Consider the following 105,534-nt stretch of genomic DNA (forward strand, 5'->3'; position numbering starts at 1 on the left):
TTTATTCTCACACTATTCAGGGCTTTATCTTCATTTTTGCTTTGTTACCTCTGGTACTGAGTACCTTCTGCTTTTGACTTTGCAAGTAAAACATAATCAAAGCAAAAAACACCATAAAAGCTGTTAGCAATTAAAAACCCAGCATTAAAAACCTAGCCAGGGAATAAAACCAGCTTTAAAAAGAGTCTCATAAAAGAGGTGTAAAGCTAGAAACAGACTATAAAAAGATGTTAAAAGACCAACACCTTAATTAAAAGCCTGGGTTAAAAGGAAAAATTTGGCCTGGGCAAAAATTGGGCAGGCACGCAGCCCCAGTTCAGATTAGGACCACAAATCAAGGGGATTGACCCTTAAACCCCAGTTGTTTTGCTATTCAAAACTGGGCTACCCACTTGGGCTACCAGGTCTTCCACTCTGGCAGGACACCTCCTACCTGGCAGCCTCCATTGCCTGATGCTGCTTGGAGGTGTGGAAAAATAAGTGTGAGGAGGAAATCAGCATTGCCCTGATGCCATGACATCACTTCTGGTGCAAACCTGGAAGTGATGACATCAGATTGGGGCAATGTTCTATGATTCCACCCAGAGTTTTGTGGGATCATAGATATACTTGTCCCTGACCCCCAAAAGCTTCCACTGGTTGACACTCTCTGCATTGTTGTTAGCATTTTAAAAGGAAAAAAAGATGTGCCCTTTAGAAACCTGCCCCCCCCCCAGATTAAAATGCTAAGAGGTGTGCTGGGAGCTTGGTTTCAGACAGAGAAACTGAGTAGCCGTTGAAGGGTTAAACCCCTTCTCTATGTGGCCTTGATCTAAATTTCCAGCTTGGGAAATTCCTAGGGTTGTTGGCATTGCTTCAGCAAATGCTGGGAGATTTTAAGGGCTGCACTTGTGTGGTTTTGGAAGGATGACACTCCAGGAATTTTCCTAAGTTTCTATGGTAACACCATAGAGATATGGGGAAACTGCTACAGCATCACTATGGAGGCCGTTTTCTGGGCATTTTTTCTCCTGCTTCTCAATTTTTCAGTGATGGAGGATTGAGGCCAAGACCTGGGATTTACTTACTGCAGGCAAATGGCAGGTCTAGAAAGTCATACAGGTTCGAGGGCAGTGCCTGGGGATGGCAAAGCTTTGGGAGGGAGAGCAGCAGGCATGTGATGCAATAGAGTCTACCCTCAGCTACCATTTCCTCAAAGGGAACTGCAATCTAGAGACCAACTGTAAGGACTCTGGGCTTATTGTAACCCTCTCTGCGTTGGGGCTACACACATACGCAGATTCATTACACAGAAAGGCAGTGAGCTGTGCTGTTTGTCCTGTCCATTTTATGCAAGGCTTCCTGGGAAGGTGATATGGCCTGGTACTTTAGCTCCATATTTTCATTCTCTGTTTCCCTAATCATCACAAACTCTGTTACAGAGATCAGGTTTGCCTCCTGCAAAAGAGCTGTTGTGGTAAGATCCTTTTCCCCCAGAACGTTATTCATGCTGCATATGAGACTGAGTCTCCAAGCATGTCCTCAGCATTCGGATAATCACAGCTTGTCACAATGGCTTCAAATGCTCGTAGAAATTAGCCCTAATCATTAACAAGATTAATTCAGCTAAACCCATAATAGGGTAATTTTAGCTGTTGCTTGAATGAAAACCACTTATGCCTGAAAACTTTCTGAGGGTTTTGTTTGTAGATGTTTATTCGCCATCCCACCTGGAGCTGGCAGCACAAAGGTCGTTTCCACACGGCTTACCTTGTTCTGGAAAACAGCAAAATCTCGCGAGAAGACACTGTTATTGCGCAAAATCATGCGAGAAGACGCTGTTATCGCGTGAGAAGACGCAATAACAGCGTCTTCTCCTGAGATTTCACGTGAGATTTTGCTGTTTTCTGGAACAAGGTAAGCCATGTGGAAACAGCCAAAGTGTAGCTGTGCAAGGAGATGAAAACTGTTTACGTTACATTACATCATCCAAAAGCCGAGTTCTCAGCAGAAATGTTGTAAAGGGTCACAAATTCACCCCCAGTACTTGGGCCATATCCCTAGCTTGAAAGTTCTTTCCAACAAACCTAAATAAAGCAATGTGTGTTTTTTAAATTTAAAAAAATCTGCTAATTGTCCATCAAACCATGGACTTCAGTACATTTCAGCACATTCAGTTAACACCGCTGCATTCTGAATGGAATAATGAAGATGGCTGTGCAATTCAAAAAAATTAGGTCTCCTTTTAATTTTTAAAAACTTGATTCAGATTGGGTGAATCTACACTTACCTGGCACAGCGCTAAGCAGGCGGAATGAGAGCGTCTTTCTGGCGCGTTTTATGACGTCATCGCGCCACGAGAACGGCATCATGGTGCGATGACATCATAAATCGCGCCAGAAAGACGCTCTCACTCTGCCTGCTGAGCGCTGTACCGGTAAGTGTGGATTCGCCCATTCTTTATCATTAGTACGCAATGGAAAACTAGCTATTATATTCTTTTCATTACAGTGATTTCAGTAAACAAAAATGTTGGTGACTGTAAACCATCCCCCCCCCCAACCAACCAATTGGGATTATGTCCTATAGGAGTTTCCTTGTCACTCAAATGAGCCTTCCTGCTAGACATCTGGCAGATTGAAGAAAGCATTCCTGTTTAAATACAACTTCTGCTTACAGAAAATTATGGAAGACAGAGGAATCCAGGTAAAATGGAGATAATGCTGGCAGATGTTCTGGAAGGGACTGATTCTATTTCTCTATCTAGTACTGCTCATACGACTATTGCCTTAAGCAGAAATGAGAAGAGTCTTACTTGATATCATGTCTCTGATGTTTAATTATTGCCCCTATATATTTTGCCACAGAAGAGTAATGGAATAATTTATATCCAATAATAACCACGTCACCTGCACTATCATATTAGGTAGTTCCATATTTTTAAGTAGCGGGATAATTAAGCTAACCCACAACTAGGGGAGTGCACCACAAAAATATTCGGGTTTCCTGCTTCGGGTTTACCCGAAGCAGGGAAAACATTCGGAAACAACCAAAACCCAAAGTGGCAAGCCACTTCGGATTTGGGTGTTTGAATCGCTTTGGAATGCTCCGTAAAGATTTGGAGCATTCCAAAGTGATTCAAGGGGCTGGGTTTTCTCCCAGCACCCCCACCCCCCAGCCCTCACCCCCACTGCCAGTTTAAGGGGCAGGTCCTTTTAAAGTATCAGCTGGCAGGTGGAGAGGGGGATCCCCCACCGCCCGCCAGCTGATAGTTTAAAGGGACCTGCCTCTTGCAAGTGACAGGGCCCTTTAAACGGCCCAAACCCCACCCCCATAGCCCCAGCCCCCCCACCCTGGGGCTGGGGGGGTGGGGGGCTGGGGCTCAGAGGTTGGGGTTTGGGCTGTTTAAAGGGCCCTTCCGCTTGCAAGCAGCAGGTCCCTTTAAACTATCGGGGTATTTCCCCCCTGCCGCCTGACAGCTGATACTTTAAAGGGACCTGCTGTGTGCAAGTGGCAGGGCCCTTTAAACTATCAGCTGTCATGAGGTGGGGGGATTTCCTCCCTGCTGCCTGCCAGCTGATAGTTTAAAGGGACCTGCCGCTTGCAATTTGCCCCGAAGCTTCCCGAAGCAACCCAAATGCTTCATGGAAGCTTTGATTTGGGAATCCCAAATCTTTACAAATAGGGTCCGATTCGGGTATTTTATCCAAATTGGACACCCAAAGCACACACCCCTACCCACAACTCATTAAATATGGGACACTCTATAATCATATGTTCAATGGTTTCAATTTTAACATATGGGCACCTGCATGTTCTGTTAGCATATGGTACTTTAGCATATGGGAAGGGATTGATTCATCAACTTTGGTTGGTGTGAAGATTATCAGCAGGTCAGGTAGAGTCTGGCAGTGCTCTTGGATACAGCCTTATTAATGGAAAGCCAGGTTGCTAGCAGCTATTCCTTGAAGTGTTTTTGTTCATCTCTACCTGATTTAAAAACTGTCTTTCCTTCTACATTCACCTAGATCTCCAGTCCACCAGCTAAGATCCTCCTCACAAGACCTTCTCTTTGTACCCCTCATCTGCAGAGGTGAGGTGTATGGTGACATTGGTGGCATCTCACCTGTGAAAATAACCTATTGCCCCATGAGGCTCAGCTGTCATCTACCCTGCTCTATTTTAGGCACCCACCCAAAGCATTTCTTTTTACCCAGGTTTTTAACTAGAAGGGTTGGGCTTTTAACCATATGCTTCTACCGTGGGGGACTGTTATAATGATTTTAATATAATAACAACATAATAACATTTGATTTATATACTACCCTTCAGGACAACTTAATGCCCACTCAGAGCGATTTACAAAGTATGTTATTATTATCCTCAGGACAATCACCCTGTGAGGTGGGTGGTGTTGAGAGAGCGCTGAGAAGCTGTGACTGACCCAAAATCACCCAGCTGGCTTAAAGTGGAGGACTGGGGAATCAAACCCAGTTCTCCAGATTAGAGTCTTGCCACTCTTAACCACTACACCAAACTGGTCATAGATCCAGAGGAGTTAGCTGTGTTAGGGAGCAGGTCGACTCAGAAGTAAGTTCCATCTTATTCAATGGGGCTTACTCCCAGGAAAGTGACCTTAGGATTGCACCCTTAGTCTGCAGTAGCAAAATAGCAAAGAGTCCAGTAGCACCTTTAAGACTAACCAACTTTATTGTAGCATAAGCTTTCGAAGGCCACAGCCCTCTTCGTCAGATACACCAAACTGGCTCTCTCTTTTGATTCGCTAGATGTTTTAATTGCTGATGTTTTTACATGATGTGATATACTTCATTTTTATGTATTCCTGTGCTCTGTGGGTTTTATGTGCTGTTATGGTCTGTGTTTTTGTTGGCGGGGTTGTTTAGTAGTTTAATTTTATGTATTTATTCATCTTCGTTCTTCTGTGCCTCCACACATGGGACTGCGCAGGCGCAGGCCAGCCGCCGGAGAATTTTCTAGAGCTTCCATGGCTCCGAAGGGGCCGTTTGTCGCGCGCCTCAGCGACCGTTTTCCCGCCCAAACGGTCACGTGATCCTCCAGCGACCAACGGCCCCTTCCCTCAGTTCTCTTCTTGCCGCCGCTTGGAGAGAACGTGAGCTTCGTTGCTCTGTGCTTTTTTGTGCTTCGTGCTTTATTCTGACTGATTGCTTGGCTTTTGACTTCGGACTTCGTGACCTCGACTATTCTTCGGATCTCGTTTTGGACATTGTTGTGGACTCGGTAATTTGACTCGGACTGTTTTTGACCTTCCTTTCGCGTGCCCCTGAAGATGGCCTCAAAGGCTCTCTTCAAGCATTGCCTCCAATGCCACACGAAAATGGCCAAAACCGATGGCCATGAACTGTGCCTGTTCTGTTTGGGAGAGACCCATAATGTGACGGCCTGTAAAATTTGCCAGGGCTTCACCAGCAAGGCCCGGCAGGAGCGCAAGGCCCGATTGAATTCCTCCCTGTGGCAGAAGGTCATGTCCGGAGGCGCTCCGTTGCCCTCCTCCAAGGCCGGCCCAAGCCCCTCTGCCGAACGGCATTCCAGAGCTGGCTCAGTGGCCTCCGCGAGGTCGGGGTCGAAACCGCGTCCCCCGAGTACCTCGGCGTCGAGAGCGGCCTCTCCAGCGCAGGGACCGGTGCGGCCGCCCCGTAGCGCGTCATCTACCAGGTCGGATCCGAGACCAGCTTCGGAACCGAGGATCCTGGTACCGAGTCCCCGGTCGGAACCGACGGTCGGATCGGTTCCGATGAAGCCTAAGAGGTCGAAGCCGAGGTCCCCTTCGAAGGCGAGGAGCGCGTCGGTTCCGAGGTCTTCTTCGGAACCACCGAAGAAGAAGAAAAAGACCAAGCACCATCGGTCGCCGCGTCCCGCTCCTCAGGAGGAGGTCATCGTGCTTCCTCACACGCCTTCCCCTCACCTGGGCTCCCCGGAGCCAGAGGACATCTCCGTGCAGGTGCCGGATCCGATGGCCTTCGAGACGGTGCCCGCGGAATTCTCGTCGGGGCCGGAGCCGAGCCCGCACCGTCGGAGCCGACCATCGCTTGCCCTTCGGTCGCCGAGGCTGGAACCGAGCCCATCTCCTCGTCGGAGCCGTCCGTCGCCTGTCCGTCCGTCTCCACCTCTGGTCGGTCGTGAGCGGCATGGTTCCGGGGACAGTGTCCGATCAGTCCGGTCCACTGCGTCCCGGCATCGGCAGGCTTCCTACCTCCCCTCGCCATACCGTTGCCAATGGGAGGGGGCACCTGCGGGCTTCTCCGTGTCGGAACCGAGGCCTTCGACGTCGAGGTCGGCGTGGGCTCCCCCTCCGCTCCAGGTTCCGGAATCCCAGCTCGGTTCCGATGAGGAGGATGTCGAGAGCTTTGGCGGCTACCAGTCGGAGTCCTGGTCCGAACCATCGCCAGCTGAGGAGCTAGTGCCATCTGCGGACTCGCCATTCGAGGACCTCCGCATCTACGCCGATCAGATGGCAAGGATGGCCAAGGCTCTCGAGATGGACATCTCTTCGGCACTTCCCCAGACCAAGGACAAGCTCCTCAAACGTATCTATGGAGATAATCCGGCGTACGTAGGCTTCCCCATGCTCGAGGGTATTGAGGAGATTGTGGAGAAGGTGTGGCAGGTGCCCTGTGATCAACCTCCAACGTCCAAGCGCATCGAGCAGCTTTACAAGATCAAGCAGGGCACCTGGCCGGCGTTGGTGAAACACCCTCCACCTTCCTCCTTGGTCACAGAGGAGTTCAACCCCCGACGATCGGGTCACTCCTCGGTGCCTGCCGATAAAGAGGGCAAGAAGCTTGATGCCATGGGCAGGCGCCAGTACATCGTCGCTTCGCTGGGTCTGAGGATTGCCAACTACCAGACCATCATGGCAGGGTACCAGCTGTACCTCTGGGAGAAGTTGGCATCCTATACCCGGGACCTCCCTCCTGAGCAGAAGGCTGTGGTGTCCCTGCTACAGACGGAGGCTGTGAGGCTGTCTAAGCAGCAGATGAACGCTGGGAGCCACGCTGCTGACACTGCTGCTAGAGGGATGGCGTCGGCGGTGGTCCTCAGGCGCCACTCCTGGTTGCGGTCTACGGCCCTGTCCCAAGAGGTGCGTTCCAGGGTGGAGAGCATGCCCTTTGAAGGGGACTCGCTGTTCTCCAAATCGACCGACGAGACCCTGAAAAAGAAAAAAGAGGACAGGCAGACGGCGCGGTCCTTGGGTCTGGCTCCAGCGGACAAGCCCTCCTCCAGGTCACGGTACGCTCCCCGGTCCGGCCCTTACCACTACCAGGGCAGATACCAACAGCAGCGGCCGGGCTATCATCAGTATCCTGCCTACCAGCAGCGGCCCTACCCTCCCTCACAACAGCAGAGGAGGCGTCGGCCCTTCAAGCCTCGTCAGGCACAGCAACCGGCCCTGCAGAAAGACCAGCAGGGCGCCGGGAGGCAGTACTGACAGGTCGCGCCAGCCGTACCCCCGAACTTTACGGACAGACTTAGTCCACTCCTCTCTGAGTGGGAGTCAATAACATCTGACTCATGGGTCTTAACTATTGTTGAACTGGGGTACGGGCTGGAGTTTGTTGAGCTGCCTAGATGCAGTTCACCCCTGACAGCTGTCAATAACACTATGGCCGAGCTGGATGCGGAGATCGTGTCGCTCTTGGCCAAGGGTGCTGTGGAAGAATTGCCCTATGACGACTCTGTAAAGGGTTTCTTCTCTAGGTTCTTCCTGGTCCCTAAGAAGGATGGGGGCTTACGTCCCATCTTAGATCTGAGGGGGCTTAATGCCTTCCTCAAGGTGACCAAATTCAAAATGGTAACGTTGGCGGCTGTGATCGCCTTGCTGAAACAGGGGGATTGGTTTGCGGTTCTTGACTTAAAAGACGCATACTTTCACGTGGGCATACGGAAGGAGCACAGGAAATACCTGAGCTTTGTTTATCGGCAAAGGGTTTTCCGGTATAAGGTGCTCCCCTTTGGCCTGTCCACTGCCCCACGAGTGTTCACTAAATGTGTGGCCCCTGTGGTTTCCTTCCTACGGGAAGAAGGTTGTACTATCTTTCCGTACCTCGATGACTGGCTCATCGTGGCTGACTCAGAGTCTAGGCTGGTGCAGGACATTGGCTTGGTACTTAGCACGTGCCAACGCCTGGGGCTCCTGGTGAACTTGGAGAAATCCAAACTGGTGCCCAACTGCAAGGTGTCCTACATTGGTGCACTTTTGGACTCTGTGGAGGGTAAGGCCCTGCTCCCCTTGGAGAGGGCTCGGTCCCTAAGGGGTCTAGTGTCCATGTTTAAAAGGAACCGGTTCCAGTCTGTGCGCGCTATCCAGTGCTTACTAGGGCATATGGCAGCAGCCACCTCTGTGGTGCCTTTCGCTAGGCTGCGTATGCGCCCTCTCCAGAACTGGTTTGTGCGGAGGTACGATGCTCTACTGCACCCTCCGTCCCTCAAATTCTCTATCCCGAGGGTCATCCTCTCCTCCTTGGACTGGTGGCTGTCTGATGACAACTTGTTTAGAGGGACCCCTTTTGGGTATCAACACCATGACATCACGGTTACCACTGATGCCTCTCTGATGGGATGGGGTGCTTACTGTGGTGATGTGGCTGTGCAAGATGTCTGGTCTGACAGGGAAAAGACCCTCCATATCAATGTGCTTGAACTAAGGGCCATTCGTTTCGCACTTGTGTCTCTTACAGCACTGCTGAGAAATCGTCATGTCTTGGTGCAGACGGACAACACGACTGCCATGTACTACGTGAATCAGCAGGGGGGCACAGTGTCCATGGCCCTGTGCCGGGAAGCCACACTCACTTGGCAGTGGGCTATCAAGAACGGCGTGTCGCTCCGTGCTATACACGTGGCTGGGTCAGACAATGCCCGGGCAGATGCCCTCAGCAGGGTCCCTTTACTGGAACACGAGTGGGAACTGAACGTAGAGTACGTTGGGCGATCTTCCAGATGTGGGGTCATCCAGTGATAGATGTGTTCGCCACTGCGGCGACCACCAAGGCCCACACGTTCTGTTCCAGGGCAGGGAGCAACCCCCTCTCTATTGGGGATGCCTTCCAGTTTACGTGGACGCAGGGCTTGCACTACATGTTTCCTCCGTTCCCCTTGATTCCCAGGGTCCTGTGCAAGATAGAGGAGGACGGGACGGACTGCATCCTAGTGGCCCCCTTCTGGCCACGGCAGGTTTGGTTCCCGAAGCTCCTGCGGATGTCCAAACGGACGTATGTGAGTCTGCCTCCTCGGCAAGACCTTCTCCTAAACGGGAGCCTAGTCCACCACGATCCCAAGCAGCTGCACCTAACGGCTTGGCGGATCGTTCCTCCCCGATAGGCTTTACTGACGAGGTACAGAGGGTCCTCCTGAATGCTCGTCGGCCATCCACTAGGCGCGCTTATGCGGCCAAGTGGCGCAGGTTTGAGCTCTGGGCACTTGCCAGAGGGGTGGTGCCTGACAGCAGTCCCTTGGGGGTTGTATTCGAGTATTTGTGCCACTTGCGTGGTATGGGCTTGAAGGTTTCCTCCCTCAAGGTCCACCTGGCAGCGATATCAGCTGCTCACACCCGAGTTGAGGGTGCTACGGTGTTTTCTCACCCACAATCCCGCCAGTTCCTTAAGGGCATGTACAATCTTTACCCACCTGTGTCTGCGCCAGTGCCTCGGTGGTCACTGTCCTTGGTGCTCTCACATCTCATGTTGCCTCCATTTGAACCTATGGCTACATGCCCCTTGGATATGCTATCCTACAAGGTAGCATTCTTGGTGGCCGTCACGTCGGCCAGAAGGGTCAGTGAACTGTCTGCACTGCGGTCTGACCCTCCCTTTCTTGTGTTTCATCCCAACAAGGTGGTCCTGCGTCCCTGCCTTGAGTTCCTGCCCAAGGTGGTGTCCGCCTTCCACCTCTCGCAGGATATCTCACTGCCTGCATTCTTTCCTCAACCCTCCTCTAAGGGGGAAAAGGCCCTCCATACCCTAGACTTGAAGAGGGCCCTAGCCTATTACCTGGATAGGACGAAGGGATTCCGCTCCAGTCCTCACCTGTTTGTATGTTTTGGGGCCAAGGACAAGGGTAGCAGGGCTTCCTCACAGACCCTGTCTAGGTGGATTGTGACGGCCATTAGCAAGGCCTATTCCCTGGCAGGGGTGGCTTGCCCGCTTCATGTCAGAGCCCACTCCACGCGGTCCCAAGCATCCTCTTCGGCACTCCTCAGGGGGGTGCCCCTGGTTAACATTTGTAAAGCAGCCACATGGTCCTCTGCAGACACCTTTGTCAGGCATTACGCCGTTGATGTCAATGCGGAGCAGGATGTATCTGTGGCCAAGGCTGTCTTACACTCCCTCTTTTCCTGAGGGAGTTTTTGGTATGACTTTCTTGACGTACCTGTTGGGTACCCTTGAGTGAAAGTGTGTATATATGTACCTGGGGGTGTGTATATGTGTAAATATTGAGTATTTATGTGTCCTTACACAGTATTTTTACATAGATGTATATATGCATATCTATTTATTGTTGTTCTTGTTTGCTTAATAAAATTGTGTTGGACTTCACCCCCGCCTTCCTTATTGTGTGAAGCTTGGTACACTCCCATGTGTGGAGGCACAGAAGAACGAAGATGAAAACAGGGTTAACATACCTGTAACTTATGTTCATCGAGTTCTTCTGTGCTGACACACAACCCTCCCTCCTACCCCGCTGTGAACTCCAATGCACAATACTGTGTTGGCTGTAACGGAAATTGGTGTTTTTAAGGTGTTATGGCTGAAGTGTGTTGGTCAAGCGGCGGCAAGGGAGAACTGAGGGAAGGGGCCGTTGGTCGCTGGAGGATCACGTGACCGTTTGGGCGGGAAAACGGTCGCTGAGGCGCGCGACAAACGGCCCCTTCGGAGCCATGGAAGCTCTAGAAAATTCTCCGGCGGCTGGCCTGCGCCTGCGCAGTCCCATGTGTGTCAGCACAGAAGAACTCGATGAACATAAGTTACAGGTATGTTAACCCTGTTTTATTACATTTTGCGAGCTGCTTTGAACAGGTCTTGGAAGAGTCTGCAGATAAATATTTTAAATAAACACATCGTTTTGCTGCCCTTGCCACCTGGATCCAAGTTTCTGTAAGCTCTAGATTGGACTTTGCAATGTGCAAGAAATCTAGCTACCATGCACATATAGTTTATAAACAGTTATGTGGGCTTTCAGTTTGCTGCCAACGTAAGGTTGCCAGCTCCTGGTTGGGAAATTCCTGGAGATTTGGGGGGTGGAGCTTGGAGAGGATGGGGTTTGGGGAAGGGAGGGACTTCAGCTGGTTATAATGCCATAAGTCCACCTTTTAAGGCAGCCATTTTCTCCAGGGGAACTGATCTCTGTCACCTGGACATCAGTTGTAATTCTGAGAGATCTCGAGCCCCCACCTGGAGGCTAGCAACCCTATGTCAACATCATTTGAAGATGCTAGTGTTGACCTTCAAAGCCCTTCATGCTCTGAGACCTATATATCAGGACTGACTGTCCCAGTATCAGTCTCTGTGCCAGCTACATGCCTTGTATCAATTTCTCCTTCCTAACCCCTCATCAAAGGTGTATCCCACGCAGGGACAGGATTTTGTGGTTTCCCCATTGTAGGCGCAGCTGCAGATAAAGCGCAACAGCAACGATTTTGTGGTTTCCCCACAATTTCCCTGCACCAATCCCTCAGAATTGGCCACCCCACCTTCCCCTAGACCACCAGGGCTTTTGCAATTTTTTAAAAATGGCACTGAATATCGTTGTATCAATATATTGTACCAATATGTGTACCCGTTTCTCTGAATTCCCAGCTTTCATTTAGGTAAAAAAAAGTCTCTTTACCCCTTCTCTTGCAATGGTGTTTTTCCTTATATATCCCCAAGTGAAAGGGCTAGAGATGTACTGTTTTAAAAAATGAAAGCTGGGAATTCAGAGAACCTGCTGCACCTATTGGTACAACAGTAGATTGATAAAATGATCTTCTAGTGCTGATTTTTTAAGAAAACAAAAGCCCCCTGCCTGTGGTGGGGAAAAAATGGCTGCCATTAGGGCCAGAAAATCCAAATTTTTCCACCAACAAAACTGCCATCTGGACTTTACTGCAATCTTTCCCAAAACTTCAGACCAAAGCAGGTTTGAGAAAGATCAGAGAAAAGCCTGGGGAAATGCTGGTGGTGCAGAAATGCCTCACGATGCAGGAAAAAGCACTGAACTTGGGGCAGATAGCCCATGTGGAAGCCAAATGAGTGTGGTATGTTCTGCCCCTTCCCGGCCCTTTTCTCTCGCTGTTGTCTATTCAGAAAGTGACAGTATTGTTGGCCTTTTGTAAGTCCTGCAAGACCGTTCTTGTACTGTAAGAAATATATTGTTTTTTGTAGGTAGGAAATTAATGTGGTTTATACTTTCCTTCAACAACTTTGTGATTTCTGAGGTATATTCGTGCTTTTTTTAACTGTCTGTGAACCACCTTGGGATATGTAGGAAAGACACACTATAAATATTCAAAGTTTTAAAAGTAAACTCTCTCCAAGTCACTGAGTGATATAACGATCGGTGGTGGAGAATAGAAATGCCGTACCCCAAACAACCCAAACAGATATGTCTTCTAGTCTGTTATTTAGATTATCTCCCTTCACCGTTTTGTGCAATAAAAACGAGACGGCAAATTGCTAGAATAACAGTCATTTCCAATGTCTTCCCGAGATTAACAAGGGCAATTAATTTTAGCAATTGGATTCATTATGTTAAACATATTAAAGAGAAAAGGAGAAGAGTTCAGTCCTGATTTTCATTTGTTAGTATCCAGGGGTAATTCTCCAGAGTGTTTTTATGATGATACTCACCGGTACTAGGAACCAGCACCTTTCTTCATGTCTTTCCCAAATCCTAAAGGGGAGCAGAATTGGTGAAAATCAGCCCACATGAGTATTGGCACTGTCTTTTTAAAACAGAAAGCACTGCTCTTAATGTATATATTACAAAGTCTTTGTGTTCTGTCCCCCGCATCCCTTGATCTTTGTAGCCAGTGTTCACTTACAATGCTGATAAACTTAACTCAGATTGGGGAGGTTCTGTCTGAATGAAAGCATAACCTTAAAATAAGGCCAGTCTTCACATTTTATACTCAGACAATAGCACGAGCCACCCTGACCTGTATAGTCCAGGCCAGCCCAATCTCATCAGACCTCAGAAGCTAAGCATGGCTCTCCCAAGTCCTGGTTGGATGGGAGACCACCAAGGAAGTCCAAGTTCACTACGCAGAGGGAGGCAATGGCAAACTACCTCTGTTCATCTCTTACCTTGAAAACCATACGGGGATGCCTGTGACATGACAGCACTTCACCTACACACACACACAGCCCAAGCCATCAGAGGATTCCAAATACATGAACCCTTGCTTCCATTTGTGCCCCACATCTACAAGAGATGACACTCACGTGAAGGGAGTCGCAATGTTAGCCAGGAAGCCAAGTTTTAAAAGACAGATCGGAAGGCTTTGTCAATTTCCCCTCTCTACAGAGACAACAAAGATGGCTCCTCAGAGGGTTTGTTTATTCCCTCTTCACCTCTGGAAGGCTCTGCCAGTTTCACCTCTCCTGCTAGGAGGCAAAGAGGAAATAAACAAACCCTCTGAGGAGCCATCTTTGCTGGCTCTGTAGAAAGGGGAAATTGACAAAGCCTTCTGATCTGTCTTTTAAAACTCGGCTTCCCAGCTAACACTGTGACTTCCTTCATGTGAACGTCCTCATGTAATTTGTCTCTTGTAGTTTAGCTCTTTGTTTGTGTTACTAGAGGCTGTCCTCCACCATACAGCATTTTGCTCGTCAGGTACTTTTTGGCTGATTGAATGAAGCTGGTGGTGCATAAGCAGAAGCTACCCACCTTAGAAGCGTGCCCCACAACAGAAAAGTGGGCAGCACATGTGAAAGCAAGATTTCAGATTCAAGCTGGGTTGCAAGAGCAAGGCTGGCAACTAGCTGGGGACATATCCAGGTGAGATGGGGACTTACCAGTGATGTAATGATAACACCAGCAATATACTGATATTCTTTTTGTGACCAGAAGTGACATCAGTGCATCACCATGGATGCTCTAGCATTTGGGCAAAACTCAATAGGTTAACCCAAAACATAGTTTTGCCCAAATGCTAGAGCTTCCCTGGTGACACATTGACAACTCTTCTGGGTGCACGAGGAGTAATAGCTCATCGGGATGTTGCCCTTCACACACACCCTATTTCCCTACCATTTTTCTCCCACTGCCCAGTTGACTGGTGGTGGGAAGTGCCGGCAGGTGGCAGGGGATTCCCTGCCACAGTGGGAACCTGGCAGCTCTGTGTGGGTCAGCTTGAGATGTTTTGGTCGCCCCCACTCCCCTCCTTGAGCTGCAAATTGCTGTGACCCCTTTGGGGAAAAACTTCCACTTGGCTTCAGAAATCACCATCTTGCTTTAAGGACAACTTGTCTCCTTTTAAAGAAGTGTCTAGCTGGAGCTGTAGGGCCTGAGTTACTCTTGTTTACATTGTTGTCCCTGGTTCTTGTGGAAAATTAGTTGACAGGAGTGTTGCGAAGTTTGGGAGGGCTGATTGCTCAAATGGAAACATGGGCGGATACAGTTGTTGCTTCTATCCAAATGTGGCAAAGGATGGCCCAGCTGTTTAAGGGAGAGTTGTTTAGGCTAAAGGAGACAAAGGACTAAGGAGAAATAATTGCAGATGGGTCATCCAGTTTCCCACAGAAAACAGAGTAAGATTTCAAAGTATTAGAGGTGTACAATTCTGGAGTGAAGAGCCCAACTGGTAGCCCTATTCCCTGCCCTAACCATAGAAGCACCACTACCAGCCACAAGGGGCTTCCTCCAGTTCTTACTGGGATGAGAAATCTGTGTCTGAGCTGTATCATTTCAGACCGTAGGCTGAGCTCGTTTGATTGGATGCTAAAAAACCAACAACCTCACCATAGAAACTAGATGTCAGGGGAAAAGGTTCCAACCAAACCTTGTCCCTGAGATATGCTATATGCTAGGAGGTTTTTTGGGGTATGTGTGTGCTTGGAAAAGTATTTCCCCCAACCTGCAGTTTGAAGTGGTACAGCCCAGATAGAAACTGGCAAGGGTGTAGCCCCCATATTGTCTACCTACCACCAACCCAACTGCACTGTGTACATTGCTATTCTGACTTCTTGTCTACTGAAGGCTCCTGTATAAACTAGGGATGGGTTAGAGGTGTGCTAATTTATTCCATAACCAGCATCTCCTGATCGGGGGGAGGGCTCTTCTGTATACATGGACTCTGCAGACATTCTGTTCTGTTCACAAAAACCAGGAGGCCGCCAGTTGCATGTATCAGAAGCACTTGGGTCCCTGCAACAACATACCCACTATGCACTGTGACTGCCTCATGTGAACTGGACAACACGTGGACTTTCCATGACGTACAGCATCCATTCATGAAAACCAGTACCCATCACAGGGATCCTCACACTCTTGATATACATGGCTGGCAGGCACATAAACGGAATGTCTGCAGAGGCTGCCACACTTCAGACCAATGTGTAGTAAAGACCTTCCTCTCTCTTGACAATGGAGTGCAAGTGGAGCACAAGTGAACAGGGAGGAATACATATGAGAGCCAAGCTACAAGTGACTCCTTACACAGGTTGGACACTTGTCAGCTTCCCTCAAGTTCTGATGGGAAATGTAGGCATCCTGGTTTTACAGCTTGGCTCTCCATTACAGCTGCAAGACCAGGATGCCTACATTTCCCATCAAAACTTGAGGGAAGCTGACAAGTGTCCAACCTGTGTCAGGCGTCACTTGTAGCTTGGCTCTGAGTCTGTTCACTTGCCATTCAAGTGTAATTCATCACTTCTAGCTTGGCCCATAGTGTGAGACAGTGTGCAGGCCAAGGCAGCTGCCTGCAGGGGCTCAAATGAACGTACTACTCACCTCCTTTGGTACGTTAGTCTTTGGCAAATTGGCCCCATTTTCTCTCCAGACCTATAAGCTTTATGAACAACCAGAATAGAGCTTAGGACACTTTCCGCAGCTTCTCCCCGCAAATAACACATTTCTGTAGTTAGGGTATTTAGACAATATGCCAAAGAAAGTTGGAAAGGAATGATTTCTTTAAAGGGTTTGAAACAAAGACAATCATATTCCCCATTTCATTCCAGAAGATAAAAAGGCTATACAAAGGAAATGTCTGCATGCAATTAGCATGGAAGGAACATTCTTGTTTACTGGAATTATTTATGTAACAGGAATTGGCCGTCTCAAGCTGCTTGTACCAAAGTAGTCTCACTCGGCTCAGAAGACTACTCTTGTGTAAGTAATTTGTGGACCACACCTTCTGTGTGCTTGTTATATAACTCCCATCCCCCCTCCCCCCCACACACACACCAGCACTACAGTTGTTTTGTGGCAAGCTATATTTAATTATGTTGAGTGCTTTTAATTTGATGACTCGGACAGTTCGGTATCAGACTACTCCACAACTAGGAAAAGAAGACAAATTAAGAAGCAATGATAAAATCGGCCATGCATTCCTGCATTTGTTGCTCAGGGCTTGGAAAATTATTGGATTCCTAGGTTGTGCCCAGCAGACGAAGGGTCAAATTCCCAGTGACTTTCCCAGGAAGCAAAAATTGGTTCAAGCCCTGACTGGGAACTAGATTTGCTGACAGGACATTTGAGAAGGGTGAAAGGAATACATGCCTCTGTCTTTGAAAAATGGCCTGTTGACAGAGCCTTTCTCTCTTTTTTGGTCACAATCACTGCTTTCCCCCCAGTCTTTCTCCAAAACATTGAAGTTACCAATATCCAAGTGGAACCTGGAGATCCCCCAGCATTGCAACTGATCTCCAGACTACAGAGATCAGTTCCTCTGCAGAAAATAGCTGCTTTGGAGGGCATTATACTCCAGCTGAAGTCCCTCCCCTCCCCAAACCCCACCCTCCCCAAGGCTCCACCCCCAAATCTCCAGTAGTTTCCCAACCCTGAGTTGGCAACCCTGTCAAACATGAGAGCCAGTTTGGTGTAGTGGTTAAGAGTGCGGGACTCTAATCTGGAGGACCGGGTTTGATTCCCCACTCCTCCACTTGAAGCCAGCTGGGTGACCTTGGGTCAGTCACAGCTTCTAGGAGCTCTCTCAGCCCCACCCACCTCACAGGGTGTGTTTTGTGGGAATAGTAGTAACATACTTTGTAAACTGCTCTGAGTGGGTGTTCTCCTGAAAGGTGTTATATAAACAGAATGTTACTGTTATTATTATTATTAACAACAACAACAACTTGAAATACAGCCAGAAGCACATTGGGATGTTGAAACAGCCCTGGAGCAAGTGGAACTGGCAGCCCTTCAGACACAACCTGGTTTGGCCCTGGAAACTGCAACAATGGGTATAGGTTTTCCAGGGCCCAGGGCTGAGCTAAGCTCTCCCTCAGACACTGCCAGCCCTGTTTGGCTCAGCTTGCCCCAACTGCCATTGACCTTCCAGGCCAGCGGCCCATCAGCAACATTCCCAGCAAATTAAAAAGCCAGTCCAACTCCTGGATCCAGTGCCCACTGAATTACTTGGTGAATGGGCTTGATGTCTGTGTACGCCTCTCCACCCTACTTTATGGAACACAAGAGGGTCAACTTAGCTGGCCACGCGTGAAGCAGATGTCTCTCCTCAGGGGGTCAAACCATCTCCCAGTAGGTCATACAGCGTTTCTACCCTGAATGAATAATTGTCATTTGTTGCTTAACAAAATACAGCAACAGAAACAAAATCGGAACAAGTGACAGGCCTGACTGATTCAGAGTTATTTGGAAACTAAGTTGCGGAGGCTGATCGCTCCATAAGAAAAAAGAAGGGAGATAAAGAATTTCAAATACTGTCAAGATTTGGAAAGTCCAACAAAACTAAAAACAAACTGATCTGTGTACTTAGTTACACTCAACATATTCTGTCTGCATGCTCTGTGTTAAAATCAGAATGTTGAGGGCTTGGTGCAGGGCAAAATAAGACTGAACATGAAGCAAGGCTAGGAAATGCTGAGACGTGTGGCGTGGTTGGGACAATACTTATAAGAGATAAGAAATGTATTCAGCAGAGAGCAGATAGAGTACGCCTGAACAATAGATCCTTTTAAAGAGAAGCCTTGTTCATAAGGTACAATAAATGCATGTATAATCTGTGCACTGCGTAAACTTGATTTTTTTGTATGTGCATTGAATAATTTTCACGTTACATTCAATGCATGTACAGCTTAATATAAACCCCACATTTATCCAGGTCCTAGGCCAGGGGTGGCCAAAGTTGCTTAATGTAAGAGCCACATAGAATGTCAGATGTTTGAGAGCCGCAAGACATGATGCATTGAAGACTTCAGATGAAGAGGTGAATTTGGGGGGGGTTTCCTGAAGTGACATCACAGGAAGGGGTGGGATTTTAGTGCAGTATACTGGAAGTGACATCATTGGAAGTGGTGGAGCTTGGGAAAAGCCATCACCTGATTTTGACTTGGAAGTGACATCATGAAAGTGATGTCAAATCCTTGCTAGGCTTCACCCCTGAAGTCCCCAGGTATTTTCTGAGTTAGACCTGGCAAACCCAACATTTTTATTGAAAATATGAAAGACGTGGAAAGAAAGAAGGAAGGAAGGAAAAAGAAAAAGGGAGGGAAAGACATGGAAGGAAAGAAAAGGAAAGGAAGGAAAGAAAGGGAGGGAGGGAGGGAGGGAAAGACATGGAAAGAAAAGAGGGAAGAGAGGGAAGGGAGGGAAATAAACTAAACTAAAGTAAAATGTATGGCCACGGCAATATTCAGAGATGTCTGGGAGCCACACAATATGTCTAGAAGAGCCACATATGGCTCCCGAGCTGCAGTTTGGCCACCCCTGTCCTAGGCCCTGGTTTTATCTGTAGGGAGAACATGCATTGGCTCTGTCCTACAAACAGAAGTACACAGGTTAGGCTTACCATCCCCCCGTCAGGGCAGGGCTCCCCATCCTGAGCTCCTGTTGCCTACTGCCACTGCAAGCAGTGGTGGTGGGAAAATGAAAAAATCTGGTGCTGCCATGGGTGTAATGATGTCACTTCCATGACAGCAGGTAGCTCTGGGAATCACCTGGAATACTATGGTTATATCATAGAGTTTCTGGCAATTCTTAGAGCCACCCGCCATCTTTTTCAGGTTTTCCCCGGAAGTGACATCATCATGCCCACGATGCTGTCCTGCCCCCAAACCTCCTGCCGGTCGCATGGCTTAGCTGGACAATCCTAATCCATGAACATGTAGGATATGTATATTTTCAATATAACGTGAATAGGGCTATGTTGGGCACAGATCTCTGGGAGATTCTCCTACACACATGCCATTGAAATGAAAGTGGTGTAAGAACATCATTATTTTTTTTTAACTTCTTTTATCTCATCTTTCTCCCTGGGGGAACCCAAAGTAGGTTGCATTGTTCTCTTCTCCTCCTTTTTACCGTCATAACAACCCTGTAAGGTAGGTAACAATGAGAGTGTGCAACTTGCCCAGGGTCATCCAGTGAGCTTCCGTGGCAGAGCGGAAGTTTGAATCTGGATCTCCCAGAACCTCGTCTGACACACTAACCACAACCCTTCACACTTTACATTTTTTCATTTTCTATTGAAAATATGCTAAAGAGTAGGGTTGCTTGGCCCTGACCGGGAAAGCCCAGGTGAGCCCCTGATCTCGTCAGATCTCAGAAGCTAAGCAGAGTCTACCTTGGTTAGTAATTGGATGGGAGACCTCCAATGAAGACCGGAGGTTGCAGAGGCAGGCAATCGCAAACCACCTCTGTTAGTCGCTTGCTGTGAAAATCCACCAGGGGTCGCCATAAGTCAGCTATAACTTGACGGCACCACACACACATACCGGGGGGGGGGGGGGTTGCTTGAACACTCACCAGTGTGACTCACTGCAAACTGACTGCTCGCCAGATTGTTCATCTGCCCATGAGGGCCTGGCTGTGTTTGTGTGGCGATTCCATGAGTGTAGCATGTTATGGTGCAGTAAAACCTTCCTCTGTTCTATGCTGTATATGAGGAATGGCTCGACAAACATGGTCAAGCCATTCCACTCCCCTCCGCATCACTCAACAAACAGGGGCGAGCCGCTCTGTAACGCCTTCCCACAGACCCATTGCTACCACAGCTCACCTGTAGTCCCCTCTGCTCCTCCCCCTCTCCCTCTGAACCATTTGCTCCATGTCCCTGTGGCTCCCCATGTCCCCCTCTCTCCAGAGCTACCAGCACCTGTGCTCACCATTCAGCAGCTGCTTGCAGCAGACAGAGCTGATGCTCCGTCTTCGGACAATTACGGGAGTCATGCCGGGCCTGCTAGCCTACCAAACCTGCCAGCCAGCTAGCATCCCTCCTGATCAGGGCTTTTTTTCAGGGAAAAGAGGTGGTGGAACTCAGTGGGTTGCCCTCGGAGAAAATGGTCACATGGCTGGTGGCCCCGCCCCTGATCTCCAGACAGAGGGAAGTTTAGATTGCCCTCCGTGCCGCTCCAGCAGTACGGAGGGAAATCTAAAATCCCCTCTGTCTGGAGATCAGGGGGCGGGGCCACCAGCCATGTGACCATTTTCAAGAGGTTCCGGAACTCCGTTCCACCGTGTTCCAGCTGAAAAAAAGCCCTGCTCCTGATGCATCCCCCCCCCCCCCCGTCCTGTTTGGTATGAGTATTTTTTTATTTATGGGCTACTAGGAAAACCCAAATATTTACCATAAATGAATACTTGTACAAATGACGTGCTTTTTTTCTTTCACTGATCCCATACAAACTGAGGGCCCCTGGTTGAGAAATCTCTCTTGTTAATGTCTAATAATTGTGAACTTTTACCATGAAGCTCAGGCCAAGACATGCCACAAGCATGCCAAGATAAACACCGTATCTGTTCACACAAAGCTCAGCAAAGTTGCACAAAGGGAAGCCAAATCCTGACTCAGGTTAAAAAGAGGACGAGAGAGAGACTGGAAAGAACAAGGGAAAAATTATAATTCTTCAAGCTCTAAAGTGATAACGCTGGTTCTCAGCGTTTCAGGGCTTTTATGGTTGGATGCATTTATGGGAGGAGCAGATGCCACAGATACAATGTGTATATTTCCATGACAGCTCATCTATTTGGAGAGTTGCCAGGTCACCCCTGGCAACCAGCAGGCAGGAGGGGTTGGGGGTACAAGTATTTAGGTGACCCAGGAAGAGACAGCATCACGCCAGGGCAGATTCTTTTAAAACTTTTTAAACTTTTTAAAAGAATCAGCCCTAGCATTGTCTGACATCGTCACTTCCAAAGTTGAACTGGAAACAATGAGTGATTCCGCACACGTTGGATAATGCACTTCCAATCCTCTTTATAGATCATTTGGAACGGATTTTTTCATGTGCAGAACAAAAAATCCACCTCAAACGATTGATAAAGTACATTGAAAGTGCATTATCCAACGTGTGCGGAATCAGCCAGTGTCATTGATGGGGGCCATAGGTATGCATGCACCCATTTTGCCACCTGCCTCCTCCCGTGCGGGCACTTCTGAGCCTGCCTCATCCTTCTGATCAGCGGTGATAAGCAGGCAAAGGCAGGAATCACCAGGAATTTGCCCCTCCATTGATGGGCACCCAGTAAGTTTATCTATGGGCGTTTTCCGTTTTTCACCTGAGCTCCAGTGCTAGACATTTAAAAGCTATGCACAAAGTATGCACATTTTAAGACTGAAATGATATTATGGTCAAATTTTGTCTTAAATTGTGAGTGAGGGTTCATTATGTATTGCAAAAATTCTCTTCTGCAAACGTTTATGTCAAATGTTCTCCAGATTTGATTTTAATCCTTGCATGTTTGCTGGACATTCATCAAATATTGATATCCGTGTTTGTCTCCTAGGGAAGGACGGATCAGGATTATTCCCCTCGGGCCTTTCCAATTTGCTCCTGTGCAGCCTGCAAAATGGATTCATTTCTACACTGAATGACTGCCTTCACAGGACTTTGGATGATTGGACTGCTAGCCCAGGGGTCACCAACCTTTTCTGTAATGAGAGTTACTGCTGAGTAAGGAAAAATATCCTGAGCTACTCCCTGCCACCCAGCATATTACCAAGTTTTGTTGTGTCGTAGAAACAGAGAGCTGGAAATGGAATGATCAACTAAGCAGTGCAAAGAAAAATATGATAAAACTAGTAACAAAGCCCGTTGTGAGGAATACAACAGGATCTAGAAAGGGCAGGGCAAGCTGGCCAGGCATTGCTGCCTCTGCTGCCCTGATCTGGTGGGGAGGGGAGGGCAAGGCGGCTGGACATGGCATTGCCCACTCCCCAGCGCCCCAATGGAGGGGCAGGAAGCCTGGCGCGCTCCTGTACCTGGCAGCTGCCAAGTCTAGCCCTGTTCTGACCATGGTCATTGAATAATTACATAGTATGAATTGGATAAATACCGGCAATTGGTTTATACTGTATTAATTATATGAATGTTTATATAAGATTGTGTTGAAGTGGTTTGTCGTTAGGTGGTCTTGATTTTCTTTGTTTGTTAGCCTCCAGGTGGTGGCTGGAGATCTCCTGGAATTACAACTGATCTCCAAGCCACAGAGATCTGTTCACCTGGAGAAAAGGGCTGTTTTGGAGGGTGGACTCTATGGCATTATACCATGCTGAGGTCCCTTCCCTCCTCAAACCCTGCACTCTCCAGGGTTCACTCCCCAAATCTCCAGGTATTTTCCAACCTGGAGCTGGCAACCCTATGGGAGGTGAGGGGAGTGTATTGGGGGGAGGAGCAGGCAGGCTGACGGGCTCCTGCACCTGCCAGCAGAGATGGCAGAGCAGCCACCGCAGTCTGGCCCAGCCACCCTGCAGGAGAAGTCCACCTGTCCAGAATCAAACACAAGTGGCCCCAACTGCCTTTGCTCACCTGCACCGCTGGCCCTCCTGCCAGCCAGGAGCACCCAGGGGCACTGTGGAGGAGCTCTCCTATGTGGCTGGCCTGGCAGCAATTCCTCCTTCTCCCTGGCTCCTCTGCCAGCTGCTGTGCTTCAGGGCTCAGTAGGGCCCACCACGTCCAGTGGGAGGGTGCAGAGGCCCGGGTACAGTGGCAGAGGTGAGGCGGCAGCAGGCTAGGGTAGCGGACCCCTAGATGGCTGCTGCAAGGTTGTTGGGGGCAGTGCTGTGGGCACAGCCATCCTGCCACCCTGGCCCCACCACTCCTTGCCACCGCTGCTGCTGCACCAAGGTTAAGGGCAGAGGAGCGCCCGGGGGCACTGAGGAGGAGCACTCCTGCGTGGCTGGCCCGACTGCGCTTCCTCCTTCTCCCTGGCTCCTCTGCCGGCTCCTCTGCCAGTAGGAGGGTGCGAAGGCCCTGGTGCAGCACAGAGGCATGGCGATGGCGGGCGACAGCGGTGCAGCTCCAGGCACAGCCCCAGGTGCAGCGGAGGTGGCTGCTGTGAGGCCAGCATAGGTGGCACAACAGGCACAGCTGCCCTTGACCTCACCGGCCCCAGCCCTATGGGCGCTGCTGCCGTACCTGCCACCGCCATGCCAGGCTTGAGGGCTGCTGCCTTCTGCAGGAGGCTCATGGCCAAGCCGAGCCACCACCAGGCTAGCGGTGTGGTGGTGATGGGGGCAGCCCTGCAGGCTAGCATCCCTGGTCAGACGCCAGCCGGCCTCCTCTGAGTCTGGGCCAGCGGGCCGCTTAGGATGCGCCATTGCTCATGAGGCCACCGGCGGCCATGGCTCTTGGCGCCCCTGCCTGCCAACCCCGTTTGGGCTGAACTGGGCAGCTGGAGGCAGGGGGTGTGGTGGGGGGCGGGGGAACAGGCAGGCTGATGCACTCCTGCACCAGCACCCGGAGGCGCGGGGAGCGTGGGCAGAGAGCAGGGCAGCTGGCAGGCTGATGTGCTCCTGCACCTGCCAGCCCGAGGACTCACCACTTATCCCCTCTAGGGGCGCTCTACCGCACCTGCGCTGTGGAATCCCAGTGAGTCATTGGAAACCCGCGTACAGAATTATGTAGTAAGATGAAAGGTTTTTTAAAAAGCCTAGAGCAGGTCTTATTACAGTCTTTTCCTGGTTCTTATAAAGGATGCATAAGCTGCAGTTTAGGTTGTTAACATCTATGTGGGGCCTGGAGTTCTGGTACTACAGAGATCAGTTCCCCTGGATGAAACAGCAGCTTTGAAGGGTGGATTCAATTGCTATATACCCAAGATCCCTCCTCAAACCCTGCCGGGTTACCAGTCCCCCACTGGGAGCAGGGGATTGCTGCTCCCACCCTCTGCCCCTTGTCACTGCTTACCTCCAGTGGGAGGGGGGGGCGGGAAGGCAGGGGAAATGTGCCTTCCAGGGCGTGCTCCAGGGCAATGCGGTGCACCACTGCACACCACAGTGTGCCAATTTCAGCCCATTAGGAGCCCAATCGGGCCCATTTGGTGCCTATATTGGCCTGCTATGAAGTGCAGGAGTTCTTGAGGGCCCTCCTGGCAGTGCTCTTGTGCTCCACAGCAGGACAAATTGGGCTGGAGCATGGGAGCACTCCAAGGCTGTTCCACGCTCCACAGTGGGCAGATTTTGGCCTCCAGGGCCTGATTTGGCCCGCTGCGGAGCATGGGAGTGCTGCCAGAAGGGCCCAGGAGAGTTCCTGCACTTCATAGTGGGTCAATTTAGGCCCCGAATGGGCCAAAATCCACCCACTGTGGAGCGTGGGAGTGCTCCCAGGGACGACCCCATGTCCTGTACGATGATGTCACTTCCAAGAAGTGATGTCTTTGCACAACCCAGGAGTGCTTTGCACGTGTGTGAACACATCACAAAAGGTAAGTGCCAGGTCTCCTGCCCCCTGCCCAAAGGGTGAAGGGACCTGCCAACCATAAACCCCACCCTCCCCTGGCTCAACCCTCAAATCCCCTGGAATTTCCCAGTTCAGAGCTGACACCCTACAACTCACTGATACCAAGAAGACAGTTTGCAAACATACTGGCATGCCATATTTGACACGGTTTGACCCTTCCCCTGCTGTAATATTTAAATATTTGACTGCTATGATACAATCTTTTCTACCATAATAGAATTTGACAGGGTAACATGCAGCAGTAATAGGATTTGAGCGGCTTGTGAGGTCTCCCACCTGCTAAACTCAAAACAGTTAAGCCATGCAAACGTCTTTTAAAGGAATTTTGAGGTTAAAAAATTCACATTCCAAATGTGAACTGCAAGATGGGAACATTTAGTTCAGCTCCAGGGTTAATAAATCTGAGGAAGGGAGGCTCACGTCGAGAAGAGGGAACTAGCCGGAATGGGATGCTGCCAAACAACAGGTTATGAAAATCCCCTCCAGGGATGGCAAATACTGAAGGAGGAGGCCTGCTGGAAGGGAGGCTCCTCCTATATTTCCAAGGCTGTCCTCTAATAACAGGGATAAAGCTTGCCAGAGATTTCCTCTCGTATTGATCCCATTCGCTGCCAGAGAGCTGACAGACCCGGCCCCCAGGAGAAGTGGAGCACCGGACAAGAAGAAGTAAGAGGGTATCGGGAGGCTCTGGCGGTGGTGGGGAGCTAATGCAAGAGACGTGACCAGTGTGGTGATCGAATGCAAGGATCCAAAGGGCCAAGCTAGACGTGCAGGTTTTTAAAGAGTTCAGGTTTCTGCAGCCAAACAGAATTCAGGTTTCTGCAGCCAAACAGCAGTTAAAAAGTAAATGGCTGTTAAAAAATAAGAGAGAGCCCAAATGGACGCTATGGGGGAAGGAGGGGTTCCTCCCTTTCCCCTCAAGTCATTTCCCCATGTCCCAATTCCCACCCCCCTCCGTTTTTATTACTCCATCTGGAGGAGGAAAACCAGGGGAAAAACTCTCTCCCATGCTGTTTTGACAGAGGGAAATGGCTTGAGGGGGGAGGAAGGAGACCCTCCCCTCCACGCTGAGGCATTCTGAGGCCATTTAGGATCTCTTTTATTTTTAACAGCTATTCCCCAAAGCTGCTGTGCAGCTGCAGGGAACTCTTTTAAAATCTGCATGCCTAGCTTGGCCCTATGCAGGGCTTTTTTTCAGGGGGAATGTGGGGGAACGGAGTTCCGGAACCTCTTGAAAATGGTCAGATGGCTGGTGGCCCCGCCCCCTGATCTCCAGGCAGAGGGGAGTTTAGATTGCCCTCCGCACCGCTCAGCGGCGCAGAGGTCAATCTCATCTCCCCTCTGCCTGGAGATCAGGGGGCGGGGCCACCAGCCATGTGACCATTTTCTCCGAGGGCAACCCACTGAGTTCCACCACCTCTTTTCCCAGAAAAAAAAGCCCTGGCCCTATGAATTAGAGGACTTATTATATTAAAGACTTATACGGAAATAGGCAGTTGCAGCTTTTCATGGCATGGAGGTAAAGAAAAGCACCTGGTAGCTGACCATCCCATTATGTCTATTAAAAGGACAGGGCATTTTTTCCTCTCCCGCCAGCTGGCAACCACAACGCAGCTATTCTGTTCCTATCAATGCCTTTGTTGTCAAAGGCCTTTGGCAACAGGGTTCCATACTAGCTTTGGGCCCTGAATGGAGCAGGGCTAACTGGAATTCTTGGCATGCTCTTTTCTGGGCGTTTCCCTATTGGGAGGCTGCACCCGCCCAGATTCTTGCACCTTCTTTAAAACCCCTTGCAGGGCAAAACTAAGAGGCTGTGTAAATATAGGGAGCAATCCTAAGCAGATCTGTTCAGAAGCAACTCCCATTATATTCAATGGGGCTTCCCCCCCCCCCGTAAAGCGGTTTTAGGATTGCAGCCTTCGTGCAGGCTGTTTCCTGCACTTGAGCCCCTGCAGACTTTAGAAACAAGACAAGAGCTATGAGCGAGAAAGGCATTTTTCATGTATGCTGCATCACGTGTGGTCTGTATTTATGTATGAATGATAAGAGTCAACATGTGCTATGGCTCTGAACTGGGTCTGGCTCCTGCAAACTGGTCTGTGTACAGGCCCAAAGGCATGCCAACTGAGACATGTTTGTGCAATTCCCCCTGCATTAGGAGGTCACCATGGTGCAAAGAGTTGCCATTATTGGAGCTGGGGTGAGTGGCCTGGCGTCCATCAAAGCCTGCCTGGAAGAAGGACTGGAGCCCATCTGCTTTGAGAGAAGTGATGACATTGGGGGACTCTGGCAGTTCACAGTGAGTGTGGCTGTATCATAATTACTGATCTGTATCCTGTTTTCCCTCATGAATTGAACACACATCCCCACTCTATTCAGCTGGTGTAATTTATAGTTGCCAGCCAAGCCTTGCAATCTGCAGGAGACTGGGGGCAGAGACATGGGTATTGTTCTATTGCTCTATTAAAGCTATCCAGTCTTTAATTTTAAGCTCAGCTAATGAGGCCCTTCTCTAGATTCATGTAGGATTATCATCTACAACAATCGGGGCCTTCTCTGTTGTAGCCCCAGAGCTGTGGAATTCTTCATGTATTAATCTGTTTCAGAGGACAGGAAAGAAATACAACTACTTGCTAGTAGTTTAGTTTAGTTTAGTTTAGTTTAGTTTAGTTTAGTTTAGTTTAGTTTAGTTTAGTTTAGTTTAGTTTAGTTTAGTTTAGTTTAGTTTAGTTTAGTTTAGTTTAACCCACCCTCCACACAAGTGGGCTCAGGGTGGGGTACAACAGTCATAAAATACAATCGCATAGCAGATTCTACAATAAAATTCAGCAACTAAAATTATATATATACAAAAACTTGATATAGTTTTTGTATATATAGTAGTATATAAACAATACTAACTAATGGTAATGTAGGTTGTGTTTTGATACTGATACTATGCATACAATCTAAAAAATGTAGCACTAGTAGTCTGACTAGTATTTAGTAGCAAAAGCAGTCTTGTGAGGAAGTCTAGCCTTAGGATAGTAGCAGCAGTTTGTGGCTTGCAGCTGGCACCCTGCACACACAGTTTATGGAAATTTTAAATTCACAAGCTAAAGTAAAGGTTAAAAAGAAAAGTGGGCACTCCTAGATGCTTGTCGTAACAATTCCTGGAGAGGCCATGAAAACCATATATTTTTTTCCTAGTTAAAAAAGCACAGCTGCTAAACAAAGGTTTTTTTTCTGTTTTCTCTTTTCATCACCTATGAATAGCCTCCTGTCTTCTGTTCTCTGATGGTTACACAACCTTCTTAGCAATTTGCAGAATATGAATCCAAGCGCAAATGGATCAGATAACGCTAAATGTTGCATGAGCGGGCAAGAAGCTGCCTTAATCTTTAGAAAGCTTCGAAATTTGGTGGTCATTTTCACACCTTACAGTACAATCCCATTCAGAGTTACTCTGCTCTAATAAGCCCATTGGTTTCACCGTGTCAGTGTAGGGTTTCTCAAATATTTTTGAATTTGAACTCTCTCTCCTTTTTTTTTTTGCCCAGTACAATTTAAACACCTGGACAGCAGGTGAAAGTGGAGAGATCCTCTTATGGAATTGTGAGCAAGTAGCCAGCAGCTGTATGTCAGGAGTTGCGCACTTGGACAATAAATGCAGCACTCGCATTAGCACAAGTGGGCTCTGATTGTCCCCTGAAGACATGCACAGGGAATAGTCATCGCTAGAACGAAGTAGAGAATCTTTGAGATCCCTTCTCAACTCATGTTGGGAATAGGCATGCTGCTATCTTTGACGTGAGCCAAATTGACAGGCAAACGTCCCTTGTTCAAACTCTCGTGCTTACACACCAGTAGAGGTGGGCACGAACAGCAATACAAACAAAAAAAAGGCACAAACAGCCCGGTCAGCTGTTCGCGAGAAAGCTGTTCGTGAGGCCCCGTTCTGACAAACGTGTTCATTCCAAGCCCTCTTTGTGGTGTTCATCAGCCGTTCGTCAAGCCAGACACTCTGTTACCTTTCAATCAGTTTCGTTGGCAACAGTAGGCACGGACTTTCTGAACTCTGTCTGGACTCCTGTTGCCCTGGAAACCTCAATCTAAGCCCAGGGGCACTTCACCCCCGACTCAGCCGCTTGTCAGGGAAAACCCTGACAGCAGCTGAGTGCAGCCTGCCGGAGTGAAATGCTGCACAGCAGCAGCAGGGAGAGGGACACTTCACCCCTGACTCAGCCACTTGTCAAGAGTTTCCTGACAAATTCTCTTCCCCTCCCTTCAGCCGGCTGGAAGGAGGGAGACTTTGAAGGGAAGGAGGTTCCCCATGCCATTTGCAAACGGCACAGGGAACTTTTTTCTCTTCCAAGTCTCCCCCCTCCCTCCCACGAACAGCCAACCACGAACATGTTCGTGAATAGGGTCATGTTTGTGGTTGTTCGTGATTCCCTGTTTGTGGATGGCAACGAACAATGAACATCGTGTTCAGGTTTTTTTTCCTGTTCTTGCCCATCTCTACACACCAGGCGAACTCCTCATGGGATCACCTCAACAATTTGGACTGAAATTCTTTGCAGTTCATCTCATTGAGCCTGTGCAGCTGGATGAATCCTGAACATGATCGACATAGGAGGTGCTAGTTGTTGTAGATTTTCCGGGCTGTATGGCCGTGGTCTTGGCATTGTAGTTCCTGATGTTTTGCCAGCAGCTGTGACTGGCATCTTCAGAGATGTAGCACCGAAAGACAGAGATCTCTCAGTGTCAATGTGTGAAGAAGATGTTAGCAGGTAATTTATAGCAGGTGGGTTTGGGCTGAATCATCCTGTATGAGTTTCCCAGGGTGTAGAATGCTAATGGGGGGAAGCTTCACTATATCCTGAGGAGGTTCTTTTGCCTATGGATTGGTGGTTGATATGCTAATCTTATCTGCAGGGCTATTGTAAGATGTAGAGTATTTTGTTAGTCTTGTGTTTTTCAGGACTGGAAACCATGCCCTATTCTTTCTAAAACTCTCTTATTTCCTGTTGAAATTGTGCTTATGCTTATGAATTTCAATGGCTTCCCTGTGCAATCTGACAAAGTAGTTGGATGTGTTGTTCAGTATTTTAGTGTCCTGGAATAAGATATTCTGTCCTGTTTGAGTTAGGCTATGTTCAGCCACAGCTGAATTTTCAGGTTGGCCATGTCTGCACTATATTGACACTGAGAGGATGACTCAGCCCAAACCCACCTGCTATAAATTACCTGCTAACATCTTCTTCACGCATTGACACCCAGAGATCTCTGTCTTTCGGCGCTACACCTCTGAAGATGCCAGTCACAGCTGCTGGCAAAAAATCCTGAACTACAATGCCAAGACCATGGCCACACAGCCCGGAAAATCTACAACTTAATGTTCTCCGGCTGTGAAAGCCTTCGACAATGTATAGGAGGTGCTTTTTGTGCCTATGCAGTCAGCAGAATCTAGTCATAATGCAGTGACTGCAAGAACAGATCACAAGTTCAGCTAAGTTTGTGCATTGGCACACGGGTCACTTGCGCACAGGATGTTTGCCCTGGCGTGGATGGTATTGAGAAGCAAGTTTTTTCTTGCTTCCCCACAGCCTCCCCAGGTATCCCCTCATCTTTCCTGTGATGTTTCTCACGCTTGCTTTGCTGCAATGTTTTGGAAAAGACCATATACATCTGAGTGGGCTGCAATGTGATTGAGAAAGTCTGGATTTTCCTAGCCTTGCCCACATTGGTGCCATTTTCCTTGGCCTAGTCATATAACAACGATATATGTTATATCAAAATGGCAATGACTGATTTTTTAAAAAACCCTCCAAACAGATCTCTGGTGGTGAAGGGGTGGTCAGTGCAGTGACCAGGGCAGGGGAAATGCAGGAAAACTCAGCATGGGGGATGCCAGGTTACTGCTGCATGGCATTGTAACAACAATGGAGAAACCACCACAAAATGTTGCCAGGTAGAACAGACCACGAGTGGTAAAGTGGTAAATCTCAATTTAAAAATCTCAGGTGGTGCTTTTTCCATTTAAAACTCGGAATCAATAGCAGATGGGGGATGGGGGATGGTGTCCATTGCAGGAAAGTAATCTTGCAAATGGGCACGGATGGGCACATCTAGCTCATCCGAATGCAAGCCAAAACAGGAGAGGTTTAACCATAACTATTTGAGATGACAGATCAATGGGGGACAACTCATAACAGAGTCCATTACTGCCCCATCTAAAGTCAATAGAGCAGTCCAAAATACCATCCTTACCAACTAGCGTCATCCCTTTCTCTTATTTAAGTTCTGTTTTCAGTTTGTTCTTCTTAGGTGTTTGACTGTGGCATTCATACGGTTGCCAGCTCCAGGTTGGGAAATTCCTGGGGAGTTGGAGGATGGAGCCTGGGGAAGGACCTCAGCAGGGCATAATGCCATAATGTCCTCCAAAGCAGCCATTTTCTCCAGGGGAACTGATCTCTTGTCTGGAGATCAGTTGTAAGTCAGAGAGATCTCCAGGCCCCACCTGGAGGCTGGCAACCCTAAGCATTCATGTACTGGCCCAAGGCAGCCACTAATGGATGCTTGGGTGTCATTCTCATTTTGATGACACACAACTGCAAAGCTATGGACGATTCCAAAGTGCTGACTCGGCTTCTCACTTGCTCCGTTTCATCACACACAAAATACCAAAGTCAGTATTTTATGCCCACCTGATACTCCAAACAGCACAGCAACATGGGAATGCTGTTATCAGGTCCCATAAGGTCAGCACTGAGGCATTTCCTCTATCTATCTGCAAATAGAGATCATCCACCAGAGCAGCCAATGATGTCTCAATCCCAAAGCCTGGCCTGAAGCCACATCGAAAAGGGTCAAAGGCAGATGGGTCATCCAGGAATATTTGAAATTGCTGTGCCCCGGCCTGCTCAGTCACCTTCCTTCAAATGGTCCGGTTGAAACTGGCCTATGACTAGCTGAGTCATTCATTGGCAGTAAGGGCTTTTTGCAGCAAAAGGAATGTTATAATATTCGCTGTAGGGGGTGTATGAATGTGGCCTTTTCAAAAAAGGTTGCTCTTGCAAGTTGTTGTATTCTGCCTGTTTTTGTTACTGGTCTCCCCAATTTCTTTGTTTCACTTGTGCCTTTTCATTAATTTATTTGCAAAATTTATAATTATTTTAGTTACAAAATTTATACCCCAGCTTTCTGCCCCTTTCCACCATGTATGCTCTACAGGAATGCAAAAGTAATATTAGAAATGTATCAATTTAACAGGCAACATTAACACGAGAAATAAAAAATGGCACGACAATAAAAGCTCGTGGATTTGATTTGCATTCCAGTGAAGCACAATCTAGGGCTGCCAAGCTGTGCCAGGCAACCGGTGGGAGGTTCGGGGTTGGAGACGGGGCGGGGGGGGGCATGACTTTGTGTGCGCCACCATGTCACTTCCTGGTTATCACCCTAAGTGACGTAGCAGCGCAGCTATCTTTTTAAAATTTTTCTCATGCCGTGGGGAATGGCAGCTGAGAGTGGGTTAGCCCACACCAGAGGAATAGTAAGCCTAGCACAATCGAAACATACCTTTTAGCCTCAAACTGGCAAAGGTGAAGATTTAAAAATTATGACTGAAGTGTGGGACAAATAAAATGTTAGCATTTGCTGTTCAATTCTTACTTAAATTATCTCAAAATGGCTACTTGCCCGAGGTTCCAATTCTCTGCTGGCGTTCCACAGTATTTCCTTCCTCTGTGCATCCTCTTGTGGAATACTTCGGTTCTTACTCTTATTCTAACAGATGAGTGATTCCACACATGTTGGATAATGCACTTCCAATCCTCTTTATAAATCATTTGGAATGGATTTTTGTTTGTGCGGAACAAAAAAATCCACCTCAAACAATTGCTAAAGTGCCTTGAAAGTGCATTATCCAATGTGTGCGGAATCAGCCCATAAGAGAGAAGAGGGATAGTCTCCAGGGCCTTCGCCGATCAAAATCTTTGAGGCAAACTAGTTTCTCTCAGCTCAAGGCGTTGCTCTGTTTACGTCCTTCTGTTGCAGTGGCTCACTGACTCAAGTCATCTGCTTTACAGAAGCAGTTCTATTGTTTCTACTTTTGGTATGATGAAGTTAAGGTTATGTGATATAAACAGCGCATAGAAAAGGAGAGTGATATGTGAAGGACCTGGCATAAAGTCAGATTGATGGAGCGTGATTTTCTGTTGATTGTTAGCAACTGTTACCCAAAGCCAGGGAGCAAAAGGAGAAGGGTAACAACAAACACTAGAAGTTCTACAAACAGGTCAACTTCCGGGAAACAGAGGGCCAAGCTAGAAGTGACGAGTTACACTTGAATGGCAAGTGAACAGACTCATTCCTCCCTGTTCACTTGCGCTCGTGGAGTGCAAGTGGAGTGCAAGTGCAGCCCAAGTGAACAGGGAGGAATACATGTGAGTCTGTTCACTTGCCATTCAAGTGTAACTCGTCACTTCTAGTTTGGCCCAGAGATACCAGTGGCCTGTTTCCTGAGGGTCAACACAACCTTATAAGGAGACCTTAGAACAGACTGTCCTATTTCATTGGGAGAAAGCTGAACCCAAATTTCAAGTTAACAATGTCAGGATCTCCACTTTTTTCTGCAAAGGATTCCCTACTCTGTCTTCTCCTCTAGGATTCTGCTGTGGATGGCAGAGCCAGCATTTACCGCTCGGTGTTCACCAACTCCTGCAAAGAAATGACGTGTTTCTCAGACTTCCCTTTCCCAGAGGATTTCCCAAACTACCTGCACAACACCAAGCTTCAGGAATATATCCAAATGTTTGCCAAACACTTTGACCTTGTGAAATACATCAAGTTTAAGGTAAGAAGAGCCAGCAGGTGGGACGTTGGGTTCTGTGCTGGGCACTATATGCCTGGCTATTGCATGTGGATGATTCAGACGTTGTGATAGTTAGCCCTTGTTGAAACCACTATTTTTATTAAAATCAAAAAGAGTCCAGTAGCACCTTTAAGACTAACCAATTTTAATTATTATAGCATAAGCTTTCGAGAATCAAGTTCTCTTCATCAGATGCCTGATCAAAACTGGGCAGATACTCCTCTGGCACTATTTTTATTTGATTCGATGATGTAGGCTTGAGCTGCCACTAGTTTTCTGCTTGTGGCACTGCTGGGGATGTAATGGGGGACAAAAAGGAGGAGGAAGAGCTTAGATGGAAACTGCGGAAGGCAAATGCCTCCCTAAACTGACTTCAGTTCCATTACCACCAGGGCTTTTTTTCTGGGAAAAGAGGTGGTGGAACTCAGTGGATTGCCCTAGGAGAAAATGGTCACATGGCTGGTGGCCCCGCCCCCTGATCTCCAGACAGAGGGGAGTTTAGATTGCCCTCTGCACTGCCGAGCGGCGCAGAGGGCAATCTAAACCCCCCCTCTGTCTGGAGCTCAGGGGGTGGGGCCACCAGCCATGTGACCATTTTCAAGAGGTGCCGGAACTCTGTTCCACCACGTTCCAGCTGAAAAAAAGCCCTGATTACCACCATACTTCAGCTTCTGCTTTCCTTCTGCTTAATCCCCAGCCACCACAATAACTCTGAAAAGGGGAGACCCTGGGCTTTTCCGCACACTTGATTTATTCCTAATTTTCTTAGCAGTTGACCTCCAAAGATTGGAATCGATTTGAGTATGGTTCTTCCACATGTCTGCCCTCCTCCTGCATTTTTACAGTTATATAATTGGTTTATTTTGTTCTGCCTGTGCCTTAAATCCTCAGGATTTTCAAGTGAGAGTGCTCTCATCATCGGTGGCCTTATCAGTGATGCCATAGCACACGCACCTTTTTAAAATTTTTGTGTATGCTTATATTGACAGATCCATATAAGGGCTGAATTTTTTTTAAAAAAAATGATTGAAAATGAACACATGGAGAAATCTTTGCATGGGGAAGTCTAAAAGAGGATCAACTCCACCACCCACACCTAAGTTCTCCATCCCCATCCAAACTGGCAAGCCCTGTCTGGGCTAACCCAGAGCCAGGGGAGGGAGGCTGGCACCAGCAGGTCAAACTGACGGTTGTCGGGACGGAGCCCAGAGCAGCAGTGGCCACGTGCTTTCCAAAATGGGCTGCTTTCTCTGGCACCGGAAGTGGCCACTCCCCCTCCCCTAGGCTGTCAGGGCTTTTGCCATTTTTAAAGGCTATAAAGGAAAAGGCATATATCCTCATGGAAAAGGCTAGAGAGTCCCTTTTTTAAGTGAAAGCTGGGAATTCAGAGAACCTGCGGCACCTTTTATTCCAATGTTAGGTTGATCTATCAATATGAAATTGACAATTACAACATTATTATTATTACAACATTAGGTTGATTATGAGGGGATTTTCGCCCAGAAGCCCAATTTTGGGAGACCCAGCCTAGGATTACCAGCTCCTGGTTGGGAAATTCCTAGAGATTTGGGGGTGGAGCCTGGAGAGGGTGAGGTTAGGGGCGGGGAGGGACTTCAGCTGGCTGTAATACCATAGAGACCACCTTCCAAGGCAGCCATTTTCTCCAGGGGAACTGATCTCTGTGGCCTGGAGATCACTACCTGGAGGCTGGCAACCCTACCCCAGACCAGGACCTCACTCAATCAAGGCAAAAAGCATTGGCAATGAAAGCATTGGCAAGGCAATGGAAAAGTTTGTTAGAGAGAACTCAAATAAACTGATGCACTGCAGATCTTCCTTATCAAAGTGCATGCTTCACAGGGCAGGCACCCTGATTTATATCCACTTCAGAACAAAGCCCATTACAAGATGGTTTAAAAAGACATACATGCTTAAGTCAATCATTTCTAAAAAGTTAGCAGGTTGTAAAGCGAGAGGGGTGACATTTAATGGCTCTGCAGTGCTTCTGTTACCTTTAGGGCACCTAGAGGGGCACATCTGTGAGATCAGTGAGTGACGCTGGCATAGAAAGGCAATAATAGCTAGGCCTGCTAGAAACCGCATCCTGTTGTAAATTCAAAATACTCCATTATCTCACTTATTTTTACCCTATGTTGCAATTTCTACAGAGGGGACATTTGAAAGTAGGTAAAAGGTTAGAGGCAGCTGGATAGAAAAGAGTCCAGTAGCAGCTTTAAGACTAACCAACTTTACTGTAGCATAAGCTTTCGAGAACCACAGTTGCATCTGACGAAGAGAACTGTGATTCTCGAAAGCTTATGCTACAGTAAAGTTGGTTAGTCTTAAAGGTGTTACTGGACTCTTTTCTATTTTGCTGCTACAGACTAACACAGCTAAGTCCTCTGGATCTAGAGGCAGCTGGGACTCCGAGACTAAATCCCAGAATGCCTTTTGAGAGAACCAAACTTTTAGAACAGAAACATCAACCAAGTGCATAGCTAAATAAAATCCCTTAATATAACTCCCCCCCTTGAGTCCTCAGCTGACTCAATTAAAGCTCTTAGTAATTGTCAACAGAATTCAAAAAATATTGGCCAGTTGTTCCCAACATATGTGGGCCTTGATGCTTTCCCATATATCAAAAAATATTGGCCAGTTGTTCCCAACATATGTGGGCCTTGATGCTTTCCCATATATCAAAAAATATTGGCCAGTTGTTCCCAACATATGTGGGCCTTGATGCTTTCCCATATATCAAAAAATATTGGCCAGTTGTTTCCAACATATGTGGCTGTTCATGTCTTCCCATATATCCGTGCCACAGGGTTACACAATAAGAAAAATAACAGACCCCGCGACAGTACATATCAGAATTGATCCAAGTACAAGGAGCTATTTGAAGAAAGGGTGCAACCATCCATTAAAATCAGGGCTTTTTTTGAGCCAGAACGTCCTGGAATGGAGTTCTGGCACCTCTTTAAAATACCCACGTGACTGGTGTCACTTGGGTATGTTTAAAATGTCCTGTTTTGGCCATTTTGGGCCCATTTAGTGCCAGGATCGGGCCAGTGCCCAGCGGGGGAGGGTTCCCCCCCTGGCAGCAACCTGTTCCAGCCATTTCAGCCCCGAGCCGGGCCATTTTGGTGCCGTTTGGGCCATTTTGGGCCCATTTAGGGCCCAAAATGGCTCATACCGCTGGGCAGGGGGCAAATTTTGGCCATTTGGGGCCCATTTCAGGCCAAAAATGGCCAGCATCGGTCCTGAAACGGCCAGTATCGGGACCCTACAGAAAACAACAAAAAGGCAACAGGAAGGACTGGCACACATACTAAATACAAAGGTCCCTCTTCTCAAAACAGGAACAGCAGTCAACAATTCAGCAAGTAAATATATTAAGCTGTAGATCAATTTCATACAAAGTGCAAAGTGCAAACATTCTAAGTAGCAATAAATATATTTTCACAAACTACATACAACTGTACAAAGCATTTATATATACACATACTCCCATCGGCTGTTAGAGTAAAGAATAGGGGTGTGCAAGCCAAAAATTTTCGGCTATAGCCGAAAGTAGAAAGCCGAAAGAAGATTCTCTATCGTTAAAGCCGAAAGCCGAAACAAGAATCTCTTTCGGCTTTCGACTTTCGGGATTCTTTCGGCATTATTTCGGCATTCTTTCGGCTTTTTTCTATGGGAAAATGCCTCCGTCTTCCAGGACGCCTGGAGGAGGCATTTTCCCACCAAATAAGCCCAAAATTGGTGGGGACCTTCCTCTAACCCTTCTCTAACAACCACCCAAGTTTCAGACCGATTGGACTTTGGGGGGCCATGTTATGGCCCCCCAAAGCAGGCCCCCCATCCTCCCATAAGAAAGCGAAGGAGCAGCATATTGTTAGCATGCTGCTGCTGATCTTTCTTCATTATTTCCTATGGGGAAAAAATGAAGAGGCAGGCTTCCTTTGCCAGGGGTGGCATTTTGCATGCAAAATGCCCCCTTACCCTCAGGGGCCCTTCTCCCACCCCTCCTCCCACCCCCCACCAAGGCTCAGCCTGCTCCCACTTGGGGGGGCCATTTCATGGCCTCCCCAAGTAGGTGCTCTAATCTCTACCACTGACAGCTGGGGGAGGCTTGTGTTGCCAGGGGTGGCATTTTGCATGCAAAATGCCCCCCAACCCTCTGGGGCCCTTCTCCCACCCCTCCTCCCACCCCCCACCAAGGCTCAGCCTGCTCCCACTTGGGGGGGCATTTCATGGCCTCCCCAAGTAGGTGCTCTGCTCTCATCTCTACCACTGACAGCTGGGGGAGGCTTGTGTTGCCAGGGGTGGCATTTTGCATGCAAAATGCCCCCCAGCCCTCTGGGGCCCTTCTCCCACCCTTCCTCCCACCCCCCACCAAGGCTCAGACTGCTCCCACTTGGGGGGGCCATTTCATGGCATCCCCAAGTAGGTCCTCTCAGCCCCTAAAGTCCACCCCTTACAGCCCCACACAAACCCAATTCCCCCCCAGCTGCCACACACAGACCCAAATCCCCACATTAGCCCCTCACAGACCCAAATCCACCCCCACCTGCCCTACACCCATAACCCCAGGAACAGGCTGGCAAAGGCCAGCCCTCTCCCTTTGTTCCCTATGCTGGGAACTTCTAAACTCTCTTTCCCTGGGCAATTCTGCACAGCCCAGGGGTGCCACAATGGTGGGCACACTTCTGAGTGGCAGCTGGTCCCTGTGAAAGAGCACCTGAACCACAGACACCCTCCCTCAAATTCCCCCACCACCTACAGAGATGGCTGGCCAGCCAGCCCCATTGTTCCCTATGATGGGAACCAACTGCACAACAAAGAATAAAACAAGAACAACACAAAATAAAGTTTTAAAAAAATTATTTTCTCCCTTCCAAAGTACAAGTAGGCAAAGCATTATGACACATTACACCAGCAGTCCCCCACACAGAAAAATTAAAACAAAACTCACTTAACATCAGAGAATCACAAAGCATGATTCCTGTCAAAAACACTTTATTTCTTGAACAGCTTTAGGTTACACAGCAGGGGGGAACACCAAAGGGCATGGCAGCACTATCTTACACAAAAATAACACAACTCACTTAACATCAGAGAATCACAAAAACACAATTCCTGGCAAAAACACTTTATTTCTTGAACAGCTTTAGGTTACACAGTAGGAGGGCACAACAGGGCATGATAGCAATGTACTACAAAAAATAATACAACCCACTTCACCGTTTTTGACAGCAATTGTGTTTGTGTGATTCTCTGATGTGAAGTGAGTTGTGTTATTTTTGCGTAGTACACTGCTTTCCTGCTCTGCGGTGCCTTCCTACTGTGTAACCTAAAGCAGTTACAGAAATAAAGTGCTTTTGACAGCTATTTTTTGGGGTGATTCTTTAATGTGAAGTGAGTTGTGTTATTTTTGTGTAAGATACTGCTTCCATGCCCTTTGGTGTCCCCCCCCTGCTGTGTAGCCTAAAGCTGTTCAAGAAATAAAGTGTTTTTGACAGGAATTGTGCTTTTGTGATTCTCTGATGTTAAGTGAGTTGTGTTATTTTTGTGTAAGATAGTGCTGCCATGCCCTTTGGTGTTCCCCCCTGCTGTGTAACCTAAAGCTGTTCAAGAAATAAAGTGTTTTTGACAGGAATTGTGTTTTTGTGATTCTCTGATGTTAAGTGAGTTGTGTTATTTTTGTGTAAGATAGTGCTGCCATGCCCTTTGGTGTTCCCCCCTGCTGTGTAACCTAAAGCTGTTCAAGAAATAAAATGTTTTTGACAGGAATCATGCTTTGTGATTCTCTGATGTTAAGTGAGTTGTGTTATTTTTGTGTAAGATAGTGCTGCCATGCCCTTTGGTGTTCCCCCCTGCTGTGTAACCTAAAGCTGTTCAAGAAATAAAGTGTTTTTGACAGGTATCATGCTTTGTGATTCTCTGATGTTAAGTGAGTTGTGTTATTTTTCTGTGTGGGGGACTGCTGGTGTAATGTGTCATAATGCTTTGCCTACTTGTACTTTGGAAGGGAGAAAAAAAAATTAAAACTTTATTTTGTGTTGTTCTTGTTTTATTCTTTGTTGTGCAGTTGGTTCCCATCATAGGGAACAATGGGGCTGGCTGGCCAGCCATCTCTGTAGGTGGTGGGGGAATTTGAGGGAGGGTGTCTGTGGTTCAGGTGCTCTTTCACAGGGACCAGCTGGCACTCAGAAGTGTGCCCACCATTGTGGCACCCCTGGGCTGTGCAGAATTGCCTAGGGAAAGAGAGTTTAGAAGTTCCCAGCATAGGGAACAAAGGGAGAGGGCTGGCCTTTGCCAGCCTGTTCCTGGGGTTATGGGTGTGGGGCAGGTGGGGGTGGATTTGGGTCTGTGAGGGGCTAATGTGGGGATTTGGGTCTGTGTGTGGCAGCTGGGGGGGAATTGGGTTTGTGTGGGGCTGTAAGGGGTGGACTTTAGGGGCTGAGAGGACCTACTTGGGGATGCCATGAAATGCCCCCCCCCCCCAAGTGGGAGCAGTCTGAGCCTTGGTGGGGGGTGGGAGGAAGGGTGGGAGAAGGGCCCCAGAGGGCTGGGGGGCATTTTGCATGCAAAATGCCACCCCTGGCAACACAAGCCTCCCCCAGCTGTCAGTGGTAGAGATGAGAGCAGAGCACCTACTTGGGGAGGCCATGAAATGCCCCCCCCAAGTGGGAGCAGGCTGAGCCTTGGTGGGGGGTGGGAGGAGGGGTGGGAGAAGGGCCCCAGAGGGTTGGGGGGCATTTTGCATGCAAAATGCCACCCCTGGCAACACAAGCCTCCCCCAGCTGTCAGTGGTAGAGATTAGAGCACCTACTTGGGGAGGCCATGAAATGGCCCCCCCAAGTGGGAGCAGGCTGAGCCTTGGTGGGGGGTGGGAGGAGGGGTGGGAGAAGGGCCCCTGAGGGCTGGGGGGCATTTTGCATGCAAAATGCCACCCCTGGCAAAGGAAGCCTGCCTCTTCATTTTTTCCCCATAGGAAATAATGAAGAAAGATCAGCAGCAGCATGCTAACAATATGCTGCTCCTTCGCTTTCTTATGGGAGGATGGGGGGACCTGGTTTGGGGGGCCATAACATGGCCCCCCAAAGTCCAATCGGTCTGAAACTTGGGTGGTTGTTAGAAAAGGGTTAGAGGAAGGTCCCCACCAATTTTGGGCTTATTCGGTGGGAAAATGCCTCCTCCAGGCGTCCTGGAAGACGGAGGCATTTTCCCATAGAAAAGCCGAAAGAAAGCCGAAAGAATCCCGAAACGTTTCGGCTTTTTTCTTTCGGCTACCCGAAACGTTTCGGCATTCCCCGAAACGTTTCGGCATTCCCCGAAAGAAGCCGAAACACTTTTGTTTCGGCATTCTTTCGGCATTCTGAATGCCGAAACGCACATCCCTAGTAAAGAATAACACATAACCAGTATCATATAATCATAACACGCCCAGGAGGAAAAGGCTGTGTGAGTCTCTACAGAATGCAAGTCCCTTTCCAAGGTCCGTGGTGTTCACAGTAACAAAAGTGATATGTTTTCCAAGCCTCAAAGAATGTAATCCTCAATTCAACAATGCTGTATAAGGTTGGTGTGGAAAATATCCTACTTTATATCTTATCCAAGACGTTTAATTAGCCCAACAAAATGCCAGCAGGAATTGTTTCGCTTGTTCTAAGCTTTCTCAGGGGCCATAATTAATGTCTTGAATAAGATAAAAAATAGAGTTCCCCCACCTCTTTCCCTAGAAAAAAACCCTTAAGTAACCAATCCCAGATCCATTCATTCCAAGTGAGTTTTTCTCGATTTTCAACAAAGACAACCTTCATTATGTGTTTGGTCTAATTGAAAACAGATTGATTATAATTTGAGATATAAACACAACATTTTGAGCTTACTGGAGCACAGACATACACACACCCTTTTGAAGCTAGGAAAAAATCACAGCAAATCTGTTTTGAAGTATTATTTTTCTGATTTTAGATTGCTCTGTTTGGCAGTTTCATTTGTGACAATTTCAAGCATGGCCTCAAGATTGCTGTTCCTAGCACCTTAGTTGTGCTGGCACATGGGAGAAATATCCCACAGGCCAGTGTCCACCCATACATCTCTTTCTATGTTAAAACTGGGATGCTTGCATCCTTACAGACATCCCTATGGTTCCTAATGCGTCCTTCTGGCAATTTTGTCAATACCCTACTAGGAGGGTAAGGCTGAGACAAATAACTGGAACACTTTATATCTTGGGGGAAGATTTTGTATACCTGATTTCCACATATCCAATAGTGACCTGTTAAAGCCATCATAGGAACAGGGCATGGCTGGGCAGCCCAGGTAGAGTCAAAGACTGTATATTGTCTGTACCACCCAGAAAACAAAAAGTAAAATTTCGAGGAGACCAAGACAAGAAAAGGGTAGTGCCTTCAATGGAATGAGGCTCACTCTTATGTGAATCATCTGTGAGGTCCTGGAATGAATAAGCATAGTCTTCTCAGTTCATCCATTCAAAAGGGTGTCATTTATAACCATCCAGGTTTTTCCTTTTCTTATCCCTTATTGGCAAACACTGTATCCTTCCTCTGGACCATTTCCATTACAAACCCAATGCCATGTCCCTGTTTGATTTTCAACCCAGAAGTAACCAGAATAATCTGTGATAGGCTATGTAACATTTTGGTGTAGCGGTTAAGAGCGGCAGGACTGTAATCTGGAGAACCGGATTTGATTCCCCACTCCTCCGCTTGAAGCCAGCTGGGTGTTCCTTGGGTCAGTCACAGCTCTCTCAGAGCTCTCTCAGCCCCACCCACCTCATAGGGTGATTGTTGTGGGGATAATAACATACTTTGTAAACTGCTCTGAGTGAGGCATTAAGTTGTCCTGAAGTGCGGTATATATATTGAACGTTGCTGTTGTTGTTATTTTCCCATGTTGTCCCAGGGAGATATGAATTCAGAGTGATGTTTTAAGCAGTGAGGGGATAAGGGAAAAGAACAAGGCCTGTTTCCATTGACGTGGGTACTGCAATGCATACCCAATAAGGAATTAGAGCATTTAGTGACAATCCAACAGCGTGGCTTAAAACCAAATAGGCATTTGTATGTAAATTTCCTCCTGCTACTCTTGTTATCAGGGTTACAAAACCCACAATTAACATCTTGGGAAACATCTTGAACCTGTATGGCTCAAGATAAATTGACAAGATTAAGCTGGACCTCTTGGAAAGGGTCTTACAAGCTGTGTATGCAGGTGTTAGCAATACCAGGTGCCACAAAGATCAGGCCCGCCTGTGTATGTTGTACCTTAATAACCAAAAACAGAGGTCGGTTATTTCTTTGCTTGAAAGTGATGTAGACCTCTGTTGAATCCAATAAAAACCTGGTGAGTCCGTGTGTATAAAAAGTATGCTTACAGGGTGGACCCACTCTTACCCATTCCTCATCAGGTCCTATGACAAGGACTGAAATGCTCGGACAAGGATTGAAAGTGTTCTGTTGCCACTATTGGGACTGTCCTGTCCCTTCTGCTTGTGCCCATGTGCAATTTTCAGCATGAGGAGAGCATGAAGGGCAAATCAGATTGGCTCCTATTTTTAAAACATCAGCTCTTCTAGATACTGGGGACAGAGGAAAACAATAGATTTCGGAGAACTCTAGTGGGGAGCTACACCACTGACCATTGTAGTCAGCGATCCAGAGGAGTTAGCCGTGTTAGTCTGTAGTAGCAAAATGGTAAAGAGTCCAGTAGCACCTTTCATCAGATACATCTGACGAAGAGAGCTGTGGCTCTCGAAAGCTTATGCCACAATAAAGTTGGATAGTCTTAAAGGTGCTACTGGACTCTTTACCATTATAGTCAGGTCTATGAGCCTAAATACAGAGCACAATTAATTTACTATCAGTGGTCCGATAAGCAGCCAAACATCCAAGAAGCTGGTAATAGTGAAAATAGGCAAGGATTAATTTGTGAGCAAATTAATCCTTGCCTATAAATATGTACATCTGGCTGTTGCAAGAGCAGTTTTTCCAGATTTTCTTCAGATATTTGCAATTTTAGTCAGTTTGTAGGTGTCCTTCTTGTAACTTGCCACTGGGGGTCATTGGATGGCTGTGGAATTTCCTCAGATGCTGGCTGTTGGCCTTCTCCTTCTATCTCCTCAGGAACCAATCTGGACAGAGCCTATGTAGTCTGAGGGGGATTCAGGTGTGGCCAGTCCTTGCGCTTCCTCTTCCCCAAAAACGTGATCTGTTTTTTATGGCTGGGCTTCCCTCAGGATCAGGTTGAGTTAAGGCTTCAAGTACCTTTAACCAGACTTGTGTCTATGGGTGGAAATACACGTTACTAAGTACCTAGTGATGCTCAAATGAACTTGTTTTCATGAGTTCCCCCTCCAACTTTCCATGCACTCACTCGCACAGTCGCATTTCAGTTTGCTCCATGTGAATACATTCACATGTTCGATATCAGTTCCTCCTCAACTGCTAAAAGTTAACCCAATTTCCCCCACCTCCTACATCCATTCATTGAAATGCAGATCTTGAGTTTCTCACATCTTAAAGAAATGTAAATGGGCAAGTCGCAGGAGCCCACAGTACTTGTCCTCTCAGGGAAAACAGAGCTGAATCAGTGCTCTGCCCTCCAGATGCACTTGCAGATGCAATCACGCAAAGGGAGCTCCCGTGAAGGTGGCATGCACATGCGCCAGGCAAGAACAGCTTGCACGTGAATTGAAGATTGCACATAAAATCCTGCACTTGAGCGCCCCCAGGTAATTCTTAACGTGTATTTCCACTCTATGAAACAGGTTGACCACTTTCAGGAGATGGTCCTATAACCTTTTGAGCACGAGTAGTGTGGGTCCAGTGATCTCTTTCTAAAACCCAAATAGCAGTATTAGTTTTAAAAAACCTGTGAATGGCCCTTCCCAACGAGGATGTGTACTGCTAGGGCATAGAGGTGACGTTACACCATTCTGCACTACTCGCTTTGCCATCATAACAACCACCACCATAACTTTATTATTACAGCACTGTGCCAATATAACATACATCTAAAAGTCGACAGAGAGTAATGTTAATAAAATAGATAGATAAAAATGGATACAAATAGATTAAAATTATATGGTGAACTATATACAGATAAAAGGGTACGTACGTACATGAAGATGTGTTAAAATACCCTGACGAGACTTGCAGCCAGGCCTCATCCATTAGTAAACATGAAGAAATTTACAGATCTTTTTGTATTATGTAACAAGTGGCACAGAATTTGGCTACGTTAACGGTAATAGTCTGAGATTCATTAGATAACAAGTAATTGATACGATTTGATTCTAACCGGCCTGGCCATGCCTTTGTAGCGGTGATATAGACTTGACATGAGCAAACAGGGGCATCTAAAAACATGTGCTCTATGGTTTCAACTTCCCCTGTGTCACACTGGCATGTCCTCTGTGCCATCATATGGATTCCAGGCGCTTATCAAGATGTTAAAATCTGGGCTGCCACCCCACCCGCTTTGCTCATATGTGATGTCTGATGCATAGCTTGTGCACGAGAAGACAGAAAGGACTGGGGGCAGACAGCCCACCTGTCCGGTAGCAAGTACAAGGAGGCCTGACAGGGGATCACTCCCACTGGAACCTCTGGAAAATCTGTTAACCAAGCACTGGCACGGGGCCAGTGATTCCGTTCCCACCCAGGTGCACACGGCTGAAGGCCATCCAAAAAAGCATAAGGATCATCACACATAGGCAAATCAGGAAAAGCTTGGGACACCAACAAATGTGGCAAGAGAGGTCCATACAGGATGATGCGCATCACCCAAACCCACAAAATCCTTGAATGACTGATGGGCAGCACTATGCACAATGGCAAGGCGAGAATGCAAAACAAAAAGGCTAGCAAAGGATCGTTTGCCACTGGGGGACCTGAGGCAGTCAAACAACTACATAACTTCCAAAGGAACCCGGTGGAATGACAGACCCCAAAAGCAAAGTGAGAATCAGTACAAATAGTAACTGCCCATCAAGACCCAGAGTCCCCTGCTCCCATTCTTGGGTGCTGAGCCACAGCCACTCCAAGACCCCTAGGAGCTTCCCGAGGGTTCTGGTCCTGTTTATTTGAGACTTTTTCAGCCTCTGGGTTCTCTCTGAAGGTGTGCACACATTCAGCAAGTAACTCTGGACACAGACAGGTAAAATATATTTATGGTTTATTAAAATAAATTTATTTATTAAATAAATAAGGAGCATATGCTAAGCAGGAACCACTCTTCAAAGGCACAAAACTCTTCAAAGCACAAAACAAATAAGGCTGGCCATCTCTAAATATAAACTAACTGGCTAAAATACTTCAAGCTGGCTATCTTGTAACCTCTGGCTTAGCTTCTGGCTGGCAGTTCTTACCCAAAGGCGGCTGTAGGCATCTTGATGGTGCAGCATGGAAGCAAGTGCCTCTCTCACACATGCTGGTAGACAGATACTAACAGAGAGGTTCCACAGCAGAGACAAATGGCCATTTTCAGGCCTCCCTGCACCAGCCCCAGAGCCATAAGCCAATCAGGGCTAGGGTTGCCAGCCTCCAGATGGTGGCTGGGGATCTCCCAGAATTACAACTGATCCCCAGGTGACAAAGATCAGTTCCCCTGGAGATAGGCTTGCCATTCCCCCACCTGGAGCGAGGGATCTCCTGCTCCCCCCTCCTCCCCCCTGCTGCCACTTAACTGGCCAGCAGGAGGTGTGGCCCCCCCATGGCAGCATGGCATCCCCTGGTGGCATGGCACCCCCCCTGGATGGCACGGTGCACCTCTGCACCCTGCCGCAGCACACTCCCGCACCCTGCAACAGGCCTGTTTCGGGCCGAATCTGGCCCATTCAACCCTTTGGCGAATGCAGGAGTGCTCCCAGGGCCGCCCTTTGATCCATGTGATGACTTCACTTCCCAGAAGTGACATCATCATGCATGCCGGGAGCGTATGTGCAGGCTGCATACACGCACAAAGAGAAACACTGAAGCCTCCGCAGGGTAAGTGCTAGTCTCCCAGTCTCCTGCTGGGGGACTCAAGGGACCTGGTAACCCTACCTGGAGAAAATGGCTGCTTTGGAGGAAGCACTCTATAGAATTATACCCCATTGAGGGCCCTCTCCTCCTCAAACCGTGCCCTCTCCAGACTCCACCTCCTCAAATCTCCAGGAATTTCCCAACCTGGACCTGGTAATGCAAGCATGAGAAAATATGGGAGTACTGATAGAAACTGATCGCAGCTGTGACTCACCAGGCTTCCCAAGGCCAGTTCTCAAGAGAATGACAAAGACTTGCAGGTGTACCTGATCAGCAAGCCAACTCCAGCACAAACTTAAGAGCCTGAGCCAGAATGACGAGACCCTGATGGGAGCTTTTCCTTACACCGTCTTATCCTGTGTGATGAAACAGGTACGGGCAAGGCTAACTACTCAACCGCTTGGGCACTAAACCCTGTCAGAAGTGAAAAAGCTTCCAAAACCTCCATAGCCAAGACACCTACATACCCCATAAGAATTACATCACAGTCTGGCTTGGTAGCTGAACCATCAGTAAAAAGAACAAACTCAGGGCCTTGTAATAGAGTAGAAGAAAGGTCTGTGTGCCTGTGTCTGTGTGGGAGTATTCTACTGTAAGTTCCAAACAATCATGAGCTCCCCCTGGAGCTGGATGGGGAATAAGGGTGGCAGGACTTAAGGTGGTGCAGCATTCCAAAGTAATGGCCAGAGCAGCAAGCAAAACCTTCTCATAAGCAGTTAGCTGCGGAGAAGGAATCAATTGAGTTGCCTGCTGCAAAAGCAAAAGCCACAACAGATTGGGGGACTTGGGCTATAAGAGAGTTGTCAGGCTATGGATGACAGGATACAGCAGACTGATCTCTGGCCCATTTGCAGTAAGACATAAGCACTTAAGAGCGGGACCACAAGTGACGCCTGACACAGGTTGGACACTTGCCAGCTTCCCTCAAGTTTTGATGGGAAATGTAGGCAGCTTGGCGGAATGTTGGACAAGTGACAGTTGAAAAGTCCATTGGACAGCAGTCAGAGAGCCAAGCTGCAAGACCAGGATGCCTACATTTCCCATCAAAACTTGAGGGAAGCTGACTAGTGTCCAACCTGTGTCAGGCGTCACTTGTGGTCCCGCTCTTAGTCAAATGGAGTTTATTCAGAAATCAGATCATTTCCATATGCAGGTCCATAGGACTACTTAGAAGCAAGCCAGACATCTAAGCAGCATGAGTAGAAGTTGACAGTAATGACATCATGTGAAAGACACTTCTCTTTTACCACTCTGGTTTACTCCTCCCCCCCCCCAACAGTAAACAATCCGTTGGCGCTCTTTTTGTGTGAGAACGTTTTACATATTTGTGTTGTCACGTTGCGTTACTAGGAAGCCAGACACAGCATTGTCTGGGAATAAGCACAAAGTCATAAACACTGGGAGCTGCTGCAGTTCAACAGATAACCACCTGCAAAAGCCTGAGGAAGAATAGTTAGGACATGAGCAAAGTGACACTGGGCTATTGTTAGATACACTGTGTTCAGCAGAACAGAATCAAAATTGGCATGGATGGGGCCCCATTGTCAAATCTCGTACTTTCCTAACTAACAAGGCAGCGGCTGCCACTGTGTGCATGCGCCCCGGCAACCGCTGAGCCGCCAAATCAAGCTGAGCAGAGTAATAACCAATTGGCCACATATTAGATCCAAAAGGCTGAGCAAGGGCACCCCATGCAACTCCTTCAGATTCATGAACAAGAAGGTAAAAAGGCAAGTCATAAGATGGGATTCTGAGAGCCGGTCCCTTTGCCAGGGCTGCTTGAAGCTCCTGGAAGCCACGATCCACGTCCATTGCAAAAGCTTTAGAGCCACTACAATAATAGCAGCGCAGAGGGGCTGTGTATAAAAGGTAAAGCTAGGAACCCACTGTCGGCAATCTCCTGCCATCCCCAAAAAGACACGAAGCTCTTTACGGGGCTTAGGTTCTGGCCAAGCAATAACAGATTGCAAATGCCCTCTTGGCAGGGAGTGACCTTCATGTGAAAGCAAATAGCGGACAGCAGGCTTGCAAAATTGAGGTTTTGGTTTAGAGACTTTATAACCTGCATGAGCCAAGTAAGAAAGGAGGGAAATTGTGTCAGCAGAGCAAGCCTCACGGGTCTTCCTAACTCATCAAATTTTCCTTCCCTCTTAATGAGGAGGATCGGAGTGTTACAGGGAGACCCAGGGGGCAAATTCACCAAAACATGCTGTTGTAACAAAGCTGAAGTTACCGGAATGATCCCCTTCATCTGCTTTCTCCACAAAGGATACTGTGGGATTTTTGGCCAAATCATAATTTTTATAGGGTCTGCTGACTGCAAGCTTCCAGCATCATGAGGTCCAGAAGCCCACAAAGAAGCAGGCAAGGCATCCTGGAGAGACTCTGGAGGGGCCGTCTCTGTAGGCTCCTCTTCCATTGCAACCAGTTAAAAAAAAGAGAGCCTGAGCAAATTCAGGTTATGGCAATAGCACATTGAGAGTGTGTTTGTATGTGTTATGTGCCGTCAAGTCGCCTCTGACCTATGAACGAAAGACCTCCAAAACATCCTATCATTAACAGACCTGCTCAGATCCTGCAAACTGGAGGACGCGGCTTCTTTTATTGAGTTCAGCCATCTCGTTTTAGGTCTTCCTCTTTTCCTGCTGCCTTCCACTTTTCCTAGCATTATTGACCTTTCCAGAGAATTGTGTCTTCTCATGATGTGACCAAAGTACGATAGCCTTAGTCTTGTCATTTTAGCTTCTAGGGAGAATTCAGGCTTGATCTGATCTAGTACCCACTTATTTGTCTTTTTGGCTGTCCACTGTATCCACAAAACTCTCCTCCAGCACCACATTTCAAATGAATCAATTTTCTTCCTGTCAGCTTTCTTCACTGTCCAGCTTTCACATCCATACATGGCAAAGGGGAATACCATAGTTTACACTCAGTAGTAACTCCCAATTTGCACAGCAGAGCTTGTTGCAATAAATTCACAGGTGAAGTTGGGGAAATTAGAACATGACAAGTTACCTGATGGTTGCCTAAAGATACAGAGACTGGCTCAGGGAGCACATGCAGTATCACAGAACGCCCCCCCCCCCCCCAAATACCTGATGCCAAAATAGTGTCCATCATGCAGGAAGCACTGCGCCCTACTGTCAAATGGGGGTAAAAGTTGCACCTGCATCCATCACACATGGAAAATAATGTGAATTAATAGTTAGAATAACAACTGGATCCCCCTTTTGAGGGCCCAGGTGCTACTCATTGCTTCCATCCTTCATAAGGAGAGGGGCAAAGGCATAAGCTGCCTCTTGGAAGAGAGAAAATGGCTGTCCTTGAGACAGCTGCTGTTGCGGATAAGCAGAGGCCTGTTTATTCAAAGAGAAAGTTGAGGGCTGTAAAGGTAGATCCTAAAGGGCTTGCTTTGGTAAACCCTAAAATTGAGGTAGTTGGTCATGAGGTGATTACTAGAACTGCCCCCGTCCCAACTAGTTCAATTAGACAGCACACAGATGATTGATTGTTGTTTTAATCAAAGATTTGTTTATGGAAAATAAAGTATAGAGATACTTAAATGCTTTTTGTGCAAAATTAAGAACAAATATATATGTAGCTTGCAACCTCACACTCCGTAGGTTATTTTTTCCCCACTGGTAGTTTTCTGGTTGAATCCTGAGCCTACAGAAACACTGAGGGGAGAAATTTATACTTTGTGTTCAGATGGGGTTCTTCAGTATGTAAGCTTCCTTTATGACTCCGAACCTTTTACCACAGCTGCCAACTTCACTCAGAGCCAAGCTACAAATGACGAATTACACTTGCCTGGCAAGTGAAGACACTCACATGTATTCCTCCCTGTTCACTTGCCATTCCCTTGATCACGTACACTTGCCTGGCAGGTGTAATTCGTCACTTGTAGCTTGGCTCTCAGTACTAGGCCGCTGTTTCACACTTTAAGAGAACCTGGCCTCAAAACAGTACCAGAATAGATAGATCTTAGGCAGGCCCTTTCCAGGGTGCTTGTTTGTTTACTTAAAACAAGTTCCTACCCAAACTTGACTTCAAAATCCTATTTGAAGCCCAAATAAAAAGCCTGACTAAGCGTATGCTGTTACACACAGCTACAATTCCCCAATAGGAGAGAAGAAGCATCTCTTCTCCCTTCTTACGTTGAGGCTGGCTCACCCCCTTTCTTCCTGTGAAATTTGGCTGACCAGTCTCTGAGGCTAGCTGGAAGGTAGAATCTCCAGGATTGGTTCAGAGCCCTGGAGAACAGGTGAAAGTTTGGGGATGTTTGCCACAAGGTGCTTCCAGCGGACAAAACTTTATGCAATATCCAGACAACACCAGAACAGTGAAAAATGTTCCGTTATTAAAATTTTGGCACTCCAGCCTTGTGTAACAGAAAAGACTGCAAAAGCTTGTGGCTCATGCAATTCATCCAACTCTATGGCAACAGCCCAAGGATTTTGGACACCCTAGACAAGGAGAGGAAGGAAGGCAGTGCCTGCCCTCCTCACCTCCCTGCACTAGAGGGAGGCAGGAAGATGCCACTGCCCCTCTTCTCCCCCAGCAGCTGGTGTATGCCCTCTTTTCCCCTGCTTCATGCACCCTGTTCTGCCTGCCCCAATGGAGGAAGGTGGCAGGCTTCCTGTGGCCAGCCATCCACTGGGGCCAGGGTACCTCCTCAATGCTGTGGCCCGGTGCAGGGATGAGGGAAGACATCCAGTCTGTTTGGTGTCTCCCACTGGCTGGCATCCTAGGCAATTGCTTGTTTGGGCAATCCTAAACAAGAGTTGCACCTTTCAGTGGCCTTAAAAGGGTGTCACTCTTACTTATACCACTGTAAATTATTCTGATTTACATTTGCTTGAATCTTTCCTCCAAGACCCTTGTGATCCGTGTGAAAAAACGCCCGGATTTTACAATCACTGGCCAATGGGACGTTGTAACAGAAACAGATGGAAAAGTGGAATCGGATGTGTTTGATGGTGTCATGGTTTGCTCTGGGCATCACGTTTATCCAAATTTTCCAGCGAATAGCTATGCTGGTAAGTAACCCTATACCATTTTTAATAAATGAATTGTCAACCTTAACTATGGTACCCAGTTTATGAACTGTTTATGGGAGTAGTTTGAAAGACTTCTGTACATTTTGCTTAATTTTTGTCTACGGACAAAGTGAAAGCTTGGTTTGACTTTCCATTTGGGTGGAAGGGTTTACATTACCAGAACCTTGCGATTTAATTTCAGTTTAAAGACTGCTTTTGCCATTTAATTTTCATCAGTGCAATGAATTTCCACATGCCATTGGGAGTGATTTGGCCCTGCTTTCACTATTGCAGTTGCAATCATTTGTCCTGGGGTGGGGGAAGCTTGGGGCAGGGTAGTTGGAGGACAAGATGATTTTGAAGCCAAAACAGCAGCTTTTCATTTTGCCGCTGTTGTGCTAGCACAGTCTTATTACTTACCAGCTAGCTACTCCAGCATCCTTTAGTACTGGGTCTGGCAGCCCTGTAAGGGCATTGTTCTCTTAGCCTTAAAAATAGCCTAAGCTTTAGTTCATTCTCTTTTAAGAATATATCATGTTTGAGATAAGAATCTGCGCATCAGCCACTTAAAGGAGCTCATTGGTGTGATCCACCAGCTTTTCTCTGGAGAAAAAGGCAGGAGGGCTCCCCTTTGACTTTGCAAAAATGGTACGCTGGGGATCGTGGAACTAGTATGTACAAAACCCACATATAGTAAGGAGGAGAACTGAGTACGACTGAATGGGAAAACAAGCTGGCTCCAACCCGATCTGTTTTTGAGCAAGGATTAATAGTCCAATATATTGTCGAAGGCTTTCACGGCCGGAGAACGATGGTTGTTGTGGATTTTCCAGGCTGTATAGCTGTGGTCTTGGCAGTGTAGTTCCTGATGTTTCGCCAGCAGCTGTGACTGGCATCTTCAGAGGTGTAGCACCAAAAGACAGAGATCTCTCAGTGTCACAGTGTGGAGAAGATGTTGGCAGGTCATTTGTATCTACTCAGGAAGGTGGGTTTGGGCTGAGTCATCCTGAAAGAGTTTCCCAGGGTGTGTGGAATGCTAATGGAGGGAGGCTTCACTGTATCCTGAGGAGGTTCTTTTGCATATGGATTGGTGCTTGATATGCTAATCTTCTCTGCAGGGCTATTGTAGGATATAGAGTATTTTGTTAGCCTGGTGTTTTTCAGGACTGGAAACCATGCTCTATTCATTCTTAAAGTCTCTTCTTTCTTGTTGAAATTGTGCTTATGCTTATGAATTTCAATGGCTTCCCTGTGCAATCTGATGAAGTAGTTGGAAGTGTTGTCCAGTATTTTAGTGTCCTAGAATAGGATACTGTGTCCTGTTTGAGTTAGGCTATGTTCAGCCACTGCTGATTTTTCCGGATGGTCAAGTCTGCAGTGTCTGCAGACTTGGGAAGCCATTGAAGATTAGCAGAGCTCAGGGTGGTATACTACCCTCCTCCAGTTTATCTTCACAACAATCCTGTGAGGTAGACTAGATTCAGAGAGAGAGTATGACTGGCCCAAGTTCACCTAGAGTGAGGATTTGAACCTGGCACAGCAACCCACTGATTTCAGTGGGGTGAGTCTAGAGGAACCCTGTATAGGACTGCACAGAGGATCTCCCTGGTCAGACTGCTGTGCTCTAATCACTGCACCTTTAAATCGTGAAGCATCAGTAGAGCCACTGTGCTGTAGCGGCTAGAATGTCAGACTAGGACCTGGGAAACCCCAGTTCAAATCCCCACTCTGCCATGGAAGCTCACTTGGTGACCCTGGGCCAGTCAGTCTCTCAGCCTCATCTACCACACCGGGGAGTAGGGGGTGTTGTTGTGAGGATAAAAATGGAGAAGAACAGAGGTGAGAAGTCGGGAGGAAGGTGGCATGTAAATAAAATGAACACATAAATAAAATGCTATCAAAATTTCTAAAGCAGTGGTACTCACTCCATAGACTGCAGAGAGCACCAACCAAAAGAGCTATATGACTACTGTATTCCCTGTGTGCCACCCTGCCAGACTCACATATACAATCAGATAGAAGTATTAATATTAAATGTGTTTAGCTATGACTATTTAAATTACCAGAGTACTTCTCAGCATGTAGAGTTGCCTCTTCCATTCACTGTTGAACCTTAGGGTGGAAATACACATTACTAAGTACCTAGGGACACTCAAGTGAACCTCATTTCATGTGTCCCCCTCCAGCTTCCCATGCACTTGCACAGTCACACTTCAGTTTACTCTGCATGAATACATTCACATGTTTAATGTCAGTTCCTCCTCAACCACTTAAATTATTCCAGTTTCCCCCAACTCCCCCATCCATTCATTGCAATGCAGATCTTGACACTTTCTCATATCTTAAAGAAATACAAATTGGCAAGTCAAAGGAGCCTACAGTACTCGTTCTTCCAGCGAAAACAGAGCTGAATTGGCGCTCTGCCATCCAGACTCACTCGCAGGCGCAATCGCACAAGGAGCTCCCGTGAAAGCGGCATTTATGTGTGCTGAGCAAGAACAGCTTGCTTGTAAATTGAGGACCACACATAAAATCCTGCACTTGAGGGTCCCCAGGTAATCTGCAGTGCGTATTTCCACCCTTAGTCATTCCCTGCATATCTAGAGTGAAGGGAAGAGCTTGGAAGTCAGACCTGTGATGCAGAACTGTCTGCACAGGCTTTCAGATTCTCCAGAATTCTTAATTATGCTAAATGTTAAAAAAAAACCAACACTTTCTTATGTTAAAAACTGCCCAGGCACTGGGAAGAGAGCGCAGAAATGGCAAGGGGGGGTATAGCAGAAAATGGGCCCTTTACTTCCATCTCCAGCATTATTATTATAATTATTATTTATTATTTATGTCATTTATAGTCTGCTTTGAGGGCCAAACTACAAGTGATGAATGACACAGGTTGGACACTTGTCAGCTTCCCTCAAGTTTTGATGGAAAATGTAGGCAGCTTGGTGGAATGTTGGACATGTGACAGTTGAAAAGTCCATTGGACAGTGGTCGGAGAGCCAAGCTGCAAGACCAGGATGCCTACATTTCCCATCAAAACTTGAGGGAAGCTGACAAGTGTCCAACCTGTGTCATTCGTCACTTGAAGCTTGGCCCCGAGACTCAAAGCAGATTACATAGTGTGAGATTAGTACAGCCAATATCAAGTACATTTTAATAAACAATACCATAGAGTGAATAAATGCAAGTTTACAAAGACATAACATGAGGTCTGCAGCTTAAGGGAGGTTCATAGCTTACCTGTCCTCCATGCTTACAGCAGCTGCAGATTCAAGGTGGGAATCACAGGCCCCACCCGAAAATGGCCTTGCCCACATTCCTGAAGCATGGGGCAGGGGCCACTTTGGGCAGCAGTGCTCAGAAGAGCCACAAGTGGTTCCTGAGCCACCGAGTGACTATCAATGCTCTAAAACAACCAGCTAACAGATTTTCACAGTACAAAGAGGTAAATGCGTATGCTTCTTTCTCAAAGAGGCTTGCTTTGTTTCCTTCTTTTCCATTTAGGGATAGAAAAGTTTAAGGGCAGATTCTTCCACAGCCGGGAATACAAAGGAGCTGAAAACTTCAAAGGGAAGAAGGTTCTGGTGATTGGTCTCGGGAATTCTGGCTGTGACATCGCTGTGGAGCTGAGTAATACTGCCTCACAGGTACCGCTGCACACACTCTAATGAACAATTGGCATAATCTAGCCCAAGATACACACTTTTGTGCCCCAGGGATTCCAGTGGGGAAAATTCTAAGTGCTCTTGTTTAAGTCAAGGGGCTCAACGGTGCTTGATGTTGGCTGCATTATGCCCATCATATTCATCTAGAATAGGTGATGAAAACTATGAGGGGTCATAAGTAAAATGTGCTGTACGAGGGGCCGTAGCTCAGTGGTACAGCACCTGTTGTGCTATACTCAGATATGTCCTCTCCAGTTAAAGGGTCTCAAATAATAAGCCAGAGGGAGGCACCTCTGCCTGGGACTAAGAAAGCTGTTCCCAGAATAGGGTCTACTAGGGTAGCTGAACCCAGACATGGTATATGACAGCATGATCATTGCATCTAATTCTGAAATCCTGGCCCCCATGTGGATAACAAATTCCAGTTCCCTGATGAACTCCACAAATAGCTAGAAGTTGTTGGACATTTTGGCATACAGTCCTCAGTATAATATAAAAAGATACAGGCTGGTTCCGCACACGTTGGATAATGCACTTTCAATGCACTTTATCAACCATTTGAGGTGGATTTTTTGTTCCGCACATGAAAAAATCTGTTCTAAATGATCTATAAAGAGGATTGGAAGTGCATTATCCAACGTGTGCGGAATCAGCCATATAGTGCAATTACATGTTTATTTAGGAAATGAATAGCCAGCGTGCTCAGCTTGTGTCTCCCGGGGCAGTTTAGAATATTAAAAAGGGTTATTTTTTGTTGACAAATAGACAAAATCTAGGACTAACTACAACAAAAAAAACCAGCATAAAACTTTAGCGCTAACATTAAAAATAGCATGAAGTGATAAAACCAAAACCAGGTATAAGGTATGATAAAATATAATAAAATCTGTTCCGTTGTACTGTTGTTCTGATCCCTTTGTAAAACTGCCCTCCTGAACATTTCTGCTTTGCACATTCTGATAGAAGTGTGGGGGCTTTATTGACCTCCTCAGACCAGCTGTTCCAAAAGGGGGTAAGTACTACAGAGAATGTGAATGAATGCTGATCTCACCCATTTGGCAGGTGGTAACTTCAAAGGGCTTTGCTCAGAAGAGCGAAGCTGTTGTGGTGGAGCATAGCATGAGAATTGGTCCTGTAAGTATGTGGGTCCATTAAGGCCTTTGTAGGTAACCCGATAAAACAGAACCTTGAACTGAACCCGGGAAATGGTCGATAACCTTCAGAATGGGGGTGACAGTCTGCATTACTCTGTACCAAATGGAGTTTCTGAGTTAACTTTAAGGGCAGACACATGTAGAGCGCATTACTGTAGTCTGTCTTCTAGGAGACTGTATTATGGCTCCACATACCCAGATCAGCCAGGTCAAGGCTGGGGGACCATTTTCTGGCTATTTGAAACTGGAAGAATGCATTTTTACGTAGCTGCATTAACTTGCTTCTTTCAAGGGTTGTCTTAGTGATTCTGGGGTCTTGGGCAAAAGTCCAAAATCATTGCTGCCACCACCTTGATGTCCTCCACACTGGGGCCAAACTGGAGGTGGTCCTTGCCCCATGAGAGGTGGGTGTGACCCACCACTACTGCTGGAAGCCAGCTGCTCAAACCACAGACTGGGCAAGTGCAAAGATCAGGAGCAGGAGCATGCAATTCTTATTATTCTTCCCCCCTCCTTCTGGTGGGGCCATGGGCAGTTGGGACCTCCCACCATGGGGTCTTGGAAACCTGTCTCTCTTGTCCATTGGTTTAAGACCATCCCTGGCTTCTTCAGCAATAATGCTGAATCCAGTATAAATTACCTTGAGTGCAATGGCAGGACAGCAGTATTATAAATGAAGGCACTTTTCCGTAGTGAGTTGAATTCACTTCAAAGATATCATTAGATCCTGATAATTCCAAAGCTCTCACTCCAGGTGCACTCTTAGATGGCAATACCCTTTACTGATTGTTTAAACTAACTAACTAACTAACTAACTAACTAACTAACAACAACAACAACAACAACAACAACAACAACACGAACATTAAATTTATATACCGCCCTTCAGGACAACTTAACGCCTACTCAGAGCAGTTTACAAAGTATGCTATTATTATCCCCACAACAAACACCCTGTGAGGTGGGTGGGGCTGAGAGAGCTCTGGAGAGCTGTGACTTACCCAAGGTCACCCAGCTGGCTTCAAGCAGAAGAGAGGGGAATCAAACCCGGTTCTCCAGATTAGAGTCCTGCGCTCTTAACAGCTACGCCAAACTGGCTATCCTCTATCCACCTCTTTTGCAGACAAAATGGACTCCCCACTGCTGCCATAAAATTTGTTTTCAGAATTCCCACTGCAATTATTTTGCAATCATCAAGCAAGGTTTACTTGGACCGAGTAGACTGAATTCTGCCCCTGGGCAAGCTCCATTTAAATTAGCGAGAATTGAAGAAGCTGCACGGGAATGCTGCTTGCTTGTTAATTTGGCATTGTCATATTTTTGACTTCCATCTCCCTTTTTGTTTGAAGGTTTATCTCAGCTCTAGAAGTGGATCCTGGGTGATGAGTCGTGTTTGGGACAATGGTTACCCTTGGGACATGGTGACCATTAATCGCTTTGATAATTTCCTTGGGAATATCCTCCCTACAGCAATCACTGACTGGTTGTATGTAAAGCAAATGAACAAATGGTTCGATCATGAGAACTACAGCTTGATGCCATTAAATAGGTAATAGAGATGGGCACAAACTGGGAAAATTCAGAACCGTGCAGTTTGTGGTTTGTCACATTTCATGAACCACAAACTTTGTGAACCAATTTGTTCGGTTTGTGAAAATGTCATTTCCGGGTCAGCAGAAGGTCTAAAGAGAGCTCATCCCCACTGATTGATCGGTGCCAGGCTGTCTGCAATGATGAACCGAAATACGAACCAAACGAACTGGGCTGAAATTCATCACGATTCATGAGAAATGAACTCCCATGAACTGCCGGTTCACGAACCATGAACCGGCCTGGTTCGTGATGAATTTTGGTTCGTATTTCTCTCCATGCCCTGGCTCTAATAGGTACTGATAACCAAAGAAGACAGCAGGGATTAATTTTGAGGGGTCCTTATCTGTGGATTTATGAGATGACAAGGTAGAAATTCAGAAAATGTAAGAGTATTGAAGTCTTTGGAAGTAGAGGTGGTGATTTCTGCCAATTCTCACTCCAGTTGCAGACCACCCACCACTCACTTTGCTTTGATACTGTTGACCATCTAATCCGGGTAATAAAATGTCAAGGGACCTAGTGGACTACAATGGAAAGGGGAAGGGGTAAAGTCCAACTGTCTGAGTTCAACTGATTGTTGGTGATGCAGGATTATTTACCATTGATATGGCACAGATGAGGGTTCAAAGCACTTCCAGCATATTATCTTGTGGGACAGTATTAGGGCTAAACTATATGTCCATGATTGTTCTTACCAAGGACTTCTTTTTGTTATGTAAAGTTCAGCCGTCAGCTTTCAGTTGAACAGGCTTGGGCCCCCCTTGTGAAAGGGGAAAGGGGATTCCTGAGGGCACTCAATCATTGATGAGCGATTTTAGAACTTTAAGAACCAGGAAGAATTTTTTTTCCTGATATTTCTTCAATGTTACTTGTAAAGTTCTGGGTCCTTTCCAAATCAAGCCGGTGGAGGGTTGCCTCTTACTAAAAGGCCAACCCAGGTGAAATTTACAGCTGAACTGGAATTTGAATGTGGATTCCCAAGCCCAGCACACTATCGACAATGTTGCACTTCCTTTCTGTGCCATGTTTCTTCTCAAGACATATTTGTGGATATTCTCGTTCTTCTGGACTGCCAAAGAGACGATCACAATTTTATGTATTTATTTTAGATATATGTATACCCCACTTTTCTCCCCAGCAGAGACCCAAAGAGGCTTACATCATCATTCTCCCCTCTACATTTTATCCTCACAACAACCACCCTGTCAACCACCCTGTATGATTGGTTAGGCTGTGAGAGAGTGGCTGGCCCAAGGTCACCCAGTGAGCCTCCATGGCCAGGTGGGGTTTCAAACATGGTTCTCTCAGATCCTAGTCTAACACCCTGAAAACTTCAATATGCTGTCTAAAGACATTGGGGAGAGAAGATTGCCAGGCTCCACCAGTTGCCTCAACCTTGGCCCAGTTGCACGAATTAACTGGATTAAATCAAAAGAGTTTTCGGCTAAACATTTGGAAGAACTTCCTGACAGAGTGGCCCCTCAGTGGAGCAGGCTCTTCGGGAGGTGGTGGGCTCTCCTTCTTTGGACTTTTTGAGCAGAGGCTAGATGGCCATCTGACAGCAATGCTGATTCTGTGATCCTAGGCAGACCATGAGAGGGAGGGCAGGAAGGGTTACATCACTGCTTAGTTCTCGTGGCCCCTTCTTACATGCCCAGAGTAATACCAATCGCCTCCTTGGGGTCCTTGGGGGTCAGGTAGCAATTTCCCCCAGGGCAGTTTGGCTAGGATGCCTGATAGTGTTTTGACATCTTTTGGGCATGGATCAGGGGTCATTGTGTGTGTGTGTGTGTGTGTGTGTGGGGAAGGAGAGGTATTTGTGAATTTCCTGCATTGTGCCGTGGGTTGAACTAGATGACCCTGGAGGTACCTTCCAACCCTATGAGTCTATGATTCTTCTATGAGATTCTCCAGCAACATTGGCAAAGTGTAGATTCGTCTCTCCTTTTGGCAGAAATGGATCTGGCATATGTGGGTTATGGGGTGAGTGGGTGAAGAAGGACTCTGCCTGGGGGCCCACTGCATGGCCTGCTGTCCCTCCCAGCTCTTATGATTATTAAGCAACAACCAGCCCCACCTGTTCTTGGTATGCAGAATAAACAAGAGGAGATTGAATGATGGCTTTTTCCCACCCTGGAGCATATGGCTTGGTTGAAAGCCAAAGTAAGAATGCTGCAGCAGATCTGCAGCCAGTACCGTGGCTCAGGGGAATGGCACCAGGGAGGGGGTTAATGACCTTTTCTCCTCTTTGTTGTTTTTCAGTCTAAAGGCCTCCCCACTGCTCTTTGCCCCAGGGTGGGAAACATACAGGGAAGCATCTAAAGCCACCCAGGTTTGGAGGCGGCACAATGAGGAAAGCACCAATATGCAGCAGGAATTCAGCTTGGCCCCAGCTATCAGCAGCATAGGAGGTGACCAGCATCCCATACTGGAACTGTATGGGCCAGGTCCAAGCTTGGATCCAGCAGTAACGCAGGCCCGAGAGGGGATAGGCATACCTTGCTTGGGCCCCCAAAAAACCTGGACATGACTCTGTTTGGTGCCTGTATGCCCCACCCCCCTTGCACAGGACAAACACTGGCCTGGATCCAACCTGAGGGGGAAGCAAATTTCACTGATTCCTCCTTCCCCATCCAGCCATCTTAGCCCCCTGAAATTTTGTTCTGGGGAGTCAGTGGCCCTTCAGGAACAGCTGGGGCGGGGGGATCTGCAGTCTGTGTTGGGAATAAGCTAACATCGCCTCCCCTTCTTAGGGTCACTTAAGTTTTCTTACTGTGGTTGAATCTGGGCCAGCATCTTGGGAGCAGTATTTAAGCCTAGAAAACAGCACAGGGGGAAGGTTAAACATGCACACCCTGAATGATGCCCCCTCAACCAATTTAGTCCCCTTCCTTGCAATTGCTTTGAATGTTTTTTTTACAAACCATTTGTAAATGGTCCCCTTCCTTGCAATTTAGTCCCCTTCCTTGCAATTGCTTTGAATGTTTTTTTTTTACAAGTGCGAGATGCATGATAAGAATGTTAGATTCTTATCATGCATCTCGCACTTTGAATCTAATTCGACTTTGCCTTATGGGTCATTTTATGAAACCAGTTCAAGTATCATATAGACGCCTCTTGCCTGGATGACTGTTTTTTCGTCTCTCTTGCGGCACGCTTGAATCTACATGACACTGGTTTCTTTGCTGGCAGAGTCCTGTATGGCGGGAGTAGTTTGGGTCCCGTGATCATCATTTACATTCCAGTGTTATTGTTACTGCTGAGAAAGTTGTGCCCACCAAAAGAGTTAAAGGGAATGTCTATTGTCCCAATGAACGTCTTATGAAGCAGAACAAAAACCTGCCAATCCTATTTGAGCAGAGACAATGGTGCGACAGGAAAAATAAGTGAGTTGTATACATTACAAGAAATGGTATCTTTCTCAGCAGTCTGTTGCCTGTTGCCTGTCTCCAGCCTTAAAGGGACACTCCCGTTACACGGGTCCACCAATATTCTTGCCAAGAGTTTCGATGGGAACCGTTATTTGGCTTTTACTGGAAAAATATTCGGAATGCTGTTGTCTAGAAAGCCGGGCTCCTCCAAGCTGCTTGGGAAAGATATAAACAAACTGCTCCCTCACAAGGGCCAGGGGTGACAAAGGTGTTAAATGCCTCAAATACTTTTCTAAAGTGGGTTTGATTTGTACATGCCATTTGCTTTTGCGCAAACATTGAGATGACAAGAGAATGGCTGGTTTTTATTGATGCAATTTTTTAAAAGAACTCATTACCAACCCAAACCTAACCAAGAAACATACCTTAGAAGCAATGTCCTGTGACTGAATTGGCTGGTCTCAACAAGCCAAGATAGCTCAAATTGGCAGACTAAGAGCCAAGCTACAAGTGATGCCTTACACAGGTTGGAAACTTGTCAGCTTACCTCAAGTTTTGATGGGAAATGTAGGCGTCCTGGTTTTACAGCTTGGCTCTCCATTACAGCTGCAAAACCAGGATACCTACATTTTCCATCAAAACTTGAAGGAAGCTGACAAGTGTCCAACCTGTGTCGGGCATCACTTGTAGCTTGGCTCTAAATGGTCTGAAGCATGCTGGCTTTGAATTAACAGGGTCACCTTCTAAAAAGCAATGCAAAAGTGCCCGGAACAGTTTCAAAAGAGTGTTTGAGGTCATTGTAACTTGCTCAAGGACAAGTTCTCTGGGCAGAAGTATTGGGGCGATGATGCAAGACCGCTCAGGGAGCTCTTGCATAAGGTACTGCCTGGTTGCAAAAAGAAATAGTAGTCAAAATACAATCGGAGAATTTATGTGATCGAGACCAGCCCCTCCACTGGTGGATAAAGCCTTTTTCCAGGGTTCATCCATCCGGTCTTACTGGTGTCTTAGCTTCCTGATTGTGCAGGGTGGGGAAACTGGCAAGCCTGCCTTGATGAGCCATTGTACGTAACTGATCTAGATATAAATATGCATCTAGGATTCGATCACACAACTTGTCAGAAATGAATGTTGGCTATTTCTAGATAGGGGATAGGTAAATCTCAGAGTTTGGATGCTTGCACTTAGACTTGCATAATTATTCCGTCCAAACCCATTGATTTCATGAGCTAGACATCTGGTATGTATGTTCCCCTGGAGTCTGTTTTGCCAAGATGTCTGGCCAAAAGCAAGTAAAGGACCATGCTTTCACAGAAAAAGACAATTCCACCCCCACCCTCCCCAAGGAGGGCCGCTCTTTTGGAAAACATTTTGCAATCCTGAAACATCCCCTTTGGCTGCGAATCCCATTAATATTTCAGCATGGCCAATACATCTCTAGACAGAGAGAATGATATACAGTTCCTACCCTGTCCCCGGCCATGAATGAGTTCTTCTGTGTTCTGCCTTTTCTTAGAACTCTGCGCAAGGAGCCAGTGTTCAACGACGAGCTCCCGAGCTGCATCACGTGCGGCACTGTTGTGGTGAAGCCCAGCGTGAAGGAGTTTACGGAAACTTCTGCCATATTCCAGGATGGGACGGTGCAGGAAGACCTTGATTATGTCATCTTTGCAACAGGCTACAGTTTTGCCTACCCGTTCATGGATGACGAGTCCATCCTCAAGTGCAGGGACAACACAGTCACCTTGTACAAAAGCATCCTTCCCCCTAAGCTGGAGAAACCAACTATGGGAGTGATTGGCTTAGTCCAGTCTCTCGGAGCAACTATTCCAACTGCGGACATCCAGACTCGTTGGTTCATAAGAGTCTTCAAGGGTTAGTGTGGCAGGATTTTTTTTTTTTTGCTTTCAAGTGGCACCGTAGGGTTGTCAAAGAAAGAGATGTCCAGAGTTGGTTTGCCATTGCCTGCTTCTGTGCAGCCACCCGGGCCTTCCTTGATGGTCTCCCATCCAAGTACTAACCTGGGCTGACCCTGCTTAGCTTCTGAGATCTGATGAGATCAAGCTAGCTTGGGCTATCCAGGTCAGGGCTAATGTGGCATAGAGGCAAATAACTGAGTCCCTAGTTCCAGTCTCACCTTGGGCTCAAAGTGGCTTACAATACAAAAATACAAGGTAAATGAACAAATGGGAAAGGATTAAAAAAGGCTTCCAGGTATAGTACAGATCTTCTCCTTCTGTGCTGGCAGAGGTTTCTCCCAGCTCCAGTCCCGGACCCCAAATCCAAAGGCACTTCTGTTCTTGCCCTTTGGCTCACACCGCAGGCTCGCATCTCTTGGACAGATCAGACTTTAAAGGGTTAATTGCAAGAAAGGGGCAGGTATACAGAGGTAGCTGCAAGGCTTTAGGGTAGCTGGCTGGCATTTCAGAAACCTCTTTTCTTTCTTTGGATGAGAGCTTGAAGGTAGAGCAGCATTGTGGCTGGGCCACAGAGGCAAAGAGATTCCTTATTGTACCCCACCCCCCGCTGTTTATACTTCTTTGTTGACCCATGATAAGGAAACCTGTACAACAAAGAGGAAAATAAAAAAGGACCCTAAACAAAACTACCGCATATTCTAGTATATAGTCAATATGCTTCTGCATAGGTCATTAGGAGGTTTGCTGGCTTCCCGATGGTGGTTGGAGATCTTCCAGGATTACAATTGATCTCCAGGCCACAGAGATCAGTTCCCCTAGAGAAAATGGCTGCTTGGAGAGTGGACTCTATGGCATTATACCCAACTGAGACCCCTCCCCAAAGTTCACCCTTCCAGGATCCACCACCCAAATCTCCCGGAATTTCCCAACCTGAAACTGACCAACCTAGTCATTATACAACAGCCATAATAATCAATAATAAATACACATCAGTTATCAAATTACAAACCCCCAAATGGCCAAGTACCTATAAATATGCAAACACCAAATAGAACTATGTGTTCAAATGACAAAAGCCATAATAATCAAAACAGAAAGGAGTGTCTTTGTGTGTATGTGTGTGTGTGTGTGCGTGTGTGTGTGCATGCACATACACATGGGCGTACGCATGTGTGTTTTTATCCACTTGAGAATGGGAGTGGCTCTCATAGGGGCACCATGTCTTTCTTCTTTTGCAGGGTTCTGTAAGCTGCCTTCAGAAAGCAGCATGATGGATGACATCGATGAGAAAATGGGGAAGAAACTTAAATGGTAGGTTTTAAGTGCAGCGAGACTCTTCTGTGTGCTGCTCAAAGCCCCTGGAAATCCATTGCATTTGTCACCGATAGGATGGCTTCTTGCAGTTGACGGGTCTCAGGATCCCATGCTAGAAATTCCGATATTAGCTACTTATTCAAACAGATATGCTGTAAATCGGCATCCTCCAGATGGATCCCACTAAAATCACTGAAAACGTAGAAAGCATAAACCAGAGGGACTGCTTGCTCCCATTGGCACCTGCCCAATACCTGCTTATCATCTGAGGCCCTGTTATCTGTCTGATTGCTGTTATTGCCTAGGCTGGCAATGGAGACCAAGGACAGCAACCAGCAGAACTGTGGGGTTGGGGGGGGGGGGCAACATGGGAATTTTATTTTTTTTTAAATGCAGCCTTGAGTAGTTACTAGACGTTCTTACTAGAAGTGATAAAAGGTAGCTCTAGGAATTGCTAGAGACCATGGTAAAACCATAGAGTTCCCAGCAATTCCTAGAGCAACCCCCAAAGTAACAAAAGGATTCCGAGAACTACCCTTTGTCACTTGTTACAGTAACTACACAAGGTGGCATTAAAAAAAAAAATGTTTCTCCTGCCACCATTCCAAGTCATGGCAGGCAATGGAACCTGGGGGCAGGTGATCCCTCACCCCCACCAGAGGCTTGGCAGCCCTAATAAGAAGTGACTGTTTATCTCCTCTAAGGGGCTTAGTTTAAACCCCACTGCTAGTTGTATGGACTTTGGGAGAGTATGGGTGTATTTTGCTTGGGACAAAAAATACCTTGGACTGGCCTTGTCCCTCTCTTTGATCTCTTTCAAGGGGCAGGTTGAAATAATCTTTTTCAAAGAGCTTATATGGAGGGATGGGTTGGCATAAGTATTTATACGCATGTATAAACATCTGCTTCTGTGCTGTGGTTTTGATTTTGCTCTGTTGCCATCTGGTCTATTGCTCAATTGGTTTCTATGATTTAATTCAGTCATTTTTGGATTTGATTGTGAAGTACGTCGCTTCTTGGCTGTTGTAATTACGATCTTTATATTTTCTATCCATCTCACGTGCCTTTTAAAGGTGTGAACTATTATTGCCCCCACCCCCCACAAAAATTTAATGATTTAAATTAGAATGTGAAGTTTCCAAATCGCTCAGCTCCCAGCTGCTTCAGACATCAAAACAGAGTGTAGAATAAAACAAACAAGCCTGTTAGTCATATCATATGTGAACATAACAAAATTCATGTTGTCATGGCATCATTAAAGATAATAAACATCTTAAAATTCCATCACAGTAAATTATAACGACAGCTTTGCAATAGAACTTTGATGTATCCCCCATAACAATAAACAACTTTATTAATCAAATGATCTTGAAGTTATTGAGAACCATTGCAGATAAAAAGAAAAGAAAAAAGCTATATAGGCCAGTTAACTGTTCTACTGATCATGCAGAAATTCTCCGCAGATCTTCACATACAACCTTACCTAACATGCTTGGAGCACATTAAATCTCTCAGAACTCAACTAGTTTAGCTGTTGGGGCTATGCCACACTTTGTGGAAACCCCCCTACCCCCTAGACTTCAGTTTCCTAGAGGTCCCTGGCAAGAGGGAATTATGGTTAGTGGATGAGGGTAGATGAGCTTGTTGTACCAAGGAAGGCTTAAGCCATTTGCAAAAGACCTTGGAGTTTTTTTATTGCATCCCCTTCAAGCCAACGACACATGAATAACCTTGAGCGACATGTGCTTAATATGTCTTACCAAAGCTGTCTTTAGCTTCCTTCATTCACATCGTGCTCCCACCTTGTTATAGTAAGAATTCGGACTTTGTTCTTGAGTCCAATAATTGCCTGCTTCATCAAGCTGTTGTCCCACTTGTTTTCTACATGCATGATTGTGCAAGGAGTATTGTGGTCATTATTAAACCTGAACTGTGCAACTTATCGAAGAGATTTCTAGATATCAAAATGTGTGGGGCCAGGCTCAGCGGCAGAGCATCTGTTTTACATTCAGAAGGTTCTATCCCTGATAGCTCCATTTTAAAGGTAGCAAATCATATGGAAAACCTCTACCAGAGGACCTGGAGAGCCACAGCCAGTTATCGTAGAGAATACTATCCTTGATAAACCAAGGGTCTGACCCAGGATAAGGCAGCTTCATGTGCAGATTGGTGTAAATGGTTTGCTTTTATTTCCAACCAGGGCTTTTTTTCGGGGAAAAGAGGTGGTGGAACTCAGTGGGTTGCCCTCAGAGAAAATGGTCACATGGCTGGTGGCCCGCCCCCTGATCTCCAGACAGAGGGGAGTTTAGATTGCACTCCGCACAGAGGGCAATCTAAACTCCCCTCTGTCTGGAGATCAGGGGGCGGGGCCACCAGCCATGTGACCATTTTCAAGAGGTTCCGGAACTCCATTCCACTGCGTTCCAGCTGGAAAAAAGCCCTGTTTCCAACATAGGAATTGGTCTAAACAGCCTGCAATAAACACAACTATATTGTTCACCCAGTAGAGGAAAGTTTCAGCTTGTAAAGCCAGTTGAGCTCTTTGCAAAGCTCTGGAAGCAAGGCCGTTGGCTGAAAGGACCACAGGTCAAGCTAGATGTGACAGAGATCAAGAATCTCTGTTTGTCTTGTAAGGCAAATGGCAGTCCAATGCAGGTTCGTATCAAGGCTGCAAGAGGAGGGTAGAAGCTAAAGAAACTGGGTCTCCTGCATTGTTATTAGCCCTTAAAAGAAAAAAAAATGTGTACCTGGATTTTACGGGCCTTTTTCTTTAAAATGGAGGGTAATTTAGATTGGCAAAACTGTGAAAGAGATCTCTGTCCAATGCAGTTCTAATCTAAGCAGAGGCCTTGTGTGGTTTCAATTCAGCTTTAAAAGAAACTAGGATGTCATAGATCTCCCAGAGTCTCTTTTATTTTGATCCTAATTTAGAAAGACTCTTTTCAGTCATTACAATTTTGGTAATCTAATTGTGTGTAAGGGAAGATCACAGTACCTGCACTCTTCCCGATATGTGTGGTTGCCATTGGATGTGAATAGAGGGCCATGCACATATTTTCCAGCTCCGCTATATACAGTCAAAAGCTCAGATTTGTTGTGAGTTCCATGTCCACAAGTAGCAGAGTTGGAAAATAAATGGGTTGCCTTCATCGCACATAATGTGGTGACTGCATATACTGAGAAGATTACTAGTAGCACTGTCTCCTGGTATGCACAGTTTGAACACCGACGTTTGTAATTGTAACAACAAGGATAGCCATGCATTTCAAAATGACAGTGGTAGCATAGATTGGTGTGGGGATGGTTAACAATTTGTTATTTTCAACTCATTCATCTCTTTCCTGCTCGTGGAGGATTCAGCTTCCGATCTGCCAAAAGGGGTCATTGAATATATGAAAATTCACATTTCTCTGCCATAGCTACTCCTGGGAATATGTATATTTTCCAACCCATATTGTCCTCCTCAAAAGACACAAATTCAGAGCAGGGTTTTTTCCAGCATCCTCCATGTCCATTTGAGATATTTCTCCACCTAACATTTTCCTCCATTTCTTTAAGGTATGGCCAGAGCGATACGCTGCAAACAGATTACATCACCTACATGGATGAACTCGCCTCTGTGATAGGCGTCAAGCCCAATGTTCCACTCCTCTTCCTGACAGACCCCAAATTGGCTCTGCAAGTTTATTTTGGCCCCTGCAGCCCATACCAGTTTCGCCTGATGGGACCAGGGAAGTGGGACGGAGCCAGAAATGCCATCCTGACCCAGTGGGACCGAACACTGAAGGCCACGAGGACCAGAGTTGTACACAGTTCTCAGAACTCTTTCCCACTCTTTGCTTTGCTCAAAATATTGGTAATCTCTCTCCTCCTGGTTGCTATTTTTATGGTGTTCAACTGATTGATCTCTGGGCCGAACAAGATGCAACAGCAGCAGCTTCAACACTAGCTTTATCCAATTGTGCAGAAAGAAAGGGGAAAGAAAAAAGGGACTTGCAGGTGAGAGATGCAGAATCATCTCCCCACCGGTGCCTTACCTGATCTCCAAGTATCTCCCCCTAACTCATCAGTTCCAGCTTTACAGCTTTTGGGAGCTCCAGAAAGTTAAATCCAAAGTAGACAGGGCATGTGTGAATTCTGCACTGCTCATCTGCGTAGCCCTTTGCCTTTAAAAACTGGAAGCTCTCACTCTTGCTTTTTCTACATGAGTGTTTGTTTAAACACGAAGAACTTCCCCTGTCACATCTCGCTTGGTTCAAAGGGAAGGTAGCATACAGCAGATAACAAAAAGAGGAAGGAGGTCTTTTCAGTATATTGCAAAGCATGTGGTAGCCAAGATCGAGGCCGTGAGCTCAAAAACACCAGACGTAGGGGCAAATGCAAAAGGAAGGTAGGGGTATAGCCTGGTTCTTACAGCTACCGCTTCAGACTTCAGGTGGGGCACAAGGACCAAATGCTCCTCTGACCCCCCAAAACGTTACTCCATATAGAAAATAGCACTTCTGGAGTTCTAGCCTAATCTTAAAGGTAAAGGTAGTACCCTGTGCAAGTACCGAGTCATTGCTGACCCATGGGGGGGACGGCACATCACGATGTTTTCTTGGCAGACTTTTGTAACGGGGTGGTTTGCCATTGCCTTCCCCAGTCATCTACACTTTACCCCCAGGAAACTGGGTACTCATTTTACCGACCTTGGAAGGATGGAAGGCTGAGTCAACCTTGAACGTAGACTCCAACCAGTTGTTCATTTAGTCTCAGCATCCTGTATCCCACAGTGGCCAAGCGGTTGCTCTGGAGGGCCAAACAAATATGACACAAAGGCCAGTGTTATCTCCTGGCACCGGGGCTCAGTGATTTTCTGCATCTGGATGGGGAGGTTCCTTTTTAAAGTTATCTTGGCTAGTAGCCATTGATGGTCCTATCCTATCCTCCTTTAGTCTGTCTCTAATTCTTTTTTGAAGCCATCTGTGCAAGTGAACATAGAACATAAGATGTACATTGCTGGATCAGACCAGTGGACACTCTAGACCACTCACACAGCGGCCAATGATTTGCCCTGGATGGCCAACACACAAGGCGAGAGAGGCCAAAGCTCCCCCTTACGTTGCCTCCTAGCACTGGTATTCAGAGGTTTACTGCTTTTGGAGATTCCCTTTAGCCATGATGCCTGGTAGCAATCATCACGTTTTCTGTGCCTGGAAATGTTTTGTACAGAAAAGCATTCAGTCATGTGACACCCCCACACACCACGGTACAGACTGGAACAAAAGTATATTTACTCATCTGCTATTTGTGAGAACTATAGGTCCTAATCCTGGCTCCCTGCTGGTATACTTTCAGAAACAAACTAACTAATGTGAGAAAAGGCCCATTGAATATTGTATTAAACAAATAAAGGCGAGTCCCACACTTAATTCCTTGTCCCAAAGCCAATCTGCTTTGATGATATGCTGGTGCTAAAGAAGAAGAGAAAACAGGAGGAATGAGGAAGGGGAAAAAAATAAAACAATGTAAGGCTTACACCCCCTCAGAACTTAATAGCCTGGAAGAGCTGAAGACAGACCACCCTACACAATCGGGTTTCTAGTAAGGCAGGACCACTTTTCCCAGACCCAAATCACTTCCTGTACAGCCACACAACAGCTGTGGGGAGTGGCATTTGCCCTCAGGGGTCCGATTCTTCTCAGGAGAATGACATGAAGGGAGGGAGCTCCAAGCAGAATCAGCCCCCGTGGGCTTCTAAAATGCAGCTTGAATCGTGTAACTTTAGAGAAAAAGGGAGAGTGATAAAAACATGGTTCCCTGGATGTACCACTAATCATATAATTCATGTTATCCAATGCGGACTCTCTTTCTGCAAGATCAGCCCAGTTTCCTTTACCCAGGCCTGCTATGGGGTGTGTGATATTTTGCTGTTTGCCCACTTAACACTAAGAATTACATTGCAGACTTGATCTGTGAACCAAAAAGCTGTCAGTCCCAAGTAGAGATGGGCACGAACCTGAAAAAAACCGAATCATGTGGTTCGTAGTTCGTCAAATTTCACAAACCATGAACCATGAACTTTCACGAACCTGCCCTTGGTTCGTGAACTGGTTCATTTGGTTCGTGAAAATGTCACATCCAGGTCAGAAAATCATCACTTTCGGGTCAGCAGAAGGTCTGCAGGATGTCTATCCCCTGTTACCTAGGAAACTGATTGATTGGCACCAGGCTGTCTGCAGTGACAAACCAAAAAGTGAACCAAACGAACCAGCGTAAAATTTCATGGCAGTTTGTCAGAAATGGGATCTGACAAACCCTGGTTCATGAACCACGAACCGGCCTGGTTCATGCTTAATTTTGGTTCATATTTCAGGTCGTGCCCATCTCTAGTCCCAACCAGGACTGAACAGATCTGTTATCGAATCAAAATATCATGCCCCAAAAGCATTCTGATGACCAAAGTTTAGGAATTTTTAATTAGGTTTGCTGTGTGTCTAAGGGGTGGGGATGGAGGTGGGACAGGCAAAGATTCATGAGCTTGCAACTGATCAATAAAAGGTATGTATCACACGAATGCTTCCAGTGTGTTTTCTGTAAAAAGAGTTCAATAGTTCAGTGGCGATATTTCTACAGCCCCACATTATGGACAGACATTATTGGCGAGGGTTACAGGCATAAATATGCAATACTTTGTACTGGGAGGGTGCATGCATTTGGATTGGGATCATCGTGTGCAGGAAGAGGGAGCTTTAAGCCCCAGGGAACCACAATTGCCCCCACTCGGGAAACTTAAATGTACCGGTGGACTACACAGGTATTAATGTCATGGGCTACACATGTAGACTACATTTCCCCAGTGGGGCAAATACTGGCTTCCTGGAGCTGTTTCAGGCTGGGGAGATGGTACTGGAGATAGGCTTAAACCCACTCTCCTTGCACTCTATGGTTTTGATCCGAATTAGGCCTCTACACATATGAGAATCAAACTTCAGTTTCCTCTTCTGCTCTAATCAAGCTAATTACATCTTGCATTGTACCTTAACATCCCAGCTCTCTTCTTTGCAACAAATACAAAAGACTCTTCAGTTAACAAAGCTAGGCTGGCCGATTGATCAACAAGCTCAGCTTTGTAACAATAAATAATAATTTTGAGGGAGATAAATACGGGGAATTCACTTATTATAACCGGAAGGCCGCAAGTGTGATTGATGATATATTAATATCACTGTCTCTGTGGGCCAAGCTACACATGATGAATGACACTTGAACGGCAAGTGTATTTCTCCCTGTTCACTTGCCCTCCACTCAATCCACTTGCCATTCAAGTGTCATTCGTCATGTGTAGCTTGGCCCTTTGAGACAATGTATTACATTTTGAAGTAGGGTAACTATCGGAAAGTGACTACCAACCGCTTGTATTCTGTATTTGAATCTCTGAAGCTTTGCGAGACTGTGGGATGTTAGCACCTAAGTCTGGAATTACAGCTGATGTCAGTTGGAAATGGACCTATCCACTCCTAAATGAATTGCAACAGACACTGGACAGTGAGCCGCTCTTTGAGCTCAGGGAAAAATCCTTGTAGCGCAAGATATTGAGACAGAAAATGAAAGTCAGGTACTTCTACCTTTAAGAATTGTACAACTAGGGGACTTGGGCAGGGGCAATTTTTCACACAAACAAGAGAGAAGTTGAAATTCCTTCTTGTGCCAACCAATTAACAGTATGGGAGCTCTTCCCTGTTTTTGCACCTGGGCCCTCCTAGGTATGGATTAGTACCTTTGTACGTTCTTAATTGTTAACAAATATTTTCAAGTGCCAGCATGAGAATGTTCTCGACCTCTTCCCAGAACACATTTTTGGCAGCTTGAGTTTAGCCACTAACTGGAGCTACCAGATTGGTAACATTTTGCACCCAGATGTGTTGAGGGAACTTCTCATCATTTCAAACACTTTGGATTAGGAAGAGAGGGTAGAATGCATTGTGCTGAGCAAAAGGAAGCAGTTATTCATTTAAAAAATCATGCCATACAGAGTGTATGCTGTCAGTTCATATACTGTCAACAGTGTGAATGACATTACCGTATAAATTTAAGGAGGAGAAGCCACGTTCCTCATCCCATCATGCCAGTAGCTGTGACATAAAAAATTGGGGGAGCCAATAGAGATCTAGGGGGACTTGGCACCTCAGAAACGTTTACTTTCTCAGACGCTGGCAGGAGATGAGACCATAATAATTTGCCACAGCTGCTTTCCCCTTCCCCTGCTTTTTGTGTGGCACATCTGGAGACTTCCTTGCATGAGAGGGGAGGAGCAGATGAGAGAACAAGGAGAGGAACAAGAATCCATGTCTGGTTTATGTCTCTGCAGCAGTCAGGAACTAAAGTATGGTTGTTCTCCAGGCAGGGTAGCATCCTCAAGATTGGATGGTTTGCATATATGTTTACTAAATTTCCCATTTGTTGTGCTCTAGCTTTCACCCCCATATACTCTGTTTTTATGTATATGTCCTCCTCCTTGATTCTAAGGAACTCAAGGCACTGTACATAGGCACTTGTGAGATAGGTTAGGTTGAGAGTGACTTGTCCAAAGTCATGCAATGAGTTTCATAGTGGAGGGGGGATTTGAAGCTGGACCAGTGGACAGTGCAAGTAGAGTTACACCCTTCTAAGTGCATTGAAGTCAACAGCAACAACAACAATGTGCTTATATACTGCTCTTCTAGATCGATTAGGACCCCACTCAGATAAGTGAACAAAGTTAGCTGGGGATCTGGGGCTGAGGGGAGTGGCTTACCCAAGGCCAACTATTGCAACCTAAGGATGGGGTCAAAACAACTGAAGGAGTTTACTGCCTGTCCACCTGACCCCTATCCTTCTTGGCTTATTGCATCTAGCCCGAGAAAAGTGACTAGCGGTGTCTGGCTGAGCAGCGGTCTCTTAATAAATCCACCTTCCAAGGATTGCTTTATTTCTTAGCCAGTTGCAAATCTACTTTGAAATAGATGCAGGTGAGACAACTCCAGTCCCCGAGGGATGAGGTGGGTTTCTAGAACCCTTTTTTGATCTGGTTTCTGATCTAGGTTTGTCAGTGCTTTATAACAGAAGAGAGTCAGGGTGAATTCCGCCACTGAATCCCTGCAGAAATACATTCAGGCAGCCTCGAGGCGTTACATTGTCTATTCATTCCAGAAGTAAGCGAGAATCACCACAGTTACATTCAAAAGGAAGGTTTCTCCCTCTTGTGAGCTGCCACAGTCTTACACAACAGCTAGAGTGTTCCTGATTTTTTGGGGACATTTTGACAAATCTGCCCTTTGGATCCAAGTTCCAAGAGATGTGTGGACTTCAGAAAAGTAATTAATCAGCTTCATTGCTTGTGCCAGAAAGACAGAGATGCACATGGTTGAGTTCAGCCCATTTGTCAAAAGAATCCGTAAAGCTCATAGGAGCGTTAGTTTCCTTCCAAACCCTGGACAAACAACTTGCTTATGCAAGCAGAAATAGGTAAGAAATGCTCCGTTTTATTGTACTCTTCTTCGTCATTATTTCCCCTTGTAGTTCTTCCTTCTTTCCAAATGCCTGGGTTGAATTTTCCTGCCTTCTGCCCTCTGAACGTGCATATTCTCTGTTCTTCATTTTTGCTTTTGCTGGAGTTGTTTCCCCAAGAGAGAGAGAGATATCAAACTAGTGGTTTAGTTTCCTTGATAACATTGTAGTCATCGTGTTGCATTTCAGTATATTTTGTGTTTTTTCAGAGTCAATTTGTCAGATTTAATTTTTTTTTAATTGCTTAATTGCAGTAAACCAAGATTTTTCTGTTGAACTCTGCTGCTCCTAAAACACACAGTACCATGAATTGGTTTTAAATATCTTGGTCACAGCTAGGTTGGACTTCGTATGTTATTGGAAACCAGTAAACTTTCTCCACAAGGCAAGGACAGTTAATTATGTGGGATTTGTTAAAATTAATTAACAGTTTTCACGGAAAGACAGGTAGCTGCAATAATCTGCTGTGGTAAAAATTAACAGGAATTGTGTGGCACCTAAAAGAGAAACCAAATTTTATTCCAATGTGAGCTTTCATGGACTAGAACTCACTTTGTACTCAGTGATTTCCCATTGCTCCAGGTAGTTTTGTTTAGCAACAAGTGGCAACGTGGAAGTTAAATCCTGAAGGCAATGCCAACCCTGTATTTTTGTAGCCGCTCCTTGATGCCATTTCAGGTTAGGGAAATGGCATTGGAGTGGTGGGGGGCAGGCTTAAGCCTTATGGAGTTATGGGTTGTTTAGCAACAAGTCTCCTTCCTTGTCCTCCAACCTCAGCCATGTAGTTTCTCTATAGGGCTGGTTTTTAGAGATTTGGGGTTTTAGACCGTCACTTCTCTGGCTTTCTCTCAAAAACAGCAATGTGGCTTTTAAATCCCCACATCTCTGAAATTCAGCCCTACATGTGGGGATTTGGAAATATTTTTAGGGGACTTTCACACTGCCTATGTAAACTGTTGTGGCTGCCGGTTACTGATTTTTTTTTAACCATTTCAGACACAAGTGACAGCATTGAGCCATATTTTCTGAAAACCCTTTTTTCCCGTTCTTAAGATCTAGGGTGCTTTTGATTTAATGTACAGTAATGTTTGAAATCTCTGCAGCACTTCTGAAAAGGCAGTCTTTTAATTCCCCCACCCCCACCCATTCCATTCCTTTGCAATATCTATTGTGAAGGAATACTGCAATATCTATTGCAATATATTGCTATATCAATATATTACAAAAGTTGGAACCATTTTAAAAAAACAAAACAAAAACACTTCTGCAGCACCAGAAAAAGCAGCAGGGCTTGAAACAGAAATAGTGATTCATGTACGATTCATAAATGGATGTAAAGGCTGTTTAAGCCACATCGCTTCACACAGTCAGGGCAGTCTCTTCCTTAATTCATTACCCACACTGTAGTTACCCTATACCGTAACATTAGAGGTATCTGTGGGGCAAAGATAAAAACAATTAGCAACATGTTCGTATGGAACCTCTGTGGAACGTAAGTAGGAAATAAGTATGGGGTTAGAGAAGGCAGGACGCAATAAAAAGTGCAGACAGTGGTAGCTTGGAGCACTTCCCTCTACCGTGAAAGTACTGATAGAAATTGTTGTGTGAATGTGCTTCCCGGATCACCAGGTCAGAAGGTGGGGTGCTTTACGCCAGTCTGAGATGAGAAGTCTGCTCTTTCCTTTCCCTTCCTGTTATGTGGAAAAAAATCTCAACTGGCATAAAGAGTTAATCCTGTTTTTACTTCTGTCCTGAATTAACCATTAATGTACCCTGATTCTTTTAATCATTAAGACACTCCTGCCTAGGGATGCCAGACCCCTGGCAGGGGCGGGGGATCCCTTGCCCCCGCTCCCCACATCCTGTTCCCACTTACCTAACCAGTGTGGGGTGCGCACCTTCCCTGCGTGCTCCCCTGCAGTGCTGCATGCTCCCGTGCACAGCAGCCGCCAGGATTGGGCCTGTTTTGGCTTGGATCGGGGCCGCTGCGAGTGCAGGAGCTCTCCTGCGTTCCACAGCGCCTCAAAACAGGCCCGATCTGTGGCAAAATGGGCCCATTTCAGCATGGATAGGTCCCATTTTGAGGCGCTGCGAAGCGCAGGAACGCTCCTGTGCTCCGCAGTGCCTCAAAACGGGCTCTATCTGTGCCAAAACAGGCCCGTTTCAGCACGGATCGGGCCCGTGTGGAGCTCAGGAGCACTCCTGAGCTCCACAGCGCCTCAAAATGGGCCCAATCTGTGCTGAAACGGGTTCATTTTTGGTGCGGCAGAGCACAGGAATGCTTCTGCACCCCGCAGTGCCTCAAAACCAACCCCTTTTTGGCATGGATTGGGCCCGTTTTGCCCCTGCGAAGCCTGTGTGCACTCCCAGGGGCCACGCAATGATGTCACTCCCGAAGTGATGTCATCACGCTTGTGGGGGCATGCATGCGCGCTTTCCATGCATGACCCCCTCTCCTCCAAGGTAAGTGCCAGGCCCCTATCCCCCGCCAGGAGGTTGAGTGTGCCTGGCAACCCTACTCCTGCCATCTTATCTCTCCCTTTCCTGATTCCTGGATTGGGCCTGCATAACAGAAGGCCTGCAGGCCAATTGTAGTCATCTTCATCTCTGCTTGGGAGCCTTCAGGGAATTAAGTTCCCATTGCTTGCAGCCTTTTCCTGCCTAAGTTCTGCCCGCCCAAGGCCTCAAAAGTAAGAGTTGGAATAGGAGAATGGCTATGTCTCCATGGCAGCATTGCTGTTCCTCCCCCAGGGTTCAGAGAAAGAACTGAGTTGACATTGATTTTTTTCAGCACATGGTATAGAGCCAACAATGCTGCACAATTGCTGGGAGATAGCCTTGTGGGCTGTTGTCACTCACCAGTAAGGAAGACTGAAGATAAGAATGAGGGAAGAGATAAAGAAACAGGACCAAAAAAAACTCAAAAGGGGAAATGAAATCCTTGTGAGATGTTAACTTGGTGAGAAGAAGTCTAGGCTATCAGCTTGGAAAATTCCTGGAGATTTGGGGGTGGCACCTAGGGTTGCCGCATAGTTTCAATAAAAATACAGGACACACTTGATAAAGATTTGTTGACATGGCTTGGCAAGGTGGCCTGCTGAGCAGAGAATCTGTGATGCAATTCTCCGCTGGGGAGAAGAGCAGTAGGTGGGATTCTTTCTCTCTCTCTCTCTTGCAAAAGGCCACCCTGGATTTCCTGTCTCCAGTTATGTCCCCACCCCACCCCGAGCTCCCTGAGGAAAACCCTAGCCAAGGCTTTTTGCAAGACAGAGAGAGAGAATGATTCCCTAGTGGAGAATTGCATCAAGCGGCTGTAATTTGTAAGACTACACTGCCCAGGGAACCTTGCGGGAGCTGGCACATGAAGAACATGTGTCCAGTGTCTCGTGTAGTTTGGCTCTATGTTTTTGGCCAATTGTTAAATAATCTGCCCTGGCACAACACTGTCACTTCTGGGTTGCAACAGAAATGATGTCATGCAGTAATGAGAAACATATTCACCCTCCCCTCAATTTTGCTGGCGTGCCTCCGCCCACTGATCAGCTGGCAATTGGTGGGCAAAGACTTACATTGCCAGGAGATTTTGAACTGTAAGTGGGCACCTGGCAAGCCCAGATGGGAAACAATGGAGATGCTAGCATTAGCTACAGTTTGCCTTCCACCAGCTCACCCTCCACAGCAAAGTCCTAGGGTTTGTTTTCTTTTTATGCTCCTGTATTTCCTCGCTCCTTTTCTACTTTAACCCTTGAGTTTTCCCTGTCTCAACTCTATCCCTTTGGAACTGCCTGTTTCTTGAAACAGTTAATTAGAAAATACCAGAAAATACCATATTTGTATGCCCAGTCTTTTCTCAAGTTATTTCATGGTCAGCAAGCACAAATTCTGGATTGTCTGGTTCAAAACTCGACATTTGGCAACTCAAGTGGTGCCTGGGGAGCATAGACTTTGGAGAGGGAGCTCAAAGGGGATGACTTGCCATAAAATCAACCCTCCAAAACTGCTGTTGTGTTGCCATTTCCTATAGGCTATAGCAAGAGATGTCCTGGGCATTTCCATTGGCTTCCTCCAGTCCTTCACGGGCCAGCTGGGGGGAAATAGGCAGGATGTGCACTGACATCACTTCCAGCACAAAATTGGAAGTGATATCATGACGAGGGGTGGTGGTGACAGGATATGTCAAATCCTATACTTTAATCATAGAGTTTTTGGTGACTTCTGCAGTGTCCCCTCCAATGTCATGCCATCACTTCTAGTTTTTCACTGGGAGTAATGTCACATACCATCATGATGCTGTTTCACCTGTCCCCCCCCCCCCCAACACAATCCTTCCTGTTTAGAGCTATAATTCTCAGGCCCTGCCTGGAGTTTGGCAACCCTCAGTGGGAATAAGGGGGACTCAGAGGTGGGGGTACAGAGTCCAGTAGTGTAAGGAAAGGGGAAAGACTTGCAGGATATGCTAAGCAAGAAAGAAAGTGACAGAGACGACTATGGAAAGGATAGAGGAAAGAAGTATAAACTGAGTACATTTAGGGAGATCTGTACAGTGAGACGAAAAGGAACACTTTAGGCCACAGAAAGATCTGTGGAGAGGGAAAACAGAAAAAGAAATGAGGCTGCAGAATTTATGATGATGTGTGGAGAAATAAAAGGGAGAAGAGTTACCAGACAGAAGGCATTAAAGAGACCTGTGATCAGGGCTCATTTTGTGGGGGAACACACCGGAATGCAGTTTCAGCAGTTCCCCAAAGGGGTCACATGTCAGGTGGCCCCATCCACCTGGCTCTTGGCCGTTTTGGGCCCGTTTCAGCCTGGATTGGGGCCGAAACGGCCCGGATTGGGCCTCTGACGCCCCTTTTTGCCATTTTGGGCCCAATTTCGGCCCTGAACAGCCAGGATTGGGTCCAAAACAGCCAGGATAGGTGATGTCAGGGGGTGTGACATATGCAAATCAGTTATGCTAATGACACACTTCTAGTGATATCAAGGGGCATATACAAATCAGTTATGCTAATGAGTTATGCTAATGAGTTCCTCCAGCTCTTTTTCAACGAAATAACCCCTGCCTGTGATAATACAGAGAGAGTACAAAAAGAGAAGAGGGAGTATGTGGATTCAAATGAAAACACCAGCTTAAAAGAAGTAACCAAAATGCTTACCGTGACATGTGGCCCTCTTGAATAATAAAAATGCTCCTTGGGATGCCACGAGTTATACCTCATGCTCAAGGAAGATGCTATTGATCTTTCCCTATTGCAGAGGACTATGGCCAAGAGAGTCGCTGTGATTGGGGCTGGTGTGAGTGGGCTGGCCTCCATCAAAAGCTGCCTGGAGGAAGGCCTGGAGCCAACATGCTTTGAGCGAAGCAGTGACATTGGAGGGCTATGGAGATTCACAGTGAGTAAAAGGCCGAAAGCTTCTAACGTCTCATAAACCACAGAGGTCCAATGAAAGATATTCAGAGAGGAGACCAGGACTGGTGGTCAGTCAAAGGCTGACATATACACATGCTCTTTATTTACTGATGGGCAGCCCTAGTTTCTGATTTTTGTCCTTGGTAAACCAGTCCCTGATTTGCTTTTTTGGGGAAAGAGTCAGAGATGCTGGGAAAAAATATTTGGCTGTGAATTTTGTTCTTCAGATTTCAGCCTGGCCAATATTTGCGTTATCTAGTATCACAAGATGCTGCATGAAAATTTCAAAAAGTAGGGACTGGCCAGGGGGGTAAAACAGCTGACTGAGGGAGAGGGAGGGGAAACCAGGTGACTGGGCAGAGGGCAAAGGAAGGAAGATGCAAAACGGGAAGGGAGGAAATGGGAGCTGACAAGGGATGTGGGATTTCTTCCTCTGGTAAGTCCATTTTCTTTTACTTGGTTTTAAAGTTTAAAATAATTTGTTTGTGTAAATTTCTTTGATAGCACCTCATAGTAAACAAACTCTCCAGGCAGATTACATTAAAAAATTCCATAAAACTATATTAAAACATTAATAAAAGCTGCAGCAAAGTTATATAAACATAAAACGATCAGCAATAAAATATGAAGCGTGTGGTAAGGATACACCGAGTGGTCCAATGACACATTACATTTTCTCTTCTGTTTTCATTTTAAAAGCCCTTTGATTCCTTCTGTAAAACTCTTTTACTCCTCTGCCATTTTCTATTGGAAACCAGCGGCTTTTATCTCCATGGGTGGGGGCTCTGGTGGGAGACATGCCTACCAATATTTTGGACTACTCATATTTTTCTCCAATGGAGGATATGGGCAGCTTCCTTTTTAAGGAAGGAAGTGAGAACGTGATGAATAGTTTAAAGAACCCACTTCTCTCCTCATACCAATTTTTGCCTTGAGAAAGCAGCCTAGGTAGCTGCATTTGGAAAGGGGTGGGTGGGTGTGGAGAATTTTAAAATAAACACAGAAGAAATCTTCATGTGATCCTAATTGCCCCACACTGGGCCTTTTTCCACATCAGGGCCATTTCCACACAGCTTACCTCTCTTCGTAATGTCCCGGTAGATTGCGCAAAAAACGCAGAAGATCGCGTTTCCTCACGCGAGATTTGCACGACATCACGTGACATGGCGCAAATCTCGCACGAGAAAATGCGATCTTCCATGTTTTTTGCACGATCTACCGGGACATTACGAAGAGAGGTAAGCTGTGTGGAAACGGCCCAGGTTTCTGTAGAAGAAGCTCAGTTTTCTGACTGCATTGTTCCCTCCACACATATTATCGTGTGCTCATTTTTGCTCTCCAGGTTTTTCCTCAAGTCTGCCCCCCCCTTTTGTTTGTTTAGACAAGTGGTCTGAAAAATTGTGGGAATACTTTAAAAAAAAAAAAACAAGGTTAGCAAAGACCAGTAAGCGATAATGTGAGTAAAGGGGTGGGGGGAAGGATGCAGTTAAAAAGTTGAGCTGCAACAAAAAACCTGGTGTGGATAAGATGTATGTGAAAGTTGACATTAATTGGAAGAATGCTGGCAACCCCGGGCCTAATTCGAGCCAAAACAGGCCCGTTGCGGGGCGCCAGGGTGTGCCGCGGCACAGGGGCATGCTGCACTGCCCGGGGTGTGCCTATGCCACCAGGGGGCACCCTGGGGGACATGCCCCCCACTGGCCAGGTAAGTGGGGGTGGGGGGAGGAGGTGGGAATGGCCGTTCGCAGGGGAATGGCAAGCCTATGTTGTCAGCCTCTGGATGATTATTGTTGAAGATAAGATGCTGATGAGATGGGCCACAGGTCTGATCCATCAGGGATCTCCTTATGTTCTTCTCCTCTAGGAATATGTAGAGAAAGGCAGGGCAAGCATTTACAACTCGGTCTTCATGAATTCCTCCAAAGAGATGTCCTGCTTCAGTGACTTTCCGATGCCGGACCATTTTCCTAATTACTTGCACAACACCAAGTTTCTGGAATATCTGCGACTTTATGCCAAGCGCTTTGATCTGCTCAAATACATCAGGTTCAAGGTATGTTGATTTAGAGTGGAGAGCAGCCTTTTCTACATCTGTTTCTTACTTAATTTCAGCAGACTTTAGGGAGACTTATTATAAAAACCAAATCCAATAGTAGATAACATTGTATAAGCTAGGCTGTACATAGTACTCTGTCCTGGATGTGCTGTTGCCGTTGTTTGATCACTGGGGCAGACATATATTTTGGCAATTTTCAGTAATAATTATTGGGAAGAAGTTTGGGGATTAATCATGGACATGATGTGCTATAATTGTCTGATGAATCCTGCAGTTGCCTTGCAGGGGAGGTGTATGTAAAAAAGGTAGAGTCTATGAGGTGGATTTGGAAATTATATTGAACTTAATTATGGCCGCATGTGTGAAGATAGTTTCTTACTGGGAAAATGTACGGCTTCCTCTTGTTTCGCATTGGTACAAATGGGCTGCATTCACACATGTATTCACATTATTCTCGCACAGTTTGCAACTGGATTGTCTCTTCTGCACAAGAAAACCCAGTTGCAAAAGATTATTATTTAGCATACAAGACCCGACAATGTGTGGTTGTGGTCCAAGGATCTGTGAGGTCGCACAGATGTCAAACTGAATTTACCATTGAAAAACAGGTCACAAAACACTGAGAAATAAATTGATCAAACTTATGGGCAATGTTTGTGATGCTTTGGGATGGTAAGTATCTTCACAATGTACAGCCTATGTTTTCTTTGCAATGTTGTAACTTAGGCTGTTTCCACACTACTCACCTTCATCCGGAACGGGGCGCAATGTCCCGAAAAAAAGGCAGAAAATAGCGTCTTCTTGCACGAGTTTTGCGCAATGCTGCGCAAAACTTGCGCGAGAAGACGCTATCTTCTGCGGGGGTTTTGCGACGTTGCACCCCGTTCCGGATGAAGGTGAGTAGTGTGGAAATGGCTTTAGTTTGCAGATTTTTATTTTATTTGTGTGTGTGTTTAGAAATAAATTAAAAATACTTAAAATGGTGAGTGGCTAAATTTCCAGTGGACCAAGAATCATCCCTCCCTACTGACTTAACTTTTAAAAGAAGGAACGTTGAAAGATGAAAGCATCCAGAGATGTATAATTTTAGCAGCAAACCTACCCTTCAACAGCACAATTGCATTCAGGTCAAACATATTGGCTTGCATTTTACCCACTCTGCTTGACTGAGTTTGAAGCTGCCCCCTGCCTCAGCCCAAGGAGCCATCTCCTCGTGATCTTCTGAGCCTCTTCTAATGGAAGAAACCTTTGGGGGCCAGAGGAAGGCTTCAGATTTGGGTGAGCATGTGGGCCAAACTTCTTCTGTCACAGTCAGTGTCCTTGAGCCACAGCAAGGCATCGAATTTGGCCAAGCAGAGTAATAGAATACAAGTCTTTTTCACTGAATTTAGTGAATTCACTGAACTCAGTCTTCCTCTTTGCAGCAGAAGTTAGCTGCATTGTAGCTCTGGATAGCTGGAAGGATGTGCCATCAGTAACTTACTTTCCCCTTCCCTATTTTTAAAGCAGGGTAAGGTAATGCACTGAGTCATTACTGACCCATGGAGGGGGGGAACGTCACATCACAATGTTTTCTTGGCAGACTTTTTACGGGGTGGTTTGCCACTGTCTTCCCCAGTCAGCTATACTTTACCCCCAGGAAACTGGGTACTCATTTTACCGACCTCAGAAGGATGGAAGGCTGAGTGAACCTTGAGCCAGCCATTTGAACCCGGCTTCCGCCAGGATCGAACTCTGGTCATGAGCAGAGCTTGGGCTGCAATACTGCAGCTTACCACTCTGTGCCACAGGGCTAGGAAACATAAATTACCTGAATTAGAATGAATGTACTGGTGGTGCTTCAAAAGGGGGAACTTGAAAAGGTGCTTGAGAAGTGGAGAAGCAGGGCAAGACAGGTTACTGAAGTAACATTCATTCAGTTGGCGGACTTACTCTTATGTCTGTCAATAAATGGCAAATTGGGGGCAGGGTGCTGCAACAGGTCGTGGTGTCTGTGTACATTTGTACACACTTTGAGCTTGCATCAAAGGGCCTTCTTATACAGCAAGCTTACACTCACTTTTACACCAGTTTTAATGGCTCTTTTGCAATAATCCTGGCTGGGTAATGATTTGCTGCTGATACTGAGGATTCTGTATAAGGTATTCAGAGAATCTCAGCCCCTTCTCTCTCAAAATACAATTTCCTCTAGGAAGAAGGAATGATCATTTTAAAAGCAATCCTACACAGAGTTACTCCATTCTAAGCCCATGGGCTTAGACTGGAGTAACTCTGCTTAGGATTTCACTGTAAATGTAGTTTCAGAGTCGTTGACTGTAAAACCAATATGTGCCAAGTCAGTGTGGCATGGTGGGCTGCGATCTGGTAGACCCGGGTTCAAATCCACAATCATCATAAAATGCATTGGTTATCTTTAGGCTAGTCTCTCTCTGTCACACACAGACACAGCCTGGCCTACTTCACAGGGTTATTGTGAAGATAAAATAGAGCCCCGCAGTGCAGAGTGGTAAGCTGCAGTACTACAGTCCAAGCTCTGCTCACGACCTGAGTTCAATCCCAGTGGAAGCTGGGTTCAGGTAGCCGGCTCAAGGTTGACTCAGCCTTCCATCCTTCCAAGGTCAGTAAAATGAGTACCCAGTTTCCTGGGGGTAAAGTGTAGATGACTGGGAAAGGCAAACCACCCCGTAAAAAGTCTGCCAAGAAAATGTCGTGATGCAATGTCCCCCCATGGGTCAGTAATGACCCGGTGCTTGCACAGGGGACTACCTTTACCTTTAAAATAGGGGAGGGATAAAATTATGTGTTCCATCCAGAACTCGCTGGAGGAAGAGCAGGGTTTAAAATGTACAAAAATAAATAATGTTCTTTTCTGGCTTCTTGGCAGACTGCTGTTATCAGTGTAGAAAAAACCAAAGATCACTCAGCTACAGGCCAATGGAAAGTTGCCACTCAGAGTGATGATAAGCAGGAGTCATTCGTCTTTGATGCTGTTATGGTCTGCATAGGTCACCAGATAGAAGCCTACATCCCACCGGCGGAGTGCTTTCCTGGTATGCTTTTGCTTAAGCATGTGATCCATGCATGTGAAAATCTGACAATGGTTCATCTGTTTATACTAAATGCTCCGATGTGGTCAATATGACCAGCCTATCCTGGTTGCTTCCACACCGCAAAGATTCTCCACATTCCTTCCATAGCAACTGCAAATGCAAGTGTGTGTGTGCGGGCGATGGAGTGTCCCGCACATGACAGTTTTCTGTGCACTGTCCTCTTTGCACTGACTTTTCACTTCCACACAGTGACTCCACATAGGTCCTCACCAGGAAAAGTAGTTGCATGAGATTATCCCAAAGTAAAAATTCTTCTATAATGCTTGCCCTGTCATTGTGCTGTGTTTTATGGCAGGTTTTGAAAAGTTCAAGGGTAAGTATCTCCATAGCCAAAACTACAAGAACCCAGAAGGATTCCAGGGGAAAACAGTAGTGATTATCGGAATGGGGAATTCAGCAGCGGACATTGCTGTGGAACTCTGTCGGAAGGCAAAAAAGGTATGCTTTTAGGAGAGTTGGGGGATGGTAAACTGGGTTGCCAGGTAGTGCCTGGCAACTGGCAAGAAGGCTGTGGGTGGGGGGCCCTGAGACGCTGGCTGTGACATCATGTCACTTTCAGTTTTTTAAAAAAGGAAGTGACACAAGTAGTTATAGGAAAAACTATAGTTCTATCATAGAGTTTCTGATTATTCCTAGAGCCACCTTACATTACTTCCAGTTTCTTACAGGAAGTGACACGATGCTGCAGCAATGGTGCAGTTTTTCCCCTCTCCTGCTACTGCTATGAGCAGTGGTGGGCAATGGGAGCAGGGAACAGGGGATCCTCTGCCCCCAGCAGGGGAATGGTCCCCTAGCAAGTAAAACACTTGAAATGGGTTCTGCAGATTCTGTTGTAATAGGTATTGTAGATAATATTATTAGTTTTCAGCTGAAATCACAATGTAGCCTACAATGGTTATATCAGCAGTATTATGATCCTTGAAGTAGAGAGGGGTTGAGAAGAAGAAGCTGGGAATATAGAGAGAGGAAGACAGATCTAGGGGTGGGGTGGAGAATAAGGATTACATCATTAGTTTCAAAGATTTTGAAATTCACAGGGATAGTTAGATTATTATCAGTATAAACCAAAACTCATAATGTGGTATGTACACTTCTGAGCTGCATGGAACTCTGCCTGAAGCAGGATATTCTAAAGCAATTGTACTTCTGGGCAAGTGCATGAAACCACTGCTAAGTGAAATTCTCTTACTATTTTGTTTCTGATAAATTTTGTTTTGATTACAGAGAAACTTGAAAAGAGGGGGGGCAGGAAAGGAGGTTCAGCAAAATTTTAGAATTTCACTCTGTAGATGCTTAGAGGCAAACAACATCTTCCCAAACCTTTCTATCCTCCTGCTAGAGCACCCCCTGGTGTGTAACATAAAACAACTGCAAGGGCTGAAGTTACAAACAGGTGCATTGATTTTTGCACAAAGAGATTCTCTCTTTAAAGAAAAAAACAAGAGAATAAGAGGAATCAATGGTCCTACCTAAAAAAAGTGAAATTAGGAAAAAGAAATTCCCCTCCCTATAACAACGCTAGTGCATGGTGTGAACTGTGATGTTTCCAGAGAGTTTGAAAAACTGCTGCTGTCTGGCTGTGTTTGCAAAGTGTTATAACAAGTGTGCGCAAAGAGGCCCTGACCTGGATTGTCTAGGTGAGCCTGTTCTCGTCAGATCTCAGAAGCTAAGCAGGGTTGGCCTTGGTTAGTAATTGGATGGGAGACTTCCAATGAAGGCCAGGGTTGTAGAGGCAGGCAATGCAAACCACCTCTGTTAGAGTCTCTATAGATGAGATATCTTACACGAGGATGATCAAGTGAAGAGAGATGCATTTTTAGCTGGAAAACGTAGAAGATAGGCTTAGAGCCAAGCTACAAGTGATGCCTGACACAGGTTGGACACTTGTCAGCTTCCCTCAAGTTTTGATGGGAAATGTAGGCATCCTGGTCTTGCAGCTGTAACGGAGGGCCAAGCTGTAAAACCAGGATGCCTACATTTCCCATCAAAACTTGAGGGAAGCTGACAAGTGTCCAACCTGTGTAAGGCATCTCTTGTAGCTTGGCTCTTAGTCACTTTCACCTCTCTACAAAGAGGTGGGAGATCGCTCCTCAGAGAGTTTGTTTATTTCTTCTTTTCCTCCCCTGACTGGGAGATGAAATTAACATAGCCTTCAGGGAGGAGAAGGGGGAAGAGGAAATTAACAAACCCTCCAAGGAAGGATCTCCAAGTCTTTGTAGAGAGGTGAAAGCGACAAAGCCTTCTGCTGTGTCTCCAACATTTCCCAGCTAACAGTGCGTCTCTCTTCACTCGAGCATCCTCGTGTAAGATGTCTTGTCTATAGAGACTCTCAGTCTCTTGCCATGAAAGCCCCACCAGAGGTTGCCATAAGTCAGCTATGACTTGAGGGCACTCTCCACCGCCACCATGTACAAAAAGAAGTTGTATATGCTCTATGGGGAAAGGTAGCTTCAAGACAGAGATCTTGAGCTGATGTGGTGCAGTGGATGAAGTGTTAGACTAGGATTGGGGACACCCAGGTTCAAGTCTGCACTCAGCCATGTAGCTTATTGAGTCACCTTGGGCCTATCAGTCTCATTCAACCTCACCAGGGTTATTGTGAGAACAAAACAGGAGAAGAACCATGTATAGTGATTGAACTCCGTGGAAGAATTCTGAGGTAAAAATGCATTCTTAGATCAATTGGGACAGCTGAATTCACTCTGGAATGTCATCAGCTTTCCTAATCTCCTTCTTTTGTTTTCCTGCAGGTGGTTCTGAGCTCTAGGGGGGGCTCCTGGGTGATGAGCCGTGTGTTTGACAACGGCTATCCCTGGGACGTTATCCTTCACACCCGCTTCAAAAACCTGCTCCTCAATCTCCTCCCTTTGGACATTGTGCGATGGATGGTAGAAAAGAAGATGAATGAATGGTTTAACCATGAAAACTATGGACTAGTGCCTCAAAACAGGTACATAAAGCTAGAAAAGAACCACTTCGAATGCTTTTGATATCTCCAAGTTCAGCTGTCATCAATATTCTACCTTACAGGTTGGTTACAAAGTTGGCGTGGCATTCTGAGCCTGTTGAAAGAAGGGCGAGATTGAAATGTGACCAAATAATAATGTGATCCCCATTAATAATAATTGGTTTTGCTGTTTTCTGACCTCTTTTTTGTCTACCACTCCTCTCACTGTTGTGCTTTCTTTTATCTCGATTTTTAAAAAACTATGCAGTCATTGGTTGTTGTGGGTTTTCCGGGCTTTATTGCCGTGGTCTTGGCATTGTAGTTCCTGACGTCAGGAACTACAATGCCAAGACCACGGCAATACAGCCCGGAAAACCCACAACAACCATCGTTCTCCGGCCGTGAAAGCCTTCGACTATGCAGTCATTGCTTTTCAAACAGTGACTTCTGGTTGGGTTGAGCTGTGTTCCAGCTGTGTGTGGCTGCTGCTCCGACAGATTTTGTTCAATTGCTAAATGCTTAGTTATCTTAGCTTTTCAAACAGGAATCTATAGTTGCCAACCTTCAAATTGGTACAAACAAAAAGAGGCTACTTTGTGAAAAGACCGAACCTAAGACAAAATGGGGTGTTTGCCCACCCAACCAGAGGTTTAATTAATTAGCAACAAACAGTAATCTCACTAGATGGGTAATTCATAAGAAATTTATACAGCGTCAACTGCATCTGATAATAAGCGATTCTTATATTCCCCTCAAGTAATCTTATACGCATCATTCATATACGCAGTATAAATGGAATCCCATGAAATTATCAATGTTCCTATATATAGCATTTACTCATAATAAATACAATAAATATAATAAATATACAACAATGAATACAATAAATATACACAAATACACAATATGTATTATGGCCACTGTTCAAAGTCTCTTAGAGCACAATAGAAATTCTCTTCTATTCTAATGGAATATGGCTGTTAATTGGGGTTTGCTGCTAAGATATATGCTGGTTGGGTGTGTTGAAATTCCCTTGGTGTGCAGATTTTGGTTTATATTATTATTACGCCCTTGATAAAGTTCCATGTACGAAACGAGCTAAGTTTGCTAGCTTCTTGTCGGGCCGGGAAGGGGAGGGGCACATGCTCCTTTGCATGTGATGATCCATCCTGGAATAAGAACACAAAGATATCATTAAAAACTGAACTCTGTTTGTATGGGAATTACCCGGCCGTTTTCCACCGATGGCTCCTATCCCTTTAAGACCCTTATGATCTTCATCCTGGCATCTCTGCAAAAGAAGAGAAGAGAATTTCTATTGTCCTTTAAGAGATTTTGAACAGTGGCCATAATACATATTGTGTATTTGTGTATATTTATTGTATTCATTATTATATATTTATTATCGTCAAATAAGATCTTTCTAATGTTTTATGAATTTTATGAATTTTTATGGCTCACTGTATATTTATTGCTGTATTGTGTTTTTAAATGATGTAATCTGCCCTGAGCCCACTTGCGGGGAGGGTGGAATAGAAATCCAATGAAATAAATAAATATTTATCCCTGTAATGGTCCCTGATTCCAACTGTAAAGTGAACTCTCATTGGCTGTTTCCTACAATTTGATATTCCAGACATACATGCAGGAAAGCCAGTTTGGTGTAGTGGTTAAGAGCAGCAGGACTCTAATCTGAAGAGCCAGGTTTGATTCTCCACTCCTCTGCTTGAAGCTAACTGGGTGACCTTTGGTCAACCACAGGTTCTTGGAGATCTCTCAGCCCCACCCACCTCACAGGGTGATTGTTGTGGGGGTAATAATAATAACATACTTTGTAAACCACTCTGAGTGGGCAATAAGTTGTTGAAAGGCCGTATATAAATTGAATGTTATTTTGATGATGATGATGATGATGATGATGATGATGATGATGATGTATGTGCATGGTGTAATGTATGAACAGGGCATACGTGAAAGAACCAACATGTGTTCACTGTACAAATCCAACCATAGTCCAGTAATAGATAAATGTGGAGTTTCAATCACATGTTCGGCTGTACATGCATTGAATGCAACGTAAGAATTATTGGATGCAGATATAAAGAAAAATCAAGTGTACACTCTATATGGATTGCGCATAGATTCACTGTAACTTCTGGACAGGTCTACTAGTGTCTGTCACATATTTTAAAAATATGCCCATGGACTGCAGGGACAGCAGTTGTCTGAGGCTCAGAGGTTCTTAGCATTTCCCTGAGGGCCTAGCTATACAATATATGTGCCACAAGCCAGGTTGGAGGTCCCCTGACACTCAAATGTACCATCAGGGGACTCAGCTTACAAACTGCTCTGTCAATTCATGGGAGAGGAGGGGTTTCCGCCTTCCCTCCCGTGCCATTTTCCCTAGTGGAAACAGCTGCAGGCAGCCCTGCTTGCTTCTTTCTTGGACTGCTCAGTCACATGATCTCAGGATACACAGATCCAATATAAGGCAAACAGCCCCTCCCCCATAGTTTTTTCCATATAGCTGGGACCTGAGGTTCAGCTCAGACATCAGGCAAAACACTAGTTTATTATAACCATGGTTTCAGTTCTCATATTAACAGACATAACTTGGTTTGCCTTGGTTTCATTGCTCTATTATTATTTATTTAGAAAATTTCTGTGCCGCCTCTCCATGGAATCTTTCTCTGGAACCAGGGAGGGTATTGTTAGGGAATAAGCCAGAAGTAAGCCAGTATGCGTGCATTCGTACATCATGCAAAATTCTAGTTATTACTAGCTATGGTTAATAAACTGACTTCCAGATCTGATGGAGCCTAAGGTAAAGGTGCAAGCCTGTGCAAGCGCTGAGTCATTACTGACCCATGGGGGGGATGTCACATCATGACTTTTTTTGGCAGACTTTTTCTTATGGTGTGGTTTGCCATTGCCTTCCCCAATCATCTACACTTTAGCCCCAGGAAACTGAGTACTCGTTTTAATGACCTTGGAAGGATGGAAGGCTGAGTCAACCTTGAGCCGACTACCTGAACCCGGCTTCCACCAGGATCAAACTCAGGTCATGAGGAGAGCTTGGGCTGCAGTACTGCAGCTTACCACTCTGCGCCATGGGGCTCTTTCTTGACGGAGCCTAGCTATTCACAATTAGTGGCATGACCAACTTTCAGACAATCACCTTAACCACAGTTTGTTGAAATAAACCATTGTTTAGCATGAGAAATTGAGCCAATAGGTAAGACATTTTGTATACTTCAAAATACTTTATGAATGCTTGCTTTATGATATTATTATTATTAACAACAACAATTTACCAACAGCATTCCTTCCAGTCTCTCAATAATGTGCTGTCTCTTGCCTTCCAGGCTTCTATTGAAAGAGCCAGTATTCAATGATCACCTGCCAAGCCATATCATCTGTGGTGACGTGACGGTGAAACCAAATGTCAAGGGATTCACTGAAACCTCCGCTCTTTATGACGATGGGACTGTGGAAGAGAATGTGGACGTCGTCATCTTTGCGACTGGCTACAGTACTATATTCCCCTTTCTAGACGAGTCAGTGATCAAGGTGGAAGAGAATCGTGCCCCATTGTATAAACATGTCTTCCCTCCTCACCTGGAGAAACCTACCTTGGCTGTCATTGGCCTCATCCAGCCCCTCGGACCCATCATGCCCACCTCAGAGCTACAAGCACGCTGGGCTACACGAGTTTTCAAAGGTATGTACAGAATTGAGGGGCAGAGAGGGATTACGCATATTTAATCATTGTAATGAAATTTCGAAGGCCTGGGGAATAGGGCCTAGATGCAAAAACACCTCCCTGGCCAGTGTGCAGTAGACGTGCTCCCGGCAGGAGCGATGATGTCACTTCCAGAAGGGATATCATTGCGCCCACTGGGTGCACCCTGGTTAGTGCCTGGTTCTCCCCTCCCTCCTGGAGGGTAAGGGCAACCATAATTCCAAAGCATCTGAAATTTCAAAGGTCAGATATTTTTTGTCATATCTTGTGCTGTAAAATCCAGTTTTGCCCTTGGAATGTGAACACAAATCGTTTCATCCAAAATAAGTAGTAACTTAGTTCAATAATGATTTTCAGCTAACCCAGATCTGGATAACTGCCTTGGATTTCTATCTATCCAGTACATTTTTATGCTATTCTTCTGTGCACATGGTTCTCTCTTTTATATGTGAAATAGGTTAGGCTAAGAGAAAGAGAGAGACTGACCCAAGGTCAACAAGCAAAATCCAAGGCAGCGTGGGGGTTCATCTTATCGCCATGTTATCTTCACAACAACCCTGTGAGGTAGAGTAGGCTGAGAGATCATGCCTGTCCCAAGGTCACCCAGCAAACATTGTGGCCAAGTTTTGATTTGAACCTGTGGCAGTGATTCTCAGGCCCCCTCCTGGATTTTAGCCCAGGGCCCCAGAGTCACTGAGAGCCAAGGTACAAGTGACGCCTGACACAGGTTGGACACTTGTCAGCTTCCCTCAAGTTTTGATGGGAAATGTAGGCCTCCTGGTCTTACAACCTGGTTCTCCATTTAATTGAAGTTTACAGAAGCCCCCCCCCCCACACACACACAGCGGATGGGAAGGGGGGCACCCAGCAAGAGCCTGACACCTGCACTCCCCTCCCGACTGCATGTTCTCCCTCCCATAGACTGCCGCTCTGTAAACTTCAATTAAATGGAGAGCAAAGCTGCAAGACAAGAATGCCTACATTTCCCATCAAAACTTGAGGGAAGCTGACAAGTGTCCAACCTGTGTCAGGCGTCACTTGTAGCTTAGCTCTAAGACACCCATGGGAGGGGGCACTGAGACTAAAAGAATGGGAACTTGTTAAAGTGAGCTTATATCTGAGGGGAGAATTGAATGAAGAACTTTACCGTTCATTCTCTTGGACATTATACAGCAGTATTTGAATAGATCAGGGCAAGGAAAGGAAATGAGAGGGTACAATTTTACTGTGGCTTAACACCTTGGAGGGAAATAACCAGAAGGGGAAGCAAGAATTATGGGAGGAGGGGATAGAAGGAAGATGTTTTCAAAATTAGTCATGTGATCTGTCCCCGTCAAAGAGAGACACTCAGCCACTGACATTGTTGAGGCAACATTAGAACTCCTCAGTCTCAAGAACTGCTCAGGGGTTAAGACCAGGGGCGGCACAAGGGTTTTCAGCATTCGCGGCCGGCCGGCGGGCTCCGCCCCATGCACGCGCAAGCGTGCACGCACTGGCCTACATGATGACATCACGTGTGACATCATCACGGGAGCATGCATGCCGCTGCCAGCCCGATCACTGCGGCAGGCAGCTGTGACTGTGTGCGGGTGGCCTCTGAGCTCTCCCGCTCGGTTGCCTGCACTGCCGCAGATGCCTGCCCACGGCGGCTGCGCCTGGCCGGGGGCGTGTGCTCGTGGCGGCAGCTCGTGCGGGGTGGGAGGGATAGGAGGCTGCAGCTCTGTGGCGCGCGCTCCCACCCCCTGCGCCTCCTCCGACGCTCCTTACAGCACCCTGCACCTGAGGCCACCACCTACCTGGCCTCAATGGGCGCGCTGGCCCTGGTTAAGACCCAGTTAATTATATAATATATCCAAAGAACTTCATTGTCACTGCATTTTTGAGGGGCCCCTTTTCTCACCTGTGCCTGGCAATCCTCAGGTTTTTGAGGACAGGGCATAGGGAGTGTCACTCAACATGGCGATGTCACTTCTGGTGAAGACCCAGAAGTGACATCACCATGTCATATGACACTCAAGACAATTCCTAGAGTGTTGCATGACACAGAAAACAGAAGCGACATCCTGCGTCTGTGGTATTACCTCCCCCCCAGATTCTCTCATTGGGAGAGTTGGCGTGGGGTGAAAAGTGCCCACCCCTGGTAAGCCTGAAGGGAGGGGGAATTGCTGTTCTTTCTAAGCAGAATGTTCCTTTTAGCAGTGTCCAACAAGGCAACAGCATCACCTGCTGAATACAGCACAAAAGCATCTGAGGAAGTAAGCTTTTGAGCGGAAAAGTTCATACTGGAATAAATGTTGGTAGTTTTTAAAGCGTCACCACCTTTTTGTTTTATTTTGCTATAACGAACATGGCTACTCCACTGGCATTAAACAAATGACTATTCAGTGGAGTTTAGAGCAACGGCTGTCAATCTTTGCAGATCTAGCTTTAATATCCACAAGTGCACATGGAGAACAAATGGTAGGGTGAGGGCGGTCTGGCCATGGGAAGAGCTATAAGGCAAGGAAGAGCTCTTGCAAGTGAGTTCTTGCCTGTGCTAAACAGAGCTAAGAGATACTGGGGAAACAGGGAGAAGTGGCCAAAGGGGGCTCCCCTTCCTCTTTTTTCAGTGCAAATGCAGATAGGACCCAATCCCATAGTAATCACTATACTCAGAAGCTGCACTAAGGGGGAAATCTTTTAATGACTACATTAGGTCTACCATTCTAGTAAAAGGAAATCCATGCATATGGGAAAGACTTTTTGGGGGGAAAATGGGGAGTGAGGGGCAATGAAATGAAAGAAGGTTGGTCTCCTTTCTAAGGCTTCCTTAAGGGGGAAGTGCTGGAGCCATGCTTGTCTGGAACCTTACCCTTTCCCCTTACTTTTCTAGGACAGAGCGTGCTGCCTTCAGAGAGCACCATGGTGGCTGACACTTCCAAAAGAAATGAAAAGAGGGTCAAATGGTAAGTGAAAGAGCCCGTGGTTTTGTTGTTGAGCTCAGCTAAGGATCTGGTAGGTGAGTTTGCACCCAGATACTCTCACTGTTACACATTTTCTAAGTAATATTGCTCAGGTGGACAGACAGAAGCACTTTCCTTGGATACAATCTGGACAGGGCTGGGAAGTGAAATTTACTTAGAAGACTTATATGCCACTTTTCCAGGAAAATAATGGAACTCTCAGGTGCTTTCAGGCTAGAAATTGAACCTTGTGAGAAAATACCAGAGATTTGCAACCAGTAAACATGAGTTATAAATTTTAGAGCTAAACTACACAAGACGAATTACACAAGGATGCTCAAGTGAAGGGAGACTCACAACGTTAGCCAGGAGATGTAGTTTGAATTTTACCTCTCTCTACAGGGCCAGCAAAGATCGCTCCTCAGAGGGCTTGTTAATAATTGACAGAGCCTTCAGGGCGGCAAAGAGGAAATTGCTTAGGATTGCACTGATTGTAACCGAAGATCTTGTTCCATTTATTTTGAAGCATCTTTCTTGACTCTTGTCATTTTAGGATTATGTCATATATCCAATCATTTACATGTTTGCCCTTACTTATCAAGATTTGTTCAAGAGGCCTGACTCTCTTAAAGCCCTCTCTAACAAGCCTGTAATTTGAAGATATTCATAGACTCATCATAGAATCATAGGGATAGAAGGGACCACAAAGGTCATCTAGTCTAACCCCCTGCACAATGCAGGAAATTCACAAATACCTCCCCTTCACCACACACACCCAGTGACCCCTTACTCCATGCCCAGAAGATGGCAAAACACTGTCAGGATCCCTAGCCAAACCGGCCTGGGGGAAATTGCTGCCTGACTCCAAGGTGGTGATCGGCCTTACCCTGGACATGTAAGAAGGGGCCACAAGAACTAAGCACTGAAGTAACCCTTCCTGCCTTCCCTCTCATGATCTGCCTAGGTTCACAGAATCAGCGTTGCTGTCAGATGGCCATGTAGCCTCTGCTTTAAAAACTCCAAAGAAGGGGAGCCCACCACCTCCTGAGGAAGCCTGTTCCACTGAGGGACCGCTTTAACAGTCAGGAAGTTCTTCTTAATGATTAGCCAAAAACTCTTTTGATTTAATTTCATTTTGATCAATTTGATTTAATTTGATTTTAATTTCATCCCATTGGTTCTGGTCCGACCTTCTGGGGCAGCAGAAAACTGCTCCACACCATCCTCTATATGACAGCTCTTCAAGTACTTGAAGATAGTTATCATATCACCTCTCAGTCGTCTTCTCTCCAGGCTAAACATACCAAGCTCCTTCAGAAATGCTTATTTGATTATTATGAATTACTTTACTTTCTCATAGGGGATTTCTTTATTATTTTCTTCCACCATAGAATGATATGAATTTATACTGAACCTGTCCCTTTTAATTAAGGCATATGACCGATAACCTTGTATTCTAGCCAGACCTCTAGCTGCAGAGGATAAAAGTGGAACATCAGAAGGTATTAACTTCCTTTTGATCTATCCCAATGGCAAAGAAGATTATTAATTACATTGTCACTTGAATATACCTTTTTCCTTTCTGTTTTACTAATCCATTAAAAAAGATTTTAAAAGCATTCATACACTTTTCTGTTCAATGATCATTTGACTGGATTACTTGTGGCTGAAAACCAACTAGGAAGCCATGATAGTTTAGCAGTATCATGATAGCAACAAATGTTAAGAATGCCACAGCCCTTATGGCCATTTACTCTAAACAACAGTGTGAGAAACTCTTGGGGTTTCGCCCCCCCCCCCATCCCACATGAAAGAATTTAAAGTCTTCTGCCAAGCCTTCAGAGGTCTCTCTCTGGTATCATAATTGGAATATTGGCAAGCAAATATGTTAACAGGGATAAATATAATTTTAACTGCATTAATTCTTCCTAATAAGGACAATTTAAGTGATTTCCATAAATCCAGCTTGCTCACAGTGCCCCTTATTACTGCCTTAAAATAATTATCTATCAACTTAGAGTTTTGATTTTGCTACTACAGACTAACACGGCTAACTCCTCTGTATCAAGAATGACTCCTAAATAAGTAACATTAGTCTCTATTAATCTTAGATTTATTAACCAACTTTGAGATAGAAGCTGCCTATTTATCTTCCTAAAGGAAACTCATCTCTGCTCTGCTGGCCATCTGAGATGTTTTATTGCTTCATTCCCAGGAAAGAATGTTTTGTCTCAGACCAGGGCCTCCCTGAGTGTTCATCAATGTGTCCTGTATTCCTCTATCATACTAATTTCTACAGTGCATATTATAGCTACAAGGAGCTTTTGCACCTACACAGTGGGTGAAATCAATTTTTTGCAGACACAGGTGAGAAGGAATAAACTACAACTCCCATGAAGCAGTGCAAAAATACATTTGTAGAAACGGCAACAGAGCAGAAGTAGTTTGGCAGACACCAAGCAGGTGTACAATGTAAAATGCTATTTTATTTTATTTATTTATTTCAACTGTATCCTTTTTAAATTGGGGGCAGGAAAATCACATGCCAGAAAACAAAATGCATATGTGCACATGCACAGACTGTTATTGTTGTTGTTGTTGTTATTTTACTTTTGGACATGTTTGATCTATTCAGAAGCATCTGAAGAGCTCATGAACTGTTCATCTGATGGGACTTGAACCAGAGGATTATCGACCATGCGTACTACTGCTAATGTCCCATTTCTTATAGCTAGGCTTAATGTCTTTTTAGCTGGCTTCATGATGCTTCTGTTTTTGTTTTGCCACCAAGTTCATCCTCACCCACGCTGTTTTCCCTAGGTAAATGTACCTCCTCCCTGAAGATGGTGTTCTAATTTTACCTCTCTGTCTCTCCCTTCCTCTACCAAGGTTTGGCACCAGCCGCAGCCAGTCAATACAAACAGAGTTCATCGGCTACCTGGATGAGCTTGCTACCGGCGTGGGAGCAAAGCCAAACCTGATCATGCTGCTACTGAAGGACCCCAAGCTGGCCCTGACTGTCTTCTTCGGGCCCTGCACCCCATTTCAGTTCCGCTTGATGGGACCAGGGAAGTGGGCTGGAGCCAGACAGGCCATTCTCACCCAGACCGAACGGATTCTCAAGCCCACAAAAACTCGGATTGTGGCCAACTCTTTGGGCTACACTATGGTGTCTCTGCTGAAAATCCTTGGTCTTCTTGTTCTCTTGGCAGCCATTTTTCTTTCCTTTGGCCGGCACTGAGCTCAGCCCAATAATAATGAGAGATTATATGCTAGCAAGCTGTCATATGTGCTTTCTATAATAATCAGACTCTTCTCTGAACATGCAGGCTTCAGTTGCGTTGCTCAGCCAGTTCTGTATTCATCTCTCCCACCCGCTCCCCGCAATATAATTTAAGCTTGTTTTTGCAACTGGGAAAAGGTGAAAGGAGGAACCTGGAAAAGATTGCATGGGGATATGAAACAGGAAGATGTGTGCAAATTGTTTTAAAAAGAGAGAAGAAGACAGAGATGCAGGGTGGGGGAATATCTTTGGCAGAGCCATCCTTTGGTCCCCCTTGTGAAGCTTTTGACAACTCTGTTCCTTTAATTTGGGCCAGTGTTTTAGACTGCTTAGCCCCCTCCAGAACTTAGAGTGGAAATACACATTGTGAACTACCTGGGGATGCTTAAGTGCAGGATTTTATGTGTGGTCCTCAATTCACATGCAGGCTGATCTTGCTCGGCGCTCATGCATGCAGGGCCAGATCAAGGGGGGCAGGGGGGTAGTCTGCCTCCAGCGCCACCATGGAGGGGGTGCCGGGAGCAGCTGCCAGCTGCCAGGAGCTTGCAGGTGGCAGTGCAGGCAGCCTCCCAGCCCCCCGTTCTGCCTTCCGCCTGCCCCGCAGGACAGGGGTCAGCCAGCTTGCCGCAAGGCAGGCAAAAGGCAGTGCGGGGGGCTGCGAGGCCACCCACGCCATTCGCCTGCCCCATAGGAGAGGGGGCGGCCGGCCACCTCCTGTACTGCGGGGAGGCGAATGGCGCAGGCGGCTTCCCAGCCCCGCATGATGCCTCCGCTGGCGCACCTTGCAGGTGGCACGCTCCACCCTGCGTGATGATGTCACTGAAGTCAGGGGTCAGACTAGGGTTGCCCTGGGTGCCAGCAACCCTAGATCCGGCCCTGCATGCATGCTGCTTTCACAGAACTCCCTTTGTGTGATCGCATCTTCAAGTGAGTCCTCCTGAGTGCATTGCATCAATTCAGCTCTGTTTTTACTGGCTCCTTTGACTTGCCAATTTGCATTTCTTTAAGGTGTGAAAAAGTGTCAAGATCTGCATTTCAAAGGACGTGGGAAGTGGGGGAAACTGGGATACATTTAGCAGTTGAGGAGGAACTGATATGGAATGCGTGAATGTACTCACGGGGGGAGCAAACTGAAGTGTGACTGTGTGAGCGAGTGCAGGAGAAGTTGGACGGGTGGAAGGAGGTTCACTTGAGCTTCCCTAGGCACTTCACAACATGTAGAGAGAGACTGTTAGTGTGGGCGGGAACTGGGGAGAAAGGAAGTTGTTGTCCCTGCAGCTCCACACAGAGAAAGAACCTGAGTCATTAAACCATGCTTCTGTTTGAAACTATGCTGCTTCCTTATTCTGGTGCCTAGCATTAAGAACAAAACACTCCAGTACCATTAACTTAAAATTAAATGCTTAGACTGCATTAGAATTAAATGCTATATTGGTCAATGCCACAATATTAGGTAAGAACTAACCAAGCTGTCAGTGATATTTAAGGTATTTAATCCTACAAATGTCAGATGCTGTTTCTGTCGTCCAGATTCCTTCCATATATAGGTTTCTCCATACTGTTTTTTCCTGTAATCCAGATTCTCATATTTTATGTGGATGGACAGAACTATTTAGCCCAGCATGAATTTCCCCCCTCTCTTGTGATCCTCAGCAATGTTCCACTGGGGATCACAGTGGAACATTGGACAGAACATTGGAACAGTGGAACATTGGATAGAACAGTGGAACAGTGGAACATTGGATAGAACAGTGGAACAGTGGCTAGATCTTCAACTATCCATTTTTTTAAAAAAACTTGTGCCAGCAATGCTGTTTTTGCACCTCCCAAATGCCACAGAAATCAAATAAGGGCTAAAAATTAATCTCACTCAAAGAAAGAAATGTTTGTATTGTTCATACATATGTCATCAGCTTGTTGGGAAAGGGGTGTGTCTTCTTGTACTCTGTAAAGGAACAGGGTAATATATAAATAATAAATATTTCATTTGTATTATTTTAGTCACTCGTTTTAACCACTGATCCATGTGAATTACATCAGTGTACTTTCGGCCACTGGTTTGTACACACTCCCAGCCCAGCCAGACCAGCCGCAAACAGGATTTTTTTTAAACTCACAGTACAAATTTACAGTCCTAAACAGAGTTCCAGCGGAGTTGGCCATGTTAGTCTATAGTTGCAAAATGTGAACAATGAGTCCGGGAATACACAATAAACCATCAGTTCTTTTTTTCTTTTTCCTATAAACACTGTATTAGTGCAAAGGTGCAAAAGTGCAAAGTGCAAATGAATAAATACAATATACAATAAATACAATAAGATCTGTTTCTTCTGTCCAAGTCGTTATGGAATAATAACAATGTCCAAAGGGAATGCCATGAAAACCCACAATGGGGACTGAGCAATATACAAACGGAGAGTCACAGTCCGTGTTATTATAGTTGTGAATTCATGTTCGTTATGCACTGAAGCTGAGAAGAATACTATGAGTAGTCACATCGGAGCAATTAGCAAATTGGTGACCATCCAGGATTAATTGTGCCCAGGAAGAAGTATGATCTATACGAAACGGGAATTGTATAACATGCACGCATAATCCCGTCGGCACATTTGGATTTCTCTTCAACTTGGACTGGGGTCACCCCCCCTTCTAATACTGTGACTCTCCGTTTGTATATTGCTCAGTCCCCATTGTGGGTTTTCATGGTATTCCCTTTGGACATTGTTATTATTCCATAACGACTTGGACAGAAGAAACAGGAGATCTTATTGTATTTATTGTATATTGTATTTATTCATTTGCACTTTGCACTTTTGCACCTTTGCACTAATACAGTGTTTATAGGAAAAAGAAAAAAAAGAACTGATGGTTTATTGTGTATTCCCGGACTCGTTGTTCACAGTTTCTACTATCCAGGCGTTTTCCCTTGTTGTGTTCATTACTTTATAGCAAGAAGTCCAGTAGCACCTTTAAGACTAACCAACTTTATTGAGGCATAAGCTTTCAAGAACCACAGCTATGGTTCTCAAAATCTTATGCCTCGATAAAGTTGGCTAGTCTTAAAGGTGCTACTGGACTTTTTACTAATCAGAGTTGTGGCCTTCGAAGCCATTAGCTTCAATGAATTTAGAAGAGTGTAACTTTGCTTAGAATTGCACTATTAGATTGGTAAGTTTTGAAAAACTTGGATTTTTTTTTCAAGTTTGGGAAAGACCATTTTTGCATCTTATCCCAATGTGAAAGTTTCACAAAATCCTGCTTCTGCTTCTCCAGTACTCACCCAAGCTGTAAGCCTTGTGATTTTTTTTAGGTGGCTAACCGTACATGTCCTAAAAAGAGTACACCCCTTTAAGCCCATTGACCTTAATGAACCTATAAGGGTGTGACTGCACTGTAAGAAATCTTCAGTCAGCCCCAGCATAAAATTGTGCTAAGAAAGTTTCAGAAGAGTATTTAGAGGAAGCATGGGCTCTAGTAAGGTCTTAAACTCTGTTTAAACATCCATCTGTTACTATTGCCAGGTAGTCGCCATCCTTTCGGGAAAGGTGAAGTTTGTGGCGTTTATTTTTATTTTTACTTCATTTTTATTTCATCTTTCTCCCGAATGTCAAAGCAAAATGGATTACATTGTTCTCTTCTCCATTTTATCCTCACAACAACCTTCTCAGGAAGGTGTCAGGTCTTGCCAGGTACTTCCCCAATCACTTCACTGCATCACTCCAGTGTATGAGTTAAAGATGATTTTATTAAGGAAAGATATCAGTTTCAAGGTACTGCAATATGGTCATTGACCGGAATGCCTAAAGGCAGGAAAGTCAGTTCAATTATAGGCAGGGGTTATTTCGTAGAAAACAGCTGGAGGAACTCATTAGCATAACTCATTAGCATAACTCATCAGCATATGCCACACCCCTTGACATCACCAGAAGTGTGTCATTAGCATAACTGTTTTGCATATGCTACACCCCCTGACATCACCTATCCTGGCTGTTTTGGACCCAATCCTGGCCACTCAGGGTGGAAATTGGGCCCAAAACGGCAAAAAGGGGCTGAAAATGGCCAAAAAGGGGCCCAAAATGGTCAGGATCAGGCTGTTGCTGAGTGGGAGAGGGATCCACCACCCGTCAGAGGTCCATTCTGGGCTGTTTCTGCCCCAATCCACGCTGAAACAGGCCCAGAATGGCCAAGAGTCAGGTGGTTGGGGCCACCTGACATGTGACCTCTTTGGAGAACTGCCGGAACTGCGTTCTGGCGCATTCCCCCTCGAAATGAGCCATGATTATAGGTCAGTGTCCCCCTCCCCCTCAGAAGGGAGAAAGTCAGTTAGGAGTTTAGGCACGCTTTGCCTGGGAAGAAGGGAGGGGGGAAGGAGAGGAGCACCACTCAGTCTGTGCAGTAGCTTCAAGGACATATTCCCAGTCTCAGCCAGAACTAGGAATCAATACACTTTGCCTGAAAGAGAAACAGTTAGCAACAGGTTCACATAACTCTGGTTCCCTCTGCACTCCCTCAGAGGTACTGAAGCAAAACACGAAACAGAAAAATGAAACAGGTATGCTGGGGCTTATCTGACAGAAGGTTCGGCTAAGTGTGTGTGACTGTTCCAAGGTTACCCAGCCAAGCTTCCATGGCATAATGAGGATTTGAACCTGGGTCTCCCAGAGCCCCATTGATCACTGTAACCACCACATTGTGCTGGCTTGTTAATGCAGGGGCAGAGGGAGAGACTGGAAAGAAGAGGTGCAGGCGCTTTGTGTATATGTGAGAGAAAGTGTGTGCCCTTGCATGTCCTCAACCATTACAAGTGTTTGATGTGGATGTTTGCAAAAACTCAAAGAGTTTTTCAAGTCACGCGTAGAGATGTCCACTAGGTTTGTCAATCTCCAGGTGGGGCCTGGAGATCACCCAGAATTACAACTGTTCTTCAGAAGACACAGATGACACATTTTCTCCAAATCCTGGAGAAAATGGCTACTTTGGAGGGTGAACTCTAAGACTTTATACCCTCCTGAGGTCCTTCCTCTCCCCAAACCTTGACCTCCCCAGGCTCCAGTCCCCAAATCTCCAGGAATTTCCTAAGCCAGAGCTGGTAACTCTAATGTTCACTCTTTGCTTCCCATTTTCCTCATTTTGAAAGCGACAGCATGGAGAGATATGGCTGACATTCCACTTTGAAATGTAGGATTTGTGCTTGGAATGCCAGCCAAGTGCTGGTAATTGGTGGAAGGTTTAGGGAACAGGGAGGTACAAATGTCCGGAGGGGGTGGAGAATAGGCATTGTGGCAATGCCCCTTCTGGCACAAATCTGTAAGTAACATCATTGCATTGACGTCACACTTTAGGTTTAATCCTAAGGCGTTGTGCTGATGGGATAACATAACTTGTGGTTTTGTGATGCCTATCCCCCCACCCCACACACACACACTGCCCCTCTACCAAGTGGCAGCGAACACCCAAGGCTTCAGGTTCTCCAGCTTGTTCCCTGAGCATATATGACACATTTCATTTCAATATCTCAGTATTCAAAAAAGGTATCACTTTGCAAACAACAAAACAGGATGCTGAACCGTAAATTAAACCAAAGGCCTTAAACTGTCCAGTCAATAAAAATCATTATCAACGATCATAAACCCGCAGCCTTCAAAAGCCTGCCTATATTTATACATCTCATCTATTTTCTTTTGTACACTCATCTGGCCATCTTTGATGGGAAAGAGTTAATAGGTTTTATGAATAAAATGATGGTTTACAAGTAGGGTTGCCAACTCAAGGTTGTGAAATTCCTGGAAATTTGGGGGGGGGTGGAGCCTGGAGAGGGATGGGGAAGGACCTCAGCTGGTTATAATGCCATAAAGTCCACCCTCCAAAGCAGCCGTTTCTCCAGGGGAACTTCTCTCTGTGGACTGGAGATCAGTTATAATTCTGGAAGATCTCCAGCCACCACCTGGAGGTTGGCATCCCTACTTATAAGCACGCACAAGTGAGCTCTGCTAGCAGAACATTCCAGAGTTCCAGGGTTATCATCAGAAAATTCTCCATTCTGACATCTCATTATTTTCACCTCCAGTCTGGTCTTCCCATGAAGCAAAATTGGGTGATACATTCCTGAGGTTGTTGTGTTGACTGTACCATTCCAGGCTGGGAGCCTGCCTAGAATTTCCACATGTACAAAGATTGGGTAATTTTGTCAATTCCCTCTTGCATGAGAAGCTTCTGACTCCCCGACCCGCTATTCCTGGGGGAGGGGGGTCCCTTTCCTCCAAGAACTGCATCTCAGTGAGCATTTGGGGCTGCTGCAGGAGGGGGGAAATTGGCACGTGGAAATTCTAAGTGAGAGCCAAGCCATGGGATGCTATTTTAAAATCTTCATATTTATTTATTTGCAAGATTTCTACCCTGCCTATCTGCCCCAACAGGGCCCTCAAGGAGGCTAACAATTTTAAAACATACAAATGAAAATCTCATCTTAAAAGCCATTACAACTAACACATAAATGCATCATTAAAACAATTTAAAACCAGGAGTTAAAATAAAAGATAAAAGCAACTCTTAAAAACAGGAGGGAGGAGGGATGGCTGAGGGTCTCTCTAGATGTGCATGTTTTTAAAGAGTTGGGCCTGGGTTTTCCAGACCCAACTTGGGTTTCTGTAGCTATATAGCAGTTAAAAAGTAAATGGCTGTTAAGTAGAGATGGGCACGAACCAAAATATGAACCAAAATTAAGCATGAACCAGGCCGGTTCGTGGTTTGCGAACTGCAGTTCGTCAGATACCATTTCTGATGAACCGCCACGAACTTTAGGCTGGTTTATTTGGTTCGTTTTTTGGTTCATGACTGCAAACAGCCTGGTGCCAATCAATCAGTTTCCTAGGCAACAGGGGATGGTCTTCCTGCAGACCTTCTGCTGACCCGAAAGTGACCTTCACCTGGCCTGGAAGTGACCTTCTGCTGACTCAGAAGTGATGATTTTCTGACCCAGATGTGACATTTTCATGAACCAAATGAACCGATTCGTGAACCAGGTGCAGGTTCGTGAAAGTTCGTGGTTCATGAAATCTGACGAACCACAAACCGTATGGTTCGGGTTTTTTCCAGTTCATGCCCATCTCTACTGTTAAGAAATAAAGGAGAACCCAAATGGCCTCAGAATGCCTCCATGAAGGAAGGCATCCCCCACTCCTCCTGCCTCCCTCAAGCTATTTCCCCATGTCACAATAGCACAGGGCGGGGATTCCCCACCCCTGTTTTTACTGCTCCACATGTACTGCTTCATGTGGAACAGAAAAAAACAGGAGGGGAACCTCCCTCCCATGCTATTTTGACATGGAGAAATGGCTTGAGGGGGGAGGGAGGAGTGCCTCCTTCCCTTGTGAAGGCATTCTGAGGCCGTTTGGGCTCTCATTTTTTTAACAGCTGTTCATCAAAGCTGCTGTGTAGCTGCAGGGAACCCAAGTTGGGTCTGGGGAACCCAGCCGGAAACAGACTGGGAGCCACTGGAGAGGAGCCAAGATTGCAGTGATGTGTTCCCTGTGTCCCACTCCAGTCAACATCCTGGCTGCAACATTCGGCGCCAGTTGAAGTTTCCGTATACTTTTCTTCCATGTGAAGAAAAACATCTGGAATCTTCAGCCCCAGGATTCTATCACCTTATCTTGCTGCATGTGTAGATCCACCCTTTGTTTCAGGGGTGG

General features: G+C 46.1%; 2 protein-coding genes across 2 annotated transcripts; both read left to right on the top strand.

Annotated features, from left to right (window-relative positions):
• The first annotated feature begins 25,416 nt into the window (after positions 1-25,416).
• Positions 25,417-71,376, top strand: LOC129331092 (flavin-containing monooxygenase 3-like). Its single transcript, XM_054981434.1, has 9 exons — positions 25,417-25,523; positions 27,016-27,156; positions 33,508-33,696; positions 51,643-51,805; positions 55,310-55,452; positions 57,974-58,173; positions 63,105-63,463; positions 64,746-64,818; positions 68,380-71,376. Exons 2-9 carry the CDS (start codon positions 27,025-27,027, stop codon positions 68,720-68,722), a joined length of 1,602 nt encoding a protein of 533 aa, XP_054837409.1. The 5' UTR covers positions 25,417-25,523; positions 27,016-27,024; the 3' UTR covers positions 68,723-71,376.
• A 2,634-nt stretch (positions 71,377-74,010) lies between these two features.
• FMO2 (flavin containing dimethylaniline monoxygenase 2) lies at positions 74,011-99,838 on the top strand. Its single transcript, XM_054981433.1, has 9 exons — positions 74,011-74,310; positions 79,609-79,746; positions 81,628-81,816; positions 84,704-84,869; positions 85,225-85,367; positions 87,680-87,879; positions 91,242-91,597; positions 94,491-94,563; positions 97,450-99,838. The coding sequence occupies exons 2-9, from the start codon at positions 79,615-79,617 to the stop codon at positions 97,799-97,801; spliced, it is 1,611 nt and encodes a 536-aa protein (XP_054837408.1). The 5' UTR covers positions 74,011-74,310; positions 79,609-79,614; the 3' UTR covers positions 97,802-99,838.
• Positions 99,839-105,534: the final 5,696 nt, after the last annotated feature.

This window comes from Eublepharis macularius, chromosome 5, assembly GCF_028583425.1.
Source record: "Eublepharis macularius isolate TG4126 chromosome 5, MPM_Emac_v1.0, whole genome shotgun sequence".
Lineage (NCBI taxonomy): Eukaryota > Metazoa > Chordata > Lepidosauria > Squamata > Eublepharidae > Eublepharis > Eublepharis macularius.

Coding starts and splice junctions, on each gene's coding strand:
- LOC129331092 (XM_054981434.1), top strand. CDS start 27,025: ATGGTGCAAAGAGTTGCCATTATTGGAGCTGGGGTGAGTGGCCTGGCG. Junction 58,174..63,104: donor AGCTTGATGCCATTAAATAG/GTAATAGAGATG, acceptor GCCTTTTCTTAG/AACTCTGCGCAAGGAGCCAG. Junction 64,819..68,379: donor ATGGGGAAGAAACTTAAATG/GTAGGTTTTAAG, acceptor CATTTCTTTAAG/GTATGGCCAGAGCGATACGC.
- FMO2 (XM_054981433.1), top strand. CDS start 79,615: ATGGCCAAGAGAGTCGCTGTGATTGGGGCTGGTGTGAGTGGGCTGGCC. Junction 79,747..81,627: donor GAGGGCTATGGAGATTCACA/GTGAGTAAAAGG, acceptor CTTCTCCTCTAG/GAATATGTAGAGAAAGGCAG. Junction 87,880..91,241: donor GGACTAGTGCCTCAAAACAG/GTACATAAAGCT, acceptor CTTGCCTTCCAG/GCTTCTATTGAAAGAGCCAG.